Here is a 122295-nt window from a genome sequence, read left to right as displayed (position 1 = left end):
ACCACGGGCTCCAGTGACACGCTGCTGTCCAGAAAGAGTGTGGTTTCAAAGGACGGATGCGTTTCATGGTACCAGTGCACAGAGGTTCCCTCCAGACCAGCGGAAGTGCTGTTGCAAAGCAGCTCGACCACTGTGGCTCCCTCCTTCACGATGATCTCCTCAGATTCTACCTCCTCATCGCACACAGAGAGCCGCTGTGTGAGCTGGCTGCTGAGTTTCTGGTTCTGCCAGCATTCCCTACGATAAATCCCAGAGTCCATGTGCGTGAGGTTAAGGATCTGCATACCGAGCAGCTGATTATCGTGGTTGAGGCGGACACGATCCAGCAGCTCAGGTGGAGGTGTGACGGCCGTGCTTTTGTCAGAGGAGTTTCCAAGCAGCTTGTCTCCCCCTGGTCCAGATCTGTAAACAACAATGTAATCCACTCCGAAGCAGTACCCCATCTCGATAATGCTGCCCTGCGCTCTGAACACGGGCACAGGTTCCTCGCTGTAGGCCCGGTGGAGGAGCTGGAGGCAAAGCAAGAACTCAAGACACCACAGGGAGGTCATCTTGTCTGGCTGTCCCGGGCCATGTGCTGCTCACACTGCGTACAGTAAGCTGGTTTTACTGTATCCACTGCTGCCTTTCACTTTGGATCCACCTCCAGCTTGTTCCCTCCTCTTCCACAGACCAACACAAACACACATGCACAGCGACAGACATACACACACGCCAAGTTACTCGAACGGAGAGTGATGCATCAAAGTCTTTAAGTTAACTCTGCCAAGTCTGACACAACGGATGGAGCCAAACAGAGCATACTTATAAAAAGTTAGGATTCTGGTTGTTCATTAACAGCGTTGGTGTGTTGTCGGACTGGATTGCTCTCCGCTGTGGGTGTGGTCAGTCACCATGACAGCAGTTTAAAGGAGTGTTCGCCTGCACTTGGAAATTCCGCACAGGCAAGAGGATTCTTTGCTTTGTGGAAATGCACCCAGATCATGTTTCTTTTGTACCAACATGCCCGTTATTAAAAGAGCATGCTTATCTGAGCTCCATCTCTGAGGTATCGGGTATAATGTGTTTCTGTGTTCTTGCAGCATCATCACACTATTTCTTTAGTCACTGCGAGGCAACACAAAACTCCCATTCATTCTGGAGCTGGGTGGTGTGATAAAGAACATAAAAGCTGTAAAATCCAAATGGCTCCAGTCATTTTATAATGCCAACAACATTTTAAAAATAGAAATCTCTCCTGCCCTCGGGAGAGCAGCATCACAATGTGGCAGTTTGCTTTAGAGTTAATATCTTACTTATTGTTCATGTTACGTTTGGTTACTTTATTCTAACCATCAATGTTGATGTGCAATCTGTTTCAATGACTACTGTGTCATTGAACTATTAAACCTGAGCTGTAAATGTGCTTGTTAATAAACAAAATAAACCAAACAAGGGTTAAAACTGGTTTATGAAAATGTAACAAATCTGACTTTCTTACACTCGGCTCTGACTGTAAGATGAAATCTGGAACAAAAATAGTTTGTATGTGTTATCAGGAACTGGTTTGTTCTTTTGACTCCTGCTCTCTCTTGCACTTGCTTTTCAGGTTGTAAATGTTTTAACGTTTCTCTGGTGTTTAAGTAAAAGATATACCTAGCTGGGAAAACCCATTTTAATAGATAACACTTTAGCCACGTGTTGAGGAAGTGGGTCACATGGGGCCTTTGGTATGATGTTGAGAAATCGACCTGTTTGTTATACTTTGGGCCAAGTGAGATGAAGGTCAAGAAAACTGGTCGACTGTGGAGCAGACAGGGTGAGATGATCCTGGAGGAAAAAGGTTTTGAAAGTTATCTGAACAAAATATCCTTTGCAATTTCTACACAGGACCAGTAAGATTAAGAGGGGCCATGGGCCAGAGCCGAGGAAAGGAACAGAGCCTGGGAAAGCTTATGCATTAAAACGTTAAAAAGACAAAGAACTAATAAATAGAGACACAATTTGCCACCAAGAGAGAAAGAAAAACAACCACAAAGATGTAAAATGGCCGAGACAAAAAGACAACAAAGACAGAAAAAACTATCACAAAGAGATAAGACGAAAGAGACAAACCGAATATAAAGAGATAAAAACAACCCAAAAGAGACAAAAATCAAGCACATAGAGTGAAAGCCAACTCTTAGACACAAAACGACCGCACAAAGAGATGAGAAACGACTATGAATAGATTGCATTGTGTGCAACATTTTGAATCTTACAGTCAGGGGGTTCTTCGCTCTTTCTAATATCTTTGCCTAGGGGTCCATTTTCTTATGATCCGTTCATATCTCGTCTGTACAAAGCCGCACCAAGTGTGTGAGCATGGCCGGCAGTTTGGAAAAGCTTCTTCTCTCCTCTTCCAGCTCAATGCCTTTTGTTTATGGATTGTCCCGACGTCTGCTCCCTCCTCTCCATTTTGTCTCTGGCTGATGCCGCTGTTCCCTGAGCACCGATGTGTCTGTGCTGTTGTTACCTGGTCACTGTTGATGCTCTCATATTTTGTGCAACCCACAACAATGAGCGTGGGAACGTGCCAAGTCAAAGTACGTGCCAACACGCCTGGATTTCAAGTTCAAACAATGTCGACATTCAAACACCTACTGCAGTTATTTTACTTGCGTCTTTATTTGACAGTCGATGGAGAGAGACGTGCAGTTTAACCAGGAGAGCTGCCGTGGACCGACTATCAGAAGGACTTCATGTGAAACCACGGTTTCTCCAAGGCCCCTCCGGAGTGTTAGGTGCATTTCTGAAATCAGCTTCTGTTTCTATCACGGAGCAAATCGTGTTGAATCACAAGGATTGTCCAAGTTTTGTAAATATTGTAATCAGGCCTGGTGGACTTGTGGTATGGCATTTGTTATGACTCTGAACTTTGACTCCTTGTATGAAGACTATTTTAGGTTTGATCTTGGACTTTTTATTACTTGTACTTTTTTCCTCATGTTAAGGTTTTTGTTGGATTTGTGTTCTACCTGACTTTTTTTTGCTCCTCGTGTGTTTTCACCTTGACTTCCTGTCTTTGTCTTGTTTCCCGCCCTTGTGGATTTCTGCACCTCTTCCTCATGTGTTTCACCTGTGTCCTATTACACCCCCCCCCCCCCCCCTTTTATCGGATCTGCATTTATGGGTCCACCTGCTCCATAAAACCTAACAGCATTAGTTATAAAATCCAAAGTTCAATCCTCATCCCTGCCTTTGTTGTCTGCCTCTCTGTGGTGTGGAATCAGTTGAGTTTGTCTTATCAGTCACACATCATGTATATTATCTTGAACTGTACAGTAGAGTGCTTGAAGTTGTCATTGAGACTACAGAATAAATAATTACACACCATTGATATTATGCTTTATCTTTATATTCAGTCTGTGTGTCCATTTTACTTTTGAAAATTCAGTAAATCAGTTGGTTACATTTTGTTATTTAGTGATTTCTTTTTCATGTTATTCCTGCTCAAGTTTTAAGTTCCTCATATTATATTATACATTATATATTATATATTATATATTATATATTATATATTATATATTATATATTATATATTATATCATAACAGAGAAAGAGGAGGGGCCAGGAGGGGAATGAACTGATTGCGTGAGTTTGCTTAAACGCTTGAGGGAAGTCTCAACAGGTTGACTGCAAATAGACGAAGGGAGATTGGTGCTGTTTATTCTGCAGGCCCACATGTCGTGTCATATCCCTGCTTCCTCTTTGAGGAAAGTTGTTCCCCCGTGAAGCACGATAACAACACCCTCAGTGCTCTGCGATTAACCAGCTCACTCATGTCAACATACTGGCTTTCAAAACAGAAAGGACACACCAACCGGTTTCCCCTTCGAGTCGTTTCATCTGTTTGCTAGTACATAAACCATAATGAACCCAGCTACCCACTCTGCAGCGGCGGCTCTCGTGCTGCTGAGGGAACAGCTGGTGATCAAGCATCATGATTAAGCACCAACTGTGAGAAAACTCTCCGTGTGTTCAGTCCAATTCAGCCCTGTGCTGATTGCACTCATCAGGGCCTCCGTATGCTGCCGGCTCTGGAGCTCTGGAGCTGCACCGACTGCTGGATGAGATACAGATGTTATTTGGCCAATTTTTTTTTAGCACTGGACTAACGGGCCGCAATAAAAGAGAAGGAGCTTTTGGGGGGGGGGGGGGGGGGGTATCAGGGCAGTGTGAGTATGGAATCATTCAATACATCACCCTTTCTACATAATGAATGTTGAATGTTTATCTTCCCAGTAATAACAGCTTTTTTTGAAGGGGCCAGTTTGAATTAGAAACCCTTGTTGTGCTTCGCTGCAGTGCTCACCACCGCCTCTGTAGGACGCTGTGGTGAATCGGACAACACAGGAAAAACCGTAGAAGAAGAAATCGGTTTCATAACAAAACGTCACATCCGCTGACCGCAGCTAAAGGTAACTCACGTTCTGAAAAATGTGTTCGTGTTATTTAAATACATCCTCGTGCGTTCTAACACATTAGTTTAACATTAAGTTTTGTTTAATTATAAAACCTCCCAGGGGAATCACACGCGATGCTGGTGGAGCAGCGCCACTGCCTCCTGTAGTGGTTAGCCGGTAAGCTAATAGCAGTTAGCATGTTTCTCTAAATAAAAGCACGGAAGACTTTTATTTTGAAGTCGTTCACCTGATGCGTTGAGTCAACGGGGGAGCCTCCAGTGTAAAGTTCAGATTTACTTATTCTGGCAACTATGTGGGAACGAGCTCCAGAATCCAGAAAGTTTTATTTTACTCTCGAGTTGACAACAGATGTGATTAACGGCTCCTCCTCCACTGTCCCCTGTGAAACATCTGGCAGCAGCTCTGCAGAGTCACCGTCACCCTGCTGCTGGGGATCCTGTGTGATGACAACGAGGCTGTGAGGAGGGGCATCAACCGGTGACTGTGGCAAAGCAGAGAGAGAGATAAACAGTCCGATTATAAATAACGTGGGCAGGAGTCTCTGGGTGCTCAGATGCCAACTTTGACATAAGGGTTTTATTTTATAAGAAAACCACAAACAAGACCTACATGGAACACTCTGCTCGGCGGTGGGAAAGACTCTGGAGACCTTTCTATACCTGTACTCTGAGATAAAGTGTGATTTTATGGGTTATTCACTACTTATCCCTAATTCTTGGAAATTATTATAACACTGTGATTTTCTTTACATCTGTCATACGTCTATATTTGCATTTATTATGGTGCAAGAAATGTATATGTATCAATATTTGCCCTCTAAATCGCTATTGGTCGTGCTCTAATTTTTTGTCAATAGTTCAATATATAGTTATTTTCCTGCTCAGCTGTCAAATCAATGTCCCTTCTTCTCTCCCTCTCTCCGGGGATCAGCATCAGGACTCTGCATCAATGTTGAAGTTGATCGCAACATCCCTGGGCCTCCGGTGCCAACGTGTCGCCGCTCTACCTCTAAGCCTCAGGATATGCTCGACGCTGAGTTCAACAGAGAACCAGCAGACCGTGCAGGAACTCTATGATCTCTCCGTGGACGTTCAGAAGGTCCGGCAACTTAAGGGCTGGGTCCTGCACATGAACCCAGCATATACCAGGGAGGTGTCCAATCAGCTGAAGGACATGGGGGCCTCAGGGTTCATAATCTCTCGGATATTAGCAGATCATCCTGAAGCTGTCCTCTGTCACCCGGAGCAGATGCAGGCTCAGAGAGAGCTGTGGATGATTGTGTGCCCTAACCAGAAAGAGCTGGTTGGGATCATTGAGAAATTCCCGGCCTCTTTCTTCACCTGCTCCAGTCACCACGACAGCCAGCGTCAGAACATCGCTTACTTCCAGAGTTTAAACCTCAACAAGCGGATCATCACCAAACTAATGGCCAGTGCCCCCCAGAGTTTCAGCCGGCCGGTGGAGCAGAACGAGGTGATGGTGCGCGGCCTCCAGGAGGCCTACCTGGAGCTGGGAGGGGAGGAGGCCAACATGAAGGTCTGGCTTCAGAAGTTGCTGAGCCAGAACCCGTTTGTTCTCCTCAAGTCCCCGGAGGTGCTGAGGCAGAACTTGCTGTTCCTCAGGGACAAAGGCTTCAGCGCTGCAGAGCTCCTCCAGCTCATCTCCAAACTCAAGGGCTTTGTCGTCGAGCTGAACCCGGACAGCATGCGCCGCAGCCTCGCGTACTCCAAGGAAACCGTGGGCTGCTCCGAGGCAGAGCTGCGGAACATCGTCCTCAACTGCCCCGCTCTGCTGTACTACCCTGAGGATATTCTGGCAGAGCGCTTCCAGGGGCTCCTTCATGCTGGGATCAGCATGTCTCAAATCATGGGCACTCCAACTGTGCTGGAGCTGACCACGCAAATAGTGAATTATCGCATCCAGCGACTGAGGGAGCGGGGCTATGAATTCGGGACCGGTAGTCTGGAGGTACTTAATGGCACGAAGAAGAACTTTGAGATGAGCTATGGAAAACTACAGCTACGCACAGAGAGACCAATTTTTAACCCTGTCGCCCCTTTACAAGTAGACGACTGACAGAGGTTGTATAAAACCGATGTAAGGGAATTAAAGCTGAAACTGGATTTGTACTGTTCTTATAATTTATTCTGTGTCAGTAATAAAGTGTCTCAGTCTAAAGATGCAACCACTTCTAGTATTTATTCTAGAATCACAATTGATGTGTTTGTCCTCACAGTTTGATTAGAAAAATTACAATGATGCCTTGTGGACTTAAAAGATGCCCGAGAGGTTATTCAAATTAATCGACCACAGCAAACAATCTGAAAATGCAAGAATTTATTGTGTAAAGACTCAAATTCAGTTTGTTTTTTTCACCATGTGCTCAAATCTGTACAGCAGAGAGAATTTGTTTCCTGCTGCCAAAAGTTCCCGACCTTGGGGGATGAAAAGTGGAAAACAACTTGTGAGTCATGGGAGTGCTATTTTTTCTCCAAGCCCCCGTTTTTGCCTCGACACGTTTCATTTATAAATTAGACTAAAGACAATTGTGATCACAGCCTATTCATCAGTTTGCGTCATACTATTACACATGACAATCAGAGCGCTTTTATCACAGATGTTAATTCCTGTCGGAGGAGTTGTGGATGGTGGTGTCACGGCCTCCCAGAGCAGCATCAGACAGTGAGACAAATGCATTGGGCTCTTAATATGTCACACGTTTGAGGAAATACAGTCCCTCGGCAAATAAAGACTTTATTACTGCTTTATTTTCAATTGATCTCATCACAACAACTTCACATATATAACGCTGCATGACTTAAGTGTTTAAAAAGGAGACACGCCGACTCGTCTATCAAACACATTACCGAGGACAAACAAGGCTTTTAAACTCTTTTATTTACTACCTGAGTCACATTTTCACACAATGTTCTTGGCAGCAATGTTCTGTTTCCCTCAGGGTGGAGATCTAACTGTGTCTCTGATTCTTATTGTTACTTTACAAATGGAGAAACTTCATTATAAGATATCTCCAGCAGAAATGTCACATCATTAGAATTGCAGATGAATTCAAATGCACCCACAGGATGAAATGGAAAAAAGGAAGGAAGTGGAGTTCTTTTGATTCGGATTGGAAGTGCTTTATTTGAGCACACTCTTTGGCCATCTTTAGATTTTCAGATCATTTATGCAAAATTGATTTTCCATTATGTTTGGTTTTATTAATAAGCTTTTCAGGTGCGTGTGTGTCATGGATTAGTGCCCGTATTTCTTTTAGAGTAAGCCACAAAATCAATATACAATCTTACGGAGCGGTGTCTAAGGCGATAGAGGACACTGTAAAAGGTTTCCCGTCTCCTTTTAAACGCGTCTTAATCTTCGGGAGCCAGCGAAAGCCCTTGAAAAATGCTTAAGAGTGGCTTTTAATGGGAGCGAGCTTCGCCAGTAATGAAGCCACGGCTTTATGCCTCGAGGTTCGCCCGCTCTAGTAATGTGGATGATGGGGTCACAACAAAGAAAGGGAGGACTTGTGTGTCCAGAGGGAGGAGGCGGGTGGCTGGTATACATTAACAACTTCCACTTCCCATCTGCTGCCGTCTGCATGTCAGCATGGTGCTGTAGTCATGGAGATAGCCACTGGGCAGATGATGCAAAAGTGAGTGCATCTGGTAATGAATTCGAACTCAGCAGATGGAGTTCATTTTCAAACCATTCTCAACATGGAGCCCTCCAGGGGCCACATCGCACCTCAAGCTCACTGCAGCTGACGTTCGGATGTTACTCTTTTTAATCAGTGACGATGTAAGTTATCGTGTCGCAGGGTTGTGTCCGTCCCCAGCGCTGAGGAGCCAATCCAAGGAGTTCATCGGGATGTCTGAAGGTGAAGTAGACGAGACGGGGCCCCGGGTGTCTATAAAATATATAACCTCTATTTCTTACCCAGCGTCCTTTTGCTGTGTCTCCTGCTGTGTGCGATGGATCACGCAGACAAGCCACAGAGGTTAATTAACGAGAGAATAAAATCGTCCTCTAACATTTCAAACACGGCACACTGATTGATATAAGTCATTCTTAACGTTGTCTTTATGGGTCATTTCTCACCAGAAACGGGCGACAACCGCAATTAAAATCTATCATTTTTACACCGATGCCGTCCTTGGGTCCCTTGAAAGGCGCTATACTAATGTACGCTTATTATTATAAAAAAACTACCGTATAAAAAACACCTACCATTGTTTTGTGACATCACTTGTCTCTGAAACTCACCTGTGACTTGATGAGATGACTCAGTTACAGTGAAGACACACCTGCAGGGAAATAAATGTCACATTGATGGACGTCTAATGCACGGAAGGTAAATTACTTTCTATATTAAACGTTGCATCTGAGATTCACATCATGGACTCATCTGTCACCGCTGCACTTGTCACCTGTGGCGTGGTGCGGTCTGTTGTGTTAATATCACCTGCTGGCAGATTCATTCATGTCTGATTTCACACTGCCACTCACGGTTGAAAGCAGCGTTTGTGTCGCTGCTCGTCCTTGAGACCCAGAATAACTCTACTCTTTAAAAATTACTGCGTCAGAAATTCATTTTTTCAGGGATCACACTTTGACTAATTACCGGAGATAAATAACGAAATTAACTGTGGCTCAATTTCATTCAGCAACTTTAGTTTCAGTGTCCTTGTAACGATCACTGCTTGTCAGGCTTGCCCAGGGCCTCACTGTTAATATTGTTAACATCAGTTACGTCGTAAAAATTCAGTCTTTTTATATGATAAATCACAGTATCTGCAGAGAGAAAAGTCCCTTGGGGGGGGGGGGGGGGGGGGGCGGTGTGCATAGTGTGGGTGTGGTCAAGGCCTGACAAGTGAATTTTTCCAGATATTTCTGTAAATGAAAGAGGAACAGGCCTAAAGCTTGTAACGATCAGAGAGTTGATAGCACATGATCAGTGATGTTATAAAAAGGTATAGAGGTATCCCCAAAAAATCTGAGGTGGGAAGTTTCCATTAACAAAAAAAATTTACGATCATATTGCAGGAATGGTCATAATTACATGAATATCAATGGGAATACAATCTACAGTTATTTTTATTTGAAACTCAGGTGTTTGCACTTGCACCAGGAGTTTTATTCCTCCCCCCAGATCGCCCCTGATAGACACTGTAAAGCATTTAGTTGAGTTTTATTTTTGACAGAGGTTATGTTTTCACCCCTTGCTCGCTGTGTGTGCATGATACTTAATGTACAATGTACACCATCACTATTTCAAGACTCAGGCATCAGTAGAGGCTTCAGAATCAGTGAATAAATTAAATATCACTTTAATGCTGTTGGTATAATCTGAGGTATGTTGGCCAGGTTAACTCAGTGCTGTCACATGTCCTTCTGCAATGCCTCCCCCTTGTGGCAAAAATAACCTTGTACAACAGGATGAACAAGGAAAACTTTATTCATAAATTAAACATGTAACTCATTCACTTATTTGGTCTATTAATTGGCTCACTTCATTCCAAAACCCTAGCGAATCTATACAGTGAAAACAATTGGCAATAACTATATCGCTGCTTTTCGAACCACAACAAATAACACAATCTATTGATATCTCTACATCATATATATGGAAAGATATATCATCATAGCATCAAAGCAAACCAGTTGGATATTGACCTTCAATATCACCAAGGAGGAGAAGATTATTTTCCCAGCATCAGGCAAAACTAAAATTAAGCCGAAACACAAATACTTGGATGGACAAATTGCTCTGCGGCCACACTATCTACTCTCAGTGTTCTTCATGGATTAAAAATACTGTTTGGTCCAATTTTTCCCAGCTGTACTGCTCATTGACAAAAAACAGAAGTTATATACAACACATTTTTCCTTGAATTTGCGCAAGTGCGACACACTTTGGGTTTTAGCAACGCCTCTGCGTTTTCTCCAGGAGCTGTGCACAGTGGTTTTAAGGAAGAACAGAACAATCCAGTGATTTCGTTTTTTGATTATCTCAATTTCTGCAGTCTCTGATCTAAATGGCATCACAGATCGATTTCTTGAATACTTGGAATTGGTACTTAACGCCGTCCTCCTCCTGAATGCCACTCGGTACCTGAGGGAATCTTATTTGGAAACAAAAGGGGAAAGAAGGTTGTTGATTAGGACAAAAATGGTTAGAATTGCTCTCTCATGATGCAGTAGGGAGATAAAATAAACACTAACCTTTCTTGTAGTTTGAACACTCCTCTGTCAAACTCGGGGAAGAAAACATCACACTCAAAGTCAGCCATGACATCGGTCAGATAAACCAGATCACACCACGGGTGGCTCAGCGCATCCTGGTCAGAAAACAAGATCAAAAGGTCACATTTGTGATGCTTCTTCATGGTTATACAGCACAAGAAGGAGAGAGACTAAATCTAAGCTGCAAAGGAAACTCTCTGAATGTTGATGGCAGTTCTCTTTTCAACACCACTGCTGTTGTGAGATCATTTTAAAGATTTATTTGTTGGATCCTGTTATTCAGTTTAACCAGTTATTCTCCGAATGTGCAGCTACGACTATTTTACCTTGTAGACCTCCACACCACCAACAACCCAGATGGTCTCTATCAGGTCAGCGAGGGGGGGCTCTGCAGACAAGCGGACAGCGCTCTCAAAGTCATCGGACAGGAAGTGGGCGTGATCTGGAACTTCACTGAAAGTTCAAGAGAAATTCAAAAGATGTGCGTTTACTCCCTGGAGTATATTGAGCAGATAAGGGCTCCTCTCGAATCTCAAGAGCTGACCAGGTGTCGTGTGTGTGATATATACGACACGAGTTGGTCCAAAACCTGATGTATAAGTTGTGTATGAGAAGTGAAAGATGAGGGAGCTGAACACAAAAGACCTCAAAGAACCTGCAATTGTCAATAAAAAGCATTACAGCTAAATATCATAATTCAAAAACTGTGATGAAATTCAAACAAAACGATGACTATTTCAGAAAGTACGAAATATATAGAAAAACTAAATACATGTGAGATTGTCCTACTGAGCAGAAATAAGAACCAGAAACAGTCAATCTCTGAAGGAATTGTGTGATGGCTGTTTTCTGCAGAAGCTGAATTGTGTTGCAGGCTTGAATTTTTAATTGAAGTAGTATATTACGACAGAAATATAAAATGGAGAGGCATAATAATACAACCAGGGCACCAAGCAGTCATGACAAAGCAGTTGTAATAGAACATTCTACTGTTCCTGTAGTGCCTGTAAACACAACACAGGAACAAATTTACCTAATCATAATTTGTAATCTGATACATCTGCATCAGTGACCAGGCTAACATTAAAACATTGTTTGAAACAATGTTTGTCACCACAAGGTTCAGATGAGTCATTGAATGTGTTTGTGTTCTGAAACTTTCTCTAAAAATCTATTGTTGGAGTCTGTGCCAGACTGTGTCTAGACAAAGTTCCTGTTTCAATGCTGTTTCTTAAAGGTTGAACCTCTGTTTTTGATATACTGTTATTGTGTTGATCAGATGATCTGCCTGCTCCACGCGTGCAGCACATGTGTTTTTGAGAGTTCTGCTACTGTTTTGCGGAACTCGGGGGGGCTTCTTAAACTGCCAGTTCTGAGAGGCTCTTTGCACTCTCAAGCAGACAGCCTTGCTCTGTGTTTGAGCTTCGTAATAAAAGACAAACAAACTGTTTGTTTGATTCACTCTTTATTCCTGACAACGACGTAAAATTGGCATCACACAGTGATGGGAGTTTCCATGAGTCTTATTACGTTAGCCAGCTCAAGTTTGGAGAAATGACGCTGAAGCCCAAAAAAACTGGGAACTGAGGTGTTACAACACGTTGTGGAAATCACCTAAAGGTTAACTTAGCTCTGCCAAAACTGAAAGTCCTGAAACACCTGAAGACCAAGTCATTGTGAGGGCTAACTTTGGTTTAAAGGACATTTTGACGAGTATGAATTGTGTCCTCAGAACTACGGAGTCAAAAATGTGTGTTTGTAAAACATCAAACACAACACAAAACAGATGAGCTATGTATGACCAGCAGAATGTGTGGGTGTGTGTGTGTGTGTGTTTGTGAGATATATGACTCACTTCAGTTTGGTGTTCAACACCACGTGTAGAATATTGGCCAATGGGAATGTTGTTTCTGGGTGGGAGAACCAGCAAAGTTTACCCCAGACCATCATGTTCATCTTTCCTGAAATCAAAAGAAATACAAATATTTGTTACTAACGTCGACCTCTCAAGCAGCACAGCTCCCATGTCTGTGATGATGAAACACATTGTAGGCCATATCCAGAGATGAGCATGGAAGATGAGGATAAAATATTCTATAGTAGTGGCCTTTAGGTCATTTTATATAATTAAACACAACACATTACAGGATTATACGTGACCTTAAGGGTGGTGATAATATGATTCGACAGGATATTGATCCGGGGGAATACCTGGTCTCGACACCCTGGTGACAGTGTTGAGGAAGTACTGGAATTCAGACCTGAAAAAGTCACATTTTCAATATTAATCCAAACAAAAAACAGACGGCTTTTACAAAGATACAACTACTTATAGTTTGCAAATAGAGTGAGGAATACCCTTATGAATATAATGTGCAATTAAAGATTATATAGCTAAATATGGCATTAAAACACATACAGAAATCAACTTTTTTCATGAGCAAAGGAGAAAAATATTTCATATAAACAGCAAAACATTAAAAAAATCTTCGGTGGAACTGAACTGCTGAACTGGCTCAATGCGTAAGTAATACACAACAACTTATATGAATAGCAGTCATACATATACCGATCAAAAATAATATATTGATAAGTTTGTTGTGTTTTTATACATTTGCTATATTGATATTGCCATTGTGATATTGCCCAGCCCGTGCATTGCTCATACAGCCTCCAACTGTCACATTTATTTCACTTATTTTATTTGAATTATTTTAGGTTTTACTTTTATTTTCTTTTTAATTTACAATTTTAGCTCGAACTGCATTTACAACATTTTTTTAAAGCTCCTTCGAAGATCAAAGAACAGCTTTTCTTTTTAAGCAAAAAATCTCCATGTCGCAGAATTCTTTTTAAGCTTTTTACTGTAGCTTAGTCAGCAGGACTCGTTGGGCCTGTGACATGATTCCGGTGAGACAATACAGTATTACAGTGAAGTAAATCATATTTTCCATAATAACAATTTCCCCAAAATATTGAAAATCACTTTTTACCAAACTTAGTACTGAAGCATAACCTTCAGGAGACCCTGGACCTGTGACGTGATTTCTGTGAGAATATACTGTATGACAGTTAAGTTACTGAATATTTTCCATTATATATATTTCCCCAAATTACACAAAACCACATTTTCCCAAACCTAGTACTGTAGCATAGCCAACAGGAGACCATGGATCTGTGACATGATTTTGGTGAGAATAAACAGTATTAGACCGATGTTATTGAATAATATTAATAATAAATATTCCAAAATTAATGCTAAATCGCGTTTTCTTAAACTTAGTACTTTAGCATAATCAGCAGGACTCCCTGGACCTGTGACATGATTTTGATGAGAACATACAGTATTACAGTGAGGATAGTGAATATTTTTGTAATATCTCTTTTCGATGTTGCACTTTGCAGACGGTCCCTGCTCACTTGTCTCACGGCAGGCTGTACATAGACACCAACGTTCTGTGTCCATCACTGAGGACAACTCATATTGATGATAACTGGCCTGTAGCCCGTTGTCTACCTTTACACGTTGGGAATTATGCAGCGTTTGTGCTTTAACAACGTTTCACTTATGACTTATTGATCCGGGAAATCCGAGTCTGTGAATATCTTTCCAACTTTACTGAACTCTTCTCCTCTTCTCACAGCTGTTTCGTTGTACCGTGGTTGTCAAAGCAATTTTGGCGATTCTAAAACAGTTTGTACGAATCCCTCGTTAATAAATGTTTTGAACACACTCTGCTGGAGTCACAACCCTCCCCCCAATAAATATGAATGAAATATAAACAATGTGCGTGCGTCTCTTACGGTAAATTCCAGGGCATGTGTCCGTCTTTCCCCATCCCCATGTCATTGCAAACAGCCGCGATGAGGCGCACCGGCTTCCTCTGCATTTTCTCCAGGCTCTTCTCCATCTCTCGCTCAGGTGAACACACACAAGCTGTGAGATCAGGGTCTGCGACTGGAACCATTTATCGGGAGGAGAACTTCACTATCACCGCCCACCGCCCGGCGGCTGTTGGACACGGTGGATTTTACACGCTTTACACATTTTATTCGCGTTTTTCTGCCATCACGTGTGACGTGTCCTCATACTTCAGCAATTTCTCTTGTTGCTTGGTCATTACAGGGTTCATCCACTGCAAATCATTATGGCATAATATTTTCTGTATTTTCCGAATTTGACCGGTTACCATCAGGCAGACGTTACAGAGCCTTTCAGTGTAAAACCATCCGCCCTAAGTTCTCCTTCATCCCATCGTCTGTCCCACTACTCTGTTGACTTCGGGCATGAATCTCAGTGACCGCTGCACTTTGTCTGGCACATTTTACACTTTGGTTTTTAAGCTTTAATGGCAGGTTAAATTGCTGTTTTTCATCTTGTTGATCTTGTTATATCTGTTTAAGTTTATCCGGTGCAATATTCAACTCACTTTTACTCTGCATAATAACGTGGTATGTCGTTGTGTACTGTTTATGTTGTTGTTGTTGTTGTACAATGTACTGTTCTGCAGCTGCTGTAGACACATTTTTGGTTGTCGTTGAAATGCAGATGCAGGTCATATTATAAAAAGTTTATTGTGATAACAAGATGAGTTTCATTTTATAATTCAACTTTATTAAGATGCATTTATTAGTCCCAAACACATGCACAGACATGCAAAGGCACACTCATGCAGGTAGGGAAATGTAATCTCTGCTTTTGACCCATCTGGTGCAGGACACACAGAGCAGTGAGCGACTATATACGGCGCTCGGGGAGCAGATGTTGGGGGAGGAAGGTGCCTTGCTCAGGGGCACTAGACAGGGTAGGGCTGTTGGATTTTTGGACAGATCAATCCAGGTTCGTCTTTTGTTGTCTCTCCATGGAGTCGAACCAGAGACAGTGACCTTCTCTGCCAATAGTCCAAGTTTCTGCCACTAGACCAACGCCTCCCTCCTCCTCATAACCTGACATTTGATTTTTTGAAAGTTAAAACCTTTCACACTAAAACAAGAAATGGCATTACGTGAAAAGTTTGTACAACAACCGGAAAATATAATGTGAAAAACATTTAATTGCAAAGAAATTGCATATTATAATGTAAAAAGGTGTTTTAACAACATACAAAATATGAGTTCATATATAACAATGTAAAAAACACATTTTTATAACATTTAAGGTTATAATGCGACACTGATCAGTATCTGTGATACTTCCATAAACCCCTGGGACATCAGATATCTTGGCTCACCATAGGAGGAAACTGTAACATTGATGTATGATCCATTTGTGTTTTTCTGCTTTGGCCAAAAACAGTGGCTGTGACAGAATATTCAATGAAACGGACAAACTTTATCAGCCACTGAGAATAATTCAGCTGTGACCTCTCCTTGTACTGCATCTGCAGATCAAGACGTCATGTGCTGACTGTCCAGACCAACATGTGATGATCTACAATGATAACCAGCACTATTATCTGAGATGAGTTCTTCAGACTCCATTGACCACGAGCAGCACATTTGTTCTTCTTCGTGGTTGTTAGCTACAGTTACTGTGTGTTAGCTGAGGGCACAGCGAGAGCATACAGACAGAGGCACCCTTTGTATACCGTCTCTCGCCTATTGTCTACTTGCTCTGCCTCCAGGATTTAGAGCTGCTCCCAGATGGAGCCTCTTCACAATGCGTCATGAGACAACTTGTAATTGATTTAGTTTCATTCTTTTTGTGTGTGAATTTAAAAAAAAGAACATTGACATCAATCAACTCCAACAGGATGACGGAAAGCACTTTTGAAGCTATAATGAAGTAATTTGCACTGTAACAACATTTACTTAGTTAATCAACTCTGTTTTATTGGGAAGATCAACAGTAGTTTGGTTATACTCTGTGGTCAATAACAAGTTTTTAGTAAAAAAAAACAATGTAGTAATCTCCCTTGTACAATTTGAAATGTATTTTATTCAGACACATTGTCAACCATTTCGATTGTGTACTTGTTGGAGACGTTCCCTCCTGACTGTGCAGAAGCATTTAAATTGACATGCAAGACAATGCTTCTCTGTAAAAACGATGATCAAGAATAACTGCGGATCCTCTGAGGGTCGCAGTGAGCTGGAGACGAGTTCAGCTGACACACCCTGCACAGGAGGCCAGCAAACTACAGGACCACCACATGCAAACTCTACATAGAAAATCCCTAGTATAACTTTAACATGTTGGTTTTGAAGGTTATTTTCTGAAACAAATGTTTACATGGCACATCTGTTATACAAGCAGCATTCCAGAAAAACCCATTCAAATAAATATGGGAGTATCTGAGTCGTGTCCCTACCCAGTCCTCTAATGCAGGAAAGCTTCTGGTAAAATTGTTTCATCCGCCATCAATGTTGATGCGGCTGGCTTCAGCATGGTTCACCATAGGCTTGTGCTCTCCTATGATGCACTTTGCTGATTTCTGCACTTCCTCTGGGGCCCTCCAGGGATCGTAGATGTATTTGGCTGGAAGGTCTCTCAATATGGGCAAGTCACGCCTGAAAATAGATTTTCATGTGTCAAGTGTGATGACTTTGTCTGCTCAGTTGATGCATGTGATTACAAGAAGTTATATGATGATGTGTATTAACGTATCATTATTAATAGTAGTGTTGCGAATCAATACTGCATTTAATTTGCCATGCATTTAGAGCTAGAGGAGTGAGACATGAGTTCAGATTAGCCAGCACATCGCACTTCAATTTGTAATTTCGCTCGGCAACAATCAATTCAACAGACAATGTCCCCCAACACTAATGCAGCCATGACAAATGATAGTCCCATGTGAAGCAACACAAGAGCACAAGCCCACCGTGACATATTGTTGTGGATCATTTAAGTGACTGCAGGGGACCCATGCCCTCAGACCTTATGAAAGAAGAGATGTGAAGACGGACTGACCGTATCTATATGTGACGCTGGGGTCTGTGCTTCGTCCAAATCCTGCAGGGCAGTAACAGCGGAAGACCTGCTCGTAAAATGAACTGTAGGAGAAGCACGTCCAGCTGCCAGCGTTGGTGCTCCAATCTGCATCCAACCTCAACTCCTCAAAGACCTGTACACGGCAGGGACAGCAGACAGGATGCTTCACTTACTTCATTTACTAACTTCTTTTATTGACCACACTGATTTATTTTCTCAGTTCAAACCTTCATGCCTTCCTCTCAGCTGATCCACAGGTCTCGGACGTCCCTCTGCCCATTTGGCCAGCGTCTCTGGGTTTCTGTCCCAAGGGATCTGGACACACACAGGGTTTCCCTCCATTTTGTCAAAGCAGGGGTTGTCGGTGGCAGTCGTATAGAAGAACTCCCTCAACAGCAGCTGCCCATAAAAGGAAAGGGATGGCTTGCTGGTTTCCTTTTCCTGATGGGATAGAGCAAATAAAGATAACTTGATTCAAAATAAAGTTTATCATCTGCAGTATAGATTGTTTTGACTCCTTTTAAACCATCACTGAACGCAGGTAATGTGTCATTGACCGTTAAACTGTTGAGACATTAAGACAATGACCCGAGCGAAGGGACTGTTGAGCTACAACAGATTTAATGGTACCTGCATTAACTTCTTTTGTGTATATACTGTGCACTAACATGTCTGCTTACCTTCCTCTCCAGATGCTGACATTACAAATATAAGATCATTCTGAACAGAGACCACGGTTACACAAAATTAAACCATGAGATCATGAGACCATCAATCATGAGAGTAGATGACTTGAAAATGATTGGGGGGGGCTAAAACCACCACTACACAAATACTGTGTGTGTGTGTGTGTGTGTGTGTGTGTGTTTGTGTGTGTGTGTGTGTGTGTGTGTGTGTGTGTGTGTGTGTGTGTGTGTGTGTGTGTGTGTGTGTATGTGTGTGTCAGCACATCACACAGGTCAAGTAGGCATTAACTTGCATTGCAGTGACTCAAGCATTATGCATCCTTGAACAGAGCCAGTCATTCACTACCACTATCTCGAGAAAGCCAACAGATCTGTTGTGACTATCACTGAAATCACAAACAGCATTAGATATGGACTCTAGAACACACTGTATACAAACAACTTACACAAAGGACACGAATGCATGAGATCCAAGTGTTTCAGTGTGAGAAGGCCGCCCTCTACTGGAGACATCTTCACACACTGAGCTCTGAGTTATTGTCAACTAACACAAAAGAGAACAAGCCGACAAGACTTTTAACTGTATGATAAAAGCTTCAAAATTTGAATCTATGTTTTTCTCTGAGTGCAATCAGCACAGTGACAGCCACACTGAACATGTGCAAAATAGACATAGCATCTTTGGCGAATTGTGTTATTCATTTTTCCTCTTCTACTATTACAATTCCATACAATTCCATACATGTGCGTTTAATGTGGCTCAGAACTGTGAGAGGGTGTGATGTAATAGTTACATTGGTCCACATGGAAAAACGTAGGCATCTCATAACCCCTTTCACCCCAGCCATAAACATTTTTGCCTGCTGCCATCTGGCTGACAGTTTCATCCCCCAGGCCATAAGACTTTAAAACTCCTCTCCGTGAAATATTTGCATATTTGCACTATTGTTGTTTTATTTTCTCCTCAGCTGTTTATATATATATTTAGATATATATACTTTATTTTTAATTTTTAATTTTGATATTCTATTTTATACTATTTCTATTTTATTTTATAGTTTGTAATCACTTGAGCTCAAGTAATTACAAACTCAAGCATTTCACTCCCAGCGTCTGCTTAATGTTATTGTTGTGCATTTGACAATAAAAAATCTTGAATCTTGAATCTTGAATTTGGCTTCCGTTTTTGTCTGCCCATTGTTATGCAAGTTCCTGTCTGTGAAAACGAAAACATGGAAGAGATTCCTTGTATTTTCAGATAAAAATGTCATTTTTTAATATAGTTGGGCATTTTGGCCAGGTTAACTCAGTGCTGTCACATGTCCTTCTGTAATGCCTCCCCCTTGTGTCAAAAACGACCATGTACAACAGGATGAACCAGGAAAACTTTATTCAAAAATTAAACATTAAACTTGCCCAGTGTCACTTATTTGGTCTATTAATTGGCTCACTTCATTCAAAAACCCTAGCAAAAAGCTATACAGTGAAAACCAATGGCAATAACTATGTCGCAGCTTTTCTAACCAAAACAAATTACACATTCTATTTATATCTCCCGACCAAATCTTATTTTCCATCGAGCTTCAATATCACCAAGGAGGAGAACATGGAAACGCTGACAAGTGACTCAGGGACGGTAGATGTCGGCAGAATATTATTTTCCCAGCAACAGGCAAATCTAAATTTAAGCCGAAACACAAATACTTGGGTTTACAAATTGCTCTGCTGCCACACTATCTACTCTCAATGTTTCTTCATGGATTAAAAATACTGTTTGGTCAAGTAATGCTCATTGACAAAAAAACTAAAGGTTACAACACCTTTTCCTTGAATTTGCATAAGAGCGACACACTGTGGGATTTGGTTTTAGCCACGCCTCTGCCGTTTGTCCAGGAGCTGTGCAAAGGATTTTTAAGGCAGAACAGAACAATCCAGTGATTTAGTTTTTGGGTAATATCTCTGCAGTCTCTGGTCTAAATGGCATCACAGATCGATTTCTTGAATACTTGGAATTTGTACTTAACGCCGTCCTCCTCCTGAATATCACTCGGTACCTGAGGGAATCTTATTTGGAGACAAAAGGAGAAAGAAGGTTTTGTGACTTCATTAAGAAAAAAACTAAATATAAATATAACAATGCAATGGATGAACAGTTTAAAAAAACAAGCAAAACACTGAAAGGCTGCTGATCATCTGCAAACCATGAAATGGGATCTAAAGGAGCTCTTATTGTAAATTAAAACACTGATATAAAAGCAGTAAAATATTGTTTGAATCAATTGAAAGAAAATATAGATACCAGGAAAACGAGAGGTAATAATCTACCTTCAATGGACACACTCACTAATTTACCAATAGAATTCAATGGAACAGAAGTTGTATTTACAGTTCACATGGACATAGACAACTGGACTTGCTCGTCTTTCTCAAAATGGTTTTACCTCTCCTCCGGTATTAAACGTATGTACCTGTGTTTAGAGTTGTGCTGTGAAACATGCAGGTCATTGTAACCTTATTCAAGCTGGGAATGGCTGTTGCTACCTTTAAGTTGTAGAACCCCCCCTGCTGTTGTGTGAGTCAGTAGGGTCATTTGATTGGACGTGTGGTTGGGTGATGAGCTGTGTGGGGAGAGAACTGGGAGAGTATTGGAAGTGGATGACAGCTTCTGTCTTAAACCAGCTCCTCTGGTAATTAATGGTTTTTCCAGGTTGACAAAATTTGCGTCTTTCACTCTTTCAATCATGTGATCTCTGGCCAGAATACTGTACGCAGACTACCAGCCTCAATAGAGTGTCACTTGTTACTCCTGTAGTATAAGGGATAGGTGGTTGTGTACATATTTTTGCCAGAGGAGACAAAAACCTCTTGTGTGAAACGTCTTCAACAAACATAAGTCCAGTTTTCTACGTGGAGACAGATGTAACATTGCTTTTCAAAGCAATGTCGCGGCAAACCAGTGAGGGTGGAAGTCAGCAGAATCTTTTAAACTGAGCTACTTCAAGTACAGACAATGCAACCACAGGGAAAGTGCTGATGTTAGCTTTGTAACTAAGTAAAAATCGCTTTACAGTCGGGAGCAAAAATAAACACTAACCTTTCTTGTAGTTTGAACACTCCTCTGTCAAAGTCAGGGAAGAAAACATCACACTCAAAGTCAGCCATGACATTGGTAAGATAAACCAGATCACACCACGGGTGGCTCAGCGCGTCCTGGTCAGAAAACAAGATCAAAAGGTCACATTTGTGACGCTTCTTCATGGTTATACAGCACAAGAAGGAGAGAGACTAAATCTAAGCTGCAAAGGAAACTCTCAGCATGTTGATGGCAGTTCTCTTTTCAACACCACTGCTGGTGTGAGATCATTTTAAAGATTTATCTGATGGATCCTTGTTATTCAGTGTTTCTGTTTTATGCTTTTTATTTGAATTACAGGCAATTAAGTCCCATTGCAAAACTCAGTTGAAAAGACAAGAAAGAGAGTGAAGAAAAAAAAAAGGTAAATTTAACAAGATAACATAAGGCTTAATGGATTTTATCACCAATAAATATCCAAAAAATGTTGTCCAGCGGTCAAAGATCGAGCTAGAACCAGTTATTCTCTGAATGTGCAGCTATTTACCTTATAGACCTGCATACCACCAACGACCCAGATGGTCTCTATCAGGTCAGCTAGGGGGGGCTCTGCAGACAGGCGGACAGCGCTCTCAAAGTCTTCGGACAGGAAGTGGGCATGATCTGGAACTTTTCTGAAAGACAACAGAGTTCATGAGAAATTCAAAAGATGTGCGTTTACTCCCTGGAGTATATTGAGCAGATAAGGGCTCCTGCAAGAGCTGAAGCACAAAAGACCTAAAAAAAAAACTGCAACTGTCAATAAAAAGCACTACAGCTAAAATATCATAATTCAGAAACTGTGATAAATACAAGGATCATAGCTGAAAGTTTTTTGGTCTGTTTGAAAGTGGGCTGAAGTGGTTTGATTTCAAAGTGGTGAGAAATCTAAAAGACATGTCCATTCCCTTTCATTCATTTCAACGGGAAAAACTTCAAACAAAACGTTGAAATAAAATAGAGAGGCATAATAATCCAACCTGTTCTGTGAGCAGTGATGGGAGTTTACATGAGTCGTATTACGTAAGCCAGCTCACGTTCAGAGAAACGAAGCTGAACATCTGGAACGCATTGTACTGAGAACCGAGGTGTTACAACATGTTGTGGAAATAACCTAAAGGTAAACTGAACTCTGAAAGTCTGAAAGTCTGAAAGTCTGAAAGTCATTTTGAGGACTAACTTCGGTTTAAAAGGACATTGTGATGAGTATGCATTATAGGTGTCCTCAAAACTACAGAGTCAAGAATGTGTGTGTGTGTAGTTGTGTTTGAAAACATCAAACACAACACAAAACAGATGAGCTATGTATGACCAGCGGATTGTGTGTGTGTGTGTGTGTGTGTGTGTGTGTGTGTGTGTGTGTGTGTCTGTGTCTGTGTCTGTGTGTGTGAGATATATGACTCACTTCAGTTTGGTGCTCAACACCACATGTAGAGTATTAGCCAATGGGAACAGTGTTTCCGGGTGGGAGAACCAGCACAGTTTACCCCAGACCATCATGTTCATCTTTCCTGAAATCAAAAGAAATACAAATATTTGATACTAACGTCGACTTCTCAAGCAGCACAGCTCGCATGTCTGTGATGATGAAACATATTATAAGATAAGATACATTTATTGTCCCACACACAGAATAGGCCTGGTACTACAACTCCAGAGATAAGCATGGAAGATGAGGATAACATCTTCTATAGTAGTGGCCTTTACGTCATTTCATATAATAAAACACATCAACACATTACAGGATTATACGTGATCCTAAGTGAGGTGATAATATGATACGACAGGATATTGATCCAGGACCATACCTGGTCTCGACACCCTGGTGACAGTGTTGAGGAAGTACTGGAATTCAGACCTGAAAAAGTCACATTATCATTATTAATCCAAGCACAAAACAGACGGCTTTTACAAAGATAAAACTATGAATAGTTTGCAAATATAGTGAGGAATACCCTTATGAATATGATATGCAATTATAGATTATATAGTTAAAAAATGCATTAAAAAACATACAAAAATCATTTTTTTTCATGAGCAGAGGAGGACAAATATTTCATATAAACAGCAAAACATTAAAAAAATCTTCGGTTGATCAATCACGGGTTGTACCTCTTCACTGAACTGGCTCAATGCGTAAGTAATACATAGACACAACAACTTATATGAATATCAGTCATATATATACTGATCAAAAGTAATACATTGATAAAGATTGAAAGTTTGTTGTATTTTTATACATTTGATATATTGATATTGCCATTGTGTTATTGCCCAGACCGTGCATTGCGTATACAGCCTCCAACTGCTTTATTTATTTTATTTATTTTTTATTCTTTAACTTTTTTTGATAAATATTTCCTTTTTACTTTACCATTTTGTTTATAACAGATTTTGAAAGCTCCCTTGAAGATAAAAGGGCATCTTATCATTTTAGGCTAAAAATCTCCATGTCGAAGCTCCTCCTCTTCTCACAGCTGTTTCATTGTACTGTGGCTGTCAATGGAATTTTTGGCGATTCTAAAACGGTTTGTGCGAGCCCCCGTACGAACCCCTGTTTCGAACACACTCTGCTGGAGTCACAAACTTTCCCCCCTAATAAATATGAATGAAATACCAAAAATCTGTGTGTCTCTTACGGTAGTTTCCAGGGCAGGTGTCCGTCTTTCCCGATCCCCATGTCATTGCAAACAGCCGCGATGAGGCGCACTGGCTTCTCCTGCCTTTTCTCCTGGCTGTTCTCCATCTCGCTCAGGTGAACACACGACACACACAAGCTGCGGGATCAGGGTCTGGAACCATTTATCGGGATGAGAACTTCACTATTACCGCCCACCCACACTCGGCCGCTATTGGACACAGTGGATTTCCTCTGCTGCTGTTGGTTTTTCAGCCTGATGTGTAATCAGTCTGCGGGCGTGACTCACTCACGAGGATTTGTTACACAAGCACCACGCACGGACACAGATTCAGGACGAACATCGTTTGTTTCAAACCACGAGAGCTTCCCCTGAGTCCACACAGGGGAAGCACACAGCTCAGAGCCACTAACAACATAACAAGTGTTTGGGTTGTAGCACAAAGAAACCTCTAAAACAACACAACTCTTCTTTGTAAGAGTGAAAGTCGTGAGCACAAATTGATCCCATTCAATGTTGTAGCAAATTCACGTTGGCCTCCCTGTGTTCCTGTGTGCTGCTTTTCTTTGTAACTGTTGAGATATATTTATTATGTACTCAGATGTAATGCTGTATTGTAATATGTATATATGGTTACGCCACAAGATGGCGCCAAGGTACAGGCTATAAGAGCCAAGTTGCTATATGTTAGTGTGTCAGTTAAAAAGTAGCTCTGACCGTGAGACTGATGTGTCAGCAGTCTGTTAATAAATACGCCAACAACGGCTAAAGATAACGCCATCATTTATTCTTTCCTCCGGATGCAACGGTAGCTGCAGCAATAGTGCAACACAACTCAACAGGTTATGGGCCCAGGAGTCGTTCGAAGAAAAGTTTAACAGTTAGAAAGTCGCAACGAACCGCGTGCTAACGGGAAGCTAGCTACGGAGAAAAGCAAGCTTGCATGATGGAACACCGAGGGACGAGCAGGTTGCCTCGACCGACATTCGACGGAGATGAGACCAAGTATGAGATTTGGGAAACCAAAATGCTGGGATATCTCCATTTGAATGGACTAAAGGACACTGTTCTGAGAGAACCGACGTCAGAACGAGACATAGCAGCAGACGCAGGTAAAAATGCTGATGCATATGCAGAGCTAATTTTACTGTTGGATGATAAAAGCCTCTCACTAGTTATGAGGGAAGCACCTAATGAAGGAAGAAAAGCTCTGAAAATATTGAGAGAGTATTATGCAGGGAGGGGAAAGCCCCGTATAATCAACTTGTACACCACGTTGACATCGCTTCAGAAGGCAAACCATGAAAGCATAATGGACTATATCATCAGAGCAGAAACCGCCATCACAGCGCTGAGGAACGCGGGTGAAACGTTAGGAGACGGACTGCTAGTGGCTATGGTTTTAAAAGGACTACCTGAGAGTTTTAAGCCATTTGCAATACATGTGGCCCACACGGACGATAACATCACGTTTGCAGAATTCAAGACTAAACTACGAAGTTTTGAAGAAACAGAGAAGATGAACGCAGCTGAGTCTAGCGACAGCGTGATGAAGACTCAAGGGAAAAGAGGAAGGCGTCCAGTCGAAACAGTCGCCCGCGGCTGGATCAAAGAAGACACAGAAATGTTATGTTTCGAGTGTGGCATCAAAGGCCACAGAGCGAGAGCGTGTCGACAGAAGACATGGTGTAGTTTTTGCAGAAGTGACACCCACAAAGATGCAACGTGCAGGCGTAAGGACAAACAAGATGGTGTGAGTAAAGTCTCAGAAGATGCCGACGAGGACTACGCGTTCACCGTGAGAGACGGAGGAACCAGAACCCAGCGGCAGCCGGCGCGCAGCATCCAGGATAGAGGTCTGATGGTGGACACTGGAGCTACCTCTCATGTCATCACTGACATAACAGTTTTCAAGAGTTTCGACAGCGCGTTCAGGCCAGAAACGCACATTGTCGAGCTGGCAGACGGCACCCGGTGCAGCGGGATAGCTCAGCGGAGGGGGAATGCTGAGGTTTCCCTCATCGACAGCACGGGACAGCGACGAAAGGCGACACTGAGAGACGCTTTGTTCGTGCCGTCATATCCCCAGAGCATCTTCTCGGTGAAGGCAGCTACTACGAGTGGAGCTACGGTTGTCTTCAAAGAAGATAAAGATGTCCTTATAACCAGAGGAGGTACCAGATTTAACATTCATGTGTATGGAAAGCTGTATTATTTACATACTGAATCTGAATCAAATGATAAGTGTAATGCCTGTCACGACATACAGACATGGCATGAAATATTAGGCCACTGTAACTATGAGGACGTTCTTAAATTGCAAAATGTTGTTGTAGGTATGCAGATCAAAGGCAAAACGAGTAGGCCGGAACAAGAGTGTGAGGTGTGTATTCAGGGAAAGTTTGCTCAAACCAGAAATAGGGACCCTGATACCAGAGCAAAGGCTCCCCTACAGATGGTACACACAGATCTTGCAGGTCCCGTAGCCACTGAGTCGAGAGATGGTTACAAATATGTGCAATCATTTACTGATGACTACTCAAGTGCAGTATTTGTTTATTTTCTAAAGAAGAAAAGTGACACAGTACAGGCTACAGAAAAGTTCCTAGCTGATATATCCCCTTATGGGAAGGTGAGGTGCATCAGATCCGACAATGGAACAGAGTTTACATGCAGTGATTTCCAAGCACTGTTGATGAAGAATAAGATCAGACATGAAACGTCAGCTCCTTATTCCCCACACCAGAACGGAACAGCAGAGAGGGGTTGGCGTACTCTTTTTGAGATGGGTAGGTGCATGATAGTTGAAAGTGCACTACCAAAGCAGCTATGGCCCTACGCTGTACAAACAGCAGCAATGGTACGGAACAGATGTTTTAACAGACGTACAGGGCAGACTCCTTATGAGCTGCTAACAGACAAAAAGCCCAATGTATCCAAAATGCAAAAGTTTGGGTCTGTATGTTACACGTACAAACAGAGCAAAGGGAAGCTTGATTCCAGATGTGATCAGGGGCATTTTGTAGGTCACGACAAGAACAGCCCAGCGTATTTGGTGTATCATCCAGATACAAACAAAGTACAAAAACACAGACTAGTAAAGTTTGTGAGCAAGTCAGCTGTGGAAAAACAAACACAGACAGGTGAGCCAGATCCAAGTGATAGCTATGATGACACTGTGAGACCCAGGACTAGTGGAACCACGCAGGAGGTCAGTAGGAGTACAGAAAATGCTCCAGAGTCAAGTGTGACAAGTGGTGAACCAGAGAGTAGAAGGTATCCAACTAGAGAAAGAAGGACGCCGAGTCACTTAAATGACTTCATAACTGAAAACTGTGTTAGTGATGCGGTTCATATCACAGTAGACTACTGCTGTAGAGCGGTGTGTGGTATTCCACAGACATTTGGGGAGGCAATGGAGTCAGATAACTCAAAAGAATGGGCAAAAGCCATGGATGAGGAAATCCAATCCTTAGACGAGAACAAGACCTTTACCCCGACAGCACTGCCAATAGGCAAGGAAACAGTGGGGGGTAGATGGGTTTACGCCATCAAGACTGATGTAGATGGGAGAGACAAATACAAAGCAAGGTTTGTGGCCAAGGGTTACAGCCAAAGAATGGGAGTAGACTATGGGGAGACGTTTTCACCCACGGCAGACATGACGAGTATAAGAGTGGTGCTACAAAAAGCTGCACAGGAGAATTTACTCCTCCACCAAATGGACGTGAAAACTGCGTACTTGCACGCGCCCATAGATTATGAGATCTACATCAATCCACCAGAGGGTTATGAAGAAAAAGAGGGTATAGTTTATAAGCTAGAGAAATCCCTTTACGGTCTTAAACAGTCCGGCCGAAATTGGAATAGGATTTTGCACAATTGCCTAACTGAGGATGGATTCACACAAAACCCAGCCGACCACTGTGTTTATGCCAAAGAGTCAAATGAAGGGAAGGTGATCATAATCACATGGGTCGATGACTTGATCATTGCAGCAAGCAATGAAGAGAGACTGAAAAAGGTGAAAGAGATGCTCGCAGAAAAGTTTAAGATGAAAGATTTAGGAAAACTCAAACATTTTCTGGGTATTGATTTCAGTCAATCAGATGGATGTGTAAAGATGTCACAGGAAAGATACACTAACAAGATACTACAGCGTTTTAATATGCAAGATTGTAGGACCAGAGAAACACCCTGTGAGCAGAAGCTAGAGTATACTGAAGATGCAGTGAAGATGGAAGATGTCAGGATGTACAGGGAGGCTGTTGGTAGTCTTATATACTTGACTACTTGTACCAGACCGGATTTAAGTTTTGTGGTGAGCAGATTATCACAGTACTTTGCTGAGCCTACAGAGGAGCAGTGGGTCACTGTGAAGCATGTTTTAAGATATCTCAAAGGCACTGCAGAGAAAGGGTTAAGCTTTAAGAGAAACAACAGTGAGGAGCTAGGTATACAAGCCTACAGTGATGCTGACTGGGCGGCTGATACCAGTGACAGACGCAGTACCACAGGATACTGTGTCAGTCTTAGTCAGAACAGCTCTCTAGTCTCGTGGAAGACTAGAAAACAACCCACAGTTGCGCTATCAACCTGCGAGGCAGAATACATGGCACTGGCTTCCACCATACAGGAGTGTCTATACCTGGAGCAGTTACTAGGGGGTATAGATAACTACAATTACACACAAACTATTGTACATGAGGACAATCAGGGGACAATAGCTCTTGCCAAAAACCCTGTACACAGACAGAGGTGTAAACACTTTGACATAAAGTACCACTTTATCAGGTCAACTGTGATTGAGGGAAGGGTGATTTTGATGTATTGTTCTACTGATGACATGGTTGCTGATGTAATGACCAAACCTGTAAATAAGTTGAAACTGAAGAAGTTTGCAAATGCTCTTTTTGGAGATTGATATGTGTATGACAGAGGTTCACATTCATTCTGTTTTACTGTGTTTCTTTTGCTTGAAGTATAGCAACCTGAGTACAAGTGGGGGTGTTGAGATATATTTATTATGTACTCAGATGTAATGCTGTATTGTAATATGTATATATGGTTACGCCACAAGATGGCGCCAAGGTACAGGCTATAAGAGCCAAGTTGCTATATGTTAGTGTGTCAGTTAAAAAGTAGCTCTGACCGTGAGACTGATGTGTCAGCAGTCTGTTAATAAATACGCCAACAACGGCTAAAGATAACGCCATCATTTATTCTTTCCTCCGGATGCAACGGTAGCTGCAGCAATAGTGCAACACAACTCAACAGTAACTGTCAGCCACTCTAAGCTACTGAGTGCTTCCCCATCGGATCATAAAGTTCTTCTGATATGTGTGTATTTGGAAGCAGCTACATCCTGAGTCTACAGGTGGATATGTGTGTCAGGTCTGGAAAGGTTGAACGAAGGATAAGGATTTTTCAAAACCTGGATCAGACTGAGGTCTGGACCCTTATTCCTGTTTGTCTGCCATCGTGTGTGATGTGTCCTCACACTTCAGCTATTTCTCTTGTTGCTTGGGTATTACAGTGTTCATCCACTGTAAATAATTTCTGCATAATAAAACGTGTTTGAGATTAGTCCCAAACACATGCACAGACATGCAAAGCCACACTCATGCAGGTGTGCAGGAACCATCTGGTGCAGGACACACAGAGCAGTGAGCAACCATGTACGGCGCTCGGGGAGCAGATGTTGGGGGAGTAAGGTGCCTTGCTCAGGGGCACTAGACAGGGAGACTCTTGGATTTTTGGACAGATCAATCCAGGTTCGTCTCTTTGTTGTCTCTCCGTGGAGTCGAACCAGAGACGAACCAGAGACCTTTTCTGCCCATAGTCCAAGTTTCTGCCACAAGACCACCGCCTCTAGAGGAGCTGTCTACAACCTAGTATCACTGTACTTCATTCCTGATCCTTATATGTCTGATTGCCGCCAGTATGACCCTACAGGTGCATCATTAGCCATTTACAGAATCAGATAATGAAGTATGTTTAGTATTTGACCGATTCTCCTTCATCCCATCGTCTGTCCCACTACTCTGTTGACTTTGGTCATGAATCTCAATAACCGCTGCACTTTGTCTGGCACATTTTACACTTTGGTTTTTCACACTTTGTTGATCTTGTTTTCAGGGCAGGTGCAATATGCAACTCACATTTCCTCTGCATAATAACGTGGTATGTCCTTGTGTTCTGTTTTTGTTGTTGTTATTGTTGTACAATGTACTGTTCTGCAGCTGCTGTAGCACTTTGGCCCAAGACACATTTTTGGTTGTTGTTGAAATGCAGATGCAGGCTGTATCATATTATAAAAACTTTATTGTAATGACAAGATACGTTTAATGTTATAATTCAACTTTATAACATGACATTTACATTATTGAAACATGAAAAAGTATCACACTAAAACAAGAAATGTTTCATATTGTGTAAAATGTTTCATGTTATGACAATGTAGGAACATTAACAATGTGGAATGCTATCTTGTTATTGCAAAAAGGCTTTTCAGGAAACAATGTAAAACATCTCATAGTTAAAAAATATTGGAACATTTTAACAACATTGGAGACTTTCACATCAAAGTTCAGGTTTTTTCCACGATAACGAAGTTAATATATAACAATGTAAAAAACACATTTTAAAACATTTCACGTTATAATGCGACACTGATCAGTATCTGTGATACTATAATAAACCCCTGGGACATCAGATATTTTGGCTCACCATAGGAGGAAAATCACAACTGTAACATTGATGTTACAGTTTGCTAATTTGTTAAATTAGCAATAAACTAATTTCTAGGAAACCCTTTTTAAAATTTGTTCAAAATTACTTGAATCCCTTCTGTAAATAGATAGCATTTGATTAATAGTGAATCCAAATTTAAATATATACAACAATGTTTTTGTCTTGCAGTTTAATCTCAATAGAGTTAGACAAATAATAGATTTACAATCACATTGGAGACAAAAGCACAAGGCTTCATGGTGGGAACATTTTAGTTTTCCAAGTCACATTATTTACAAAAGGTATCTGAGAAAAATCCATAACCAAATTTAAAAAAGTTTGAAATCAAAAGCAATAATTATTTACAAAATATATGACTTCCAATGGTCCCTAACCCTCCTAATGTGGGTGTCAGACAGACCTTTAGATTTCCATCAATCAAAATGCTTTTTACAATAAGTTGTGGAGGTCAAACTGGGTCCCCCTCCCTCGTGGAGGTCACTTGGACTCTATTCCCATCGCAGACAAAAGCCAGATGTTAGCGGGGTTTTTTGCCCAGAGGAAAATTGGCTATTGAGCCACTCTGAGTGAGAGACACTGGATAACCAGGGGAAAGATATTGGGTTGAATGGAAATGATTTATGATTCAACTAGAATTGTAACAGACAACCCTAAGACTAAACTTGTACACACCGGGATTTTATCCTGAATTAGTCATCATCATTTCATTATCAGTTTGGTTAATAATCAACTGCCACTGACTCTTATCATTGTATCGTTACAGACTTGAACCCTTTACAATGTGACTGCTCTGTACTGCTGCTGGTGTTTGACTCTCCTCCATTCACAGACCTGTCAGACAGGTTATTGAACTATAGGGGCACTCAGAGAGCGCATACATCTGCAGAAACAGTCTGACATTACACATTACAAAAACATTTGAGTAATAAACTCCAACCTCGGGTTAAGTCACAAACCTTGAGCATGTCAATATTAGCATCTGAACCACACGCTGAACACTAATAATATCGCAACATCGTGAACAGCCAGCTGGGACTAATGTTTATCTATAAAGGATAATGCATCTGACATTATTCAGATTTTCAGCTAATGAAGTTGTCTTCTAACCTGCATGTGCTGCCATGTGACATGACTTGGGGCTGTGGTTGGAGTGTATTATCAAGATCCGTGAGAGGGGCACATTGGGACAAGAAGTGTTTTAGTCTATTAAGGGGCAGGTCCGAAAAAGTTTGAGAACCACTGCGGCAGTGGAAGACAACAGCTGTCTTCACAACACCCTCATGTCGAAACTTCAAAGCTCCTTTTAACTTTTTCCCCAATTTTGAATTTTTCTCAATTCCTTCCTCTGTTTCTGAGATGTGTGATGCGTCTGCATCTGCAGACCAAGACGTTATGTGCTGACGTCCCGTCCAACATGTGATGATCTTCAATGATAACCAGCACTATTATCTGAAATGAGTTCTTCAGACAAACCAGCTCCATTGACCACGAGCAGCACATTTGTTCTTCTTCGTGGTTGTTAGCTACAGTTACTGTGTGTTAGCTGAGGGCCCAGCGAGAGCATACAGACAGAGGCACCCTTTGTATACCATCTTTAGCCTATTGTCTACTTGCTCTGCCTCCAGGATTTAGAGCTGCTCCCAGATGGAGCCTCTTCCCAGCACCACTTCTGCATCAACCGGCTTCTTTCTGCATTCAAACAAGACACACAACATGCGTCATGAGACTATTCCAAATTGATTTGGTTTAATCTTTTTTTGTGTGAGTAGAGTAAGAATAACATGACATCAATCAAGTCCAACAGGGTGACGGAACGCACTTTTGAAGCTGTAATGAAGTCATTGCGCTGTAACAACATGTTTTGGTCTATTTACTTAGTTAATCAACTCTGGTTTTTTGGGAAGATCAACAGTAGTTTGGTTATACTCTGTGGTCAATAGCAAGTTGCCAAATGACCCAAGTCGCATGTCTATTAAATTTAGCCATGAGTGCGATGATATTTTGTAAAAAAAACAGTTAGTAGTCTCCCTTGTCCAATTTGAAATGTACTTTATTCAAACACAATGTCAACCATTTAGTTTGTGTACCTGTTGGAGACGTTCCCTCCTGACTGTACAGTTCTTCAGAGGACCCTCCTGGACCTCGACCGGTCCCCATGTCACTGCCATTTGCACCATTGTATGGATTGGCACTGTTGCCAGAAGGCCTGCAAGAAAACCGAAGCATTTTAATTTACATGCAAGACAATGTTTCTCTGTAAAAAAACGATGATCAAGAATAACAGCTTCTTAGGCCCCGGAGCGATGTGGAGATTGGGAACATTCTGAATGTTTTGCAGTGACCATGAAAATCAGTTAACCCTCGGATGGATAAGCGACATATACACAGTGCTGTGTATTTATGAAATGCTGGTAGCTCAACTCAATGAGAGCTTTCATAAACCTAAGACTGAATGCAACAAAAGCTGCCGATTGCAGCCATATGACTCACTTACACTCAAAGGCTTTAATTGCTAAATCCTGGTCCTGATTTAGAGGAATTTTTCATATTTGCTAAAAACCTTTAATCTTCAGACCTCCTTAAACGCTTCTTTAAAAAGTTTGTATTTATTTATTTATTTTTAAACACATTCCAGCCACTTGTGTAGTCGTTAATCTGTTTGATGAAATAGCAGCACTCTTTCTGGGCTACGATTAATTGAATGCCTTATCACACATCAATCTATCTATTTATAATAAACCGTGGATCCTACACAGAAAGGCCCTAGTCTAACTATAACATGTTGGTTTTGAAGGTTATTTTTTTAAACAAACGTTCACTTGGCACATCTGTTTAAATACTGTAGTATATTCTGCTAGTTTTAACCTTAGTATGAACCAGAAATCACATGTTTAAGCATGAGGCCCCCATCTTTACACTCTCAGTAGTTCTTCTATGCATTTCTTGTTAGTTCTCTCCCCTAGGGTATGATCTTTGACCCCTTAAGGGATGAGTGTAGAAAATGGGTTTTCTTCTATTAAGCACGAGGCATGTTGTTATGAATTCATCCTTACATTTACATTTTATGTGTTCAAACAGATGTAGTCATGCACCTCTCAACCATGGGATGTGGGATGTTGCCATGGGCGTAGGCAACCCCTATATATATTGTATGTTTGACGCCTGCAAAGCAGGCTTCACTATTGGAGTGTAAATGTCTCCGAATTCTAGAGTCCATCCTGACCTGTGAAGACTTCTGTGTAATAAACTTTAACTATACAAGCAAGTTCTGGGTCTGCGGAGAATTCTTCCTTCAGCATCAACTTCACCATCATCGACCTCTTGGCTGCCCAAGATATACGATAATACAAGCAGCATTCCAGAAAAAATATGGGCAAGTAATGCCTGAAAATAGATAAAGAAAATAATTACGATACATTTGTAATGATGAGGATGATGATGTGAAGGTTAACGATGTTCATGTATCAAGTGTGATGACTTTGTCTGCGATGGTGCAGGAGGGCCTTGTTAGATGAGCTGTTGTTCAACCGTCATTAATACTTTTCCATCAGTTGATGCATGTGATTACAACAAGTTATATGATGATGATCTATATTCACTTATCATTATTAATAGTAGCGTAATGAATCAATATTGCATTTAATTTGCCATGCTCTAATTTAGAGCTAGATGAGTGAGACATGAGTTCACATTAGCCAGCACATCCTATCTTCAATCGGTATTTCACTGACCGTACGTATTTGACGTTGGGGTCTTTGCGTCGTCCAAAACCCACAGGGCAGTAACAGCGGAAGACCTGCGAGAAAAAAAATTAACTGCAAGAGAAGCACATCCAGCTGCCAGCGTTGACACTCCAATCTGCATCCAACCTTAACTCCTCAAGGACCTGTACACGGCAGAGACAGCAGACACTCAGAGTTTGCCACCCATGCCTGTAAAAAGATAAAGCTTTAGTTATGCTTAATAACTATATATACTGATTTTAAACCATCACTAAACGCAGGTAATGTGGCATTGACAGTTTAACTGGTGACACATTAAGACGATGACTAAAGCGAACAGACTGTTGAGCTACAACAGATTTAATGGTACCTGCATTAACTTCTTCTTTCGTGTATATAGTGTGTAGTAACATGTCTGCTTACCTTCCTCTCCAGATGTCTCTAGTCTCATGAGAGCTTCTGTTTCTCCACCTGGCCACATTGCTGTGCTCAGGCCCTCTGTCTCAAATCCTGACAAAAGCTAAATTTACAATCGGAGATTTAAAGAACGGTGTCTCACTAAATACAACACAAACACACATTTATGTGAAAAAAACTTACCTAGCTCTTCCAGCGTGGATCCATGTAATTGATGAGAACCTCGAAGCTCTTGTAGGTGAGAGGAGTCTGACCGCCATGGAGTTCTATGATCCTTTAAGAAAGAAACATGTATAAAGGTGAATCAATAAAAAGCTACACACACACACACAGAGCCTGTGGTCAAATCGACAGTATCACAGTCACTCACTTGTCCAGATCATAACGGTTGTGTGAAACCTGCACCAGAACCTCAACCACAGCCTCTTTGGCCAGTTTCGTAATGGTGCCATCTTGTTCCTTGCCAAAATGCTCAGAGTCATATTCATAATATAAAAGTGTGATCTGCCATTCCTGAGGAAAAGTGTGACATACTTAACACATGCACAGTGGTGTGTAGATATGTTATTTACTGTTTTGATCTGAACAGAAATGTTGTTCAAGATTGACAGAGAGAGACTAAGACCACAAGGTTATAATAAAATCTTCAGCTAAGTTCAAATATCACTTATAACAAATTGCTGAATTAAGTAAGTGACCTCAACCTAGGGTTCATGCCAACATTGTAAAGTCACTTGATATCTAACTAGAGGCATAACAGATTTCAAGGAAGGATGAATTGAAATTTTTAATTTCTATAAAATCAATTTGAAAGGCCCTTACACAAGTTCAGCGTTATCATAATGTTGCTTTGTATTTTGGCTGCTTTTTTACTTGGATGTATTTCAAAGAATATAAAAACCAAAGATTGCCTTGAAACTGATTGGGGCTACAACCACCACACAACAACTGTGTGTGTGTGTGTGTGTGTGTGTGTGTGTGTGTGAGTGTGTGTGTGTGTGTGTGTGTGTGTTTGTGTGTGTTTCAGCACATCTCACAGGTCAAGTAGGCATTAACTTTTGAATGCAGTAATTCAAGCAATATGCATCCGTGAACAAAGCCAGTCATTCACTACCACTATATCGAGAAATGCTGTGACAATCACTGAAATTAGAAACAGAGTTAGATATGGACTATAGACCACACTGCATCCAAACAACTTACACAAAGGAAAAGAGTGCATGAGATCCAAGTGTTTCTTCATACACACAATGAGCTCTGAGTTATTATCAACTATCCAAAAGGGAACGAGCTGACAAGACTTTTATAGCCATAGCCCATTCAGTCCTGAGCGGCAGTTTGTAAACGGGAAAAATGACTTGTGGTCATCACGGTGGTAAGGTGCCTGTCTCACTGACAGATGTTGCTCAACAATTAGATGGCAGCTTTTACATTATGTTTTTCTAAGGACATGGAGGCTGAAGTACTTTTCCTTTTATGCCTCTATTTTTATCCCCAATTAAATTAATGACTGAACACCAGGAAACTGGCGGCCCGGATTCGAGAAAAATGATTGACCATTCTTGATAAATTGCTAGCTAAGATTCATCTTTCTTTGACATTTGATTGGTCGATTCGTGCAGCGGGGGCCTCATAACTGTATCTGCAGCTGTTTTCTACAGCCACTGTGAGGCTTATCTAAAGCTAAAGGTTGATTTCACGGACACAATCAAAGAGATAATAAAAATAAAGACATCATACTTATCAAGCGCCGTGGATTGTTATGCAGTAAAGGATTTAGAGCAGGTCCGTCCACTGACCATGAGGTCAGAGGTACGATCCCCAGCTCCTCCAGTCCACATACTTCACCTGCACCAGACAACCAAACACAGTATCACACAGTAAATTTGTTGTAATTTGTCTTTATTTCTAATTCAAAACCAGCAACGGACGACCCACTTTAAATCGCTTGATGCCAGCTTTTCCTTCTACACAAACCCCCATACCAAAGCTTGACACTGAGATGAAAGCAAATGGACAAATTGGAAATTAGAAGCCATCAGAATGGACACTGTTGACGGTGAGGAGGTTAACATTGAGACCTGGGCTGCAGCAATGAACAAAGTAAGGTATAATAAACATAGTATAGAAGCAGGAGGTGTCAGCCTCTCAATATTGCTTCGGATAAATTAATTCTAGGTTGTCTATTGGCAAGTTTGTAAAAACCTTAAAAGGTAGATTTAATCAAAACGTTCAGTCAGAGGATGGTGGTCAAACGTTACACCCCAGCTCGTTCACTCCGCTCTGCTTCAGCAACTCGACTCGTTGCTCCCTCACTGCAAGCTAAACACTCACCAAAATAATGACTGTTTGCTGTCCTGGCTCCTAAATGGTAGAATGAGCTCCCCATTCACATCCGGACATCAGAAAGTTTACACATCTTCCGCCAAAAGCTAAAAACACACCTCTTCCGACTATACCTTGAATAAGAAAAAATAACATATATATATATATATACTAACAACTTTTGAAACTAACACTTTTAGTAGCACTTAAATGGCATTTACTTATAGCACTTTGTAGTTTTGCTTTATTTTTGAAGAAATTGTACTTTCTTGATTCTTGTTGTTCTGGGTATGTACCCTCGGGGTTGAATGCACTTGTTGTAAGTCGCTTTGGATAAAAGCGTCAGCTAAATGAAATGTAATGTAATGTATGTCGGACAATTAAGATTATACAGCACATTAGAAAGCCTCCTTTCAGGTTACTTTTCTTTACTTTATTCTTTCACTGTTCAAAAACCCGTTGGAATCTTTCTGCAGTCTGTTGTGCTACAGTTCATTACTAACAGATTACTATTGAAATGCACTCAACAAATAAATTTGCTTTGCCTCCAAGTTCTGATTCATCAGATGTCCAGGTGAAAGTCAGCTGACCTGCTTTATAGCCACACTGTCATCCTGACCCTCAGTATGGTAACGTGGGTGTGTTTAACATTAATATGCCAAGATAACGTGTGCAAATTCAACAGGTTTATTGCACAGTGACAAACAAGTTTCTACTTACATTCAGTGAATACATAATTGCCTTGTTGTTTTATTTATGACCTGAATAGTGTGCATTGTATTTTTGACAACTAAAGCACATCATGTAGTTAGTGTAAAGATATAATGTATTATACTGTTCGCGTATCTGCTTAATTTTAACTCAATGTAATTTTTTACCAGAAATACCAAGAGGTGGCAGTTGTGGACCAATAAACGGAGAGTTAATTGGACTACTGTAAAAAACATGGCGGCCTCCATAGAGAGGACCCGCTCTCAATGTAAATATAAAATATTTAAATATACTTCCGGTTTGTCCCCACACGTCCACGCAAATTCTACATTGACTCTAAACGAGTGGAGGGGGTTTGTTGTATGTCGCACACTGAAGGACCCGGATGAGCACGTGGAGAGCGGCGAGGTATCGGGTGTGCTCGATTTACCGCAGGGAACACACCGGTCACACACGTCTCGAACCCCGCCCACACCGAGAGGCGCTCATCTGTCAACACTGTGAAGTATTAAAGTATGACTTTAGATCTACTTTAATTAATTTAGCAAGAGAAAAGGTCACTTACTGTCACCATCAACAACAACAACAATAACAAGAAGTATTATTATTATAATGGCTCAGGTCTTCTAGTAGAACTTAGTTTTAAAGTGTTTGATCAGATTGCTTTATAAACCTAAGGCAGCACATCAATCAATCAATCAATCAAATTGTATTTGTATAGCCCATATTCACAAATTACAATTCGTCTCAGGTCAGTACTCCATCACTGTAAGATGTTACTCAACAATTATCTTCTTAATCGATAGATGGCAAATATTTTTGTGATAATCAATTGATTGTAACATGTATAAAATGTCAGGAAATAGCGGAAAAGGCCAAATATTATTCTCTGAAGCCGGAGTTAAATATTGAAATTGCTTGTTTTGTGGAACCAGTCAAACCTTTTCAAAATGTTGAGTTTTCTATCATAGAAGAATGGTGAATATTGACATGTGACTGGCTGGTACTCAACCGTTGACTTAAGTGATGAGTCAGTTTTGTTGATTTTCTGTCATTCCAATAAATGAATGTACCAGCTAACAATTTCCCTTTAATAGTACTCCTTCCCACAGACCTGCGGAAATTATGAAATTGGCATGTGTAGTGAAAAGCATTCTATGTACAAGGTTATGGCCCATTTATAGTTTATTAAAAATTGTGGACATTATTTTGTTTCCCCTATATATAAAGAGCTTTATGAATAACTCAAGTCTGGTCCTGCTCTTTTACGTCACACAGAAATGACAGACTCAGAAACATGAGATCTGTGCTGAGCGTACAGTATCAGCCTGGAGCAAGATGTAAAAATATGTCACTGCCACAGCCCGTGCATCTGAGGCTACAGTATACAGAAGCTATTTCGATAAGTTTCTACCTGTGTAGGCTTTTAATCTGCTCAGAACGTTAAACAATTCAACTTCTTATGATGTTGTAGTCTTTTAAAACAAGCTATTGGGACCGAGAAACCAATGTCTAACAGTAAACAGCTTAATGTAAGGCAGTACAGTGTGTGTTGTGGTTATTCTATATTGACTCCTGGTGTAGTCACGGGAGGGACGTCTGCAGCTCTCTAACCCAAACAGATTTTTTCAGCTGCTTCTTCAGTGGCTCCCTGACCACACATCCTCCCCTTCCTGGGTAAATTATAGTGGCTGTGCCAACATGAAGCTGTTTCTTTGGGCTTAGATTCCAGGGCTCAGGGGCATCTTACTGTGACAGACACTGATCCAGTTATTCTACAGTTGTTACTATACTCTCATAATATTAATAGAATTATGTCTTATGCCTTAAACCGACTTTTTAGGCTGTGATCGGTTATCTATGCTGCATATCTGTTGTGAGCCTCATAAAGGAATAATCTATATGGGAAAACACGTAGCTTTTATGAACACTAGATGGCAGTCTTAACCAGGAATTATTCTGGAATCAACTGCATCACATTTTAACATTTTCCCTTTGCTTTTATTATTATTACTACAACTGATCACACAATTATTAAAATAATTAATTATTGGAATTTTGTTTCGGATATAAAAGGCATCAGGACAAGATGTGAAAGCAACATCAGTGAATATGCAAACAGACCATGTGGTTAATGTGGAAAGAGCTAAAGTTACAGGGCGGATTGTAGCAGGTTTCAGCGACTTGAGACAAGAGGCGTGTTGACAATTTGTAGATCATCTGAGGCCAAGCAATTAGTGACGCTTAAAAAAAAGAAGCCTTCTGGCAGAAAGTCGAGGCAGCAGGATGAGGATTCTTGTCCTCCTGGTTTTTCTGGTTTATGGATTAAATGAAACAATCACCGTTTTTCTAAGTTACCGCTCCCTCTGACATGCTGCTCCCTCTAAATTAAGTATGATTAAAGCAGTCACTCATTTGGAAAGGCTAATTTGCCCCTAACATAGACATGAAACTGTGATATTAAATCATCCCTCTTGACTATGAAGGACTGTTAAAGACCTTGGAGTTAGTTTTGAATCGTGATCTTCACAGCAGTGATTCTCCAATAAAGATTTGTTAGTGCCCAACATTGAAAGATGGAGCAGTCAATACAGAGACTGAGCAACATTAATATGATTAAAATCAGTGAGAATGAAGAGACCTTGCCTCATGACAGTAATTTGTGTGGCAGTCGCTCTGATTGTGTGAAGTAGAACCTGGTTACGTGGGTGTGGAGCTGTCCCACGCGACCATGACCTTCCTATAACCTTCAGAGAGTCTCTCTATATGTGTACGTGTTAGATGCAGTAGTTATATGCACATGTCTCTGATGGATATGCAGATGTCCAGTGTAGGAGACAGGGGCGTTGTAACTGAGCAGGCAATTACCTGGGACCAAGAGCACCCCCCGAGAATGGGAATTACATTTGTCCACAGCAATGCTATGGGGGATGGTGGGTGTTTGGACTTTTTTTCCTATCTCTACGAAGGAGGTTATGTTTTAATCTGTGTATGTTTGATTGCTTGTTTGTAAGCAGGATTATGAAAACACTGCTCAACTGGTTTCCATGATATTTTGTGAAGGGATCGATCATTACCAAACAGAACAAAATGTTGGTGTGGATCCAGATCAGGTGTCAGATCCAGGATTGTTCTTCACTTTCTCCAACATTGTGAGATTGGATTTTCCCTCACATTTTCATGGGTATTTCTCAGAGAATAATTCATGGATTGCGATGTTTAGGGGACTGATATTTATGTGTTATCAACAGGGGACTGCTGGGACCTGGTGGAGTAATGCAATCTACTGAGAGCAATTTTATGTGTATGCCCTTTGTTTATCATTCCTATACTGAAACGAGTCAGTTGTATATTTTAATGATGTGGTTTGGTGTCATGCTTTTGTGGGTTGATTTGATGTAGGGTCCCAAGGTCCCCTTCACAGGGGCCACCTAAAGACCCTTGAAATACTCCTGGTATAAAGATGATTAAAGTATCAACACAAATGATAAAACCTACATCTTCCTACTGATGTCAGTTAGAATCTTACTCTAACACTATATTAGCCATTACAGAGAAAATGTGCAGTTAGTTTAAAGTGCTACTAGACCAGAAGACATGAGATCTGCTCTTTAATAACATCTTATTGCCACGCTTACTGCTGCTAGGGACATTATAATCATCAACTAAACAGGATTTCTCCCTTTTAATTAAATTTTGCACTGTGTGTCATTTTAGTTATTCAATTAGGGTCGGTGTCACTCATGGGAAAATAAATTGGAGCCTTACATGCACTGACGAGTAGACTCTGAAAGTTTCACTGCACAACACCAGGGTTCACTGTTGCTCCAGAATGACGTTCAACCTGCTGTCAGATACAGAAGCTGCAGTTTTTACTGCATCTCAGATGTAAACACAGACAGAACTAAGAGCAACGTTCAGATCATGAACTTATTATCTTAACCACCAGTTTGGATTCATACACTCCTGAGACATATGGTCACCCATGGACCTGGAGATAGTTGGTGGACTAAGGATTGAAACATGACTGCTTCCAGAGCACTTAACCACACACCTCACTGCCTTTGAATATCTCTACCGTTGTTTAAACTTAACCTATCCCTGTGTTCACCTTGGCTGTAATACAAGTTAATGCTTTATGCAGATTTGAACTGAGGCGAAGCGAGAGGCCTGTGTGTGATCAGGGGGAGAAGCTGAGCGGGTACAGCTCAGGTTAGACCCCGTGAGCCATCACGACAAATGACCTTGAAAGTAATTCAGATCTTCTCAATGAATTCTCCACCGGCGGAGCAAAGGATACATTATGCATGCAATCTATTATTAATGGACTTGAGTCATGTTACCATCAGACATGGGCCCCCGAGAAAATATCTGCACAGCCTGATACTCTGGAGGATTGGTCCTCTTAAACATGGTTATATAAAAAAACTGCCTCTATATTATGCGATTCATACTTTAGGGCAATTTCATTTGACATATTTTACTTTTACTTGACATGACCTATTCGTCTATTCTGTTTCAAAGTTAAGAGAATTTAAGTTTTGAGAAAAGTAGGTTCTGGACAATTAAACAAACATTGCGTTCACTGTTTAAACAGCCTATATGTTAGTTGGCCTTATCAATCGCTTGTTATCGATCCTCCAAAGAGATCCAATTAAAACTCTTTGCTGCTTCATCCCGGGAGTCCATTGGCTGACAGCTGTTGTCGGTCGCGCACGGCCCCTCCTCCATCTGTCAGGCACAGTGCGGGTCCCTGAGATGCTCGGAGCTGAGAGACTCTGCAACTTCAGCCTTGGGTGGACTTTTCCCACAAACGCACCAGTGGAGGTGTTTTATTCGGACACGTGCGGTTCCGAGCTCCCGGTCGTCTTGAACCTTTTTTCTCCACTTTTCCCACGAGCCCTCATTTACAGCATGAAGTGCAGTCATGGCTCGGAGTAGCAAGTCAGCAGCGAGGACCCTGGAGGATTTGACGCTCGACTCAGGTTATGGTGGAGCCGCAGACTCCTTCCGATCTTCCAGTGCGTCGCTGTGCTGCTCGGATGCACATGGGGCGAATTACTGGCATTTAACCGACTCGATGCACAGTCGACACAACAGTCTGGACACTGTGAACACGGTCCTGGTGGAAGACGCCGAGATCCTGGAGTGCACCGTGCAGTGCGCCAAACTGCCCGAGCTTGAGGATGTGCCGTGGAGCCTCGGGGAAGTGGCGAGCGCACTGAGCAGGGACGAGGAGAGGAGCCTGGCGACCCCTCCGCAGGACGTCCTGCTGCGGCTCTCGGTGCTGGTCAGCCGGGCCCTGGTCCGGGTCGCCAAGGAGGCGCAGCGGCTGAGTTTGCGCTACGCCAAATGCACCAAATACGAGATCCAAAGTGCCACAAAGATCGCCCTGTCGTGGAGCGTCTCGATGAACTGCATCGGCGCGGCCCTCGGTGCCTTGTCCCTGTACAACATGAGCACGGACGAGGACAATTTCGGCCGCGGCAAGTCGGTGCGCTGCGGACTCGTCTTCAACGTGGGGAAGTTCTTCAGGTGGATGGTGGACAGCAGGGTCGCGGTCCGGATCCACGAGCACGCCGCCATCTACCTGGCAGCGTGCATGGAGAGCCTCTTCCGAGAGGTGTACGCGCGGGTGCTGCGCAGCGCGCTGCTGGAGCGGGATAACGGGATCCCCAAGTTCACAGTGGAGACCCTGGAGCAGGCCGTCAGCAGCGAGGCAGAGATCTGGGGCTCCCTGCAGCCCTGGCAGCACCTCATCTGCGGGAAGAACGCAAACGGTGAGTTACGAGCTGAGAGCCACAAACACACGTTCACTGCTTCAAAGCCCGTTGCGTCTTGTTACCTGTAGAGTTCCCATAATCACCCCTGAGTAGAAATCTATAAACCTGCACCTTAAATAACATACAGGTATGAGTAATGAACTGAGAGTGTCTGCAGAGTTCTTCTCCACTTTATCACCCCACATCCACTGCTTCCAACCCCCTTTGCTTCCTTTAACCTGTAGATCTCCAATCTCCCAGTAGATTTCTGCAGCTGCAATACAAAGCAAAGCCTTCTTCACTAGATTTATCCCAAATTACATTAAATTCATCACCAATATAAGACTTAATCTTGCGTGTTTAGGCTCATCTGCACCGTGAATGTTATACAATGATGAATAACTTCAGGGTCTCTCCACTTCACACAACCACTGCTTTCAAATCCAATTGCTTCATGTAACCTGTAGAGTGTCAATTCTCTTCTGCAGCAGCAGCTGAAGGCAGAGCCCTCCTCACTGGATTTACTTCAAATATTCATCACTAGTATAAAACTTAATCTTGCATGTTAAACTCTCGTCTGAGCCGTAAATGTTACAGTCTTGAGCATTGTGAGAATGTCTAGAAAGATATCCCTCGGATTCACTCGCTGCCAGGATTTAAAAGGTTATACCTCACTCTCTCTCCTGCTGCAGAGCTGTAGATTTTAAGAGTATTGCTGTAGCTGAGCTATAGTGTTTCCCAGTGGAGCTGCGTGAGCTGCAGGCAGGGGATGACTGACTGAGTATAGGCCAGGGAAGGAGAGAGTGGTCCCGCTGCCTCCTGTGTCTTGTTGTGCTCTGTTGTAGTTGTTACTCTCTCATATCATTCCTGTATGTGGCTGTTGACTTGATATGCACAAAATGCTGAAGCTGGGCCTGATCTCCTCAGGCTTACAGCCTCTCTCTCCCTCTCTCTCTCTCTCTCTCTCTCTCTCTCGCTCTCTCTGTGAGAGCTTTCAGTGAAAGCGGCTCTCCCAGTTTCCTACAATGATGCCCTGCAGAGGTTAGTTTTACTCTTTTCTTCCCAAAGACGGAGGAAGCCTTTCATCTATGTGTGCATGTGCTGATGAGTCCACACACAATACACTTCACATTGGCTCAAAGTGTTGAGGAATACTTTTGTTGTGTGCTTTGATAGTGAGTGTAATTGTATTCTGACTTCACCGCAGCTTAACCAGCAATACATCTCACCACACAAACACAGGCTTGCCCCTGTTTTGATGGATGTTGTAAACGTGCCGCTGTGGCTCCTCTTGCAACAGGTTTACGTAATGAAAGGCCTTTGGGGACCCATGTGCTATCATGCATTATGCAGAGTGATGTGAATAAAACTGAGCAATAGAGTAAGTTAGAGGGAGACGGACAGATGGAAAGAAAGAAATACTTTCACTGTATCGATGAATCACAGACAGAAGCCTGTAGATCGGCCCTTTATGACAACTCTTTGTTTTTAAAGCTTCAACAAAGCCTTTTATATATTCATGTCAGTTTGTGTACATTGTGCAAATCTGTGTCCTCACAAAGCAGGTTCAGCTGCACAGTCTATGTATGTAAATTTGTAGTGATGACAACATCCATTATCTTTATATCACTGTATCATAGACGGTAAAGACAGATGACCCATACTTCTTCTCACTACCCAGAAATGAGGCCAAAATGTCGCGGATACGAACTCTGCTATCTTGCTCCGGTGTCATTTGGAGCCGGAGCCTCCACAGTATTGATCATCGGACCAATCTCAGCGGTCATTCTTCATAAGATCTACCTAAAAGGACGGAAACCATCTTTGAGAAACATTGATTTGAAGTCTATTTTAACTGTTTAGTTTGGCCCATGTCCCATCCACTAACATGGAGGAGGTGGGGTTTTGCGACCTATACTGCAGACTATAGTCGAGACCATAGACTTCATGACCGCTCTACAAAAGTGAATCCAAAGCATCTTGATTGGCCCCATGTGGCTTGAGGCAGTTTAGGTCATAATCAGAATCAGGTTTATTGGCCAAGTAAGTTTGCACAAACAGGGAATTTGACTCTGTAATTTGACTCCTCCAGGTTAGCATATGGGAGATGACCTAAAAAGTTATGGTAAACCTTAAAAAATTTCTTCTCAAAGTTGATTTAGTAATTTTAGGTATTTCTTATCACACGGATTTATGTTCTTGTGCTCATTTTCGTTATTATATGCTCCACACCACGATCACTTCTGCACAGACTCTGGCTCTGAATGACGTCCAAAAGGCAAGATGGAAGCCCCCATATATGGGAAATTTGGCTTCAGTTTTGGGCAGTTGGAGGAAGTGGAGACACGTTGTCCATGTTTGTATGAATGCAACAATGACAGTGCAAAGGTGATGCAGTGTATCCTCAGAGTTTACAGTGAGAGCAGAGACCTTTACAGTACTGAGAGTCAGTCCTGGGCACACTCAGGCCTTTTGGCATGCAGTGAGGCTCCAGCTGTAAAAGAAATGCAGTGAGTGTTCAGTGGTGCATTGGACCGGTGAATAAGATAAGATACAAGAAAAAACGTCTGGAGCATGTGGAATAATGATATACTTCTCAGGGCTAGAAAGGTGTCGCAGTGTGTCCATGCAATGCAGTGCTGACTTTTTTATTCCTACTTGGGTTATGGGCTGTTATTGCGAGCATAAAAAAATACATTAAATTGGCTATAATTCATGTTTTTAGACTAACAAGATGTAATCTGAGGGGAGCTTTTAACAGAACAGCCCTGCGGTGGTTCATCTCACTGCTCTCTGGTTTTCATCAGTTAGCTACTGGCTATGTCCACCAGCTAGTTAGCTGTTCAGGTAGATCAGTCAGTTAAGATAGGGAATATAGGAAGTTCCATGTCATGGAAAATTTGATCCACATTTCATCTTGTGACACAGCGGGACCTCCACACCCGGGATGCCCTTTACCTGCACTGACAGATAAGACAGGGACACAGATGCATCATTTGTGGTCTTCCCAGTAAAAATCAAACAGCCCCGTCGATCCGAGGGTGGGTTGACCTTAACCCAGCTGCCGCCTGCCAAATTGAACATCACTCCATCCATCCCCTCTGCCTCTCTCTGCCAAGTGGGAGTAATTGAGGTGATTTTTCCATATTATGCTGATGATGCTGATGACTCAGCTTTGCCTTTAGGAATATCTCTATACCATCTCTGCCCGCCAAAGCTGATTACTTTCTCATTTTTTTTGTGCTGTCACAGATTCAATCAGGTAGTTTTCGTCATTCAGTGTTTTCCCTTTTGAATGTTTGAAGCTTCTATTAGTTACCTAGGCAATAAGCCATTTTTTTTTCAGGAAGCTTCTTCTATCATGCAGAAGAGTAGTCTCTCAGAAATACTTACATTAGCTTTCTTGCCATGATTTTAAGAAGATAGACTATACTCTCACGTCTGTGCAGCACTAATACAATTATCTTTGCCAGATAGTTTCTTTGACAGGAGCAGTAACTCCCACAGTGTTAAGAATCCATTAAAATATAGTAAAAAGTCACACTATTGCTTTTAAGGCAAATTTATTCTCAACATTACATACATATTTGTATACGGACGTAGCCTTCTGTACATGTCGTCTGTATTTTTGCACGCCTCGTGAAAACGAATGAAATAGATGAAGTAGACCAATTCCACTGGGAACACTTCGAGGGCAGTATAGAGACACAAGGAAGAACTTTTTGAGGTGTGACTTTGCGAGTCGGTAAGTTACTTCAAGCATCTATATGATGTTACTTCACTTGGGCAGAGGGACAAACGGCTGCTTTAGCCTCCTTCTTAAGAGGCACAGTATCAAAACCTCGGAAACTCTCGACTCTGTTCAGGAGGCTGTTCACACTGTATCGTACATATTTGTATGCATGGATTTATTTCTTTGTAATTCCTTTATTTATTCAAACAAGGAGGAAAAGCTGGTTCTTGTTTGTTTCGTGAATTGAAATGTCAGCCTTCAACACAGGCGCCGCAATTACCCTGTGCTATAATGCATGTTCACACTCTCTGCAGCCCACAGTTCTGCAGTGGCATATTCAGCATACGGCCGCGGCCTCCCACACAGACACATACTCAAACACATACATCAAGATGTCAGGGGCTCCTCTCAGCACGTCTGACTCAGGTGGGTGTTGGGTTTCCCTTCTCCGGCTGTGGTATCCTGTCGGAACTGGAAACTACTCTATATGGTGGGATATTTTGTCATGGTTCCCACTAGAATCTGCTACACAGTGATTCTTTGATTTCCTTGATGATGAGCATGTCAAAGAAAAACATCCAGTGTGAACATGATACCCAGCGCTCAGGGACATGTACCACCCAGAGGACGAGTTTCTAATTTCTAATTTAGACATGAGACAACTTTCAAGTCTGGGCAGAGCTGGTTCGGTTGAGAATTTTAAATTAAATTGTCACCCTGAAGTCATTTGAAACAAATGCAATATACCTTGAAATTACAGACCCATTTTGTTTAGTTGCCCAAGTTGTTTTTCTTATTTAAATGAACGAAACTCTATGACTCTATGCTGAAACACTGGCTTGGTTAGCTGTTAGTTCACGTATAGTTTTATATAGTCAATGTTGACCATTTCTGGAATGTCGCCATAAACTGCTGGATGAATATCACATATACAATGCTGCTATTATAATACAATAAAATACAATAATTCCATAAATCATGTTATTGGGTCCACACTTACACATAGTACACATATTATGCTACTATACATATTAATCAACTTAAAAAAAACACAGGTAACTGTAGCTCAGTAGCATCAGTGGCTGGGACTCTTCAATTTAAGTGACGCTGCCGATCATGACAACAGTGGGTTCATGGCAATGGCAAAGACATCTGATTCTCCAGTTCCTGGTTCTGCAAACTGAGTCGGGCTTCACAGAACCTTGAATGAACCAGTGAACAGCTCTTTGTGCAGCTTCAGGGTTCTGCAGCCGGTCGTAACTTGCTGTTTGCCCACTCCAAACAGGCAGGATCAGGACAGACAATGCACTAATTGATAAAATGAGTAGTAATGTGAAAGGGGTCCAAACAGGCAAAAGCAATTATTAATGTGATAAATCATCATTTGTCTCTTTACCGATTCACTTGACTTTTTTAAACACACAGGGAGAGAAAGTGTCAATATATTTTGAGTTTCAGTCTCGCTGAATAAATAAGCTCCTTTGTCGAGAAGAGATTTTGCATTGACATTCATCAATCATCCAGAGAGAAATCCATCACAGAGCTGTCACAGCTACCAACTTCACTGTTAGCAGCCCCGATAGAAATTCAATGCAGCCACGACTTGCACTCTGCGGAGCAGTTGCCAGCAGCATGTGAAATACAAAACTGTTGAGGGGTAATTTGAGGTAATTTGAACAAGTGGGCAAGCTGTTCTCTGACATTGTTCTCTTCTCACTCTTACTTTTTTCCTGCCTGGAAAATTGTATCCGCTGTCACTGCGGCTGATGGACACACACACACACACACACACACACAAAAGTCTGCATGTACACGCCCCCCGCCCCCCTGAGTTCTGTCAAAAAAGGGGGCTGTAAATGTGGAAAATCACCAAGGGAACAGGCAAATTTGGGGAAATTGGGGACACTAAAATAGTAAATTGCAGCATTTTAGCACTTCCCTCAGAAACAGTCGGACCATTACAGTGTGAAGTGTTTAAGTGAGAGGGGATTTCCTTTTAAAGGCTTATGCTCCATCAGCAGAATATGATCTGGTCGGCCCTACGTACTGTATGTAACATATATAAGTGAGACTTGTGTGGTCATATGTGAAAAACAGAACAAGAAGGGGTAGGGACCGGTATCGGTATGGATGTCTGTCTGTGTTGTTGCCGATTAGCACCGTAATGAAAACTTGAATATTGTATAATAAACATTACGGAAAGGATTTGCACTTGTGTTTTCAGTTTACCTAAAAACATGTTTATTTCTTCGATTCAAGCTCTATATATTTGGTTGCATTCCCTTTATTTATTTTTTACATTTCAAACACCCTCATCAAATACCTTCGCCAAGGAGTTTATGTTTTCATTGGCATTTGTTTATTTGTATGGTTGTCTGTTAGTTAGCAGGATTACACAAAAAGTACTCGATGAAATTGATGGAATACCACAAAACTTGTTGGAAGGTTAGGATGCAGGCCTAGAAAGAAATCACTGGTCCTTGGTGGAGGTATGCAGTATCGGAAAGAAAGTTTTCTCCTTTATACCCCTCCCCCCCAATTAAATTTCCCTCATGCTTTAGGGGGCACAATGTGTGTTGTATTAGCAAAGTGACACTTTCCTATTCATTTGTTGTTGCAGAGTTCCACAGGGGTGAGAGAGTGCAGGTCCCATTCCGTCCACGTCTTTTCTTCCTCACCCACTAGTCAGCGTTGATGTGCGAGGTCGGTGCCTGGTTCACACATGATGTGGGGAGAGCAGGCAGACAGGAATGACTGTGGTCTGCAGTGGTACCACTCTGTACCGGTGGAGACAGTCCCCATTATGTCTTGGAGCGAGATATAGCATATCAGTGCAAGAGAAAACCCTTATACAGCAGTAGACATATGTAAGGCAGCTACAGACACACAAAGGTTTATGCACACGGAGAAGGAAACACACACACACACACGCACACTCAAGAACTGCACATGGCCCAGGAGCAGATCTGGTTTTAATTGCGAGTTTGGGAGGAGGTGGAGGAATGCTGATGTGACATGGAGGCTGGTACCGAGAGGGAGAGCTGCAGCCAAGTTGATTAACAGGAGACAGGTGATAAAATACAGTTAATCCTGCACCCAGCTGGCACCGCCTATGATGGATTGGGTCCTTTTTCCATTCTGTAACACCCCGTTTTTCTCATGCCCAAGAGGATTGTAAATAAAGATTCGGTTGCGTGGTGTCACTCGTTGCTGGGTGTGTTGATGATACATGCAGCTGGTGGATGCACGTGACTGCAACTACCGGGTTGAACTGTGCCTCGTATTTTACTCACGTAATCTTGTCCAGTTTAATCGATATTTATGAACGTGCTTCAAATCCTGGACTGTGTGTAAAGTTAAACGACATAACTGATCCCCTGAAATGAAGCCAAAGCATCTAGATTATGTGACCGGCTGCATTATAGGTCATAAATTCTACCTCCTCCATGTTAATAGATGGTACATGGAGTTAACTAAAAGTCGTAGTACTCATCAAATGTTTCTCTAAGATAGTTTCAGTCATTTTAGGTAGTTCTTGTTACTTTGACTGCTCATTCTTGCTGGAAAGTTTGTGTTTTAATTTGTTGTTTAATGAGACAGATTCACGAGGAAGTGGAGACGCGTCGTCCATCTTTATATAAAGTCTAAAAACTTAAGCTAAAAAAACAAATTACCAGTCTGTGATGTGAAAATGCTGCTGCAGCTGCTGCCAGTACTAATTTGCTAGAGATGTTTCTAATGTTCATGCTTGACCTTTTACACCAGAACTAGATTTATTCCATTATAGCCCTGATAATGTCAGCCCAGAGAGAGTGTGCACCTATTGCTTTAAACGCACTATGTGTAGTGTGCTTAGCTTTCTATTTACTGTCAGTAGAGAAGCTTCAGTGTTTGTATCCCTGGGAGAAATTTCTTTTAAATCATCTGGGTGTTTTTCTTTTCTTCTTGTAAATTTCACCAACTCTGAGTAAGTTCACTTGTACCACTCCCACTATTCCATGTTAGCACTTAGTTTGGCAGACAATGAGAATGTACTGAACCGGTGCCAGACCAGAATAGTTTAAAAATGACTCTCCACGGTGGAGCCAAATCCAGTGGCTAAGAATGAATTGTTCATGATGCCGACTTTGGAAGCAAAGCAGAGGGAGAGGAAGAGGCTCAGATGGCAAGGATCAAAACAGGAAAATTCATAAAAGAAGCAGTGGGTGACAGATGAGACCCAGACAAGCAATGCCTACTGCTTATTATAGGAGGAGAAAAGAGTCTTGAGCAAACAAGTACCAGCGAGTGGATTAGTTAGGTGAAGCATCAATATCTACAACACAGTTTTTTTTTCCAAGTAGCTCTGAAATCCTGTTGTTGCAGAGAAGGAAATAATCCAGTTTGAGTATCATCCACTCTGCCTGGAAATTATGAAGAAAACACCAGTAAACACACTTTTAACTTGTCTCCCTGGTTTGTTGTGGGCTGAGTATCTGGGGAAATGTTCGTATTAATGTATTAAGATAAAGGACATGACAGCTCCCCAAAAGTGAAACCAAAGCATCTTGTTTGCCGCCTGGTGGCTCGCTGCAGTATAGGTCCTAAACCTGGCGTCCTCTTTGTTAGTCTTCTGGTTTGATCTGGGGATCAAACCAGAAGCTGGCGAATTTTGATCTCCTGAGTCATTCTGCCTCGTCTTGTCACCTTCAGAAAAGGGATATATCTGATAGAGAGGGTGGCAAGTCAGGACACATCCAGACACTTCTGGATTGACAGTTGTCGAACTGCAAAACCAAATTCCAAGGTATTTACATAACACACACACACACAAACACACTCGCACATGCATGCCATATCGTGGTTTTCACCTGTGACAAACCGTTTGCGATTCCACTTAGGCCGACGTTGTCTCACCTGTTGTTGTTTATTGCGCAGTAACATAGTCGGAGGACCTGCCTGCAGCAACATTGCTTAAAATTTAATTTCATTACTTATGAGGAAACCATCTGCAGTGTCAGTTAAACTCCTCTGTGTGTGTGTGATAATCCTTCCTCTGCCAATAATGCTGTCAAATCAGGACATCATTTCTCCAACCCACCCGGCAGCCCGGTGCCACACAGTCAGATCGTGAAGAATAGCTTGTATCTGCCCAGAACACCCACCCAACCCTGTTTTTAATACAGCTCTGATGACTTCTCCGGGATGGATGGAGGTCTCCCAGCTTTCCTACGTTCTCTCGAGATGACTGTAGCGTCTCACACAAAATAATGGACTATGATGATGAAAATCTATGAAAACAATATGAAGTGAATTCGGTTAAAGGGATAGTTGGATGCCTAGCTGAGAGTTAGATGAGAAGACAGAAATCACTCTCACATATGTAAGTATCCTCTTATCCAATCCCCATGAAACCCTCATAGCTTTTGGCTACATCCATACCAGCACATTTTCATTGTTTTCAAGCATAAATGACAGTTTCAATCCCTATCCACGTTTCTGATATTGCATATCACATGATCTCTCACGTGACTCGGGGCATTCTGCATGCTATATTTGTCTCCTACACATGTAAGCAGTTGTGTCATTGTAAAATGCAGAATTTACCTCCACAACGAACTTTGCGAAGACAGAAGGGATCAGTGTTGTGATCTGGTAGCTGAGGATAATATGATAGGAGCCTGACCAATCAGCAAAAGCTACGTTGTAACTGAAAAGACCCAATCATCGAGCACATGGGTACGTCAAAGCCATTGTTTCCAGACAACTCCATTTCCAGAGAACCAGCCTTTTCAAGCGTTCTCCTAACTTCCTAGTTTTAGCGGCTCTAAAACTCTGGAGTAGTGAGATTGTGGAAACAATGGGAGACAACTAGTGTTGCTCTGTGTGATGCTCACGGAAACTGCTAACCAGCACCTCTCTTAAGCTAATAATTAACACCTGATAGATTGTGGTTAGGGGGCAGTATATGTTCTTAGCTCGGTCTAGGGACTTTCTAGATACTTGTTGGCACCGTGAGATTACCAAGCAACCAGCGTCACACTAGGTAACAAACAAGCTTTAACAGTTAACAATTACCGAGCTACAGAGGCAGTGGTAGGTTGATGCTAGCTACGAACAGGGCTACGCTTGTTGTTTCCAGCCTTTGTGTTAATCCAAGCTAACCATAGCCCTATATGTAACAGTCATATATAAAAGGGATATCGTTCTTCTCGCTTCTCTCAACAAGAAATAAAAGGCATCTTTTCCCCAAAAAATTAATCTTATTTTATCACACAATCCTTAGCTATCCTGTACATACACAGAGGATTAGTCAAGGTGAAGTAAATGTGCTCCTATACACCCTCTGAGCAACCACTGTTCATCTCTCCTGCAGGTTTTTGTTAATCCATGGCTGCACTATATGCTGAGCCGTGGGGAGGGCAAACATGTCTTGGATTTCTGAGCTGAATCGTGGGGAGCTGGACTTGTATGATTTCAGTCAACACACCACTCTATATGTGTTTCCCATGCACATGACAAATACGGAGCAATCAGCTGTATAAACAGCTCTCGTTCATGTAACTGAAATAAACACACTCTGCTTTTGACATGCCAGCGTTCCCTTGGAATAAACATATACTTTCACTGGAAGACATAATTATCCTCGAATGTACGGATGTGTACATTGGTTTGCGCTGATCTCTGCTACTGCTCAGTGCGTCATTGCTGAATCTTTAACATGCTGCGCAGAGATTTGGAATCAAAACGAAGAGCGGAGCCTCAAAATCAGACAGACATTGTATTGAATCAACTTGAACACGCCCACCGTTTTCTTCGTCCCCTACAGCGCTACTTGTAAATCAGTTACTGTTCTGCCACCTTTCCCGACAAGCCCCTAGATGTGTTTGAACTTGTTTCGCTCAGTTGCACATGAGAGGTTCAGTAGTGAAGGTGATGTGACATTAACAAGAGTCACACTCCATCTTTATGGCTGCTTCAATGAATTCTGTTCTTTTGAGGTGTCTGTAGGGAAAGGATTTTAGATACCTGATGAACAGAGCTTTACAGCAACCTTCGTAACCTATCATAGGCTTTCAATCATAAGAACTTCAATCAGACAATAAAATACTCACTTTATATGTGAATGGCCTCAATGGGCTTGATTTTAGGCCTAGTGTCAGTTTGTTAAGTTACGTAGCGAATTAAGGTAGCTAAGCTAACTTTATATTTTTTTCTTCGAAACATTGTATTTTCTATTAAATGATATAAGATTTTTCTGATGTCAGCTCCGATGAACTGCTGTGTTTCAGATTAGATTTGTCGCATAGAGTGGGTAGGTGAACAGTGATGTTAAGAGAAGCACATTCTGGGTTATAGTAGTGTTCTCGCCGGCGGTGGATTTGCTGATGCAGTACTGATTCTGTTCCACTGGACCGGTATCCCATTACCTCCCATGAGAGCTCAGCACGCTGACCTTCGGACTAAATGTGTGGGTAATGCACATATTCACCATCCCCTCTTTCTATTTTCCAGTATGCGACTGCCTCAATCCGAGCCCATGAGCAAAAAGATTTGTCCAGATGAGTTTAATTAGACTTATAGATATAATATGTGAAAGAGCAGAAGTCCTCTTCTCCTCCCTCCCTCTCTGTCTTCGTCCTTCTGTCTTCATTTGCTCCTCTGCTCTTTTCTCATTTTCTCTGTTTTGCTTCTTCATTTTCTTCTGGCCTGTTTCAGTCCAACTTTCTGCCGCTGCCTTTGATGGAGAGTCAGTGCTGAGTTGAGGTAACCTTGTCCCGTCCTACGAGCTCTAATAACTCTGTCCATCCAGACATGGAGGGCCCTGCAGCAGAGCCTGAACCAGTCACACGCTGCAGACACACATACACACACATGTCGGAGCCATGACAGATCTCCAGATGCAACTACTATCTGTTAGCCTTGATGCCAGACGAATTTAGCCCCGCCCACAACATTTGAGGTCGGGAAGTTTGGTCTGGAGTCGCTCCGTTGGGGAGAAATTATGCCCGGTTCGAAATCCTCCGGACCAATCAGATTGTCAGGGCGAGCTTTATACGATGATGGACAGATGATCAACGGTAACGTAATCAACCACGTCATCAAAGTGCCCTTTGGTTGAATTTGTTTTCAACAAACATGCCTGCCGCTGGCGAGCTGAGATGTGTAGATGCTGCCATTGAGTCTGTTTTAAAAGACATCGACAGCGCATTCATTTTGAAAGAGGAACAGAGAACGTGGAGGCGACGCCAAAGCACCGCGCTAATCCTTATCGCTCCGGCGCTTGGCTGTTCACACCGGACACTGAAGCGACGCTGAACCGCCGGGCAGCGCTAATAATATCACCCGTTGATCCAGTAGATTAAAAGCATATACTTACTTGTTGCTCCAACATTAAGCAACAGCGTCCCAACATGTGTCCTCCTTGGTGTTTTCTTTATACAACATGTTCCGAGGATCATACAACTCACTGCACTTCTCCACTTCAATTATTAATTTAATGTCATCCATGTTGAAGAACTTTGCTGTTTGCTCCGTTAAATGTCGGGTGTCGAGGGTAAATTACGTATTCTCCACTCAAGCCTATGTGGGGAACACGTAGCCCCCTCTCTCTCTCTCTTTTTATCAGACAGCCACACTGCTTGTGTGGCTGTAGTGGATGGGCAGAGGGGCACATTTAATAATGTCATTGGTCAAATTAAAACTCCAGGACAACAGAAGGGGACTTCAAAGTATGGGATGCATATTTGATCATTTATATCATATAAAATATGTCATCAGTTTTAGATCTTTGTTCAGTGTGTTTCCTGGTGCGATACACTCGAGTCAAGCGCAAAAAATAGACTCTACGCCGAAACGATCGCTGCACGGCGCGAGGCAGCCTTGGCGCAGCACGGCGTTTCAGCCTCCGGTGTGACCCGCACAAAGTTTTAACATGGGAGTGGATGGAAGCCAGCTGTTATTTAAGGTTTGACGCTGCGCTGAAGCGTCGCTTCGGCATCGCTTTAGCGTCCGGTGTGAACCCGGCGTTAGTAAATAACTCACAATGCGTTGCTTAACATACGTAACATACTACGTTGCTCTGATTGGTTGTAGGTCTATCCAATTGAGCGAAGAGGAATTTTATTTCCTGGTCAGTTGAAACACGCCCCATAATCACAGCCCAATGGAGCGGTCTCAGACTCACATTCTGACTAGAATTGTGAGTCTGACCATGTCAGGCTAACTATCTGTAGCTGTAGTACTCCACATTGGGCCGGGCTGCGTTCGGGTGATCAGAGAGTCAGTTGATCCGAATTTTGCCAAACAGTGAAACTCCGCCTGAGAACCAATCGATAACTTTACATTAGCTCCATGTTCCCAGAGCCAAACTGACTTTTCTCCAACTTGAGCAGCTGAATGTTGAACCTCGTTTCCATCCTGAGCTCCGACCGAGCGTATTTGCTCAACCCCCAACCAAACTAAAGGCATATGGTACAGATTACCACAGGAGAAGGTGTATGTCTATTTTGCTCATGACATGTTTTATTACTAACATATGCTGGGTCCTGCTTTACTCTCATTTGCGGAATAACAACCACTCAGCGAAAAAGGACAGACGCAAGCAGCGACTCGAACGTCTGCCCTTCACTTCTCTTTTAGCAAAACACTGAAACATTTGACTGTATGTTTTGTTATGACAGACATGAGCGGTGGATAGCACCTTAAACCTAAAAGATAAATATTACCTCGCAATAACGTGTGGAAGGTCGTTTTTCTCACCTGAAAGTCTGGACCAAGGTTCGTGTCTTTGTTACATTCTAAACACAGGATCCGGTTACTTTAGGTCTAACGTTACAATTAAGGGAGCGGACGATAGACTTTTGTATGACATAGATACGTCCTGTCATCATCACCATCGTCCGGCTGCATCTATAATTGACATTGACCGGCTTGTAGACAAGTGTGTGAGAACTGCACACGTTGTATTCATCAATCTTCACACTCTCCTATGGAATGATAATTATTAAAGGTCTCATTTTTGAAAACTTGTCAAAGGTTTAAAGAAGATCAGCAAATAACGTCTGGCTTATTAAATACGATCTAATATCTCTGAAATGTAAAAATGATGCATCTCATTACTTCATCCATTGAAAATTTTTAAAGCTGTTTTTGTTCCTGTTGATAATCGAAGATCATTTCTGAGAAACACCTCTGCTGCAGCACAGATTAAAAAGCCCCTGCTGTGACTCGGCCCGGTCTTCGTGCTGTGACTCTTCTTTAATCTGCAGTCACTGTCCTTCTTTTGGACTGACGGACATTCAGAGACACTCTCTGACTCACAGGATGGAGCTGAAGAGATGACACACTGTCTGTCAGCAGACAGTGTACACCTGGCATGTTATTGCATCAGCTTCACGCAGTCTCGTGGCGGAAACTCAGTTTTTGTTGAAGAAAGGACGAGCATGAGGAAGAGGGATCACACGATGCAGTGAGGATGTTTTCTAAAAAAGCCACTAAAAAATACATGACCTGAAAGAATTCTCATGCGTTTCAATGCATCACACGGATGTTGTTTATTCAAGCCAATGGAATGCAATAATTTTGCCTGCTTACTTTTATCTCTCAGGAAATACAAAAATACGTCTCGGCCATGTGGTACCTGTAAAAGACTCCTGAAGCTAGTGATGTAACTAGTTATCACCAGAGCTGTCTCACCCCCTGCTGCAGGAGGGAATCTATGATTTAAGAGGCCATATGCTTCAGGGTTTGTGCCTGAAACTGATGGAAAAGATTAGACCTTTGTCTCTGGGGTAGGAGGAGAGTCATCCCCCAGTTGCACCCCTGGTTACGTCCTCCTTTCCCAGCGTCCCATTATAATCATTAACCTTCCTTACCGAACGTTTCTGAGCAGAGGAACAGTGCACCCCCGGAGAGTCGTGCAATGAAGCACAGCGACACACGAAGTCACACATTGGAAAATGTCAAACTGAGGCACATTCTTCAACCGGGACATCAATTATTGATGCTCTCCGGGCGATGATGACTGATTGCGAAGCCCATTTCTGCTACTGTAACCTTATGCACACCTGCAGAACTTACACAGTGAATGAAATGAAAAATTCAACCCGTGCTGTGCTCCTACAGAGACCCTCTAACACCCACCCACCCACACACACACAGACAGAGACACACACCCACACACACACACGCTCACACTCAGTTATTGTATTCATTGAGAGGGAAGGGGAGAGAAAAGAGGCTGATGCAAGGCGGGATATAAGAGACTGCGCATTTTGTTTGTGTATGCATGCATGTGTGTGTGTGTGTATGTGTGTGTGTGTGTGTATGTGTGTGTGTGTGTGACAGAGGGCTGAGCCGAGATCTAAAGTGAACTATTAGGGTCGGCTCTGCTGGCAGGGAAGCTGCATCCATCCAATTTGGTCTATTTGCTTGCCTGTCAGTGGCTTGAACCAACGAGGCTAAGCGGCACCAAAAAGCAGCTCTGCCACAGCGACTCTATGCTCCCGCACTTGAAAAGATGGATGACAGCAGCTGGCAGAAGGGGCAGGAGGTGGTGCAGCAGCGCACTGAACCACTGCTGGGGTTGAGGTGTGTGAACAGGGGGCTGATGAAAAGAAGGGGTTAGTAAAATGAAGAGCGCTGTAGGCCAAGCCTCAAAAATATACTTTTTTCAAGCTTCTATAGCTGTGGTAAGTACCACAATATAAAGATGAGATTTTCACAGGTTGATGAGGCCTATGGGGCCACTCCTAATTCGGGTGAGTAACTATGTTCAATTATGCACGTCCTCTAGCTGTTGAGGTTATTGTGTTATGCTCCTTTTATTAAAGGGTTATTTATTGATATTATCCATTGATTTTTGACCTTCAAACTCAAAGAGGCGTTGCAGATTCTCCCTGTTTTTCACCCCAACCTGCTGACTTAGTTGTGTCCGACACCACAAGTACCATTATAAGTTATCCATAACTGAATCGTCACATGATCGTCTGAGCTCCTGTAATTGAAACGGATTCTGTATATTCACGTGCAGATCCTGACTTAGGTGTTGGGCTGTGACGTGGCAGAATGTCATGATACGAGGGACTTTCCTGTGGTTCACAAACCGACTTTACCTAACATGTGCTACCTTTAGCATTGGTTGTGCATGAAACTACGCTATATGTTTCCTGTGGACGGCCTCTCCTGGTGAGCACCGATCATACTGCTAATCCCATGCACAACGTTAGAGTCACTACACAGACATGCATCGCCCTCCCCGAACTTTTCAGACTTTTCTTTAAGCTCCATTGTTGTCGTGCTGCTTTTCTCCTGACTGATGATGCCCTCTGACCCCCTGAGCTCAGCTCGCTGATGCTTATTAAGGCAGATTCATCTCTCTAAAATAGAGTTAGCGGCGCCTTATAAGATAGAGACTCTGCCCTTTGCCCCCTGCCACCACCTCTGGCTGTTTAATAACAATGATGGAGGCAAGTAGAGGGCTCCTCTGGACACACAAGGGATGTTGACCCAAGTGTTACCCCCTGTGGGGGCAAAAACATTTCTTACACGGACTTCAGAGTGTGTAGTTGAGTCGCTGCATCTGAGCGAAGCTGAGGGAGGTGTTGAGTAACCCAGGGAGCCTCAGGAAATGACTAAATCCACACAGACAACGATTCAACATTTTATCCGGAGCATCAGAGGCGGCGCTCCCTGGTCCTCGTCTTCTTCGCTCTCTGAAGTGCCATCTTCCAAAGGGCCATCTTCCAAAGTGCAGAGCGGACAGTACAAAGCTAGCATTGATTTTCAGACTGATTTCAGATTTAATGGGTGAACTGATGAGGTCAGATTGGGTCTGAAAAGAGGCCGCTGCATTCCTCATGTCAGCTCTGGAAACTCAAAGTTCAGAGTGTACATATTAAAATATATATGTCCTCTATATCCTTGATTGGGAGGGGAATTGTCTTTCTATATATCTGTAATGTTTGCCATACTGGTTCTGCCTGATTCCTATATCACCATGACTTATATATGTGAGATAGGGTGAAAGCACATCATGTAACACATTGTCAGCGCCACTCTCAAGTCACCGTGTTTGAAGGTGCCACACAATTTGATTTTCTCCACGGAAAAGGATTACAGATTCAAAATAGATAGAAGTCATTTACATATTCACTGTGGCAGGATGAGAGCTGACCTGTCGCATCCAGACTGTTTCCACCACGAGGCATATTGGATTTCTGATTCCAGGGATAACACAATTGCAGGTAGGCAGATTCTTATTTAGGGTGGATGCTGTGAAGGTTGAGATTGAACGTGTGGAGACGGGAAGGGTCATTTTACGTTTAATCCAAGTTGGGGAACCGTGAGATGTGAAATATTTGTGCACAGATTTGAGATGTCCCCTCTTTGTTATGCAGACAAATAAATCATGTCGGACATATCACACGAGGCATGCCTCTCAAGGCCTTATTGCCAGCAGAAGAAAAATGAGAACATGGCAGAGGATGATTTTGATCTGCTCAGGGAGATAAATCATTTAGTTTCCTTCAGCTGACAAAGTCACACTCTCAAGATTTCTTTTTCCTATCAGAAACGTTGACGTTTGAAAAGCAGCTCAAGTGGATGGGATGTGATCAGCTTCATGATAAGTAGTTGTGTTCGTGTGTAGCTGCAGTCTATTTCCACCACAGTGATGGGATAAAAAACACAATTATTTTGAGCCACAAGCCATTACTCTCTGAAAGTTTTTTCATTATTTTAAAATACTTAGTCATTATTTGGATACATTTTTCATTATAATGACTTGCATCTTTTTCTTCTTCCGTATTGAGCAGCGGATGGTGTTTTTGTAAAGAAAAGCAGCGTCAATAGAATTATTTTATTAGATCGGTTAAACATTCACTCTATGTATTCACAAGATCGGGTCACTGTTTCTGTCTGAGAGAATGAGACAGCTCTTTTCTTTTCTGCACAGACCTCAATACCTCATTGATGTCAGGCTCCACTTTCTTTCTTTTGGCCAAATTCTAAGGGCTGTTTGAGGGTTAAGACTCGGTTTGGGGGCTAGAACTAGGTTAGGGTTCGGCATTTACTTACGTGATGGTTAAGGTTAGGGTTAGGGACAGACAATTGTGTGTGTGTGTTAGTGTGAGTGTGTGTGTGTGTGTATCATTGACTGTATATAAAGATGGACGACCTGACAGATCCCCAAAAGTGAAGCCAAAGCGCCTTGATCGCCCACTGGTGGCTGACTCCAGTATAAATCATAAATCCACCTCCTCCGTGTTAGTGGATGGAACATGAGCCAAACTAAAGTAGAACAATTATTTGATGCTACAACAACAGGATGAAACATGGTGATTGACAGCTGAGACTAAATACTACTACGCATCCTCTGGCTACTAATGAAGACAAAACCGCAAAATGGCAGCGTCCATATCTGGGATAGTTTTTGCTGAATTATTTTTACAGTGGGGAGAAGTTGAGACGTTTGGTTGTGTGTGTGTGTGTGTGTGTGTGTGTGTGTGTGTGTGTGTGTGTAATACCACCCACATTTTTATTTCCTCAGAGGTTGAGCCATTGCTTGTTCACATAAAAATTATATGGATTCACAATATTCTTACATCATAAGCATAAATCTCGTCTCATGGAGAAATGACTCAGGAAACAGTTTCTTTATTTGCTCTTGGATTCACTACTGGCATCTCTTCAGTGGAACCAAAGCGTCATTAAAGAACCATTAAGAGACGTTTCACTTTGAAAATCCAACCCACTTTATTTCTCTGCACATGGAAACTACATAATGTGGCCGAGGCTTCGTGGAGATTCCTTCACGTAACAGTGTGTGTGGAGCTGGAGCTGCTCTGACAGCAGTGATGAAGTGAGTCGTGGGAGTGTGGTGTACTTCTCACTGTACCTTGTACACAAAGATAGTTCGAGTTCACTGGTGAAACCCATCCTAAATCAATGTGTAACACAAAGAAAATATCAGCTTTTAATTTAATATCACAAAAATGGGGACTTTAAATACAACACTAGGCAGTAGGTCACCTCTAAACACATGGCTGTGCTCTGTGGGGTAAGTTTGTATTCTGCTCAGTGCAAATGTTCTCTGTGCTTTGAGAGCTGTGTCTGGGTTTTGTTGTGGATGGTTCTGACGGGTCTTTAACAGAGAATACCAGCTCATCTCTCGGGGCCCAAACCGCAGCAGTGATATCATGCAGCTCGAGAGGAAGGGAGTTTTTTTACACGGGTGTGTCACATGAGATAATCCCGTCAGGTTTTATCCAACGAGCTCCTCTTAATTAGTCATTTCTGTCCCTGCAAACAGAGCAACACATACACACAGACACACACACTCACACAGACACACACACTCAGCTGCTCCTTCACAGTATCACTGCAGCTGCAGGGGACAGCGTTCATTTGTAAAAACGTTAATTGCTCATGTCTGTCTCATCTTGCGAGGATGTTCACACGTCACGGTGAGCTCTGCTAGTGAAAATTGCCCGATGACATCACACCACTCAGCGGACCTATTTGGACGAGCCGGAGGAGACCCACATGCTTGGGTTGTGGTCACATTGGTTTGGGGGGGCAGTGGTTTGGGCTCATGGTGTAATGAAGGAAAGATGGCAGAGAGCCACATGAAGAAAGGTCTACTATGAGAACAACATTCCCCGAGCTCACTGTTCGATGACAACATCCAGTTTGTGGACGGCAGGCGAATTGAGTCTGAGACGAGAGCTGAAATAAGAATCAACAAACGATTATTTCAATTATTTCTTTAATTGTAGTGGATCATTGAAGTGTCTCAGAGTGGATCTGAGTGGTGTTAAACTCCACATCCTCCAAAATTATCTTTCAGACCCAAAACTCTTTACCTTCATGAGAGGATGAGTTATTAGTGGTAATATTTGGCTCATTTTCACACCAAGAGTGAACAAGACTTTTACTAGTTATACGTACGTCCTGTCGTCATCACCTGTGTGGCCTGCTGTATCTACACCTGACATTGAGTGGTTTGTAGATGGGCGTGTGTCTCAGGTCGACCTTTGTGAAGCAGACTTTCTGTTTGAATTGAGAAAATGAATGAACCTGTTATGTTTGCTAATTTGGTTGCCATGGCAGTATCATTATGGTATTACTACTAGCATCACTGACTCAGGAGCAGATCTTGACATTTGTCTGAAAGGGGAAAAATTTACATCCTCATCATTACACATTATATCGTCAGAGGTAAAGATTAAAGGAATCTTGCAGAGACGCTTCCACTGAAAATGTTTGGACCAAAAGAAGGTCAGTGTGAGAGCACCTTTAGAATGGAATAGCTTTAGCTTGGTGTCACAAATGAATAGCTTTTGGAATATGTAAAGAAATACTAATGCATACATGACTGCATACCCCTGGGTGGCCAGCAGGTTTCTATTGTCCATTACCTATGCTGCTTCTTCTTTGATGGTTGCAGGTAAGCTGGAGCCCATTGGCTGAGAGGCAGGTCACACCCTGACCAGGACCACAGTGTATCACAGGGCCAGCATACAGAGACAAACAACCAACTGGCCAGTTAGTCTCCAGTTAACCTAAGCTGAATGTCTTTTGCCTGTGGGAAGATAGCGGTGTACCAACACAGGCAAGGGGAGAACACCCACAGAAATTCATTGGTCAGCCCGCAGGTTTAACCCCAGAACCTTTTGGCTGTCGGTGCACGACCACTGGCCCACCGTGCCGCCCTGTCCTGAGGGCCATGTAATTATCTCCCCCACCTCTTGAGAAAGGGAGGAAATACACACATTTCCCAAGACAGTTCATGACCAGGCCACAGACCAAATGCTAACTTCTACAATAACAATTACGAGGATATATTTGTGTTTCATGAGAGGGATTATACCGTGTTTGTGCATTTGACAGAAAACAAGAGCGATCTTTAATCAGCGATCGGGCACTAAACCCCGGTGCCGACGACTGCAAGCTGAATTTCCTCTCTTACCTGTTGTGTTCCTGGTGGTGTCAGGTTCCCGAGGGGGAAGGAGATTAATATGTCACACCGCGGCTCTGATCCCTCACCCTGGGTGCACTCATTAAAGTCCCCGCCGCGTCGCCTTTGACTACATCCTCGGTCTGATCCAGCTATCGACTGAACTCAGACGGCTCCAAACAGCACTGGAGAAAGAATACACCAAGAAAAAGGATGCATCACAGTGCTCTCAGCTGTTATTTCAAACTATAAATTGTCACTCACACGGTGACAGTCTCCCTCTAGCTCTTTATTTGTGTCCCACGAGGGAGTCGTTTGGATGAAGCATCAGGGAGCGGTTTAGGATAAAAGTAGAATCAGTGGGAGAAAGAAAAAACCCTGTTTGTTTGGTTGGGAATCCATTGTTGAGGAGGTGCAGAATAAATAGAGAGGACTTCTGGGGGACACATCTAAAGAACTGGAAGATCTATGCTCTCTGTGCGCTGCACAACATCCAGATGGGCTAATGGCTCTCGGTGCCTCAGCTACACTCGGGGATCTGACGTCTCCTTAAACAACAGCTGGAGGGCGGCCAGGACACTTCGGAATACATAAAAAAAATTATCAATCTGCACTCCATGGAGTCCAACGTGCTGCAATCCAAGTGGCTACACACCGGTGTTTGATCAGCGTGTGTGTGCGATCAATGGGGGATCATCCTGTGAGTGTTTAGCTGTGCTGGGATCTGCACAGTGATGACAGAGCACGGGCCGTGTGCCTCCTCCTGCTGGAGCTGCACACGGACACAAACACTGTACAATATCATGTAATCCAGTGTGACAGACAAAACAATCCACAGACTCATAAATTGGCATAAGGAGCTGAGTCAATTCCTCGTGGACACAGTCAGTAGAATTACAGTAACCTTCACACAGGTTGTATTTATAGCGGGACAGCTTTTATTGCTTTTCCTTTTATTGTACACTTGTTTTGTTTTCGGTTTGCCTCCCTATAGAGGCAACTCTGTTATATTACAGATATAAAGTGGCAACAGAGAACGAGGAGAGGAGGTCAAATTTCTTGCAATGTCACAGAAAAAAAAGAATTCCGGTATTCAAACACAGTCTTTCTGCCGGACATTCAACTATAGAAATGTGTATGTTCTCTTTATTACTACATGTTAAATGAGGAAATTGATCCCTGTCTCATATATATGCCCTAAATATGAAGCTGCAGCCAGAATATGACAAGCTCAGGTGGATTTAAAGACTGGAAACAGGGGGGAAAAACTGCTTTTTCCAAACCAGCACTCCTAAAACTCAAAACATAACATAATATATCTAATGGTTAATCAAACCAATGTTCAAAAAAGTCCAACTGTTAAATTATTCCTTTCAATTATTTATTTTCTCTAAACCAGCAGACTAACATTGGGTATGACATCCCTCCATAATATGACATCTCCAAAATGTATGAATACATGGAGAAATGGTAAATGACATCACATACATTGTGTATTTGACATTCAAACAATTCTCGTAAGTACCCATATTACAAATAAATAAATACAGAAATAATACAGCAGTATTTTAAACAACTGGATAACGTTCGTATTATGAAAATGCTCTTGATTGTACTTGTATGTATTTAAATGGAAAACATACAAAATACATTTAATCTACAGTAATTACAACAAATCAGATAAACAATGATACAAGTATATTGCCAGTTGTAATGATTATATATATATATATATATATATATTCATATATAATTGGGAGAAGGCACATTGCCTTTTTTTTTTTAAATTTCCCATCAACATTTTTAATTCTTCACAAAAGTGTTGAAAACTCCACAGTTGTATATACTTTACAGTCATGCCTCATGAAAAAGAAGTAGCAAGACGTCCTTCTTCACTGCTTATTTTAACTTATTATGCAATAATGATGAGAGACGTTTTAAACTGAGAAGTTGAAAAATCACCTGCTGAATCATCCTGTCTTCCACATCCGACGCCTGCAGGATATTTTCCCTTTTAAGTTTGAGTGTTTCTTCCTTTACGGCCTCGGACACCTGCAGGTCAGAAACCGAACACGCCTACAAAGAGAATCTGTGTGTAACCGCCTTTGAACTGGCTCTTTCTTCCCTCTGGTCGTTCACTGCGTTGCCTCTGCTCTGACGCTGCTATTGCTTACTTTCTTTATTTTTAATCTTTGCTAGTCTCCATATAGGAAACGCAGCCTGGCAGGTGTAGTAACGGGTGTCGCGTATCATTCTGCCTGCCTCGCCGGGAGAGTTCAGACAAACCACTCAATTAATATCGCAGATGAGACGTGCCAGGTCACAGAGGGGTCAGCCCTGCTCGTTAGCCTTCACTGTTAAATCTGAATAAGCTAAATTCTGTTATCTTTGGCACAACAGCAACATTAACATGGCGTCTTCTGCTAAAAAGGTTGGATTGATTTCAACAACGTGCAAACTGAATGACTTAGTGTTCACCGCTATTTACATGAAATGACAGATTTGTCCTCGGGTTTTGGAGTGGACATTTCTTTTTTGCTTTTTCTCAAGGTCTTTGGTGGGAGAAGGAGAAAGGAGTAAAAAAGAGAGGGAGGAACTGCACCCTGAAGTCCGCATGCTGTAGTCATTAGTTTGTGTGGTGGGGAGCTTTATTGCTTCCCACTTGTGTTAAGTCAATCCAACAATTTACTCTGCTGCCCTCGCTCCCTTTCCCCTGTCAGTTTCATGCGTGACTGTTATGTCTATGGACGTTTTCTGGTCAATCAGTGCAATGTTCTGGATGGGAGAGCCAGCGGCCCGTCAGCCCTCCGGTTGAGGCCGAGTGGGAGGAGCTCTATTCGTCTTTGAGCTCCTAGCTGAATGGCTGCCGGCCAGTGGCGAGGACGGCCTCCAGCTACTGATGTCATCCTGGTATCGACGCCCTTGGGATGTGAGCTCAGCTGTGGTTGTTTCTGTACAACAACATCCAAGACTTCCTTTGTTCCCCCGTGTGTCCTTACTTTAGCCTGTGTGTAGCCGCTGGGTGCTAAACATAAGCGGAGTTAAACGGGCGACAAAAGCCAAATGTACTGTAATGTGGCGGCTCTTTAAACACTGATTACAGGGGTTGACAACAAAAGGCCTATTTTTGGTGCTGCAGAAGTTGCTGACCTGGAGCTGGCGGCGAACGATTGTGTTTCACACGGTCCCGCGGGCCGCTCTGTCCAAAGGCAGAAACACGATCACGTTTTCCACCAACGGGCGTCAGTGCCTGCGCTTCAACCTTCAGATTGTATTTTTGTCTCTTCTGCATCCGGGGGGGGGGGGGTCACAAGGTCACGACAAGAGACAGCGGCTGAGTGACAGCCACGTCCAGACAGGTTTTCTCTGCGTAATATTTGATGACAGGCAAAGCGACTGTCGGTTCCTGGCCGCGGCGTCTCCGAATCTACTCGAGTCTATTGACTGTCCATCACTGTCTCCCTGGTTCTTATCGATTTGCTCCTTTGATTTTCGCACCCGGTTCTTCCTGCACTCAACTCATCACTCCCCGCTGCCTTTTTTTGTCACATCTGTCCTTTGATAATCCAGGCCTCTCATGGCTAGCCAGAAAATATTGCACGAGAGCGGGCACAGGGGACAATGTGCTTATTTCAGAGAAGTATGAAAGAAGGATGAAGAAACCTATAATTACAACTATAATGACTTGAATTCAAAAAGTGCTGGACATTAACATGCAGCACTCCGCGTCTCCGTTCACTCGGGCCAGTAGCTTTTCCTTTGATTGATGTTTTAATCCGAATTAATTTAGGGACTGTATGAAAATTATTGGTCTGGAGAGGTGGGTTGAATGTTATAATAAATTCATTAAAAGACCCTGCCCAGCATTTTAAAAACATTTTGGATCTTAGCCCCTCTCCCCTTAACAAAACGATGAATATTCTAACCACTTTCTATTTTCAAGTGAGTACAAACAGCTGCTTTGTGTTACTTGCATGCCGCAGTAGTTCCTCCTCATCCCCAGACTCTACTAAACCAAAATGTACAGACATGTGTATGATTCCGAGCAGATGAAGATAAAGCCTGTAAGTTATGAGCAGCCCGACCAAGTTATATGCGCCGATGAAAGATATATTGGCCAGATTATATATATATATTTGACTCCTCAAATATGGTTATCAAACCCTTATGTCAAGTCAGGTCAAGTTTTTGGAGAATGACGATGTATGAAAACGCAAATACAATCAAGTATCTCGAGAGCTTGCGTAATAATTATTTTTTACAAAAAACATGAATGGATATTTATTCTGCATTGTTGATTCTTGAAAATGAACTTATTCCTTTCTGTGAGATATGTAGTCGGAGGACTGTCCATTAAATCTTTCACTTGACGCTGAGCATCATAGGAGCATATTTGAAATTAAATATGGAAACAAAACCCATCTTTGTTGTGTGAACTGTTCGATTTGAAGATAAGGCCAGATTTACAATGATACAGGAATATATCTGGGATAAGAATATTTCCTTTTCTGCAGTAAAAAAACTAAATAAATACTCTCCCTTTGACCTCCCCTCCCCCCTCAAACAACTTTACCACAGTCCCTAACATTTCATGCATGTGAGGTAAAGCCCTGACCCTGCCAAGACTTTGTGTCGGACTCGCCCAACCACAGAGGACATGAGGGCATAGAAATCTGTGTAAGACTTTATATAAGTGTATGTGAACGTCACTGTACATATGTCGCAAAAATATCTAAGCAGCCCAGGATGTCTTGATGAATGTTGGAATCAAAGAGTCACTTTCATCCAGTCAGAGTGAATCAATGCCTACTGTAGTTTCACTGAGGCAACAGGAGAGAGAGAAACACCCACAGATCTTTTCCTTTCCTCATCAGCGCTTGTTCACACACCTCCACCCACCAAACCCCTCGTGGGGCCGTGGATGCAGTCAGATTGATTACCTGTCATTCAGGGTGGTTGCCATGTCCGATGGGAAGCTCAAAAGCTTCTTCAGCAGCAAACACAGAATGTAGCCTGGGTGTTATTTTCTGCTCACAGGGCCCAAGGTGCATGCTGCCTCGCATTGTGCCAGATAAAGCAAAGAAAATCCCCTCATTTCCCCGTGTGCAGTCTGAGCAGCGCAATGGCGACTCTCTCTGTGATTTTTCTCCTGCCTTCAGCCAGAGTGAATCAAAGGATCACCGACACCGTCACCGCAGGCAGGATATGAACGGCTTGCCAGACGTTCTTTGGCAAATCAAATCTCTCTGGCGAATGTAAAGTCCCCGCAGGGGCCGAGTGGCACCGGTGTGGCACAAGCTGCTTTACTGACATGAGTCCACGCCATTCTTTTTTCCATTCACACACTGGGAACGTCCTCTGAAAATCCTCTTCAGTCCTCATGGAGTCAATAAACCATTCGTCTGTAATTACTCCTCCGACTTCTGCTTCATTCATGACTCTCGTGCTTTGTATACAGGCCATTAAAGAAGTGTTTTAAAGATGAGAGAGACGCTCTGGTCTCTCGTTAATTCGTGGTACAATTGGAAAAACCGCAGTGCCCCCTCGCTTCATCTAAATTAACTTTATTGATCGTTTGAAGTGGACAACAGTCAGACAGATATTACCCAGACACCCTCCCATATCCCCACTGCTTTTAAAAGCTGAATCTTTAACTTTGTAATTGTTGTGCTGTATTTTTGTCAGCAAGTATTTACCGTTGTCCTCCATGGGTGTTTTGTTAATGCTCATTTCACCAAAAATCGATCCTAAATTAAACATAATTAAAATCGAATTTGCACAGAGTTTCAGGAACTTACGTTTGGCTTGTTTGGTTAAATGAAAAGCATTAATAAAACATTTGTGGGACACCAAAAAAAACATTTACCCTGAATGGCGTCACATCCATCATGTAAGATATAAGCGAGGGGCGAGAGAGAGAAGCTACGTTATAATTCCTGAAGGACAAGAGACAAACACACACACATACACACACACACACACACACACACACACTCGGGGAGTGCGGTGTGAACATTTTGCCTTTTAATGAGCATGAAAATGCATTTTACAAATCTTAAGTTTTAGCTTTGACATTAAAAATTGATGAGCCAGTGTGGAATTATTTAAATAAGACTTTTATTATTTATGATTTGAAGGAACTTGAGCATATTTACTTTTCTGTCTGCCCCGAGTTTGTCAAGTATGTTTTTTTTGGGAAACACTGAGTCGGCTGTTTTTGTTAAAACAAGTAAATATATTGACACGCTCTTCTACACAATGTGAAGGCAAATAATTCAAAGTACGGATAGTTTCCACCAGCGATGCGTGTCCAATCACTCAACCTTAATTCCGCTGCTCCTCCATGTCTGAGACGACAGCACAATGCTGTAAAATCAATCGGTTTCCATTTGTTGTCTTTGTTATGGTGTCGGACTGTTTATCGTGGCTAAATGGCAGCAAAATCAGTCTTTTCTTATTGGGTGCAGGGAAGTGTAAGACAGGGAAGAAAGGATCAATCAATGACTTAATTCTAAAAAATAATAGCTCTTTATTTGAACGCCAAGGAGCTCCTCGTTTTGGATGAGTGCACAATACTATTGTTAGCTGACAAGGGTTGCATCCAGCAACAACAAAAAAAAAGGCTTGATTTAGCTGTCCTTGTTCTTGTGCCATTCATCATTGCTGGGATTTAACAAAATGTGGGATTTAAATGTCAAAGAATAAAGAATGAACGTATGAATCTACCAGAGGCTGTCAGGCTCTAATCATTACTCTGTTAACCCGTCAGCACAGAGCATCAGTTACCAGTGGATATGGATTCCACATCCATATCTCTGTAAGGCAGTGATGGAACATATTTCAAGAAATGTACGAGTATTCCCACTTCCCATATTTTACTGTTCAACACTAAACTGCCTCTGATTTCAACTGCAGCATTGAAATTGAAATGAAAATCATTAATTTTTCAGTCTGACAGTGAAAAAAAATCATCGTTAGCTGTTGACAACAGCTGTTGAATTCATCCTCAGCGCAGACTTTTAAAGCTTTATGGACATCGTCATTAATCTCAGCTTGCATATCTTAAGAATAGTTCATCGTAAAAGACCCAAGATTTGGACAATATGTTAAATATCAAAAAACGAAACTTTAAATAAACGGGTTAACAGCGTCAGGGTTCTGCAAACTGAGTGCAGCTGCTTGTCACTTGCTCAATCAGTGCAGGTCACTTTAACAGACTGAGAAAGAAAAGCTGCAACCAGCATCACCACAGGCACAGTCCAACAGTCCAAACAGACATGTTTTAGTGAAGTGTTTGGGGGGGAATTACTCTAATTGATTCCACATTTATCGCCAGTCTATATGGAGCTCGGTAACAGTTGGCTGTATAAGCAAAATCGGCATTCCGGCACCTCTATAGTTAGTTATCATCTTAATTGGACCAAGCGACAGGGTGTGGAAAGCACATATCGTGGTTTTGTGGTGGGTGATGTGCTTCCTGGAATTGTATTGTCACCACAAGGTGGCCTGATCAAGATGCTTGAGATGACCAATCTTCATCTAAGTCTCTGCAAGGAAGTGGGAAAGTGTATTTTCTCAAAATGTTGGGATGTACCATTCAGGTTTGGTTCAGTCACCCGCAAAGCTGTTGTGGTTTGCACCCAATGTGCAAGAAATCCTAAACATGTCTAAAAATATCCTGTGCTATATATTTAAGGAAAAATAGCATATAGGCAAACATGCTGAGGTTCCTTTTGTAATGTCTCTCAAGAGAGGTTTTGCTTGTGGCTGTTTCCCTGCTCAGAGTGTCCCACTGCTGCCTCACACACATCATCTGCTCCGACTCCCACTCTGTCATTGACTACTACTCTTAATGTCCACTGCAGCATCCTGTAGCCATTCAGCTTTCACTCAAACCCCGCTGCTCCACCTCTGCTACTCACTAAGCATTTCCCTTTCACATGCCTCATCTGCTGTTTCCTCCCATCACGCCGCAAGCTCCTCAGCATACACATCCTGCTGCGCTTTCCGACCACAACACCGAGTCTGGCAGCAACAAACACAATCCCATTTCCCCCCCTGGCCACCGACCAGCCCCAAAAACTGCCTCGCCTCTCTCCACCTTCATGAAAAAGTAATATCTCACTTCTTGTGAGCTAACCAATTAATTTGAGTCTTTCCCTCTCAGTGTGTTGCTGCTCACGGTTTGGTCTCTAGGCATTCTGGGAAACAAAATGCAGTAAGAACAGGCACAGTCCTGTTCTGTTTTACCTTTCCACTGTGATTTGGGGGGTTAGTGTTGATGGTAGCACATCATGGCGGACAGGTTGGCCTTCATATCCCACAACTCCCGGCCCTTTCTGTTTTCCTTTGACCTTCCAGCACATGTATCTGTGATTTCTGATTTGATGAAACATTACATTTAAAGACAACAGTGATTGCGTCTACTTGGATAGCAATAAAACAATGTATTCTGAATTATTATATCAATTTCGTTTGATGATGTTTCCATGAGTTGCTAAAAGAATATTATATTCCTATTCCTAAAATGTTGATATCTTAGTTAGCTAAGCTTGGTATCAGAGGGATAGTTCACACAAAAATGAAAATTCTCTTATTATCTGCTCAGCACTGTGCCGATAGGGGTGGGTGAACAAAACACTTTTGGAATTTCAGGGTTAAACAGTGTTGCAGCCAAATCCAAAACAATTGAAGTAGCTGGTGACCACTTCTTAAACTGTAAAAAAAACAACAGAAACAACTCAAATACAATGCCTCCATACTGATGTGGTGTCATCAAAGTGTCTGGACTCCCCGACAGTTCTCACGAGGGAAATTATTTTATTTTCATGTGGTTTGAAGTCACTTAACGATGGTGGTGGTGTAGCCGCTAAAGCCAAGGTTGTTATTCAATATAATGGGCAGAATGAGAGCTAGTGTGTTCATCCTCCAACAAGAATCATCCCCCAGATGAGGACAGGGCCAAGAAAAAGTGTCTATGGTCCTCACAACTATTTTTAATATTAATCATATCACCTTGATGGAAGCAGGCGACGCTGGAGGAGGTGGAAGAAGAGTTTTCTGAGTCAGGACTTGAGAACAAGCTCCGGTTGGTGAGGTTAGCGTTAGTACAACAAAGCACACCATCTATCACCAAGGCACAGCTTTACATATGGTAATTGAATTGGAATCATCGAGTGCCTTTTTCATCTTAACACCACTGAAAACACATTACACTACAAGTCACATTAACCTATTCATAAATGCCTCTATATGCAGCTCTTTCCCATCACACATCACTCATGGTCTGAGTTCAGCACCTTGCACAAGGACACTCGCTGCATGTCACAGGCATTCTGGTAAGTGGACGAACCCGCTCTACCTCCTGCGCCACAGCGGCTCCTTACATCCAGATTGATTGATGAGATGATGAGTGTGATTCCAAGTAAAAACGAGTGTGTGACGGAAAGAGGTAGAGCATCAATGTTACAATACAATAGAGAGAGAGGGAGAGAGAGAGAGAGAGGGAGAAAGCGAGGGAGAGAGAGCTAGGAGAACACAAAGGGGAAGGGATGAAGGATGAGATGATTTTATGGAAGATCAATGTTATCAGAAGACAGAATCCACTTTCACTGCAGTGAGTGACACAGTCAATAGCAACAAACACAACAACAACAACAACTGTTGAATATTGGCCTGCAGCTCCTTCCGGCAGTTTCGATGCTTCTTGATGTTTATAATCGAATCATCACATCAACTATTTGAGAGTTTGTTTGATTTTGGATGGAAAGAGGAGGAGAGCGGCAGACGGATTCAATATCAGAGAGAAGTACTTTCCACTTCAGAGATGAAGAAGAGGAAAGCATCAGACGCGGAGATTGTACAGTTTGTCATCCTTCAGATTTGTCAGAGTTCAAACGGAGCTGAAGCTACAAGACCAGTGTTTGTCAACTCTCATAACTGCAACATACGATCTAACATATGACTTCATCAACAATAAAACTCAGGATTTCTCTAAAGGGGTTTTTACTCCTGCTGCTGAAATTACATATAATTCAGTAAAGTGCACTCCTCCGTCATCAGGATCCATTAAGTTTTCCCTGGGAAATTGCAGAAAATGTCACAATGAACAACCTCATCTCATCTTGCAATTATAAAGACAGTGATAAAGAAAAAAATTCTGGATCCGCCCCAGATTTACTGGGCTCTTCTGTGGCCGTCGTCCAACAGAAATGCATTCTGTCGTTTTTTGTGTAATCCTGCTGACCAACAAACCTTACACAACCTTTTGGAAGAGCTTGTGTGCTCTTATATTCCATTTTCCTCTTTATCATAGGGTGAACATCATAAGATTTCCGGGCTAAACCACCGATGTGTTCTGGTCCTGACTGCGCCTCTGGCCCCCTGACATATTTAACGTCTGTGTCACTGTCATTCATCCTTCACTCTGACATGGCAGGGGCAAGGAGAGCCTCGTACAGCGCTGCTTGGATAACAGAAAGGCAGGTGATGTGACATGGCATGGAGTGATTCATACGGACGACCACCGCACTCTGGAATCGTCGTACGTGAAAGGAGTCAAAGGACGATTAGCGACCTTGTGTGCAGACACGAGGCAGAAAGACACATCAGTGCTCGTGGAGGCAGCGCTCAAGCTCTGGGGCACTTCATCGCCGCGGCACGCTTTACTGTCACACGCGCGGTAATACCGAAACACACACCAGAGGGTCACTCGTGAGCACAGTCAGTGCATTGTTGGAGTGAATTAAAAGAAAATAAGTGTCCGTTGGTCGAGCGGGGGGGTGGGGGGTAACTCTGATGTTGGGTCTGATTGGAGCTGAGTGTGTTTTGGAAAAACTTCAGAAGGCAGATTTGAGCTCAAGGCCTCAGGTTGTCTATTCATGCTCATACACTCCATCGAGACCTTGGCTGTAAAACCCCACGGCGTCAAAGTCAGAGTTATATAATTCACACGAGTGAATATCGTGAAAACAGAAGAGACGACACTTGATGCCTTCAGGGCACAAAGTAACGCAAACAGAGAAAATCAATTAAGGAGCTTGTTTCTTGCGAAGAAAAGCGGCGATGAGACGTAAACGAGGAGTGGATGGTAGGTTCAGTACAAATCCCACTAACACCAGCATGGAGACCTTTACCACCAGTGTGTTGACGGCACGATGTTAAAGCGTCACCGGCCTGTGGGTCTGTCTGCTGGACTCACGACTCATAAGTCTGGCACAAGGCTTATAAGTCCATGAATCCTTATTTAATTTGCCCGCTCAGTGCAATTCATAACCACTTGGTTTTTGTTCAATAGCAGTCGGCTAGTCATGCACTGAATAATGTCACTGGCATCCTTCTCCTAATCTTCACTGAACCTCTCTGGCCTGAAGCCAGTCCGAGGAGAGAAATGAGGAGAACAGAACCTCCGGAAAACCAGTTAACACGACGCCCATTTGAGATCAGGGACTGATGTACTTTGTGCGTGTGTGCTTCATTCACACAGAACGAGCAAAACCGGGAATGAGCAGCCAACCATCTGGTTAGTGGACGACCCGCTCTACCTCCTGAGCCGTAGCCTCCCACCAGTGTTGATACTGTTGAGATTTGAACACACATGGACGAACGTCACAGAATTCCACGAGAACAGCTTCTATTTTCAAAACCATAACATTGCTTCTGTAAAAATGTTCTCAATTCAGAGTCAGACTTTCTCATTTGACTTGCCAGCGCTGGCTTCCCAGCCCACATGCATTAAGCTGTGCACATGAAGTCCCCCAGTCGACCAAGCAGAAAGACAACTTGTGCCTGCCGCGGACGGGATGGGACGGGGAGGGGGGGGGGGCTCCACCATTCCGAGGGCAGCCTGGGACTTGGCCACCATTAATTACCACTAATGAGCTGAGCATGAGTGACCTGATGAGGATGGACTGCGCGTCCCCTGCGTGGAGCAGAGAGAGAGAGATGTGATGCAGCGTTGTGATGGGACATGTGGGGATTGTGGCGGCGCTGGTTAGAGGGGTGAAGCAGCCAGAGATTCATTTTGATGGTTAAGTTGAAAATAAACACGATGAAGAAGAAGTGCTAATTTATCTTGATTTATCGTGCGGGATTAAGTCGCTCAGAGACGTTGATCCAGACACTGTTTCAGTTCAGAGCAAACTCTTGAGTTCGGGGTCAGAAATAAAGGACACAGTTTGACTTGTGCACTTTATTTGTGTCTCTGAAAGACTTCAGTCTCCATGTTTTTCTGGTTTAGACTTGTAAGTGAACCCCGCCTCAGGAACTGAGCTGAGTTGAACACTGAACTTGGCCATTTCCACAATAGCTCCCTTTTTGCATTTATACTACTGGCATGCACGGTTTGAATCTCACAACTCTGAAGCGGGAACAGAGTTACAAAAAAAAAAAAAAACGGGGCACTTTGTGTGTGTGCAGCGTGTACAACGCAAAGATGTGTCTGTGTGTGTGTGTTGTTGTTGTGTGTGTGTGTGTGTGTGTGTGTGTGTGTGTGTGTGTGTGTGCATACTCCATGTGTTTGGATTTGAAGTGGCTGCTCTCTGCCAGCCTCCTCCGCCCTCCTTGCCTCTCACAGCAGAGCCAGTGTGCCTGAGGTGGAGGCTGGGAAAACATGTGGGGGGGGAACCCGAAGGAGCTGCAGGGAGACCCAGCCTACCTGCAGCTGACTGCAGTCAGTCAGCGCGGGGCAGACGTCCAAAAATACGATACCTTCAATATTTTCTTTGGCTCGATTTGTGTGTTTCCTTAAAGGGGATGCACGGTTGGCGCGCAGGCTGTGACAGTTTGAACCTGAAATAACAAATCCCGCTGTGGGAACGTGGGCCAGTCCGATAACTTGCGCTTGTTTCTGTTTGGGATGCATGAGGCTGTTTCTGCCTCCTGAGGGCGAGAGGACATGTTTCTTCTCAAAGACAGACTTGATTTAGTGGGTGATATTTGCAAACTGCTCAATTACAGCTTGGCCAGTTTTCACCCTCAAGCATTAGTGTAATCGTTCATACACAAGACTCAACAAAGGGCACATTGTTTGTTTTTTTTGTCCGACTTCCAACATATAATAAGCATTACATATGAGGTCCCCGGGGCTCCTCCCCTGAGGTTTGAAGCATTGTTCAGAATTGATCACATTTCCGATATGGACGCTCTTACATTATCAAAGCGAGGGCCGCTTGGAGGAGGCCCCCGAACAGCAAGGGTCCTTCCCCCGGAGGAGGGGTCGGTGCTGGAGGGGAGGGAAGCAACAGGGAGCGGCACACAGCCCCAGGCCTCATCACTCTCTGCCAGGCATGGCCCACTTCCAGTCGGTGTCTGTGCGACACGCGGCCACTTTGCAAAGTCAGAATGATAGATTACACGAGGTGAGTTAAACAATTACGGAGCGACGGGGAGCTCGATGCCGCTTGAATCACCGACCTCTCATCAGAAGCAGCTCAGGGAGGAGCGATGAATCATCACTCACGGAAAAAAAACAAAGTTTGAGCTTTTTTATTGACGTTAATGATGACAATATTATGGGAAGGTGTGTTTTTTTTTTTGACTGTTAAGAGTCACCGCTTGGATTACCTCCATCCATTATCAACCCCGCTCGTCCTCTGGGGGGGAGAGGCGGGGACAGGCCGCCACGTAGGAGACGTACAGATCACACAATATAGAGTCTCCACTCTATGTCCAGCAATCGAGACTTGGGTATATACACCAATATAATACAAAAAAACCTACACAGGTAAATCCACACACACTTGAATTCATCACTGTGAATTTCCTTCGGGATTAATAAAGTCTTATTTCATCGTGTTTTCATTCTGTTCCTTATGAACTAGAGGCAAAAGGAGAGAGAGAGAGAGAGAGAGAGAGAGTGAGAAATATTCATAGTTTTCCACTGTGCAGGGCGTTATCATGCAGGTGGCTGATAACTGACTTTCTCCTGCCCACTGTGAATACAACAAACCAGTGTTTAGAAAGTAGAGGAGAAAGGAGAGAGAGGTGCCCGACATGATTCTGCAGTGACGCACGGTGCAGCGGGGGTCAGGCCCGGTCTGCCAGGTTGGCAGCAGTTATCAGATTAGTTCCACCAGTTTGCAGACACGGGACTCCAGGGAGGAGCCGAGGGAAAGAGGGGATGTGTTCTGTGGCCAACGGTTTTGATACTCGTTGGATATTATGATGCACACGGGCGCGTATGTGTCATTGTGTGTGTAACATCTGAAAAGAAATAATAAATAAATGTAGTAACACATGGACGTGTGAATGAACATTTCATGAACACTTTCATGTCCTGTGTTCATCTGAGGTTTGTGTATTATCTTATTAATGCTATGTGAATAAGAGCAAAACCACGAGGAAGACATTGAAATTGAAACATTTCAAAACTTCAACGACAATGAAAATACATGTGAATTGAAAATCTATGTGATGAATGAATAAGATTTATTTATTTATTTTAACAACCACGATAGACCAGTGTTTCATAATTGTCCTTGTGTTACATTCATCATTCACAGCAACAATTTAAAATTAAAGGAATTTTTAGAGAGGAAGCAACACAAATATTTAAATAATAACAATTATTTAAGCGATTTCAAATGTTAAGGAATCAAGATTGGAATTTATGAATTTATGTATGAATTTTGTAATAGTTTATAAAAAAAATTAAATTAAATTAGTTATTCTACAGTGAGAGGGTTAATTCCTTTAAATACTCTGGTGTGAGTCCCTCATAATTTCAAGCCGCATATTCAGAGCTTGGTAAACTAACTACCTTCAAACTAAGGTTCTATTTTTTAAAGTGTTTTATCTTTCAATGTGAATAAGAGACTTGCCGCCTCGTTCTTACTGGTGCTGGACTGGTGGGAGCTTTGTACGCCGCTGCTCAGACATTGCATTTGATCGATACAGCCGACCACGCTGCCCTTCGTCTCAGCACTAACTGCAAAGCCTTGACTCATCACTGTGAGCTTCACTCTGCAACACGCTGGCACTCACACTGGCTTCACTTTGTATACAAGGCAACTCTTGGGCTGCTTCATTCCAGTCTCTGCTCTCATAGCACCCAGAAGAGTGATGGACTGTGTATCCTGTGGTCAACAGACTTTGACATGAGGTCTGTACCAACAATTTGGGAAAGGGCACTCTATCGATGTAAAACGATGCTATTTGGTTTCATGGAATGCTTTTAAACCCATTTTTAAAGACAAGGAAATTGAATCGCTGGGATGTGGACGTTTATGACCGTTTGGTTTGTTTCTCATCATTTTCGTTTTATGTTGTAATTCTGATCGTCTTGGTTCTTACTGTTAGTTTGTTTGTGTTGCTGCCTGTCTTGGCCAGGACTCCCTTGAAAGAGAGGTTTTTAATCTCAACAGGACTTTTCCTGTTCAGATAGAGGTTAAATTGAATAAAAACACATCCTCCACTGAACAGGCTGTGATTTACAAACGCTGGTGTCAGTGTGCGTCATTGCTCTGAACATCCAGGACTTTCTAAATATTTCCCCAAGAATACTTTGAATAATCCTGTTTTCCATGATTTCATTGCATAATTACTCAAAAAGTACTGAACCAAATTTAATTTAATTTCTTGGAAGGGCGAGGCATGATGAAAGGAAGAACAAATTACATTTTCATGTGGATTTGGATAAATGGGTGGATCACTGTCTTCAACAGGGCAACACCGGGCCTTGGCCTTGGCTACCTTTTAAGTTGTAAAGTGAATCATGTGCATTTAAAACTGACATGTGGTCAATGCTAGAGCAATGATCTGGGGACAGCAGCAGCAGCAGCAGAGTTATGCAGAGTCTGCACAGATCCAGGGTTGCAGAAATTTGCAGTGCAGAAATATGTTTTCAATAGCACACAGTCAGACTGAGTCACACACACTGGTCCAGTTGCAGGAGCCACCGTTCACACAGGCAGACAGAGAGCGGGAGGATTTACCGTCTTATTTACTTTGCGCGTTGCTTCATATTTATGTTGCTGACTTTTCACTCGGCTTAAAAGCTCCCAGTGTTTGCAAGCAGCCCGATGTGATGTCACCGCTGTGAAATATCCCCCTGCAGCAAACCTCATTTTATGTCATTAGTCATATCCTTTAATTTCTCCAATGCCCTCAGTGCTAAATGAGCAATTACTTCAGAACATGGCTGTATTAAGGTGGGCTGCTCTGTCTGTTTCAGGGGCGTTTTCCTATTTTTTGTAACTCACGGCAAAACTTGACTTTCCTGAAATGTGACAGACTGCACAAATCCACCAACCCCCCCCCCCCCCCCCACCCCCACCAACCCTTCTTCCCCATATCAGATTATATGAGATAATTGTGAAGGAGAAAATAGTGTAGCGCTGCTTTTGAAGACACTCCCCAGAAGCCTGTGCGGAGGTAGTGCACGGTGAGCCGAGAGATTACGGCTCAGTGGCTTCAGATTTATCCCTGCTGCTGGTGATTGCCGGCATTGTCTGGAAAGCGTCCTGGGGGGGGGGGGGGGGCGTGCGACTCGTGGATGTTACGCTCAGACTTATTACCCTTGATGGAAGAAACGAGATGAAAAGAAAGAAATAATAGTGGGAGAGTTGGTACCTTCGGGTTGGAAAAACACACGGCCTGCAGGGGGAGGCTGGTTTCCCTCTGATTGGAGACAATTGTGTAATCCTGGTTGTCACCCGTCACAAGTACTCCGTCTGTGTGTGTGTGTGTGTGTGTGTGTGTGTGTGTGTGTGTGTGTGTGTGTGTGTGTGTGTGTTTTCGCTTGACTTATTCACATCTGTCTCATGTTTGGTTTTAGTTGATCCAGTAGAGACTTGTCCACAGTCTCTCTCTTTCCTTTCTTTCTTTTTCCTCATTAGAAAGTTGATGTTAACTGATGTGAAAATTAAAGGAACAATCCATGATTTCAGTACAGAAAATTTAATATACCAGAAGTATTCAAACTTTACATGAAGATGGACGAAGTGTTGAGATCACTACCCGTTGCCCTGGCTGCACTTGAGGTTGTTAACCACGTCTCCTCCATGTTAGTGGATGTGACATGGACCAAACTAAAAAGTCAACCATCATATACATTTTTCTTCAATGATATTTTGTCAATTTAGGTCGTTCTTAACATTTTGGTTTATATTCAAGCGTTGTTTCTTCTGGTAAGTTTGGTTTCAAGTAGTGATTTGATGCTTTAAAAATGGGGGAAGTGTTATGATTGACAGTCTGACCCTTTATAAACAGCCTTTGTTTCACACATAAAGTTGAAGAAGTTTTTGCTGAAAAAAGGTCAACACTCTTATTTTGTTGCAATTATATTTCTTCCAAAACATTTTTTGCTGTTGCAGAGAAACAAGTTTTAATTGACAGGGTTAATTGGTGACCCCCCTTCCTCATAACTTTTGTCTAGTTTCTCCTTTGTTAATACAGAAATATTGATAAGCACAACTTTTACACAATTCATCTCGATTCTGGAGCTTTCAGATGGCCGAGTCGTTTGAACCGTCGGCACAAGCAGCCGGTGCCTCAGCGTCCGTTTCTTAAAAGCGTAGATGTCCTGACGCCCGAGCCCTTGGTCTTGGCCGGTGTTACACCCCTGCTCAATCCGCTGTTTGAAACTGTGGGTGGCCTCATGAGCTCATATTCAACCCGTAAATGTAGAGTTTTACAACTTCGGTGATAAATGTGATTTTATAAGCAGCATTAATGTATTTCATCAAAGAACAGTCGTACAATGTAGTTTACGGCTCAAAATTCACATTCAAGTGTGACTTAATATTAGAGTGTGCGTGTGTGTGTTCATGTGTTTCTGGTTGATGCAGTTTTCTCATGCACATCTCCCTCTTTAGTTTCCTTAATTAAACGGGCATTTGCACGTGTACATGTATTTTCTCACTGGAGTCAGTCTTCCTTTATGCCCGTGTGCCAGGACTAACCCTTTAAAAGACTCGTGGCTACCTTCAAACCTACTGTGGTCACCTGAGAACCCAAACGCTGACTGTGCCTCTGGAGATTTAAAATCCACCCAGGTACACAAACACTGGCCCTGACGAACACAGTGTCACATTCACGCCTCTGCAGCTCAACATGGCCAAGATTAATCAGAGTGAATAAAGCAGCCATTTAGAGCAGGGAAGGCATTACAACACACACGTTTCCCTCTTTCCATCTCGCTGTGTTGCCCTCTATGATCACTCGCCGGTATACAGTACATATGGCAGCCATCTGGCCTGGCAGCATAGAGCCGGAGTGGGGAAGCACTACTGTGATGCATGTACAGTAACAACATGATTAACCCTTTAGAGCCACGATGGTGCTCTGCTATCACATTTGCATAAAGCTTTTTGATGCATTCGTCATCCCCCCTCACCTTCTCTTTCTTTAACTCTTTCTTATCAATGACCAACACTCTGGTCTGATCTCACTTCTCATTCATCCGGCTTCACTGCACAGCTCTGACTCCGCTGCATCTTATCTGCCTGTGAAACCCGATGCCAGAGTTTCTGCAGAATCTGCAGTATGTTTAGGGAAGTGCTCTCTGCTCTCCGTGTCGCATCCAAAATAGATTTAAGTGCCGGGTAGGAGCCACATCGAGGTCAGCGCTGCTGCCCCACTGCTCCAGTCAACCCTGGGACACGGAAGAATAGAAACTACAACAGTCTGCCCTCTGACAGACAGACCCAAAGAAAAACAAGAATGACACTCAGTGGAGCGCATACCTCTGGCAGCAGTCCCCTTTGGAAACCATGTTTAAATCTGCAAGCTCCGGATTTTTGTTTAGATCTGTGTGACCAATTTTGAAATTGCTCACACTTGTTGATAACAGTCCCATTAGTATGTCTGATAGTTTTCATAATGATCCATGAATTATTCTCTGGGAAACCTGTTTTCCTTTGTCCAAATTTGTGCTAAAATGTTGTGGTACTATTTTGGACATGGGTGAAAACATTGTAATGTTTGTTTATCAGATACAGTATTTGTGTCATTTAATCTCCGAAAAGATGATGGCACATGATTTCAATACCACAGTTCTTTCCTTTTAATTAAAAAAAAATTGGACTACGCAGAATTAAATATCACTTCAAAGCAATATTAGATATTTAAGGTATATGTGTTCTGACTATACTCCTGTATCGTAGCTTAGCTTAGCACAACGACACAGCTAATAAAGTTTAAACATAAAATTAGCTTTGATGTTAGGCCTTTAGCCCTTTTGCAAAGTGTAATTTTGTATTCTTTTTTGCATCATGGTCTTGGACTTAGTGGATAAACTGGTGACAATGTGGTGGTCAAGGTCACTTTGACCTCAGAACACACATTTTGGACAATAAATCAAGAATACATTCACTTATTATAACAAAAATACACCAAATACATTTCATTATATTCAAAGTCCTCACCACATATGTTGAGTGAGACGCAGACATGGATTTGAGGAGTAACCGGTTTAGGATGTAAGTCTAGTTGACCATGCACTGGATCTCTTCAGTGCAGCTGCCTATCACAGAATATGACTAAGGTGCATTCAGTGACATCTTAATGGCCGGACTCATTACTTCTTCTCCAGTGACAGCATCTTGCCTGGAGCCTCCTCTCCTCTCTCTCTGCTCTGTGACACTGAATAGCTGCCATATGGCAAACAGGACTGGTCCACTTAAAGAGAGGCAGGTGCCCGATATCAAGTCAAACCATTATGCATCAACAAAGCAATAACCAACTGTTTAATCATTACAATTATGGACATGGAATCAAGTTCAAACAATTTGTGACCTGACATTTCATTTCCTGGTGCAGTGACAATCATGAGGAAGATACAGAGGACAAGTGTTGTCATGACACACACGCACACAGACACACAGGGGGAGCAGCTATAGTGGCTGGCTGGCATGTAAGAGCTCCATCAGTTCCTCCCTGAGGGCAGACAGGGGCTTGCATTAGGACGCGGAGAGCCAGTGATTCACCTTCCCTCAGTCCACGCTGAGAGCATCCGGCCCTCTGCTGTCAGCTGCTTGTTCCCCTGAACCAAGGTTAAGGAGCTGAGCAGATTAAAGCTCAAGTGCAACAGTGAGGGGGTTTTATTCATATGTATATTCTGCAATAGATTAATTCATAAGCAGATATTTAGACACAGTATAGGAAGGATGCTGGTGACACTAACAGCACCATCAACCGCTCTGTCACGCCGTGTTCCTGTTGGAGCTCGGCGCTCTGAATGACGTCACACACCAAACAATCAGATAACGTTAACCATCAAGGCAGTGTAAGCAGAACCAGTTCATAATAACGCGTCACGTGGCATTTCACTCATGGAGGTAAGCTCTCATGCACAAGAGCAGCACAATTTTATTATATCAACCAGGGAGGTCGTGTTTTTAACAGATTACACAAAAAAACATTTGCACAAAAATCGTTGGAAGGATGACGAATGGGTTGATGGGAGAACCCATTGAATATTTTGATGTGGATCTGGATCAGGGGTCGCATCCAGGAGTTTTTCTTTCTTTCTTTAACATAGAGTGAGATTGGGCCTTTTTCAACATTCTCACTGAGAGGCACTCTTCATGTAACCACATCTCAGGGACTAAGTGGAATTTCTTGCAGCTTGGTTGAATTGAAGGGGATTGTTGTTTTCTACTGAGTCATTTTAGTACACAAAAAATGTATGGTGTGATTATTTACAACTCTGCTTTAAAATAAATGTCTGGCTTGGCTCTCCTCCTGTGATCTATTTGGTGCACAAATGGTAGATTATGCATTGTTCAATACGAAACAATATTGATATTAACTAATAATAAGGATTTTTCCCGACTGCTTAACCACTTGTTAGCATCATCTTGTTGTTTCTGAGCTATGCAGCACACAGAAGCTTTATCCACGGTTGTGTCCTAAGATAAAGTTTTAAGATAAAGTGTAGATTAGATCAAATAGTTTTTCTATGTTTGTTTAGACCTTTTCTACAAGAATCAGATCCTATATCTTCATTCTGACGATTCTGTATAATTACTAGATTGATAGATTAGATACTGTGGAAAAGAATATAGACAAATAAATGAATGAAACCTGTTGAAGGTGAAGACCGGGCCAAGTTTAAAGCGACAGAGACCTTTTTAATCCTTTATCCAGTTATAAAGATGATGGCGCCCGCCGTGCAATATTTTGCCAAATCCCACCTGGGGGGTCTTTAGAGTGTTCACATCAAAAGAGGTGGCTCATGAATTCTGTGGTCACGCTCCTAACGTGCTATTTACTCTGGTGTATAATTGTTTGAGAAGAAAGGGGGTTGAAGGAAGGTGCCAGCGTTGCCCCCCCCCCCCCCCACACTGCTTTAAATGGTTTTAATGGGTTTCCTGGAGGTTGCATAAAAGAAATAGAGGAGGTGTTTGAGAGTAATCCCTGCTGACGAGGTCCTGCAGACACAGAAACAGAAAGTTTCTTTTCTTCATATAGTTGAGCCGGTTGGCTTCTCTGGAGCTTTGGCTGGAAAACTGAAGCAGGACACCTGACACCGGAGCAGGAGGTGTCTCTTTGTTCCCGGCTGGAGCTGGTTGTCAGACCTAAACAATGATGCAGGAGATGGGGCCGCGGCCGCTGCTCTGCTGGCAGCTGCTGTGCAGGTTTATAAGCAGAATAACTGTGACTTATTATCGAGAAACCTATTTCCAGATGTCTCTGGCACGCTGTTTTTTTATTGGTCACAAAAGCCGAGTTTAATCCCAAGCACGCCATTTAAATCAGCACATTAAAAGAAGTGTGGGTTTTATTTTCAAAGGAAGTGTTACATACTAATTAACCACATTTCTCTATGAGCTTAACTTAAATAGAGATTTGAACATGATATTTCAGTTTTTACACAAGGCAAAGCCAAAACACACTTCACTTGACGAAGGGAAAAACCGCATCTGTGCATCATGCTTTCCCAAATTTATATAGATCTAATAATATAGAGAATAATATAACTTTTCTGATCTGGGCGCACGGAACTTTAAGATGATGAAACTTCCACCAATTTACTAACCAAAGTCTGTTCAGTGGTTTGAGGAGCGCTACTACACACGTACATCTAGAATTGCGACAATTACTACCTGTGAGTTCTGCTCCTCGTGTCTTCACTGGGTTTTCTTCTCCTTTGCTTAACGACATGAAGACTGGGTAAAGTTAATCTGAGACTCATGCCCAGTATCAGCTGAGATTGGCGCCAACTCTCCCCTGCGACCGTCAAGAGATACATGGTACTTCCCCAAAGTTATGGCAAACAGTACAAAATAAAAGAAACTTTGGAGAAGTCTTTGTTTGATGCATTTTATCCAACTCAAAAAGTTGCACAACCCTCCATTCAGCCAGAAGGAAGTAACACAACCCTCCCTGCTTTCTGAAACTCTGCCAATAACTTTCATACAGTCCTTTACTTTCAACTTCCTCTGGTCTCATTAGGGAAAATTGAAATGAATCGCTCTATAAGAAGAATGAGGAATGTCACCTCTGCCACAGGCGGCATGTGCGTTAAATTAGCAGCACATTAAGTGAGTAGAGCCATTAAAAGCAAAGACACTTTTTCTTCACAGCGATTAGGCGGCTGAGTGGAGTCGCTGCTTTCATCCTTTTCTCCGTATCTCGCCCCGCTGCAAACAGTGAGAGGGCGGCCGGCCTCGTCCTCCTCACAGCGAGGAAGAGTAACTAACATCCAGGGGTGTGAATAATGAAGTATTACACGTTATTACCTGTGGGACAAACCTCTGACAAGTTCAACAAGGAGACATGATTACTACCCTGCATGGACTCTGTTGGATCCCTCATCATTGTTTCTCTCACTTACACGTTCATGCTGTGTTTTAATAATCTCTTTTTTAATCATATTTTTTTGTCTTATGAGGAATGAATGAAGGGAAATATCAGGACATTATTTAAGTCTCCTTGTTCCCTGTAAGGACAAATCACAGTCCGTGGTGCAGAGTGAAGTTACGATACTTTACGTTCATCCTACCTGGTTTATCGGCAGTGACGATTTTGTATTCAATGTTTTTCATATTGATTTACTAAATGGATTTTACTTTTTCATACATTGCTTGTACGTTATGTCAGAGGTATGTGAAGCAATGACACAATCATAAGAGTCAAGACTCAAGTTCACAACTTTTCAAAATAAAAGTTCTTTAATTCAGCCCGATATTGTGCATCACTGCAAGGAAACAAATGCTATGCTTTTACTTTACACGATTCCATGAATTTTGTTGAAATCAATAACCTCGACTCCCAGGAATATCCGTATCCGTATATGGTGATTGAAAAAAAAATCTGCTGGGACAGATATCATTGACTCATCATCGATTTGAAATGGCGTCATTTACATCATGTTTTCAGCTTGTTTACCCCAGAAAACCCCTTAACCGCCCTTCCATTATTATTATTATTCGAGTTAGTAGATAAATCAAGACTAATAATGTCTCTCTCTCTCCCTCCCTCTCTCTCTTCCAGGTGTGCTGAGCCTACCTGAGGGTCTGTCTCTTCCCAGGGAGCTGCAGCAGCAGCAGCAGCAGCAGCAGCGAGCAGGAAAGAGCGGAGACGCAAACGCCTATAGTCAGTCGGAGCTGCGTTCTGTTGAGCAGTGCTTACTGGCAACACGAGTGGGCAGCATCTCTGAACTCAGTGAGTCATCTGTGTGCTTCTCTGTTGTGTGTGTTTGTGTGTTTTACTTTTTTTAATAGACAGTGATGGAGAGACAGGACACGGGTGAGAGAGTAGGTTAGTGACCTGCGGTAAATGGTCTGGACCGCTGGGAGAACCGGGACGGACCTAATCATCTGGTCGCCTCTGGGTGGACACGTGACCCTCGTTGAACCCTCCCTCAAATACACACTGCAGTCTGTTTGCCCTTGAGCAAGGCAAATATCAGCCAATTGTCTGAGTGAAGATGCTCAGTGGTCACCAACGTCTCGAGTAACGCCCTGAGTGGAGGCTGTCATTCTGAAGCAACCTGCTTATGTGTTGAGATGTTCAAATGTCACCTGAGAATAATGTTTCCGTGTCCACATACTTTTTACTTTTTGAGTTGAGGGAACTACCCTGGAAAGATGCATTCACAGTCAGTGTGTGTGTTGCTCTTCGGGTTTGGGTTCTGGAAAGCGAGTAGCTGTGGAGTTTAGCTGAAATTGCTGACACCTGGCATTTTGGGACGATATTCAAGAGTTTTGATTTTGACTATTTTCATGCCAAAGAAATGATCCATGCTCCACAAGCAGAATTTTGTTTCTTGGACTGAAACTCGTCATTGAAGCAGTATTGAAGCCATCTGATACAATAGAGGAAATTAGTATGGTGTGTTAGAGGCCCTCTGGCAGTATGACCCCCCCCCCCCCCCCCCCCCCCCCAATACTGAACACATGTTTGTTTTTTTGGAAACATCATAAGATACGACATGAGAAGCTTTATTGATCCTATTAAATAATATGGAAGAATATTTAATAGAAACAAAAATAGGCAATGAAATAAAATGGAAATTTGATATTTGAAGGTACAACTGCTAGAAGTCGACTTTCCGTGCAACCCTGCCTTTAATGAGAGACTCTAAATTCTAAATGTGCCTGTGAGTGTGAATATTCTCTGTTGACCAAGCGATACGCTGGCGAACCTTAAGAAAGGAGAAGCGTTATAGATAATTTATGATTATCCTGCTGTGTGTGTGCTTACAGTATTTAAATGAAGGTGACTCAGTGGCTGTTGTGCTGTCACTGTCAGCACTTACATAATAAACGAGAGCCATTGAATAGCTTATAAGATAGTCCTCTTTAATTGATTGTCTGTTCACTCACAATGCAATCGTTGTTCAAGACATAATGGGCATCAGAATACTTGACAAATGCATTTATGCAGTTTACAAAGTCATTAACATAGGAGGCTCTAGGAGCCATTTTACTTTACAATAATAGGTTTTCTGCATAATCATGGTCTCCCTCTTTTCCCACTCATAAATAAGATGCAACACATCACAACCACAGTTGGTAAAACAAACAAGTGTCTACATCATTTTTCTATTTTGCAGAAACTTTGATGACAAACTTTTCATAAATCTGCTTCAATCTGAAAATCACTGAACACACAACAATAATCCAAACGTAACCCTGTACAGAAATAATCATAGAATCAAGATGCTCATCGGAGGCGAGGCACAGTTTGGTTTCCCTGCAGCTGATTCTAGGAAAACACATCTCAGAGACGAAAAGCAAATTCACTCACAAACACAAATTATCCCCTGATGTGTGTAACAATGTTACAAAAAATAAAAATAAAACTCAAGTCGAATTGTTGGGGAAACGCCTGCAGGGTCTGTTTCTGTTGTCATGGCATCGTTGTGTAAAGACAAGGCCGGGCGAATATATTTCTGTAGATCTAGTGTAAACATTTATCATCAGAATAAACAGGGAGCCAGATTTCTCCAGTGTGTGTTTTCTCAGGACCCGAGGTGGGGGGGTGGAGGGTGCAGCGCCGCCATCCTCCGGGGACCGCGTTGTATTGATGAGGCCGAGCAAGGACTCATTCCGTTGTGTTGACACTGCAAACAACGGACAGCGGAGGGGCCGATGGATAATAGCAGAGCTTAGTGCGACGGTATTGTTATCAGCTGTGGAGAAGAGGAATTCTGTAAATAACTATATAGGATCTGCGAACTGACACACGGCTCAAGCTGGGGGGGGGATTTAATAACTGAGAATAGCAGAATCACCAGCGGTGATTGCACTATCAGGCCGTCACAGAGTGTATTCGAGAAGTAAGAGTAGAAAGTGTAGAAAGTATATGTATATAGTTGACGCCTCGAAGCAAGAAGGTCTTCACACCTCCTGTGTGGAGTTTGTTCTCCTCGTACGTTTTCTCCAGGTTCTCCAGCTTCCTCCCACGAGACACCCAGACCGGGGTTAGTTGAATTGGAGACGTTGAGTTAACCATGGGTGTGAATGTGAGTGTGAATGATTGCTGTTTTCAGGCATGAACTCCATAGGATGTCGGCAGAGTTTGGTCCAGACTCTCTGGAGGTTGCCTTTCACACATTAACAAAGCAGTGGGAGATCCTCCACTCAGGCGTGTTCACTCCGGAGCGTTAGGGTGAGGGGTGCAGAGGCAGGGAGTGACGTACAAATCAACACTAGGCTCTTATCACCAAAAACCCTCTTGACATCATCGTCGGTCTTCTATGTTTTTGGCACCGTTTCTTCATTTTTGCGTCCGTCGCGTATTCGAAATATCATCAACACGCCCACTCGCTCGCTTTGCATCCTGCAAACGATCGCCTGCCTAGCATAGGCTCATTTGGAGATAACCCCTCCGGAGAATGTCTGAATGCAGCCCTTCGATGCTCTGGCAACCTGAATTCTTAAATTATGGGCAAAACCTGTCACAGATTTTCTGTAAATTCATTGTGACCTTGTTCTTTGACCTTTGACCTTTGACCTCAAAGCTCCAATCAGTTCATCCTGGAGTCCAACTGAATATTTGGGTCAAATCTGAAGATATTTTTCGAGGTGTTCCTGAGATATCCTAATCAAAAGAATGGGAAGGTGGACAAAGAGAGGGACAACCTTCCCTCCACAGCTGTCTCAGGCAGAGTGACAGTTGCATCCTGTGCAGGGACACTCGTATGCACTGCTGGCATTTAGACTCGGTTTTCCAGGTTTGCCACTGATTTACCTCTTTGTATTTCCTCCTCTGCCAAAATGCCAAATTAGCATATTGGAAATACGGCAATTATTAGAATTGTTGGTGTGCATCATCGCTCAGTCATAGCCAATAACAACCTGCTTCAACAAGGTTCCGCACAGTTGTCGTGTGTGTACCTCGATGTGTTACAGAGCTGTGCTCGATTTCTGTTCTTTGAAGCACTGACGGATGAAGGACGCAAAATAGATGGCGGTTTTCTCTGTGTACAGAATATGAAAACTTATACAGCTGTTTACGATCTGCACAACAAAGTGAATAGAGTTCTAACGGCAGCAGTGTGCAGGATGTGCAACCTGCCGCTGTGTCATCATGCAGGAGACAAAGTTCTACACACAAACATCTATAGTATACAGCGTTTGCAACCTTGAGTTTGTGCATTTTATCTAGCGCCATCTTGTTTTCTTTTAAACCAGAAGTAACTATATTTGGAGGAGCATGGGGTGGAGCCTGGCTGAGAGATCAACAAATGTGACCGGCACCCATTGGACGGTACTAGCTGTCAATCACACTATATCCCTGCTCCAATGCCAACAGGGCTTTATCGTCTATTTGAGTCTAAATGGGACGAGAAATTACAAAAAGAACATCCGATCATATTGGAGATGACTTGCCATCGAGGCCATAAACTCCTCAGGAGAACGACTACCGATCACATTTTTCATAGACTTGTTTATCCACAAGTTTATTTTTGCCCTTTGCTGTTCATTCTACAGGCTTAAGGCACATCTGCATTGGCTTTACTTTCTGACCCTTGAAACTACATAACATCAGACTCTACTGAATCTCTACGCACTTCACACAAGGAGGCCAGATGGAGAAAGTCTGCAGAAACTGTGGCGGGCCTCACTCAGACATTTGCATTGACACACACACCTCCTCTTGGAGAAAATACAGAGGATCTGCTAAAGTTTCTCATGTTCTTGCACATGTTCTTCTTCGTGACTGCTGCTCATCTCTTTGGTTTTTTTCCATCTGTCTGTTAGCTATTGTCTTTTCCTGGACTGTCTCCCTGGGTTTGTTGGACTGTGAGTAAAGATTCAGCCTTTTACTCATCTCCTGTGTCCTCTTGGCATTAGACTCCCATCACTCAGCCATTGTCTCAATTAATCCTGATTAGAAACACTGGAAACGTAATCATTCTTTATTATTGGACAAATTTAAATTGTAAAACCACATTTCCCCACAGAAAACAGACAGTTTGGAGCCGGTCGTGACCATTTCAAATAGCATGTGGGTTCATTGGTCCCTGTTTGCGTCTCATCTGATGCTTTGTCTTTCCTGTTTGGCCATCCGCTCAGTTCTACATGTCAAACATATTTTTGTTGTGGCAACATCATTTGAAGGATTTTAACTTAAATAACGATAGCGTTACCATGTATGCACCGAAAGCAGCAGAATATTATAGGAAATAAGAGTTTAGTTCTTTTCAGTGGGAAGTTTTATCTTCAGCGATTGGCTCCCTGACACTGATTTTGGAGGGATTACATCATTAAACCCTGACGTTGGTTGGTATCATGACTTTGACACACTGCAGGGACAATGTGTGCTTGTTCTTTAGTTGTGTTATACGGTGTGTAGTTCTCCTGAAAGTTAAGAGATGTGATGATGAGGGAAAGACGTTCTTAACGACAGCTTCACTCATTGCATCCAAAAGAATCTTGTTGTTTCTATAACAATGTTTTATACTCAAAGAAAGATTCAGTTGAGCGGTTTTTGGTCAAGTTGTTTTTTGACCTTTTCCTTTCTATCTCTTTCTCAGTGAGTCTTTTTACACCAGCCGCTCCATAACAATTATGTTTGTGCACTCCATGTTGTCTGGTATAGACGGACCTAGCAGGAGGAGTAGCAGCATCTTGTGTGTGGATGGCCACGGGCGACCATTAACCGCAGTCATGACAGCGTAGCGGCGGATAATTGAAACATGGAAACTGTGATGATGGCCGCCGCTGCGCAGCGAGGACCCCTCCTTCAGTACCCAGAGCAAAGCTGGTTACTGTGTTTTTATTTCCCCGTAACTGCTTTATTAGGAATGATTGGCGCCGCCTACATTTCCAAAGAGCCTCACTATTAAACACCCTTCACACACTCTGATGTAACAGGCAGGCACTGACCTTGAAGGTGCCACCCTGAAATCAAAGCAGCTTCCTGTATGGAAACTGATGTATTTGTGTGATTTTGCGATTTTAAAGCCTTAAAAATATAGAGCACCGCGTCCCTTCGCTAACAGGTTGTCCTCGAGGCATTGGTGGATATAGGATTTCCAAGGTCCAATTACATGTCCAGCATCCATGCAGTAATCCTGATTCAGTAAGGTGCACCTTTAAGTCGTTCCTGGTTTACTGTTAGCTCTATAGCTTTGAGCCAAGCCACACATCAGAGAACATAAATTGTGTTTTAGTAAGTGACTAGTTAGCATGTGTGTGTGTTTTCCACCTCTCCACCTCCCCACTTCTTCTTGTTAGCGTACAGATTTAATTACCCAGGATGGGGTGTATCGATTAAAGGTAATGAAAAGAGTATTGACGTTTCAGCTTATCAAACCGCTCCGCTTCCTCCCGAGTGTTTTCTCTCTCAGTCGAGACAAACCCTCGCAGCTGGAGGTTTAGTCCGTTTGCTGCTGTTGTTTCTGCGTAGACCTGCTGAACGAGCCGCACTGAAACCTCACTTTATATGTTAAGCTGCTGCTGCTTCACTGCCGTCGCTCTCTTTCACCCTCAGGAATAATCTTCCTCCTCAGCCGTGCCGTCCCGCTCTGCTCTGCAAACATAGCAGATGTCACAGGTCGTCATAATAAGACATGAGACCACCTCAGAGAGCACGGTTACCAGATCATCTGTAATATTGATGGTACAATTAAGAGACAGACACTGGAGGAGCGACCGGGAGCAACTGGGAGAGCTCCATCTCGGAGGTTGTGCACGAGTTGGTCATTCCTGTCATAATGTTTCCCGCACGTTGCATCAGGAGGCGATCCTCTCTCTCAGCGCAGCACCAGTGTTCCCAGAGGACAGTGCAGCGATTGACTGTTTTATTGCCTCAGTGCTCTTCCCTCAGTCGGGCGTCCTTTTCACACTCATCTCTCACATTGTCAAGGCTAAATGGAATGTTGGCAAGCGCCTCACAGCCCAGTTTTGACGCTAAACAAATCCTTTTGTCCGCTGTGTGTAGGCAGATATACTGCTCTGTTCTGTGCAGTGTCATTCAGACGGAGGAACCTAGAGCCATCACGCTCTAATGCTCTTTCACTGGGAATAGGGTCAAATTGACCAGAAACCGTATGAGGCAAAGTGGACTTCATTACATTTTCTGTCATGGGGCAGTGGGTGTAGAACACAGACAAAATGACGGCTCCCTGAAAGTGAAGCCAAAGCATCTCCATCGCCCCCTAGTGGCTGGCTGCACCGTAGGTTAGAAATTCTGCCTCCTCCCTGTTAGCTATCATTTAGGTCGTTCTTATAAAACAGTTTTATGTTACATTACATTACATGTCATTTAGCTGACGCTTTTATCCAAAGCGACTTACATTTTTAGAACACTCATCATTTTATGAGGGGCCATCTAGGGGTTCAGTATCTTGCCAAGGACACTTAGGCATGCAGATGGGATAGAGTGGGAATGTAGTGTTAATTTTTTCCGGTAAGTAATTGGTTATAATAAGGTATATGATGCGACAGACGTCTGACAGAACTCTGTGAATTGTGGCTTGGTCAGAATTTTTCTTGTGGATGACTTCAGGAAATCTATCTGATTTTGAAAGAGAACGTGTAATTCCTCTCTTGATTTCTGATGAGCTCAATTTGCTGCGCTGAAAGACGATTTGTCTTGTCCCTTTAGAACTTTTTAAAAAATGGGGGTGAACTTACTTTCTTTGTACTAGGAGAATATTTAAAATTTGTTTTAGCAGAGTCCTCTCCAGCTTTGATTCCTCCAGCCCAGCTGTATGACCTTAAAGTACTGGCAAATTATGCAGAGGGAGTAGTTTGGAGTAGCTAATGTTGATCCATAAATATTAATTCTTCACACCGTATAGTCCTGATCGTGCTTATTCTCACAGCTCTTGCCCTGCTCCCTCTGCGAGCTGCACAGTGAGGACTGTGATGAACCCACCCTGTCTCTTCCCTGACTGTGCTTTGTGGAAACTCTTGATTTCCCCCGGCACAGTCGACTCCAAGGGGGCTGGAAGAAATGAGGATGATTCCCCGATGTCTTTTTAAAAGGCCGTGTGCTCAGAATATTCCTGTCGGTCCCTCGCCTCCGAATATGCCTGCACTAAAATCCCCTTCCCACTGCCCGTGTTCAGCTTCTGATTCGCTCTAATGTACATGTGTTTTTGTGTACAGGTGACCTGGTGTCTCGAGCCATGCACCACCTACAGCCACTCTACATGAAGAATCACAACAATGGGACTCCAATCCACCAGAAGAGCAGTGTGATTCACTGGGCGCCCGAGGCCATCTACACACTGTGTTATTTCATGCACTGCCCTCAGATGGAGTGGGAGAACCCCAATGTGGAGCCGTCCAAGGTTACTTTGCAAACGGAGAGGTGAGACACAAACACAGTGAGGAGGTTTAAAGAGGACGTCTGTATTCCTTTATAATAAACTGCCACACGGATCCTAAAACAAATAAAGTAAAAGGACGAAAAAATGATCTGACTCACAGATGTTGTCTGTGTATCCAACGCCTGGTTTAGTGCCATATAACTCAATGATTGTCCAAAAGCTCTTAAAATATCATCAAGGAGCCAAACTGTTGTTGCACTGGATGATATGTAGCTTCTCTACCCTCAGCCTGGGCTCTATACATTTTGAGATAATTCTACAACAAAGTCCTGCTGCTGTAAATTGCATATATTGTGCAAATAACATATAAAATATGTATTAATCCGCAGTTTATATATTAACTTATATTGTGACATAGACTAATACATTGTTGGATTTCATTACAGATAGATATAGAACAACGGGTCTTGACCCCTGTGGTTTGAACCAGGAACACTTACAACAAAACGCTGAAAACAATGAATTATTTCATGAACAGAATATGATGGGAAGAAATGCTCTAATAAATCAAACGTCCTACATGTAGTGACTTTAAAGCAGCTTCAATCACAGATCATGTCTACGTCAAAAAAGGTATTTTGTAGTGATGAACTCACGTCAAAGTTATGGTTATCTCCACCCTCGTCAGGGTCTGTTTTAGTTTTCATTGAAAAAGGCTGGAAAGTTACATAACCAGTCCCAATTAGCAGAGAGAGTTAGTGACTAGTTGGTGAACAAAGTGGAGCTTCAGAACCAAATAGTCTCCTCATGAGGTGGTGGAGACCAAAACTGGAGCTAAAAGAGGTTAAAGATTGGCCTCACAGTCTTCAGGTGGATATGACTCCATATAGATGACTCGCTCCATATCGCCTCGTTCCTCCCTTACCCAGGAAGTAGCATAAACTGACATTGGGAATTTATCACAGCCTCCGTAGAAGCTGAGAAGGTGATAGTCTACAACACTGTGGCACAGCTTCAAGCCTGTGACTGACAGAAATATACATCTCATGTTCTCACAAGTGGAACAAGAAGCAAGTAAGAGCAGAAAGCAACAGAAGCATCAGATAATGAGGTAACGTTGTGTAGAGCGCAGTAATAGAAAACATTTTTCAGGTGCTGTTTTCGTTCGAGAGGACAAGAGGCAGTTTCTAGATAAAAGCATGGTTATTGTAAAATAAGGAAAAGTCACAGAAGCATCTGGCATTGACTCATTCATCAGACCCCTGCACCTTGTAAAGTGGGACAGTAAAAATATTAAACCTTTAATGCTCACCAGGACAACAATAAAAGGAAACCATGGGACCACAATATGAAAAAGTGGAAACCCCATTCGGTTATCCACAGCTCACTCTCACTCCTGCATCTGTCTGGCTTTTCACCTCGGTGTAGAACTTTATAGACACCAGATGTTTTCCTCTGGACGGAAAGCACGGTTTTATATAAGTGGATTGTCGACTCGCTGGCTACTTGAGCGAGGCCTGCGGGTGACCTGAGGAGCGGCAGGAAGGAGCGTGCACAGACATGTGCTCGGGCAGTATCGATAATTACTGCCACTGACGTAGTGGGACATTATCGGGCGGCAGCTGCAACTGTGCTGGTGACTTACTGGCTAATGACATAAGGATTAGACAATGTTTCCGTTGTATTAATTCCCTTGATCCTTCATCCTGTAGCTTTTGGACACTTACTCAGAAAAGCACAGAACACTCCACACACGAGGCGACTTCTCTGCTGAGTTTATGAGCTGTTTCTCTTTTTCTATTTCGTCTTTGTTTCACAGATCATATTCCACTGTGGCGTTTATTCCTCGAGCTGTTCAGTATTTCCTACAGTTTGGGTAAAAGCCCTTGTCACATTGCGGCAGAGGTGGGAAACCGTCCTGACAGTTGAGCCTGAGCAGTCCTCCTCCGGGGCTCCAGGCTTTATCGCCTGCAGTGGAGCGACTTATCAGCTAATGTGTGTCCCCGGTGTCCGACTCACGTCTGCTTTAGCTCTAATCACCGTTTGTAAAAAAAAAAAAAATTCCATTTATGCCTGTTGGTTTTAGTCATTTTTAAGCACAGTACCAGAGCCAAAATTAGGCAGAGCCCTGAGACTGCAGCAAACTCTCTGTGTCAGGACTTTACTGGGATTCTTGAAGGGGGCGCACATGGAAACAGACCTTGAACTGCTCGTGACCCGGCGTTTCCTTTGGGCTTGTGAGGGAACGTATATGCCACTCTACGTTCCCTGCCTCTTGATTAGGTGTTCTCCGTCTTTAATAAAGTCTGTGGAACCAATAACAGCGCTCGGCTCTAAGTCAGGCTACTTTGAAGTGAGTCAACTAAAAGGCTTTTTCTTTTCCTCCTGGATCAAACCATTAATAAAAGATCCTCCTATTAACTGGGAGTAATACTGATGGGTGATAGATTAACGGTGATTGACAGATGTGGGCCGAGGTTGTGTCAAAGGCAGAGTGAAGCATTAACACACCCTTTGTAAAGTGATGTATTGAACAGTGAATCCCCGGGGGAGCGGATCAAGTCTCAGACAACACACACATGACCCGCATACGTTCTGTTTCTCCTCCAACATATTATCAATGCTAATCTGAATACAGGTTGGGAATAATACAATTATAATTATAAAACCATTAGTATATTTTACGCACAATAGTCAAATCATTTAGTTTGAAAATGGAAAATTAAGCATTTTAATAAATCCCATATGCCTGCATGCAAATTAACACATGAGCAATGAATAACAAAAATCCTCCAGAATGTGTTACGCTGTGTTATCATAAGGAATTAAATGTCTCATCATAATAGATGTTATTCATTTTGCATGAATAATACAAAGTCCTATGAAAATCACGCTGCTTTTTGTTTCCATACTGGACAGAGCGTCGGTGTGTATTTGCATAATGTGTTTGTCGCCGCTCGTTGTATCGTTTAAGTGACTAAAGTGTGTATTTATAGCCACAACTTGCTTTCAGTACAGTAACGAAGGTCAAAATGTGGCGTCATGCATATGTTCCTCATGCATATGGATTCCATGTGGCTGCGGTAAACACTGGAGGAGGAGGAGGAGGAGGAGGGGGGAGAGAGGTGGGCAGGAGGAGAAGTTCTCTAATTCATCCACCATCGTGTGATGGTGATTTCCTGCTTCTGTCTAAGCAAGAAAAGAAAAAAAAAAACAGTCCACCTTTACTGTAGCAGACCGAAATAAATGCTCTTTGTTGAAGTGCTATACTACACCCAGCCCCCCCCCCATCCATTACGTTCACAGATAGCACCCTGATGTTCATAAGACATTATAACGTCACGCAAAATAGACCGAAAGCAGAGGAAGTGCAACACATATTAATTTTAATTTAACCCAGAAGGTCCCAGTGAGATGCAATATCCCATCTGCCACTGAGTCCTGGTCGAAATGGGCAGCACCTGAAATAAATAAATAAAAACTGTTCAATTCAATTCAGTTTTATTTGTATTGGGCCAAATCATAACAAACCTTATCTCAAGGCACTTTGCACAGTCAGGTCAACACATTCAAATCCTTAACAGGGACAGATAATACACACAAAGCAGAGTGAAGCACGGCTATCAGACTAAAGCACATAGCAAACAGAAATATATGGGATTCAATGGCAGAGATGCAGAATGGAAAACACATGTTAAAAGTAAAAGTAGCCCTTGTTAAGCAATATGCTGGTGATGTAAGTCGCCTGAGCCTGAGTGAGACTCTCTACAGCTTCAGGTCTGTAGAACAAAGTCAAGACGAGTAAAGTTCCTACTGCTGTGATCTGTGGTTTATCAAATGATCTCCCTCTCAGTTCAGATTCCCTACCATCAAAGTGCGTCTCTGTAACAGTCTGGATCCTCCAGTCGGAGTTCATCCTGTTCTCAAACATCTGCTGAGCTGGGAACAGTCACTACAGTAACATATGCAAATTCTCTATTAGGTGGATTTTCCGTGGAAGTGCCTGAGCACATTAAGAACCCCAGTGTGATTTTTACTTCAATGTGTGTGTGTGTTTGTGTTTTGGAGAGAACATGTGCTTTCATCTCCCCCTACAGGCCCTTTCTGGTGCTGCCGCCTCTGATGGAGTGGGTGCGCGTGGCAGTGGTCCACACGGAACACAGACGCAGCTTCTCTGTGGACAGCGATGATGTCCGGCAGGCGGCCAGGCTGCTGCTGCCTGGAGTGGACTGTGAGCCCCGCCAGCTCCGGTACGGCTGCATGAACACCACCCCCCCCCCCCCCCCCCCCATGCCTCCAGGCCACAGAGCGTGTGTGTGCGGTTCATCTGCACATCACAACACCAGCAGGCGTACAAGTGTACTCACATGCAAAACACTCATAATCAGTAAAATGAGCAAGTGGAGATACGTGCGTTTCTTAGAAATACGCATCCCCCCACCCCCCCACCCCCCGCGGTTTAGATAAATATGGCATGTCAGGTGTTTAGAGGAGATGTGGCACATTGCAAACACTCCAACGAGTCGACTTGCTCTGTGAATCACTCTGTGTGCTTTGCCCTTCAGAACGGATGACTGCTTCTGTGCCTCGAGGAAACTGGATGCCGCCTCCACCGAGGCAAAGTTCCTGCAGGACCTGGGCTTCCGTATGCTCAGCTGCGGCCGCACGGACCTGGTGAAGCAGGCTGTCAACCTGCTCGGGCCGGATGGCATCAACAGCATGAGTGAGCAGGTTAGAGACATTAAATAATGCATAGGCAGGCACATTTACACTAGCACACGTCAATACGGATCCAAACACACACTCGTGCACAGGCTGTCGAGAAAGTTTCATTTGCTTTGTTAAACTGTGGCTCCTTCACCTGAGAGCTCCGTGCAGATCGTACATATTCAGACTTGTTTTTGTTTACTTCTGCAGCTCGGAGCTCTGCATTATATCGTGACTATCACCTCCAGCGCAGTAGATCGTCAGGGGATTTCTACAAGTGAAACTGAAATGATTTTCCATGGGAAAATGAACTTTTAGTTTGGGCTGATCAGAGCAGAAAGTCTGGGACGGTGTGTTTCTCTCACAGAGGCTGAGCTGGCGCCCTTTACGGCCTCAGAGGAAATATTGACTTATATCTTGTCCTTTAAAACTTTGATCAATAGCAGATTACTACTCTCATCACACTCTCGTCCTGGGAGTCCCAGTGTCAATTAAACAAGTTTAGAGCTGAGCAAAAGTTAAGCCAACTTTATTCTGAAAAGAACTAAAGACACAGAGTTCAACTTACACACAAAGGACTGAGAAGGTAAATGTTTTATAGCCTCTGGTGCAAAATGAAGGAGTTTCTCTGTGTCTGTGTCACTCTGAAGGGGATGACCCCGCTGATGTACGCCTGTGTCCGCGGGGACGAGGCCATGGTGCAGATGCTGCTGGATGCAGGGGCCGATATTAACAGCGAGGTTGGTGAAAGAAATAAGTTTTTACTGCAACATCCTTGTGTCGACACTCTGGGAGAATCAATGTCCAACAAAGGAAGAACAATTGCTGTGTGCTGCAGAATGTGTGCATTGCCTTTTCCGGAAAATAGCAATAGAACTATCTGTTTTTCATCATGACATTGATCCCCCGGTGATCGTCACATGCAATTTTACTTGGAGATGTCTGATTTGTGCAATATATCAAAGAGAGAAGTGTGTGTGTGTGTGTGTGTGTGTGGGGGGGGGGGGGGGGGGGGGGGGGTTACGACAGATGTGAAGTGTTGACAGGACTGTGCAGCCTTCAGTTTGTACTGCTTTTATATGAAATGTCGCAAAAGGATAGAAAGACATATCAGTGTGTGTTACTATGTGTAGTTTTATATAGGACTGTTTGTTCTCTCCCATGTGTCCCGTTGGTAAATGTAAAAGACCTAAAGATCACAAGGCCCCGACACCTGCCTCACGACTCAGAGGTCTGTGGCCGAGTCGATTTTGTTTAACCACTCCGGAAAAAAAAGAGAAAGTGACAACGATCGCTTGGCTGAAAAACAAAGTGAATCCCTCCCAGATTCTGCAGAGAAGCCGTCTGGCTTCCTTCCACTGAGCTCAGCTGGGGTGGGTCAGTCGAGGCCTCGTGATCCCGGTCCTCGTTAGTCAACCTCTGATCCCATCAGCCCTTTGTGTCCGAGTCGATTTGCAGTCCACCGTAATCATGAACCCCCCCCAAAACACGAAGTGCTGTTCACTAACACGACTAATAAGACCCACTTTCATTTTCATTTCATGCTCCTGGTTTTAAATGTGGACGGTTAAGGATGAAGGTTTCTTGACTCTGATGTTTGCCAACGCCTTAAAAAGACTAAATACTCTATGAGATCAAATCTTTTTCATTAACACCAATATTGCTCCTTAACTCCCCTGAGACTGTTACATCACTTCCACTGTCATTGTAGATTTAAATACCTGTGCAGTATGTGCAGGTAAGTATTTCATTAAATGGGCCAAATAAAGGAATGAAGTCATATTATTAGATAGAGTCGTACCTTTACTATAAAGTCATAACTTTATGGGAAAAAAATTGCAATTTTACAAAAATTGTCGTAACTTTACGAGAGAATTTATGTTACGAGAATAAAGTCCTAATTTTACAAGAATAAAGACACAACATTATGAGAATAAGTTGCGGTCGACTGTGATGATATCTTTTGGTTGCTAATCAAAATGTATCAATATTCCGGATCAACAATGAGTGGAACCCAGCTTCTCCCTCGACCTCTTATCCTAAAGAACAAATATTTTTAATTCTCGTAATATTAGGTATTTTTCTTTCTTGTTAAATTATGACTTTCTTCTTAATTCCAACTTTTTTCTCGCAATCTCCAATTATGATTATTTTGTATACCTCATGCTCTGAAGCAGTATTTTAAAGTGTCACTGAATCATCCTGTCTGCGTGTGTCTCCACTGCATCCTCCCTCTTTTCCCTTGAAGCAGCCTGAGGACCGATGTTTGCCTTTGTGTTCTGCTCCTGTGCGTGTCTCATGTATGTCATGCTTTCATTTGGCTCATAGTTGTTCATCTCATCCTGACCAGAGAGATGAGCCTTAGAGAGGTCAGGTCAGAGCCCGGTCAGGTGAAGAGATCGGGGTGAGACCATTAGGACGAGGCTTGAACAGAACAGATCAATCCATGGTGTTCATTAGAAGGTGAACACGGTGACAGGATGTCCTCTGCAGCCCCGGGGGTTCCCAGTTAATTACTCTCCTGTAGAGCTTCCTGTCCTCCCTGTCTCCCTGCCCCCCCCCCGCAGCTGCTTGTCTTGTGCTCCATAAGCCATGTAGTATATTTAATGGCTTTGTATCTCTCTCCCTCACATTCTCCCCCCCCCCCATACCTACCCGACCCCACCCACCTGTGTCCCCTCCTCCCCAGGTGCCAAACTCAGTGCACAAGCACCCCTCAGTCTTCCCCGAAACGCGGCAGGCGACGCCCCTCACCTTCGCCGTGTTACACGGACATGTGCCCGTGGTGCAGGTAGTGACGTCCTCCTCTCACCTGTGATTCTCTCTTCACGACCTCTTGTTGTGCCTCAGCTCACAGTCGGTCGCCATTGTCATCGTCTGTCATCAAAGCTTCTTGGTGGTGATGATGATAATGTCCCTCCTCTTTCTCTCTCTCTCTCTCTCTCTCTCTCTCTCTCTCTCTCGCTCTCTCTCTCTCTCTCTCTCTCTCTCTCTCTCTTTAATTCCTGAATTATTATTGAGATGCTATTTGACAGATTTTAATCTTTCCATCTTTAAAGAGGCCATTTGCCCAGTCACTGTTTGGATCTGCGCTTTAATGTGGAGTGTAGCCTCCTCTTGGCCATTTGTGTTTTTGTGCAAATGGATCAGACTCCATTAAGTGAGTGGAAAGAGGAAAACACAGCTGTCTAATTGTTATTGAACTCATTTCATTAATTCAGTTTGCCCCCTGAATGATTTGTCCATTGGCCTTGGAATCATTCGATTCTAAATAGAAAGCGTTTAAGCCACTGTGACATCTCTGAGGAAAAAAGAAAGGATGAAGTTGGAAAGATTAAAATTCAGAGTGAAATTATGAAATGTTTTGCTATTCCCAAGTTGTTAGATGTTAGTTTAAAGTTTTAATTAACAGTCAAACATATATGTTTAGTTTACGATTCACATTTCCATTCATAACAAGTTACTAACACATTTACTTCTAAAAACATCAGCAAGCACTGAGACAGTATTTGGACATTTTGTGAGATATACTTTCACACCATAGAACTAAAAATATTTTTACAGGGTTTCATATTTATAAATGCAGATGTGGGAGGTCCTCCAAAGACTGAATATAAAGATGGACAAAGTATCTTCCAGCTGCAGCGTCAAGTGTCATGTTTCATCCACGTTTTATTTCATTAAATTAATTCATTAAAACTAACTAACTACATCTAAATCTACATTTGCACAAACATCAGTTCGATAGGAATTGAGTAAAATCCCAGCAGCCATCTTTGAGAAAAATGTATTTGACGTCTACTTTAAACATTTTATTTGGTCCTTGTTCCAACTGCTAACATGGAGAAGGCAGAGTAACTATACTGCAGCCAGCCACTAGAAGGCGCTCAGGATGTTTTGGCATCTTTATTTACAGTCATACATTATGAAAACAAAATAATTATCTGCAGAACAATGGAATTAGTGAAAACTAAAGAATGTATAATTCCAGGCAGCTTAGCAGCAGTCAAACATTCACTGCTATAGATTTCCTCATTCAAACCAGCATCAGACAGGACAAGCTCAAATTTACCCACCTGGCTCCAAACTGGCGCATTAGCCCGACTGACTCGTCCTCCTCTCCTCGCCCTCCTCTCCCCATCTACCCATCCCTCTCTCTCTCCCATCATGCCCCTCTGTGTCCCCGCCCGACCTCTGCAGCTGCTGCTGGATGCTAAAGCGAACGTGGAGGGATCCCTGCAGGACGGGATGGAGAACTACACAGAGACCCCACTGCAGCTGGCTGCTGCTGCAGGTACAGACACACAACGTGACCCCCCCCCCCCCCCCCCCCCCCCCGGTCCCACTGATAACAGCTGATAACAACACCTGACTGTCAGCAGGCTCATTGGCTGAGTTACGGCTTCACAGAGACATCTATCCTGGGGGCTTGGAAAATAAAGACAAATAGAGGCATGCATGCAGAACAAATGATCCAACATTTGCCTCATTCTCACCGTCTCTCTGCCTCACTCTGTCTCACTATGTCTCACTATGTCTCACTCTGTCCCTCTCTGTCTCACTCTGCTTCAGTCGTATAGTGTCTGAGTGTATATAAACATGTATTCTTCATGCACAGGTAACTTTGAGCTGGTGAGTTTGCTGCTGGAGCGTGGGGCCGACCCCATGGTGGGGACCACGTACCGTAACGGCATCTCCACTGCACCTCACGGAGACATGAACTCCTACAGCCTGGCAGCAGCTCACGGACACAGGTTACACACACTCAGACACACACACACACAAACACAAACACACACATATCCATCCATGTTTTGTTTGTGTATAGATTTGTTTGTTTAACTGATGCTCACAGAACAAATAGGAAATAGGTAAAGAATGTGCACCTTTGCTTGATAGATGTATTTGAAATATAGTCATAAACATACATATAATTTCTATGTATACTAAAGTGACTAAAACATTATACTACTATAATTTATATATAAAACTTTAATTTAATTCATTAATACATTTTACACTGCTATAAACTGAATAATCCTTGCACTGACTGGGAAGAACCTATCCCATAAATGAGGATTACCAATTTTTATTCCATCCAGTTTTCACAAAAGGCCACAAGAACCAGGAACAAGAAACTTACCTTTAGGGAAATTTAACAAATAAAAAAAATGATTTCTCTGCAAACGCACCATTAGAGAAGAAAACATTGCTTTTGCACACAGGCTCTAGTTATTTATAGAAATGAGTGAAATGGGTGTAGACTATTAAAAGACATCCTGTGTTCCCTCATCGCTCATTCATGTCGCAGTTTGTTTATCCTACCGACTCTTTGTCAGCCTGCGAACACACTTGATTGTCTATTTGCATAAAAGGAGCATTTTCTTCTTGAAAGATTTTTCATTGTTTATCGATTTGCATAGAAAATGTGTTTATCTTGCTTTACTTAATTAAACCATCATTTTATGTGAGATAAATATCAAAGCTGGAAGGCTGAAAGATGCAGATTAACGATTAGCCTATCACAGTAATGACTGGAATTCAATCACTGTCATATCGCATTACTCATTTTTCTGTAACTGTGCCACTTATGGAGTCTTACAACAACAAACATTTGAAAATCATCAGTCACTATCCAGGCTCTTGTAATCTGTGCACGTCGATCAAACTAAATTTCGCTTGTGTGTCTGTGCCTCCCTTCCTCTAGGAACGTGTTCCGTAAGCTCCTGTCCCACACGGAGACGGGGAAAGGCGATGTCTTGTCCCTGGAGGAGATTCTGGCCGAAGGTTCGGACCTGGAAGGAAGAAGTGCGTCTCAGATTGACCTGATCCGGTCTGGGAAGGCCAAACTCAAAGCCCTGAAAGAAGCCATGTATCACAGCTCAGAACACGGACACGTAGACATCACCATAGATATACGGAGCCTTGGTACGTTTGTGTAAACACTATCAAACACGTGCATGTGTTTTCTACAGTATCACGTTCTGTTTGCAGCTTTCATTTCTCCTCTGTGCGTGTTTGTGTGTGCTTCATGTTTCTTTATATCTGTTTCCCCCTTCCAGGCGTCCCGTGGACTCTGCACACCTGGATGGAGTCTCTGCGGACGTGTTTCCACCAGCAGCGCCGACCTCTGATCCAGGGTCTCCTGAAAGAGTTCAGCTGCATCGAGGAGGAGGAGTACACCGAGGAGCTGATCACACACGGCCTGCCTCTCATGTTCCAGATCCTCAGAGCCAGCAAGGTACTGTGAGGACTCACTCTGGGGAAGTGGTGTAGGTAGTACTTTTCACTGACGTAAAAGTATGAAAAAATTGTACTGCAGTTGGAGGCTGATACGAATATCGAGGAGGAAAAAATTCCAGAGACAGATAAATATTTAATTTGGCTATGATTCCTTATATTTTGTTATCCAACTCTGTATGTCAAAGATATGTAATCAAGACTTTTTTAACAGTTTAACCAACAACTATATTATATAGAACTATTATAACAAACAATACAATCAATTAGATAGAACTTGAAAAGTAGATATAAATAGATATACTTAAAATGTAAACCCAAATGTAAATGCAGTTCAGGTTCTCTTAAGTACAGTAACAAAGTACAATTACTTCGTACACTGAAGTACACAGCAAAGTACTTTGTCACATTCCACCACTGCTTCTTTTATTTGTATCTGTCCTGTTCACTGATCCACAGCTTCATCGTCCTCCTCTGTGTTTGATGGTTGTCATTAGGTAGTCAGGTCATCAGCTGCACACACCCTGACGGAGCCCCAGAGGCCGACTCAATAGCAATTACCTAAAATGATAATGATTTATGATATGCCCCCCCCCCCCCCCCCCCCCCCCCAGCTCCTCTCAGCTGCGGCTCATTACAGTCGTGACTTCATCTCATTACTTAAGCTCGTGATCCTCTTGGTTTAGTTTTATCAAATCTAAAACAGCATCATTGTCCCGTCTGGCACCGCTGTTTGTTTTACCTTCTTTACCCCGGGCTGAGCGCAGGAGTTTCTGAGTCAGTGCTGATAATGTAGAACTGTAGTGTACACACTCAAACACACCCACCCAAACACACACACACACACACACATATTTTCAGCTGCTGTGTCGGTCCTTTACTGTGTCTTGGCTGATGTATGATAGGGCCAGTGACCCCTGACACTGTCTGTCTGTCCCACCAGGACGAGAATCTGCTGTCTCAGTCCACTGGAAACTTCATCTATCTACAGTCTATATCTATCTATCTATCTATCTATCTATCTATCTATCTATCTATCTATCTATCTATCTATCTATCTATCCATCTATCCATCCATCAATCCATCCATCCATCCATCCATCCATCCACTGTATTATGTTATTGAAGGAGTAGCTGGAGCTGTTTTTCAGTGTCACACTTCAGTAAGATCAGGCAGCTCCTTGTACACGTGGGGTTTGTATTGTTGCGGACTGCTGCTGCAGCAGAATGACACAGCCCCCCCCCCCCCCACACACACACACACATACAGTAGAAAGTTAGGTGTAAGAGTAACAACATCTCACTCTCCTGTCTCTCTCTCTCCCTCTCACACTCCCACACTAACTCGCCCTGAATTCTCTGAGGAGCCGGGGGAGTAAGAAACAAGTCTGGTATTCATCTGATCCTCATCTGAGGTGTGAAACAGCTGCGAGAGTGAAGCTTATTGAAACATCTGCCGGAGCAGTGTCAGTGCTGAGCCTGAAAAGAGCTTGGGGAACATTAACCTCACTGATAATTGTGTTTGAGGATGTTTGCATTGAGAGAGAAAGAGTGTAACAACATGTGCATATGCTCTTGGGCTCCTGAATGTGCCACACAGGGACGGATCTGCAGAGCGGATCTGTGCAGCCTCTGATGTGTTGCTGCTCTGTGTGTGTTGTTGTCATTGTTAGAATGAAGTGATCAGCCAGCAGCTGTCTGCCATCTTCACCCAGTGTTACGGCCCGTACCCCAATCCCCAAAATGATAGAGATCAAGAGGAAGCAGTCGTCACGTCTGGGTGAGACCATGTCTTTATAATTTTTTGTATTTGTCTTTAATACTGTTAATCTACATGATTAAAGCAGCATAAATGATGTGATGTAGTATTTTCAGTTGGCTGCTACCAGTATATAGGTTTACACTGCAAATACCGCCATCTAGTGTTCGGAGAGTGGAAAAGAAATGTACATTTACTGGTAATGTGTTCAGAATGTTGGACGGCTAAGTTGTACGCCTCTATTTTTTACGAGTATCAGAAAAAGAAAATGAAGTTTTCCTGGCTTTTCCCCTTTCAGATCCTCACTTCCTTAACAACAAGGAGATGTCTGATGTGACCTTTCTGGTGGAGGGGAAACCTTTTTACGCCCACAAAGTGCTGCTCTTCACAGCTTCCAGCAGGTACTTGAACGCATCGGCTCTCAAAATACACAACTACCTCGTTGAGATGAGATGTCAGAACGCTACATCTCCTCTGGCTGATCAATATGGTCATGTTTCCTTCTGCACTGGGGTGTAGAGAGGACGTCCCTTTCACGCCTGTGTCATGTGACACTGACATGAACCAATCAGTCCTGTCACAGGGCGATTGAAAAGAAAAGACAGTCAAATGGGTTGTTGACTTCGCTTCCTCAGAGGAAACATCAAACAAACTCCTATTACTCTGTATTATTAATGTTTTTTTTTCCAGTCAATATAGAAACCTGATTAAAATAACTTTTTTTCCATCCAAGCTGATCATTTTTCTTTTTCTTCTTTCTTTCTCTCAAGGTTCAAATCTCTTCTAGCAAACAGACCTTGTGGTGAAAACACATGCATTGAAATCAGCAATGTTAAATACCACATTTTTCAGGTAATACTGTTTAATCAGACTTTTAAAAGACATGTGCTCCACGCTCTCCTAGTACTTCCTGTCTAATTGTGTACTGTGTATGTATTGTTGTGTGTTTTTGCTTTCAGCTGGTGATGCAGTATCTCTACTTTGGAGCAACAGAAGCGTTGCACATCAGGAACACTGAGGTTATGGAGGTTAGGCCTTTACTTGACTCAGTCCACTTATGAAATCACAATTTAAAACCAATAGATGCAGATTTTTGTTTGACTCGTGATTATTAATCTGCTCCTTTCTATCAAGATCAATGAATTATAATCTGAGAAATCAATGAACATTTAAAAAAAACTCATATCTAACAATGTTATCCTGAATCCGCCCTCTAATCACTGTGAGGGCCCTGAAATAAACTAAATAATCTCAATGTTACCTGTGGACGATAAATAATGCTTTTGTAATATGAGCTACTTGCTGGTTTTCTTGCAGCTTCTGTCTGCAGCCAAGTTCTTCCAGCTGGAGGCGCTGCAGAGGCACTGTGAGATGATCTGCTCCAAGAACATCAACACAGAAACGTGTGTGGAGATCTACAACCACACCAAGGTGCAAACACAGCTAGACGTTCACAGTGGTGCACGGGAAGAATGTGTTTTCAGTGCTCAGATAAAAAACGAAAAACAAACCTTTTCTCCCCTTCCTGTGCAGTTTCTCGACGCCCCGGTCCTGTCGTCCTACATCGAGGGCTACTTCCTGAAGAACATGGTGATCCTGATCGAGCTGGAGCCCTTCAAGCAGCTGCTGTACGACGCGCCTCCGGACAGCCCGGGCTGCGACATCCTGCAGGACCTGGAGAAAACGCTGGCCAACCGCATCCAGTCCATCCACCTGTCGTCCTCCAAGGGATCCATCGTCTGACCTCCCGACGCCCGACGGGAGCAGAGACTATTTACCAGAGACGTGACGCTGAGAAAAAAAGGGACTCGTGATCCAATCTTTGTCTCTGTGAAGCTCATCAGCTGCTAATGTGCTTCTTGTTATCTTAGCACAGATGATCCAAGTCTGTCTGTCTGCCTCGTTGATGTTCGTCCATACGACTGTCATAAGATCGCTGTGTCATGTCACAATTTGCCAATAACATCTTTTACTGTAACGCCGTCCAGCAGGAACCTCTCAGATTAGCGCGTTAGCTATGTGTGCTACATGATCTGCGTCTCCAGATGATGAACTGCCTCGGCGTCACGTGATGAGCCAATGAGGATGAACCGCTGCCTCGTGTTGTGATTATTTGCTCAAACATCTGGATCCATACAGGGTCATCTATTTGTGCATCTGTCAGTCACTTAGTATTATCTGTGCTGAATACTCCTTAAAGCCAAACTAGTAAATCAACTGACAAGTATCTTTAATGTGACTGATGCAAAATACAAGGGGGGGCTTTCGTCGGCTGACTGGGTCGGAGAAGAGGATTTTTACCTTCTTGGGCTCGACTGTGTACATATTGTTCATAAAAAACAGAGCTATTGATAATGTAAGTTAATGTACATATATATATCCACAGATGTTTTCTCATGCGTGATGCTGTTGGATACGGCTGTAAAAACAAAACAAAAAAGCCTCATCTTGTAAAATATCTGTGTTTCAGTGTTGCATGTCAGAGGGATGACTGTGTTTTGGAATTTGTTCTGTTTGAGCTGTTGGACGAGCAGCTGGTGTCACGGCCGTGTGAGGAGAGGTCTGTCGTCAGCATGGGTCTGTAAACCGTGTCGTCACTTCATGTGTGAGAGGCTCCAGGGTGGAAGTGAAACCATACGACCTGTACATGTGTGACTTGATATATCTTTACTCTATAAAGATTAATATAAAGAATTATGTGAATCATCCGCTCTTTGAATCTTCTGCTGCAGTCTCTGACTAACAGGACATCTGTTGTTACCTTGTTTCTACCCCTGTCTGTTTGTTGGTGTGTTTGTGAGCAAAATTAAGTAAAAACTACAAGAAGCTAGTGTCCATTTTGGTGTGGCCACTGATCTCCCAGGGACTGATTCATGAGTGTGTGTCTACCAATGAAAAAAGAGAGTCTATGAAACACTGAACACTGCATTTCCCATAATGTAAATCTTTTGTGTCATTATATGAGGCCATCTATCCATCCTTAACATCAGGGGTTACTTCCTCAAAGCTCCTCGAGGAGCCTTGAGGAAGTAAAGGATGAGAAGGAAAACTGAAGCTTCACTGAACTGCTGCTTGAATTAGTATAAAAACTTTTGAAACAGTATCAAGACCAAATACAGAGTCAAATGTGGGTTGTTGATATTTTTTTATTTATTATCTTTGAGTTGCAAACTTTCAACAAAAGCACCAAACGTCTCCACAGCCAACAACAAAGAGCCAGTGTCTGAGGATTACTCTCATTTCCTGCTCATGCTCTTTGTGGAACCAGAACTAGATATTGAGTATAGTGGGACAGTTTAATGGTGAGTTGTAAATTACATTTAAAAAAAGGAGGATCTGCTGACACCAGGGATTTTAAAGTCTCAGAGTCTCCTCACACAAAGCTCACTTTTGTGAAAAAACATACCTTCCACAGCACCAGCACCAACTTCTCCTTCATGGCAAGGGGGGAATGGGAGGCGCTTGAAAACGTGATGGTCACATGTTTGTTCCATTGCCTGGATAAAGGGGGTGTCTCACATTACCCGATGTCCCACTGTACCCCACTCTCCCCTATGTGTGTGTGTTTATATATAACAGTATATTCAATCGTGTCACATCTAACTAGCGATGAATGCGCACTGGAAACTTTTGCCACATATTCCTCTCCCTCTCTTTCACTGTGTGTGTGTCTCTGGAGGGATTCGAACAGCGAGGGACCGGGGTGACAGCGGTTGTTCAGGAGTTGCCATGGCCTCCACTGCCCAGGGACAATGTGGAGCTGGGAATGCTCCGCTCTGTTAAAGACTGAATGGAATCCTGAGGTGCTCTTCGCATGTACACGCTTCATACAGTGACACAATGAACCCACACACAAGATGCCGTCATCCAATAGGATTTCAGGGGAGACTCTTGGGCCATCATCTTCTTGTGGCAGCGTTGGACCAGGAGATTTAAGCCGTGAACATGTCTCTGTTGCCTCTTTTCTAAAGCACTGCTGGGCATCTTAATTTACTGGGCTGTGAACTGGGAAGGGCAGACATGAGGGGAGCTCCACAGGGGGACACGCATTCAACATCACACAGACAAAAAACAACTGTTGTTAATGGGATTTGTGTGATTTCCTCTTTGTGGCCACTTCGTTTTCTCTCGCTCGGAAGTGGAATTTCAAAACGCACAACTCTGTGTGTTGTCATGCATGCAGCTCTGAGCCACTATTGTTCAGTTTTTTTTGATGTGCGTGTGTATGTGTGTGTTTGAGCAAAAGGGGGGGGGGGGGGGTAAAAGGGTGTTTGCCCTGCTCACTGTGCCCCCTTCGCGAGCCCCTTCGTCCTCCCCTTGTTGTCATGCACAGGCGCTCTCCCTTTGGCACAAAGTGGGCTGGCAGCACAAGAGCCATGTGTTTCAGCTCCACGCTTTGAAGAACTCAAAAACAAAAACTTTTCAGAAACTGTTTCTAAGAGACGTTGTGTAAAGAGAGGGAGAAGGAGAGAGAGAAAAGAGGAGGAGAGTGGGACCAAACGTGAGTGTAAGCGTGAGAGAGATGGGTCGCACGAGGAGCCGCATACAGACAGAAGCCGTCTTCCATGTGCTGGTTTGATCCCAGTGGCTGAGGGATACCGTTGTTGGACTGTGTCTGCAAGAGACTCCAAAGCAGGTGAGTGTGGACGGAGCAATCTGTGGAAGAAGGAGAAGTGAAGATGGAGGGGTCGACTCTCGGCTCGAGCAGAAAGAGAGGGGGGGGGGGGGGGGGTTGTTTAGTTGCTGCTGCGTGTTAATTAGCCTGGTGACTCTTTTTCTCTGAGTTTGATCACTGGGTTTGGTCAGGGACTGATTTTCAAGGTTAACACCAATTGGAATATTGCATGAACTAAACTTTCTGAGGACAAAACATCAATCAATATTATTATTTTTTGCAAATTACACAAATTAATGAGGATTTTTAAAGTTTTCATGTGTTTGAATTTTGACCAAGCTGCACTGGATTCGATATATAATAGTCGACACACTTTCTTAATCCAAATATGATGTTATTATGTTATTTGAGTATGTTTTTTTTTTAATTAAACAATGGTAAACATGTGATACTTTACTTTCCATCAATATATGGTGTCTAGCTTAGACCACAGATTCTGGGGAGGGGCTCAATCTATAAAGTTTTAGAATCACAAGAAGCTGTTTTTTTTATTATTGTTAAGGCTTAATTTCATGTTTTTTAGTGTTAGTTATTTGTGCAAGGCCTGATTTAACTTTTGTAATTTCTACTGTTTTTATTTTTTCTAATATTTTCTCCTCAATAAGTTGCCGGATCTGAGCTCTTTATTCACCAGCCACTCGTCAGCAGTATTGAAATCTCCTCTCTTCACTTCGTTGTTTGTTTTCTCCTTTCCCAGAGGTTGTTATCCTCGCTGATCGTTTACCCATTCGATCCCCAGTCGTCCACCATTGCCTCAGAGATGCAGTGTGAGGACCTGTCAGCCAGAGAGGAGTTCACCTACAGCCACATGCCCACTCTGGAGAGAGGTGGCGGCTCGCTGGGACGGCGTGGAGACAGGGGACTGGAGAGAAGGCCAGACAGGGGGGAGCGGGACAGACCCGAGCGGGATAGCTACACAGTGGACGTGAGGGCCAGTGACCTGCAGCTGGCCCAGCCGGAGCATCTAAAGCACCCCTGCTTCAGCTACAGGGCCTGGCTCTACAGTGTCCTCATAGGGGTGAGAGTGGACATGGTCAGGGAGACTTGAAGGAGGAACACAACAGGATTGACCTTTTCTTTAAAGCCCAGAGCACAGGATTTGAAAGTATTGGGGTTTTTTGGGGAGAGGAAATCCCAATCTTGAAAATCTTAGTGAGCCGGCAATGAGAAATCTTGTTTTGTTCTTCCACATCCAAGCCACAGCAAACACACAAACAACATGTCTTTCTCACCTTTCTTGTTTGTTGAGGACCCTCAGAACTTTCTGTGTAGTCTGAACCAATATAACAGGTGTGAAAGATTCTTCACACCACAGTCCACAACCACAGACCAATACTGGTCTCTTTACATTTGAGATTTAAGATTCCTCTTAAGATTTCTCTTGGTGCTTTTGCAGTTTGTGAACAATAATTTTGATAGTTTGAACTTTTTAACCACTTTTAGACATCATTCTTAGAAGAAGTAGAAGCAGCTCGCTGGATTGTTTCTTATCTTCACCTCTGACGATATGTATGAACTAAGAGGAAGTTCATTTTGCTGGTAACACAAAATTATATTAAAGTTTCAACGACCTTAAATTCTTTCATTCAATCTTTATTCTAACTGTGTTGAGGGAGAAACCTCTTTTACAATATAGCTGATTACAGAAAATAAAGAAAACATTCCAAGAAAACACAAATAAGTAAGACATAGTAATAAATACATTATGTACAATTTTTATGTAAAGCAAATTAATCAAAACAAGGGTTAGGGTTAGTAATGAGATTAAAACCTTAAATTGCCCCAAGGGTAAGAATGAATTGAGTTTTCGACTGTTCTGTTATCGCAGTTGTACAACGAAGAAAAACTGGATTTGCAGAGCTCTGTAACAGTTGGCACCTCCAGAGTCATCCAGTTATCTGAGCGTGTTTGATTAGAAATGAACTGGTTCATTCAGTTTCTCCAGTGAAACAGAAACACTGCTACCGGCCAAACTGACAACGTGCTGTCGTCAGATGCACGTCCGCCTACAAGCCTGTCATCTAAAGATAGACGCCGCCCACATAGGTCATGACGACAGGATAATAAAGTCTTTAGTCCGGTACGTGAATTGCAAAGGGAAACCAAATCTAACGACATCAAATGTTTCAGTTAACTTTGGTCAAGACTTTCAGGTTCTGTCCCAAATAATGAAAGTCTTTCAATATCAAAAGGAGAAAAAATTAGGATTTAATCTGAGTAAATAAAAGTGCATACGTAACAGGGTTATTCCATCAAGATATGGGCATGTGTTAATTAAGATATATTCATTTTTTCAAGTCTGTGCATTAGTATGCAGGCTGATTTGCAGCCTCACCTGTTGAATGCATATATGAGCCATCTGTATTTGTCTGTGTGTGCATGCCTGTGCCTGTGTGTGTCCTCAGGGCAGTCTGCTCATCACATCTGGGTTCTCCCTGTACCTGGGAAACGTGTTTCCTGTTGCGATGGACTACCTGCGCTGTGCTGCGGGCTCTGTAAGTGACTGTAATCCAAATCACATTTACATTGCCTTTCTACCTTCAGCAGATAAACATTTCTCAGATTAGACTGTCGTGTCAAAACGGTATTTTTCCCACAGCCTCTTGTGTAGATTAATGCAGCTGCTCATTTGTGGTTGTTCCCAGGGCCTCCCTGCAGCCATAGCCAGTTTTGCCATCGCCAAGAACAGACATGTTGCAGTGAGTAAACAAGCACACCGTGGGCTAAAGGGATAATTATGTTTTAATAGATTTTTAATTGAATTGTCTTATCCGTGTTCAATTCCAATGCTGGTCTCATTGTTCTGTTTTCAAGGTGTCAGATTTCCAGGTGGTCTATGTGTCAACGTTTGCTGTAACAACCACCTGCCTGGTTTGGTTTGGCTGTAAACTGGTCCTGAACCCCTCTGCTGTCAATGTGAGTGCTGCGTAATAACATGATGATGAGAACTGTCAGTCATTTCGCAGCAGATCAATGACTCCACGTCGTCAGTCGTGTTTCAGTCCTCCCGCTCCGTGTGTTCCCAGATCAACTTTAACCTCATCTTGATGATTGTGCTGGAGGTGTTGATGGCCAGTACTGTCATCCTGTCAGCCCGCTCTGCAGAGGACTGCTGCTGCCACAGGAAGGTGTGTGTGTGTTGTGTGCGTGTGTGTTTGTGTGCGTGTGTGAATGATTGATGGCTTTTGTTCCCCCATCTGATACCTTTCCCCTCTTTCTCTCCCTTTAGCTCTCACTCTTCCATCCTAACTCCTCTCGATCTTTCATCCATCTTCCAGTCGGTGACATATGACAGACCCCTGGTTATAAAGCCTGCAGTGTTCCCTGCTCGACTCCTCAAAGCATATTCTGTGAGTATGTTTGTGCTTCATTACATATTCTGCTACGGTGTGGTTCCAATTTGTCTCTTTATCAACCAATGAAGAGTGTCTCCACAGGTGATTGAAATGATTGTGGGGATCTCAGCTGTGTTCGGAGGCATCATTGCCCTCAACATGGACGCTTTGCTACCAGGTCCCTACTTGTCCGTCACATTTTTCTGGATCCTTGTGGCTGTAAGTTTTTCTTATTTAATCTTATGTTTTTATAAGAACAGAGATTTCAGTTCAGAGTGATGATTTAAATGTCTTATCTCATAACTTTGTCTGATCTTTATTCCTTTGCAGTGTTTTCCCAGTGCTATTGCAAGCCATGTTGTATCAGAATATCCCAACAAATGCCTGGTGAGTACAAAACAATACTGTTGCTCTTCTCATAGTCCACTGATGACAGTGTAATCTGCATTGGTACTGGAGCTGTTCTCTGTTGGCAACTTTTATCTGCCACTGGTGTGCCCCAAGGTTCTGTCCTGGATCCCTTTCAGTTTGCCATGTTTATTGTGTTAGTGTCTATTTTAAACAACTGCCTACGTGCCAGATTATTTCCTACTACTCTGTACTTATTCCTTCTAGAGTTCAATCACTACAGTAAGCTGTTATCTAGTTCTCTTTCCTCTTCTGTTAAGTCATCACTTCAAAACGTAGCTGTCACTACAGATAAGGCACAGACTCATGACCAACATGTTAAGAATTTGATATATATTCTCTTAAGTCCTCTGATCAGGGCAATTTGAAATATGCTTCCTTTGGACTTAAGATATGTGGACATATAGGCAATAATAATTGATGGCATCTTATTTTCTGAAGTCAATCCGTCTAATTCCTTATTCGTCTGTTTTCTGAAGCACTGTGTGATTTTCTGCTCTAAAAAGGTGCATTATCGATAAAATGACAACCTGAAATCTCACGAAGGATAAACTTCATTGTCCATAACTACATTTCTGGATCTACTGTGCTCTGTACATTGTTCTCTTTATCCTTGATGTTTCTCAGGTGGAGGTGCTGATCGCCATCAGCAGTGTGACGTCTCCCCTGCTCTTTTCAGCCTCGGGCTTCCTCTCTTCAAGCGTGATCAGCTTCATCGAAATTTTCCTGCACGATGTGCCCACAGAAAAGGTGAGCATAATGAAGTGTCCATTTGCTGCAGAATGTGATGTACGGGTTGCAGGATCTTCTTCGTCCTTTGAACCAGAGCACCCAGAACAATTCAATCTTGTCTGCATGTGTGTGTGTGTGTGTCTGTTTCTGTGTGGTCCAGCAATCCTACGACATCCTGCTGCTGATTCTCATGGTGCTGCTGCTGGTGCAGGCAGTTCTGACTTCAGCCACTGTGGTGCACTGTGCCTCCTACAAGAGTCAGCTCCGCATGGGGGCTCCAGAGTGCGGGGAGAGCATGCCCATGCTGACCCATTACTGTGAGGTGAGGCAGGGGAAAGCAGGAATTCTCTCTCTCTCTCCACTTCTAGCAAAAGATGAAGAAAGATATCAGTCTATGTTGTAAAAAACACCAACACCAATATGTTAAACTCCCCAGCTATGGCTCATGTAAATTGCATGTTAGTTGGAGAACATAAAAGTCAATGAGCTATTTCAAATTGAAAATGACATTGTGCTGCTTTTCACACTTGATGTATCTCCCACGTTTTTGTCACCTTTCCTCTCCCACATTTCCCCTCTCTTCTCCTCCTCCCTCTCTCTCCGGTTTGCTGCCTCAGCAGCAGGCGTCCAGTGGAGCGCAGGATTTTGACAAAGACAGAGCTTGGAAGGCAGTTGTGGTCCAAATGGCCCCTTGAGCAGTCCCTTTGTACCTGGAGAGTTTGGATGAGAAGTGTAAAAACAAACTTTGTAAGCTGTAAGCACAAAACAATCCCGACAGAGCGTAAGAAGGAAGAAGGAAGAGGTTTAAAGATGTGAACAGAGAAAAGAGGAGAAGAATGGAAAGATGAGAATGAAATCAGAAAAGGAAAAGAAACAGTTTTTATGATTTTAATTAATGTTTTTGATTAAGCTCTTTTGTATTCTGTGTTTTTATGATTGTTGTCGGTTAGTGAGAAGCGTCATTGAGAAAATTTCTCTGCTGTTTACTAAGCATAAGTACCTTTAAACTGATATAATTTAGATACAATCAATAATTGTTTGTTTTTATCTTGAGTAACATACAATCAACAATGGTGTGTTTTTATCTTCAGTAACATGAAGCTGTTTGAGCCTAAATGTTCATATTTACCATGAATATTTAACTTTATTACACTGTAAATACCTGAATTAATTCTCCTTTTAATGAAGACCGTACAATAGGACAAATATCAGGGTTGTAAAGTTAGATAAAAAGTGTGTCAGTATGTGTAAGTACAATAAATCCACGTCATGCATATCAGTATGTCTTAGTATATATTTTTCTATCCATTCAAAGACTCCCTACTTACTTTACATTTACATGTTTATCACCTGCCTATGGCTCAGTTTATTCTGAGGTATCAACCTGTCAGCGTCTGGTGATGATTTAAAACAACCAGCTAGGCAACAGATCTGAAAACGGCTCATGAAAAGTATGTTTGAAAACAGACTCCATTCTCCGCAGAGAACCATCACTTATCTCAACACTTGCGTCAGTGTAAGTTATATATATATATATATTTCTCTCAGTAGGACTCTGATTGTACTCTGGAATATTTTATTACAGCAGAACATTTCCATTAATTGATCTTAACTGAAATTGTCTTTTTATGATAAATAAAACATTTGTCATAAAGTATATACAGCGGTACGTGTATATACTGCTTTTAGTCTATTCCTGCTTTTTTTATGTCGCTCATTCCATTAAATATCCCGGATATTATATTTGTCTCAGTGGCAGACTGAACCAATCAGAGAGCAGATAAATATAGCTCTAATTGCTTCCATCCTAAAATTAACTTCCCAGGAAATATTGTTGACTTAAAATCATTTTTTAGATGTGATGGTCTCCAGCCTGGTTACTTCATCAAACCACCACACTTGTACTCGCTTCTTCATAATGACAATGGTGTTGTCATTATTGCTGTGCTCTCATTTATTTTTGCAGTGCCAGTTTATTTAATTCCTTCCTCTGTTAATGTACTCCCTCTGCTCCAGTCTGTGTTAAACAGTGCACATGATATATTCTTATTAACAAGGATCCATTCCCCTCCCCCCCCCCCCCCCCCCCCCCCACACACACACACACACATAAGATTATGCCTTAAAAGGTTAAAGTGAAACTCAAAAATCATTAAGAAACATTATGTGTCTATAAACCAAGAGTTAAATGCATTTACTTACTCTTTTGGGCCAGGTTTTGTTTTAAACCTCAAGCAGTATCCAATTTATTAGGTACAGCTTTGTAGTCGAATGTGCTTCAGTTAATTCAGTTATATGCTTAAGCAGCTGCTGCTGCTCTCGACTGTATTATATTCAGAAGTCTTTATACTAAACTGAGATTGGCTTCGGCTTCCCTGTGACCCTCAAAGAAAAAGATGGATGCATGGACGGATGTTGATGGTGTTTCTTTTAATCCGCCCACCCTTATGTACAACTAAGTGAGGAGATAAATTGGACACATAGACATGGAATACAGTGTAGTCCAGTACAGCACCACCTCATCAACCCAGTATTACAGTTTTTCACAATTGTCAACACACGTTATTCAAAACAATAACGGCTATCTCAAAACTGCACACACAAAACTGAAAACCTCACACACAAAATGCTAAACCTGACACTCCCTTTGCAAGATGACTCTTTGCCATCAAATCTCTTACCTGTTCACAAAATGGAACTCGTGTTTTCATTTGGTACACACAGCCATTTTTTCAGATGACACACACATACCACTCATTGAGTACACACAACTAAGCATTTGCTTGCACACTACCAAGCATTTACAGCACACTGAAGTTCAAAACTGAAAACACAATCATCAAAATGGAACACACCATATGAATGAGACATGAAACAGACCTGAATGTTTAGAGATTTGAGTATTTGTGTGTTGTAGGTTGATGCTTTGAGATTTTACTTGAGAAGTGTGTGCAACAACTGAACATTGTGTGTAGTGTTTTGACAACAAGGTGATGTGTAATTGACATCAGAGTGTAAAGAATGAAAGTCAGAGTCTAATGCAGATAAGGGAGTGTGAAGTAGTGCCAAATTGGGTCGAGCGATTGGTACATGAAGTGAAGGTTGTGCAAATTGTGCCGAATTATAGCTTTTTGTGTGTTAACAACTGAGAAAAACTGTAATAGATGCACACATTTTAAACTCTCAACAAAAAACCTTAATTTTACCAACAATGTAATAGTTTAGAGCTGTTGAAATTAATTGTGAGATTGTGCAGATGAACCCATAATAAAGTGACCACTCTGTGTACTAGGCCTTAAAATGAAAGGAAATTAATACTGGGATTTTTTTTATACTCTTCACACCAGTACGACACATGTAAGACACGAAAATCACAGTAAGAGAGGAGAGGAGAGGAGAGGAGGGGAGGGGAGGGGAGGGGAGGGGAGAGGAGAGGAGAGGAGAGGAGAGAGAGGAGGGGAGAGGAGAGGGAGGGAAGTAGAGAGACGAGCAGAAACAGTGTGGAGCGGCGCTTCTCGCTTAAACTGGTGGAAACCGGCTGGAGGAGAAACTGACTTGTGGCTGAGTCGCGCTGACGAACATCGGGGGCGCGCTCACAGGGAGACAACACGAATCCCAGCGGAGATGATGGACGATAGAGTGCAGCTTCTAAAGATGATGTAATACAAGCCCCTATTTTTAGCAGTAATATGATGTAGCCGGGTAAATTAACTGGTAATCTGTGTTATTCAATAAGAGCCGCTTATATTTTAATATTTTATGCTGTTTCCTTTAAAAACCTCCCTCTAAACAAGCTGCTGTGGGCAGTCAGTATCATCAGGCCTGTGCAGCACTGCAAATACCTCATGCATTTTAAATAATGGCTCCTCCACTGTCAGCGCTACTTTGTTCTTATCTTGACTTTGGCTTCTGCTGCATAACTATTTGTGATTCTGCTGCAGTTGCTGCTGTCTTTGGCCAAAATGAATAATTAAACACGTTCAAATATAGAAGTGGAATCCAGATGCTCACCACACCCAGTGAGTTTGCGTGAGAGGCATGTTTCCCTTTCACTGTTTGTGCGTGTCTGTGGCAAGGTCCGGGGGCACAGATGATTGACAGGCTGCATGGGCCTATCAATCACCGTCAAGCTCTGGACCAATAGAAGATTTGAATGGTAGTTTGAGCCTATGAATTGAGCCTATTATTTTTCTTTTATTAGGGAATATACAGTTTTAACCCTGATAACATCACTGCAACGTTCAAAAATCCGATTGTCCAATATCAGTGGTGATAAGATGAATATATTTCTGCAGCACAGCCTCGCTGAGTTTTTCCCCCCAGCATCTCTTCTCCTGTTGTGGATAAACACGAGGCGATGTGATGAACTACATCATCGTAATGTGTCGTCTCATCCCTTGTTTATGAGGAAGAGGAGGAGGAGGAAGGGCAGGGGAGGGGAGAGGAGGGGAGGGGAGAGGAAGGCGGAACAAACCGGTGAGCTCGGATACATGTTGTAGCTGCTCGCCCGCACTGCAGATTAACTCTTACCGTGCCGGAGGATGCAGCGAGACACGGTGAGTGGGGTCTTGGTTGTTTTTTTAACCACAGCATGCACATATCTCTGTGTCTGAAGCGTCCACAAAAGGAAGATGATGAGGAAGAAGAGTGGTTTTGTGTGGATGCAGTGAGGACAGGTAGACAGCATCAGGGTCTTCTCTTCTCTCTATCACACACACACACACACACACACACACTCACAGAGATAGTGGGAGAGTGTGTGAGCGGGAAGGCAACACACACACACACACACACACACACACACACACATACACTACGCACACAAACACACACGCACACTG

General features: G+C 42.8%; 6 protein-coding genes across 8 annotated transcripts; 3 read left to right on the top strand and 3 right to left on the bottom strand.

Annotated features, from left to right (window-relative positions):
* The first annotated feature begins 4389 nt into the window (after positions 1-4389).
* mterf2 (mitochondrial transcription termination factor 2) lies at positions 4390-6623 on the top strand. 2 transcript variants are annotated; one of them, XM_062389288.1, is made up of 2 exons: positions 4390-4439; positions 5376-6623. In XM_062389288.1, exon 2 carries the CDS (start codon positions 5394-5396, stop codon positions 6519-6521), a length of 1128 nt encoding a protein of 375 aa, XP_062245272.1. In that variant the 5' UTR covers positions 4390-4439; positions 5376-5393; the 3' UTR covers positions 6522-6623. The 2 variants fall into 2 exon arrangements, with proteins under 2 accessions (XP_062245272.1, XP_062245271.1); XM_062389287.1 differs by lacking the exon at positions 4390-4439 and adding an exon at positions 4533-4601.
* Positions 6624-9929: 3306 nt separating this feature from the next.
* LOC133955587 (dihydrofolate reductase-like) lies at positions 9930-15095 on the bottom strand. The gene is made up of 6 exons (XM_062390496.1): positions 14496-15095; positions 12903-12952; positions 12547-12652; positions 11018-11144; positions 10671-10786; positions 9930-10570 (listed from the first exon to the last, which is right to left on the bottom strand). Exons 1-6 carry the CDS (start codon positions 14657-14659, stop codon positions 10480-10482), a joined length of 654 nt encoding a protein of 217 aa, XP_062246480.1. The 5' UTR covers positions 14660-15095; the 3' UTR covers positions 9930-10479.
* A 281-nt stretch (positions 15096-15376) lies between these two features.
* Positions 15377-30333, bottom strand: cry1b (cryptochrome circadian regulator 1b). The gene is given in 6 exon segments (XM_062389670.1): positions 15377-17048; positions 17051-17205; positions 17611-17758; positions 17853-17886; positions 17888-18068; positions 30264-30333. Coding segments are annotated over 6 exon segments (717 nt in total). The 3' UTR covers positions 15377-16919.
* Positions 19685-24298, bottom strand: LOC133955588 (dihydrofolate reductase-like). Its single transcript, XM_062390498.1, has 6 exons — positions 24063-24298; positions 23232-23281; positions 22829-22934; positions 21932-22058; positions 21406-21521; positions 19685-20375 (listed from the first exon to the last, which is right to left on the bottom strand). Exons 1-6 carry the CDS (start codon positions 24167-24169, stop codon positions 20285-20287), a joined length of 597 nt encoding a protein of 198 aa, XP_062246482.1. The 5' UTR covers positions 24170-24298; the 3' UTR covers positions 19685-20284.
* A 12441-nt stretch (positions 30334-42774) lies between the features above and the next one.
* On the top strand, positions 42775-110998 carry btbd11b (BTB (POZ) domain containing 11b). The gene is given in 18 exon segments (XM_062390802.1): positions 42775-43770; positions 87861-88031; positions 95435-95639; positions 99696-99848; positions 100164-100329; positions 100956-101045; positions 102995-103096; positions 104506-104599; positions 104924-105059; positions 106013-106233; positions 106368-106546; positions 108219-108275; positions 108277-108325; positions 108603-108705; positions 109075-109156; positions 109264-109332; positions 109622-109735; positions 109838-110998. Coding segments are annotated over 18 exon segments (3054 nt in total). The 5' UTR covers positions 42775-42917; the 3' UTR covers positions 110048-110998.
* A 1685-nt stretch (positions 110999-112683) lies between these two features.
* On the top strand, positions 112684-118733 carry mlc1 (modulator of VRAC current 1). 2 transcript variants are annotated; one of them, XM_062389251.1, is made up of 12 exons: positions 112684-112940; positions 113677-113997; positions 115385-115474; positions 115625-115678; positions 115794-115895; positions 116006-116107; positions 116258-116329; positions 116417-116533; positions 116645-116701; positions 117350-117472; positions 117615-117776; positions 118072-118733. In XM_062389251.1, the coding sequence occupies exons 2-12, from the start codon at positions 113740-113742 to the stop codon at positions 118147-118149; spliced, it is 1215 nt and encodes a 404-aa protein (XP_062245235.1). In that variant the 5' UTR covers positions 112684-112940; positions 113677-113739; the 3' UTR covers positions 118150-118733. The 2 variants fall into 2 exon arrangements, with proteins under 2 accessions (XP_062245235.1, XP_062245236.1); XM_062389252.1 differs by having other exon boundaries at positions 112688-112940; positions 118075-118733.
* Positions 118734-122295: the final 3562 nt, after the last annotated feature.

Source organism: Platichthys flesus, chromosome 6 (genome assembly GCF_949316205.1).
Source record: "Platichthys flesus chromosome 6, fPlaFle2.1, whole genome shotgun sequence".
NCBI lineage: Eukaryota > Metazoa > Chordata > Actinopteri > Pleuronectiformes > Pleuronectidae > Platichthys > Platichthys flesus.
Note: the sequence above shows the minus strand (reverse complement) of the source record. Positions and strands in the feature narration are given on the sequence as shown.

What these genes read in the sequence shown, in the direction of transcription:
- LOC133955587 (XM_062390496.1), bottom strand. Translation starts at nt 14,659, where the DNA reads ATGGTTCCAGTCGCAGACCCTGATCTCACAGCTTGTGTGTGTTCACCT. An exon ending in GTGTTGAACACCAAACTGAA is followed by an intron (nt 11,145 to 12,546) that starts GTGAGTCATATA and finishes TTGAACTTTCAG; the next exon opens with TGAAGTTCCAGATCACGCCC. An exon ending in GTGGTGTGGAGGTCTACAAG is followed by an intron (nt 10,787 to 11,017) that starts GTAAAATAGTCG and finishes TTTTCTGACCAG; the next exon opens with GATGCGCTGAGCCACCCGTG.
- LOC133955588 (XM_062390498.1), bottom strand. Translation starts at nt 24,169, where the DNA reads ATGGAGAACAGCCAGGAGAAAAGGCAGGAGAAGCCAGTGCGCCTCATC. An exon ending in CACCAGGGTGTCGAGACCAG is followed by an intron (nt 22,935 to 23,231) that starts GTATGGTCCTGG and finishes TTTTGATTTCAG; the next exon opens with GAAAGATGAACATGATGGTC. An exon ending in GTGGTATGCAGGTCTATAAG is followed by an intron (nt 21,522 to 21,931) that starts GTAAATAGCTGC and finishes TTTTCTGACCAG; the next exon opens with GACGCGCTGAGCCACCCGTG.
- mterf2 (XM_062389288.1), top strand. Translation starts at nt 5,394, where the DNA reads ATGTTGAAGTTGATCGCAACATCCCTGGGCCTCCGGTGCCAACGTGTC.
- mlc1 (XM_062389251.1), top strand. Translation starts at nt 113,740, where the DNA reads ATGCAGTGTGAGGACCTGTCAGCCAGAGAGGAGTTCACCTACAGCCAC. An exon ending in ACTGCTGCTGCCACAGGAAG is followed by an intron (nt 116,108 to 116,257) that starts GTGTGTGTGTGT and finishes TCCATCTTCCAG; the next exon opens with TCGGTGACATATGACAGACC. An exon ending in GACTCCTCAAAGCATATTCT is followed by an intron (nt 116,330 to 116,416) that starts GTGAGTATGTTT and finishes GTGTCTCCACAG; the next exon opens with GTGATTGAAATGATTGTGGG.